This window comes from Microtus oregoni, unplaced genomic scaffold (assembly GCF_018167655.1).
Source record: "Microtus oregoni isolate MIOR12 unplaced genomic scaffold, Mior012 000062F_ref0000492, whole genome shotgun sequence".
Lineage (NCBI taxonomy): Eukaryota > Metazoa > Chordata > Mammalia > Rodentia > Cricetidae > Microtus > Microtus oregoni.
The window spans coordinates 11203274-11347452 of record NW_024543872.1 but is presented as its reverse complement, the minus strand read 5'-3'; the positions used below and the strand labels follow the sequence as shown (position 1 = coordinate 11347452).

The following is a 144179-nucleotide window of genomic DNA, read 5'->3' as shown; positions in this document are numbered from 1 at the left end:
TAGCATTGCCTGTCCTGGAACTCACTGTGTAGATTAGTTTGGACTCAAACTCACAGAGATCTTTTTGCCCCAATATTAAAGGTGTGTGCCACCACACTCCTGTATGGGTGTTTAGGTCGTATTGTAAGTCTGCCTCACATTGGAGTGGTGCGCAAGGAGGCCAGGAGAGGGAATCGGGTCCCCTGAAACAGGAATTAGCAGTTGTGAGCCAGTCTGTGGGTGCTGTGACCTGGACCCTGCCCTCTGGAAGAGCACCTCTGCTGATGCTCTTAAGCACTGAAGCATCCCTTTAACCCTTGGATTGACTCTTAAAAAGAGATAGCAGTGTATTTTGTTCTACACCCAGGGCAGGAAGCTAAATTCTGTTCTTTTGACTTTGCCTCACTGAAAAAGGTCACCTTTTCACCTGGCAATTTAAGTTCTAAGGAGTAGCAAATCTGATGTTTAGTTTTGCAGTGCCATTAGGGAAATGGGACTTAGGGTCCAAGCTACTCCCTTCTGTAACAGTCTTCCTTCTGAAGTAGTAACCCTAAAACCATTTAGAAATCAGAGCAGGGAGTAGAGCCCCCAAGCACTTTTGGTATTTCTGGGCTACAGCCAGTATTATTCTAAGACATTTCCTGTCTCTGTCCAAGGTCAAGAATTGAGGCTTCTGTCTCTCAGCTGCCTGTCCTGTTGCTACCACCTGTTATCAGTAGCAGCAGCAGCAGATATGTTAGCCTGGCGTAGGAACAACCCAGATGTCTACCAGCTTGTGAGTGGGGCTCCCACACAGCGGGACAAAGGACTAAAAATGAATGAAGTGCAGTAACACAGACAGAATCCAGGAGGAAAATGTAGCTTAAATGGATTCCTTTATTGAATCTTGTAGAAAAGGCAAGACTGTAGAATAGAAAGCCAGAAAGTACCTCTTGGAAATGAGAGAGGAGATGGAGTGGTTGTAGAACTCTGGGGACAGAAAGCTTTGTGAAACTGGCTTGGGGTGAAGAGAGTACCGCTGAACCCATTTCCTGGAGTTCACCAAACTACTTGACAGCTAATGCTGATGCCCTTAAACACTGAACCATCTCTTTAGCCCTTGGTTGACTCTTAAAAAGAGACAGCAGTGTATTTGGACAGCGTGGGTGGTACACAAATTAAACCTCAGTAAATTGAGCTGGAACTTGCTTCCCCCAACTGTCTCCTGAATTTTTTTTTTCTGTGACATTTTTTTCCTGATAGTTTCTTTTTTTTTTTTTTGAATTTTATTTTATGGCTGTGTCTTAAAGATTGCTAGAAAGATTTTCAGTACTCTGTTCACAAGGGCGAGAGTAGCCCTTCCAAGTGCCTGAGTGAGTGTAATTGGGGACTTTCAGTGGCTTCTGCCCTTTGCACTGACTTACATTCTTATGCTCCTCCTGTCTTCTACACAGCAAATTCTGGCTAGCTGAAGAACTTAAAGGACAAGTGTGGGTGCAGAATAGTCACCCACCCCCCTTGAACTTCAGTTCTCAAGAGGTATTTTTGCACTAATCGTAAAGATTATGCCATTCAAAAATGACTCTCTACATATATGAATGTTTATTTTCACTAGTTTCAACTTAGTAATATTTTGACTGGTGAACATTTTCCATGTTAACCCTTTTATAGCCTCAATTCCTGACTATGTGAGTATTGTTTGGCACATCCTTCTTCCTTTACGTAGTACTTTTCGTAGTCTTTGCCCATGTTAGTTTTTATTTAATTCCTTGTTGGATAATTTTCTTTATTAAATGGCTCTATTTTTATATCTTAAATATCTCTCCATATGTACTTTCTAGCTCTTTAATACATTCTAAGATATAATTGAAGGCAAAATGTTAAGAGTTTTATAAAAGAACTTGGAGACTGTCAAAATATACATTAGAAAAACATCTCTGCTACCACATAAAAGCTAACTTCTCTTGACTATTTTGGTACATTGATCCAGGCAAGCAGGTTGTTCTTTAGTGACAAAGTCCTGAGAGAGGACTTGAAGGTCAGGAGATAAGAACATAGAAAAGTTTGGATTGGAAGTTCTTATACAAGCTCTGTCTTATACCAATCAGATTTATTAAGAGATACATCATTTTATATACTGTTTCCCAGGGAGACATGGGACAGCCTCTACAGAAACTGGCCTATGATAGGATGAGGTCAGCAGGAGGTTAATCAAGTAACACTGCCCAAGGGGGACATAGCTAACTCAAGAGCATTGCAGACAGCACACAGAGGCCTTAGAACTGATAACTCCAGTCTCTTGAGGTAGAAAAGCTCCAAGCCTTAACTCCTTTGAGGCCAAGTTCCATCCCAAGACTGAAGCTTGCCAAGTCTGACCCTGGACAAGGACACAGACTGGTTTTCTTTTGTCCCTGTATCAGGCCGTCTGAGAAAGCCTTGGATTGGTCTGGCTCCCAACAGCACATGCCTTTATGAACAGATATTTCTGGAAAGAAAGCAGTCCTTGACTGGACCTTCTGAAGGGTGATGGCTGATTGAAGCTAAGTGATTGTAGGATGACTGGGTTATGGCAGGGCCCTCCTCTAATCACAGTTTATCTTAGGTTATCTTTATCCCCTTCATAGCCATTCTTGACTCACTTTTGTGTCTGATCTAACAGCCTCCTGACTGACAGGTAAAACTCTTGAAATGTATCAGTAGACCTGTGGCTCAAGCCAGCCAAAGGGTGAAGGGTTAGTCACATAGTGTCATGTTCAGGAGTTGAGATTACCCACTTTGCTTTACCTAACGTTTCTACAAGTGTTCTTAAAAACGTCTTGGTTTATGACTTTCTTTGCTCTGTGTTTATGAAAAGCTTCATAAACCATTTACTACCTTGAAACTTGGAATTTGGTAATCTGAATCCGTGTTCCTAGGCCATGGTCACTCATATTTGACTCTGGAATAAACTGTTTCTTATCCCCTTTGACTTGTGTTTTCTTGTCCAATCATTCCTATTATTTCATTTCTCTTTTAATATATAAGAAAACTATGCGATTTTAGAAGTGCTGCTTTGTTGGCTTTCTTAGCAGAATATTCCTAAATTAGTATGTTTCTCCACAATATGAAGGTGAATGCTGACTGCTGCTTCCTTTGGGTGTATGGTAACTTTGTGTCTTTGTTGGGGTATCTATTGCTGCAGTGAAACACTATGACAGAAAGCAAGTTGGGGAGAAAAGGGTTTATTCAGCTTATCCATCCACATTGCTATTCATCACCAAAGTGTAACAGGAACAGGGGCCAGACTTGTTGTTGTTGGTTTTTGTTCCGCCCGGTACCCACAGCTGTTTAGCCCCAAAGAAAATCACACATAGGTCTCCATAAATTATAAGCTGATTGGCCCATTAGCTCTAGTCTCTCACTGGCTAACTCTCACATCTTGATTAACCCATTTTTCTGATCTATGTTAGCCATGTGGATCAGTACCTTTTTTAGTGAGGCAGATCACATCCTGCTGCTTTGGTGGTCTGGGCAGGAGTAGGAGGAATCAAATTTCTCCTTCCCAGAATTCTCTTGTTCTCATTACATCATTTCTACTTCCTGTCTGGTTTTCCCGCCTATATTTCCTGCCTGGCCAATCAGCGTTTATTTTTAACGTGATTGGCAGAATACAGACAATTCTCCCGCACCACCAAAGAAAGGCAGGACACGAGCTTAAGCAGGGTAGGAACTTGGGGTCAGGAGCTGATGCAGAGGCCATGGAGGGGTGCTGCTTACTGGGCTTGCCTCCCATGGCTTGCTCAAACTGCTTTCTTATAGAATCTAGGATCACCATCTGAGGGATGGCCCCACCCACAATGGACTGTGTGCTTCCCCCTGTCAAGAAAATGCTTTATATATGGACCTTATGGAGGCATCTTTTCAACTGAGGTTCCCTTCTTTTAGTAATTCTAGTTTGTGTGTCAAATTGATAGAAGACTAGCCAGCTGTTTTATTAGCTAAATTATATTGAAAGTATAGTATAAAATTTTATGTCTTAAATTAGACATTTCTGATTTTTATTTTGGAAATTTTGGTTAGTTTTTTTAAAATTTTTATTAGTTCTTTGATAATTTTTAACAATGAAGTTTTATTATATCCTAAATAGTCCCAGATTCATCTCGAGATCTCATTTTTTAAGCCCATCAAATACAGCTTGTGTTGCCCATGTATTCTTGGATGTGTACCTTCCTTTCGAGCGGGTTTACCTACCAAGGGCCACACTTCAAGAAGAGTGATTCCCCCTTCCCAGGAGCTATCAGCTGCCAGTAGATTCTTAGCTGTGGGTGGTACTTCCTACCCACTTTGCCTCTTCATGCTGGGATTTTATCCCCACCACTATCTGTAGTCTGTAAGAGAGCAGTGGTCGCTCTCATTTCCAGATCTGGAGCTCTCCCTTCCCTAGATTTTCTCTGAACCAGTTTTCTATTTTATAATTTTCTATTGTAGAAGTTGATCATTTCCTTGTGTCTTTCCTTCTGCCAACCTTTCAGTTGTTTGAAGATATTATTCTTACTGTATAGACGTTTTCTTTTGGTAGAATTTTAATTTTGGTTATTGAATAATTTTATCTGCAGGAGATAAGGATTTTTATCATAACTGACTTCAGGTCCTCGCAGTATCTGCTGTCATGTGTCTCTTTAATTTAAACCCCAAAGTAGGCAGAGAAACTGAAGGCGTAAGTCACAAACAATGCCACACCAATTCGGGGTTATGATTATTAGGGTGGTATTTATTTAAAGGGGAAAAAACTTACAGATCACTGTCCCAGGCAACAGCCCTCTACGCAGCCAGGAAAGGAGTCTAGTCGCTGGCGGAGCAGGAAGTGAAGAGAGAGAGGAGAGGGAAGTGGCCACTTTTTTAAAGGGAGAGAAACCACGCCCCAATGGGCTGGTACCTCAGCAGTGATAGGCTGGAGGAGTGGGAGGACCTCCCGCAACAAGAAACTGTATTCATAAAGTAAAAGAATTTTTTCCGGGATATGTAGTTGGGACTAGCCTGCATCTTACAGTGTGCATGTCCTCATAGTCTTTAAGAGAGTGGTTGACTTGAAGAAATATTGCTTGTGAGAAATCCTCAAGGTCTCTGAAGTGCCATTAGTGATGGGAACAGCGTGCTTAAACTCTTGTGTTTGACTCTCCATCCATTCCCTACGTGCTAACTGCTCAGTCTCGGTTTGGAGGACTCTCTCTTTTCCAGCAGCACTTTGTCAATATTTTTAGAAGTTAGAGGATGAGGCTTCTTACAAGCAGTATTTCTTGAAATGAAAAAAAAAAATGGGGGGGGGATAATACTTAGAATCCTTCAGAGTCTAATAGAATAAAAAACACCCAATCAACAATTCACACAATACTGGTGAATAATGATCAGAGGTTTAGCACTGTCTACCACTGTCTTAAGGACGTCAGGAGGCAGGGCACTGACTCTGGAGGTCTTTTAAGTAGGCCCTGTGGTGGGCAGCAGAGGGAGCACTGGGTGTACCCTGGGTCTGGCTGTGGATGGCGGTGAGTCCCAAGGGAATGGGATATGCTGGGAGGATGGGTGTGGTGTGTGGACCGGTCAGATTAGGTGTACCCCAGAAAGACTAGAGTGGAAAAGAAGGCATAAGCAGCAGACCTGGGTCCCAGCCAAGTGTGGTGCTTGTGGAGTCCCTGTAAGGTCACTGGGGACTCTCAAAGGAATGCAGATGGCCTGGGAGGAATGGCTGGGGAGAGCAACTAGGAAGAATGAGGGGGACCTGTGTCAGTGCCTCTTGGTGGCCCAGCCCCAAGGGGATGCAGTTGGGTAGGAAGAGGGGCTGAGGCAGGCAGTAGTGGCAGCCCTCTCCTTTCTAAGGGAACACCTGGGCTATTCTGAAGTGTCATACATTTTTTAAGTGGGGTTGGGGTGTAGCCCAGTGGTTAGAGTGCTTGCCTAGCATACATAGGGCCATAGGTTTGGTTTCTAGCCCTAACCCTCATCCCCAAAGGATTGTCTCTCATTTCCCCTTTTAAGGAAATGTTTGTATCTAGTGTATTTAGAGATATGGGAAGCTAGAAAAATAGTTGCTTCTGTTTCCTTCCCTTTAAAAATGTTTTGAAGAAGTAAAACCACTCTGAGGAAGGGAGGAGATGGAATTCTCCCTGCCATTTATGTTTATCATCTACTGGATTTTTGTGCTTTCTGCCATTGCCGTCCTTTCCTTGTTAACTTCTGAGACCTTCTCAGTAGTGTATAAGTTACTTACCACTGACAAAGATTTTTTTTTTCTTTTGCTTTTATTTCTAGTGCACAGAAGCCAAAAAACATTGCTGGTATTTTGAAGGACTCTATCCCACATACTATATGTAAGTATTGTGCCTTCTTGTTGATTTGCCTGTGCTCATTTTTTTCCCTCTGGGAGAAGTTTCTTTAGTAGGTATAGGACTCGATTATTGAGTAGGGAAAGCCCAGGTGTGGCCTGCACACCCCCAACTCCGCCCCCCTCCACCCTTGCCAGGTTTTATGCCTACTTTTGCTCATGGACAGCAGGTCACCTCACCAGAGCCATTCATCCTAAGATGAGTTACTCTGAGATTCTGAAATGCTACATGTTCTGCTTTGCTAGGCGATTAGTTCCAACAGGATTGGTGATGTTGTGATGTCTGTAGAAGACAGACATGGTGTTGGTTTATATAAGCTTTCCTAGACAAAGAGAACAAAGATATTAGGAGTAGTCTCATGGCCTTATGCTTGAGAAGAAAGGGCCTCAACTTAATTGTTGGTGTGTGTGTGTGTGTGTGTGTCTGTGTCTGTGTGTGTGTGTGTCTGTGTCTGTGTGTGTGTGTGTGTGTGTGTGTGTGTGTGTGTGTGTGTGTGTCTGTGGTGGGGGGAGAGAGAGAAAGAGGGTGGGTTTGAAATTTTATAATGATTATCTTCCTCCAAGATAGATACAGTGATGGCCTTGGCTCAAACGGGTTATATTCCATCCTGTATGCCAATCAGGCTCACTGCAATTAAATCATTGTTAGCTCTTTCTCTGTTTTATAGTATTTTTTTTTTGCTATTGTCTGGTGTTAGTTACTAACTATATAGAGCCAGCTACCTTTTTAAGGTAGGTGGCTGGTTGTTCCAGGTTATTGGCTACTGTTTTTAATTGTTCTTTGAGATGCCATAGGTTTGAGGTCAAATAATCCAAACAAATGTTAAATTTTGTCAGATATGAGCATTTTCAGAAGTGCACATAAATTATTATAGCAGAAACATTGTATAAATGAGGTTTTGGGGCATGTGAAGTAATTGAACAGGAAATACATAATATAGTCACCTCTTTCTATCATGGGTTTTGTAATCCTCAGCGTATTTTAATAATGCAAAATTATGCCTACGTCAAATGTTCAGACTTTGAAATTTCATCCCTATTTTCTAACCAATGCAAGTATTATCCAAGTACCGCTTATATTGTGTTAGGTATAAGCAATCTAGAGATGATTCTGCATTTACGGCAGATAGGACATGGCTATATGCAAATGCTAGTTTATTTTACAAGAAATTTGAGCATCCTTACATTAAGGCATCCAAGGGGTTCATGCAGATAACTGAGGACATCTGTAATAACAAAGATTATTTCTTAATTGTCCTGGCCACACTTTTCTGACCTTTCCTGCTTGGAGTATAGAGTGGGACAAGGGATGTTGCTGTGGAAACCTAGATAGTTGCCAGGGTCTTTTGCAGATTTCCTACTGAAATAAAGGGGAGGGGGTTCTTAACTGCTTGCTTTTGAGGACAGGTCCTGAAAGAAAGCCTTTGTAGCTAGAAAAAGACAAAACCTGCTGGGAAAATTAAGCAGCAACATCAGGACTTTGAAGAGTTGTTATGTTGAAAACAGTACTTACAGGATAAATGAGGAGATAAAATATTTGGTACTTCTCAGCATAAAGCTTTTCTATTGCTGGACATTGTTTTTTCTTGTTCAGCTTCTTGCATTAATATATATTAACAGCTGCTTCTTTCAACATGATGTTCTTTGAAAACATGCTTTCCCGCTTATTTTGTTCCTCAGGTTTTTCAGAAGTTGGTAGTGGCAGCTACTGTTGTATTTACTTGCTGGTTTTTCTTTATCCCTTGACATTCTTGCAGAGCAGTATCCTGCTCTTGTCCTTCCCTCTCCATTCTCTTCCAGTGGTAGAAAAAAGGGCCTGAAACCCTCAGTTGCTCACTTCTCACAGTCGAGACTCTCTAATGACTAGGATGTTGAGTTGAGTGCTTAATATAAGGTGGGTGTTTTCCTTTACACATCATGTAATTTGTTTAATTTCACAACCACCCATGAAAACCCGTATCTGCCAGCCCACTATCTCTGCTCTTCTGTCTTTCTTCTTCTGCCTGGAAACAGTCCCTCTGGTGCTTGTTGGAACCAGTGCCAAGACTCTTTTTTTCAGGCTTTTCTCTAGTTCTCTTCTCTCTTCTGTCTATTTTTTCATGTCCCTTTTCTGCTTAAAAATATCTAAATCAAAGTTCAACATTTTAGTCAGTTTTAAATAGTAGTTTTTTCTTTACTCTGAGTGCCATGAGGGCAATAACTTAAATGCTGGCATGTTCTGTGCCATCCCCCAGCTGTCTCCTGAAGGGTGAGTCAGCCTCTTCCTTCCAGTCCTCAGTACCCACAGGCAACGTTCGATGTTTCACAGACCCCGGCTTGCCACCCTCCTTTTCTGATGACTTCTCTGATGCAGTGTCCTTCCCACCAACTTGGAAATGGCACACCTCCATTCAGCTCTGGTATAGCATCTTGAATAGTCCTTACTGACTACACTACCTACCATACTCTATATCTGCTGGATGCTTCCAGGAAGTGGCCAGAGATTATATATTCCTCAAGCATAGCTAGAGTACAGGAATTAGACCACATAAGCAAAGAAAATAAAAACCTAAAAAACAAAATTAAAAACTACAGGAAATCAAACAAACATGCAGGAATTGTGGTACATTATGGGAAAGCTCAGTCTTCAAATTATAGACAGATATGAAGGAGAAGAATTTCAGGTTAATGGAATAGATCAGGTTTTCAACAAGGTCACAAATTGAGGCAAGACAAATCCATATAGATAAAGGGGCACATATGACACCAGATAGATAGGGCCAGAAAAAAATGTCATAGAATAGTCAAAACCCTAAATAGAACAAAACAAGAGTGTTGAAAACTACAAGAGAAAAAAAAAAGTCACATAATAGCAACAGGCTAAAATAATTCATGTCCACTAAACCAGTCCTACAGTGAATACTAGAATCAAGGCTTCAGACGGAAGCTATGAATAAGAATGAATAGCCAAGGGGTAACCAAAAGCAATCACATAAAGCTATAATGACTGACACCAGAAATATAACTAAGAACACAAGCAGCCGCAGCAACAACAACAAAAACTCCAATAAAATCACAGTAATCAATGTAAACAGTTCAATAATTAATGTGGGTTTCTTTCTGGAATAAGCACTTGGACACCAATGAGAGTAGGAGAGAGAAGATGTGCTCACCAGTGGCCTGAAGCCAGGGTGCTCCTGAAATGCCTTGGTCCCAGGCCCAGTTTGCCTTCTCATTTTATTCTCTAAAACCACACAGTGCAGTGAGCAAGCAAGTGAGATTTTACAGGAGCATATATGGCAGGCAGCTTTTCGGGGTTTTTTTGTTTTTGTTTTTTAAGGCATATGTTATAATTGAATGGTGCAAGCTTTTGTGGTCAGGTCTTTAAGGGCAACAGACTATTGGGTTTTAGATATTTCTCCAGGTCATTCTGTTCCAGGTAGCAAGATGAAGTCATGCTTGGAAATGAACGGTACAAACAATGCTTTAATTAAGTCTAATAATTGGTCTTTTGTTTTTTTACCTTATTCTATTTCACAATAACCTTAGATATTAGCAGCTTAAACTCCCAATAAAAAGACAAGGGTTGGTTGAGTGGATCACAAAACAAACTCTCTCTTTCCATTGCGTACAAGAAACTCAGCTTTAAAGATAAGTACCACTTCAGGTGAAAGGATGGAAAAATTATTCCAAGTAAATGGTCCAGGAAGCAAGGAAGTGTCAAGAACCTAATATCTGATAAAATAAATTTCCAGTTAAAACTAATCAGAAGAGATAAAGAAAGTTGCCTCATTTTAATCAGAGGAACAGTGTGATGTGGGAGTGATTTCTTATTAATAAAGAAACTGCCTAGGCCGATTTGATAGGCCAACCCTTAGGTAGGCGGAGAAAACAGAACAGAATGCTGGGAGAAAGAAGCTGAATTAGAGAGTCGCCATGATACTCCCACTTGACACAGCCGCAGGTTAAGATCTTCCCTGTTAAACCACCTCGTGGGCTACACAGATTATTAGAAATGGGTTAGATCTATATGTAAGAGCTAGTCTATAAGAGGCTGGAACTAATGGGCCAGGCAGTGTTTAAAAGAATACAGTTTCCGTGTAATTATTTTGGGTAAAGCTAGCCAGGTGGCGGGAAGCGGCCCACCGCTCCTATTACTACAACAGTGAATCAAAAGACATTGCTGTTCTAAACATTCTATGAATTAAACTTGGGGACAGCAGTTTCAGAAAGAACATACTGTTGGACTTCAAGACACAGACTAGCTTCAACTCCTTAATAGGAGGTGATTTCAGTACCTCACTGTCTCTAATAAAAGACAGGTGGCCTGGATAGAAAATAGCAGAAACATTAGGATTGATTGGCATCAAACACTTGGACCTAACAGATATCTACAGAGTCCTCCACCTAAACACCAAAGAATCCACATACTCAGCAACCAGCGGGAGCTTTGTTAAAATAGATTACATATAGGGATACAAGACAATCATAAATTTAGAAAAGCTGAAATAACTCTGTGTATTCTATTTGACCAAGTGTTGATAAATCTCTAGTAATTACAGAGACTCATTAAGACTAAACAACACATTACTGAATAATGAATGTGTCAAAGAAGAAATCAAGAAAGAAAAGTTTTCTTGGAAATAAGTGAAAATGAAAATGCAATACTACAAAACCCCTGGGATACACTGGAAAGCAGTCCTGTAAGGGAAGGTACAGCTCTAAGCCTCTACACTAGAAAATAGAAAGAGCAAAAACAAATGGCGTAATACAAATCAAAAGTTTGGACAAAAAAAGAACAAACCAATCCCAAATTAAGTATTTGAGAAGAAATAGTAAAAACCATAGGAAATTTTAATGTAATAAAAACAAAGAAAATAATACAGAAAAATCAATGAATCTAGGGCCTGATTCTTTGAGAAGTTAGACAGGATTGACAGATTTTGGCCTAGCTAATAAAAAAAGAGGAAGGAGAAGAAGAAGAGAAGGAGGAGGAGGAGAAGAAGAAAGGCTCAAATGAACAGAATCAGAAATTAACAGAGAAACATTACAACAAATACCAAATAAATTCAGAATATTACAAAGGAATGCTTTACAACCGTAGAGTCCATTAAGTTACAAAATCTAAAATAAATGGAAAAAAATCTAGATTCATCAAAATCACCAAAGTTAAAACAATTCTAGATTCATCAAAATCACGAAAGTTAAAACAAGAGACCTAAACAGCTCTATAAAAAATACATAGATTGAAACAGTGATAGAAGACTTAAAAAAAAAAGGCCCAAATAAATTGGTAGAGATTTCTATCAGACTTTCCTGAATCTCCAGTCAATATTTCTTAAATCATTCAAATATAGAAATGTAAGGGGCATCTCCACATTCCTTCTACAAGTACAAAAACCAGTTACAAACACAATAAAACCTCAGAACTCCTAGCCAGAATTCCTGATGAACATGATAGAAAGTACTTACAACCCAAATACAAGCATGTACTGTCATCAAGTTGGCTTTATTCTGGAGACGCAGGGATGGTTTGGCACATGTAAACTAATAAATGCAATAAATCAGACAAAACCCACATGATTGTATAAGTAGATGCAATAAAAGCTTGAAAGCAAAATTCAACATGCCTTTATGATTAAAGTCCTAGAGATTGTAAGACTGGAGGAAATGCACCTCAGAATAATCAAGGTAGTCCATGACAGATATACAGCCAATATTTATGCAAAATGGAAAAATAAAATAACCCTATTCAAATCAGGAACAAGACAGGGCTGTTCACTATCCCCATTTCTTTTGAGTAAAATTGCTCTAGCACTAAAGCAGTCAGATGAAAGAAAAATCTAAGGGATAAAAATAAGTAAAATCATCCCTATTTGCAGAGGACGTTATACGTAAGTTGATCCCCAAAATTACAACAGAAAACTTCTGGAAATCATCAGTGATTGCAGCAAAATGGCAGAGTTCATAGCCAGATTGCAAAAACTAGTAGCCTTTCTATATAGATATCAACATAACCATGCTGAGAAAGATTATGGAAACACTCCCACCCAAGAAAATCTAGTAATAAATCTAACCAAGGAGATTAAAGACCTACAATTAAAACTGCATCTCTGACGAAATTGAGGAATACATGAGAAAATAGGAAGACCTCCCATGCTCTTTAGAATTATTATACAAAAAAAAAATAACCATTCTAACAGAAGCAACTTGCAGATTCAATGCAGTCCCAGCCAAAACCCCCACAACATATTTCAGAGACAGACAAAAATATCCTAAAAGTCATATGGACCCACAAAGTCCTTGGGTAGCCAAAGCAACCCAGAACCAAAAAAAGAACAGTGCTGGAAGGATTTCCACTTGAAATTTGTGGCGTATATTGCTTAGCAACAGTAATAAAAAGCATGGCCCTGGGCACCAAAACTGTCATGGAGATCAATAGAACAGCTAGTGGAACCAAATGCGAATCCACACACTACCACCTTCTGATATTTGACAAAAATACTGAAAACATACACCCTGGAGAAAAGGCAACATTCTCAACAAATGGTGCTGGGAAAAGTGGATGTCCCTATATAGAAGAATGAAATTAGACCCATGTCTTCCAGCCTACACAGAAATTAACTCCAGATGGATCAAAAACCTCGATGTTAATCCTGAAACACTGGAAGTACTAGAAGAACACGTTTTCGGTAAGATTTAGGTATAGGAAAGGGTTTTCTGAATCGGGCTCCATTTGCCAAGGATTTAAGGCTAGCAAATGACAAGTAGAACCTCGTAATGATAAAAAGCTTCTATACAGTGAAGAAAACATCAGTTGAGTGAAGAAGCCCACAGAGTTGGAGAGAATCTTTACTAGCTATATAGGGAGAGGGTTAATAGTCGGCGTATATAGCAAAGAACTCAAAAAACAAAGATTCAGAACAAATGAGGTTGCTGTTAAGAGACATCATGGCCACACCAACTTTTATAAAGGAAAGCATTTTTATTGGAGCTAGCTTATAGTTCAGAGATAAGTCTATTTGCTGAAGAGGAAGCTGAGAGTTCTACATCTGAACCTTTGGGCAGCAGAAATTCGAGAGTGGCACCCTGGGCGTAGCTTGAGCATCTGAAACCTCAAAGCCCACCAGTGACATACTTCCTCTAACAAGGCCTCACCTGCTATAACAAGGTCACACCTCCTAAAAGTGCTACTGCCTATGGGCCTGGGGGGGGGGATTTTTATTTAAACTACCACAGATATAAATATATGTGTAACAACAATTATTAAAGGAAAAAAGTCCATGAATTTAGGGGAGAACACAAGGACCATGGAAGGAGTTGGAGGGAGAAGAGGGGAAATGATGTATCAGTACACATAAATAAAATTTTAAAAAAATTTAAAAAGAACTTTTCCAAAGTGAGAAATTGCATGCATGAATTATATGTGTTAATGACTAGCTGAGTCACCAATAATGCCTTGGTGTCACATTAAGGAAAGAAATCAAAACACTTCCACTTTGGAGTGATTTAGCCAAGAGCAACTCCAGATTTGAATTCTTTACTTCATGTTCCTTGTGTCTTCCATCCTTTGTCTGTGTGTTGTATGAATCTAAATCTTGCTTGCGAATGTGTCTGTCCCTAACAAAAGACTTCACTCTGTGTTTTTTAAACAGCATATAAAGCATCACCTGGGGAAGGAAAGGGATACTTTAGGGAAATCTTTATGTTTTCACAAGGGATTAAGTTTCTGATTCCAATGGACTCCAACTGATCCAGATAACAAACATCATTGTTTACCATCCCATAACCTTAAATGGACGCTTTCGACCTTTACGGCTGATTTTAGGAGGTTGCTTTCAACCTCTGTATTTGCTGCTTTCAGTAAATGATAACACTTGCATTATTTGGGTCATGGGCATGGGAGAGTACATAATTTAAGATTCCAGCCCTGCATTAGCTTAGGTTGTGAAAGTTGGTTACCTGGGGAATCCAAGGCAAGCAGGGTTGGTTGGTACATTGTTCTCTTAAAGGCAAATTAGTTTGAGTACACAGTAGGAGATGGGTCTTCAATCTTAAATGACTTAAAGGTAGATTATTAATTTGGCTGTGAGGTCCAGCAAAAGTTCCCGTCTCTTAGAAAGTGAGAGATATTGTCATAATACTGCATTGTCACACTTGAGGAAAGTGAGAGAAATTTCCGAGAATGAGAGAGGTTTCAAAGGGAGGGAAAAGCCATTGTATTCTATTATCTGAGGAATTTTTTTGGCCATGGGAGAAAGTGGAGAAGGGCTGATGTAATCTCTATTGAAGTTGATTAATTCTCTAGGGAGGGTATCATGAGCTAAACTAATGGATCACCCACATGATTTATGCCTGTCCCCCTGGCCCAGGCAGGGAAATGATCACACACTATGTACTGCCCACCCAAGAAGGCTTTTAAGAGCTCCTGTTCAAGTTTGTCCACTACCTGGCTAGCGATTGAGTCTTTTTGACTGTAAACAAATGATTGAAAACAGGAAGTAACCCCAGAGTCGTATAAGTGTTGGCAGATTTTACCTCAGAGACGATGCCTGACTTGACTCTGTTGGGATGCTGAGGAGACCTTAAGATCAATGCAATAACAGATCACTGTATGCCTGGCCATTACCCTGGACCTGAATATCTTCAGACGCCTTCTGCATGTTTGAGTCACATCTCTGACATGGTGATGGGGCAGAGTGACAGAAGAGCTCTTGGTTCTGGTTCAGATGTTAATGTACTTGAAGGAATGAAGATGCTTCTTTGAAAATGAGTCCTTACTGCTGGAGGGGAAGCCATGCACTGAGTGACCGAGGGAAAGGATGGAAGAGAACCTAGGACGGGCAGTGTTCCCATCAAAGATGGAGGAGATAGGCTTGTCTGTGGCTTGTCTACACCCGGCAGGGCCCATTCTTCCTAGCACTGCTCTGATTGCCGCTGTCCTTTAAAGGCCCCACGTCAGCTCTTGCACAGAAGCTTCTTTTCAAGAACTTAGTCGGCTTGTGTTATAAGCAATATCGAATGAGTAAATTGCCATTTCTGGGTTTCATACTGCGTTGAACAGCTTTTCCTGGAGAGACGTGAACTTACCTCAGATAGGATGCTAACAGCCAACCAAAGAAACTGTTTTGTTCAAGTGTAGCTTAGTGAGTCTTTCAGGCTACTGACAAGAGGCGTCGAAGTCACTCTAAGGCAGTGGTGCCATGGAAAAGCCTACCTCAGTATGAGGGATGACTCGTTGCATCTCTGGGGCTCCCTAAGTGAGCTGAAGGGTGGCTTGGCCAGAAGAAGCACCTTGTCCCCTGCAGTTGCTTACTGGTGTATAACCTTGAGAATATTGTAGGCGTTAGCTTTCAGAGAATTGGAAGTTTTGTTTGCTTCCTGAGACTGTTGAGCCTCCCTTCTCTCTGGAAGAGGGAGTGTCTTAGTTAGGAAGCTGCAGTGCAGTTGACCATGAGCCCAGGAAGAAGGTTTGTGAGCCAGTGCCTGTAGTCACTTTACCTGTCTTATAGAGGTACCAGTGTGAAATCCACCTCTCGGGGCTCCAGTGTGGACACTGGGACTGATGCTCGGTGTCTGTGGTCATCTGAATGAGAAATGGCCTTCAGAGGCTCATGAATTTGAACACCTGGTTCCAGTTGGTGGCCTCTGTGTGCATGTTGTGGAGTTTAGGAGGTGTAACCTTGTTGGAGGAAGTCTGTCCTTGAGGCTGGACTTTGAGGGCTTTGAGCCTTGCCCTACTTCCTGTTCGCTCTGCTTCAGCCAGCTCCTGCCTCTGTCTCCATCTTTCTCTGCCTGTCATCATTCCTTCCTCACCATAATGAGCGCTATCCTTCTGGAACAAGAAACTAAATAAACCCTTTCTTTTTAAGTTACCTTTGGTCATGGCATTTTGTTTTGTTTGTTTGTTTTTTGTCACAGAAAACAGGGTCTGTCCTCACTCTGGAGAGGGGTATGGAGACAAACTCTTGTTCCAGTGTGCTCCCCAGTACCCATTCCCCTTGCTTTCTAAAACCCCATTCTTCTCTGTGGTGAGTGAGACAGCTGAGCACAGCCCTTGATTCCCAGCCTGGGGAGGCATAGGGAGCGCTGGAGATAGAACGCTTATAAATCACCCAACCTGTACTGTTTCTTAAATTGCCTGCATAGACTGAGAGAGCAGTGCAAGGGAGGATTAAGCTGAGAAAATATGTCAATCATCAACCTAAACTCCAATTCCTAGATCAGGGTAATAGAATTGTCTCCCTTCCGTACCACATTGCCAAATTCATATTTCTTCATTTGCATTTTGTGTGCTGTGTGATTTCAATGGTTATAAATTTGTTAGCAGATTAAAATATTACAAGGTTCTGGGAAGATTTTGACTTTTTCATTTCCCATCTTACCCTGCTGTGCTGACAGGGTGCATATTTCTTAATCTTACCATATCTTAATCTGAATCTTACTGAATCAGAAATTAGAAAGCCTGTTTCCAAAGACAGACCTGAATTGAACTGATTTTAAATGCGCAGCAATTTATAAAATGAAGAAAAAGAAGAAAAATCTAGATCCTAGGAACAGAGGATAGACTTCCCAAAACTCTGTGGAGTTAGTTAAGCTCAGCAGAAGTGTGAAGACCTGCTGTAGCTGAGTTATTCAGCAGTACCAGTTATAAGAAAATGAGCTCTTTCTATTCCCTCTGGACTGCTAATTATAGGGTTTACAATATTTATGATACTTTCCCTCAGAGTGGAAATAAAAGTGTGATTTCTTCCAATAAATGCCACAAGCCACCTTAAATGCAAGTAATTTGTGCTTATTCAAGGTTGAGGAGGTTTCTGCCGGTAATAAATAGATCTCACAAGAAAGGGCTGGCAGCTGGCGTCTCTCCTTGAAGCCACCCCATTGGCTTTGATCTTAGATATATTGATCAGATAGGAGTTTAATGACCATCATAGTCTGTCTCAACAGACAAGCACACCCCTTCTTGTAGGGAAATCGAAACAGACCAGGAAAGAAGGTTCTGACCTAAAGTCAACTGAGGTTTACAGAAAATGAATCAGAAATGTATAATGTATCCTCAATCTGTGACGCTTTTGACCTGATAGCAAGATAGATAAAAGCCCTGATGCTGTAGAGATGGAAATTATTTTTAAAAGATATGTTACATATGCACAGATGTACACTATTAAAATGCTCAGAATGTCTATTCCATGAACTACAGTGAGGATCTCATGCATCCAGACTCACTCCAAACTTATCAGATTATATAAATCAAATCATATAAATGCAGCTCTTTGTATATCAGTTATACAACAACAATTTTTCTGAACTGATTAGAAAAGCAAAACAGCTTTCCCCATCCACCTGGACTCCACACTTCCCACCCCCCCACACATACCTGCTAGGTGTAGGCAATTAAAATAGGTTAAAAAAAGTTCTACATGGGCGGGACTTCCTGCCGCCTCATTCAGATCGGGAGAACTTTTCTAGGATAGGAAAACACCCTAAAAGTAAGGCTTGAGAAGTAGTCCTTTAGATTGTGCTGGAAAGAGTCCATAAATGATTAAATTGTATTATACATGAAAAACGAAGACTGAATTGGATGTTAATGGTAGACTTTCCCACCACTGTGTCAGAACTAAAATCCCGTCACTAATAGATAAAACCTAGTTTATTAACTTAGCAGACTATTAGCTTTCACCAACCCAAAAGCTAAGAATGCCATCAGATAGGCATCTAATGCCTACAGAAAAGCTCCCCCTATCTTGTTGTAAGAATCTCTCTGATGTACCCACCAATGCATTTTAAAATAGTCAGGATTTATGATTTTCTTTATTCTGTAAAACTATAAGACTTCATGAAACTGCCTCCATGTTGGAGCATGGAAGTTAGGGTAAGGTTAAATCTGTGTGTCCGGGCCATGTCATTTAAAATGGCTCCAGAATAAACTCTTTCACATTCCATGTAAGGTGAGAGCTGTGTTTTTTAAAAGGATTGAGTTGGTGGGAGGTTCTTTACCATGTGTTATAGTTGGTAAAAATTTTAACTGTGTGTGTGGAAATGGGAACAAATTGGGATTCTTCCTGATAAAGGAAAGTCAAGATTGTACCCAACGTGGGCATGGTCTCCCATTGAGGGAAGAATTGTAATTGGTAGAGTTGTATGAACAGGTTCAGACTTCAAATGAAAATAGTTAATATTGCAAAGAAACAAACAAAGCCAAAAGGAAGCAAAAACAACAATAAAAAACCAACCCTACTCTTGTGACGAACACGGAAAGGAAGAGAATGGTCTGTGGAGACTGAAGGCTGTATTCAGGGAAAGGGTTTCTTTTCCAATAAGTTGGAGAGTCACGGTGTTGCCAAGACCGAACTGGAAATCCTGGACTTAAATAATTCTTCTGCTGCCTTAGGCTCCTGACTTGCTGTCACCACAGACATGCTACTGTCCTTGGCTGACAATTAAATAGTAAGTCAAATAGTATGTAAAGTATAAAAGTATACAGCTTAATTATTAGCCATATCCTGTTGTCCAACACTGCCCCATGATGATAGCAGCTGCCAGTTGTCACGACCTCTTATACTTTGCCCCCCTCCACTCAGGTTACAGCTGCTCTGCCACATTCAGGATTAATTTCCTACATATCATTTTAACTAATAACTATTTAGCATCTGCCTGGGCAGGTTACTGTTACAATTTCAAGGGTTGCTGTAAAACAGCAAACATTTGTATTTCTATTACTCCTGAGGCTAGAAACCTATGATGGTACCAGCTGACCCAGTGTGGTTTGTAGACAGCCATCTTCCCTGTAGAGAAAAAGCAAGCTGTCTCCTGCCTGGTCTTATAAAGGCACTAATTTCATTCCCAAGGGCGTCACCTTAATGACCTGATGACTTGCCAAGACTTACCTTAACATGCCGTCCTATTAGTGATTTGCATTTCTGAATATGAATCTTGTGGTAGATGCAGGAGAGGGAGACAAGTCCATCTAGTCCATCACAGTAACCAAAAGGGAAAGGAATGTATTTTCCTGCGATGTCTTACTATATAGTGCTGACTGGTCTAGAACTCACTATGTAGACCAGGCTAAGAAACCACAGGATCTCCCAGCGTCTTCCTCCCAAGTACTGGTGTTAAAGGCTTGGACCACCACACCAAACCCAAAAGGAAATATTTATATGCCAATATTTTACTATTTTCAAACTAGAAATATTTGTATTTTATTGACATTGAACATTCTCTAACTTAATATGTCCACCTATTCCATTTATAGAATAAATGTGTCTAAAGGCCAGATCCTGTTTACTTCTGGACAGTGCTAATAATGACACGTGCTTATTTCTCATCCTTAAAAACTCGGCAGAAGGACCGTCTCACTTTTTATATTATTTAACTGACACTGGCACAGACTGCAAACTCATGGCCCACAAGTACCCAGACTTATTCTTGCACCCTAAGGACTACATTACTTCTCATTCATCCAGAGAGAAACATAGACACCCTAGCGTTATCTTTGGAATATACTGAATTACAGATTAACACCTGCTCAGGGTAATGTGTCCTGTTCTCTGATGTGATCTACATTTGGATCCCAGCGTGCAGCGAGAAGCCTTGGCTAACAGACAGCCATTTCCAAACGGAAACTGCAGGCCCATATAATTAGGAGTGCTGACCAGTGAGTGGATAAGAATGGTGTTATTTTCTACTGCCAGTCTGGGAATTGGTGTATCTGGTCCACAGTAGAATGAGATGGAAAATCCATTCTGTTATCACCATCTGCTCTGCACCCAGTTTGGTATTAATGACTTCCTTTGGAACACAAATGCTTTTTCAGGCATTGGGCACGTGTGTTAGAGGGTGGCCTTATTCAGTACATTATACCACCCAGTAATACTTTCTACACTGAACTAAGCTCGAGGTTGTAGTTAGCATTTAGTTTATAATTGCTCATATTTGAAATGGCAGCAGGATGTGCCTCATCCTCCAGTTGAAGGAGAGGGGATGAGAGTATTAACCTTGGGTAAGTAAGTGTGTGTTCCTTTCGCTGGGAAACATTTGCGGGCATCTGACACTGAGAGTCAGGCCAGAGATGCAGAGGAGTCCTAAGGATGCTGAAGAGTGAATGGATGTGTAGCTGAAGGAGCCATAATGAATGCCTTGTGTTTTGAGAGGAGAAAACAGTCATTTGTCAGTATGTACTTGCAGTTTCCAAACTGAAAACTTAACTTAGGCTTGGCTGTTGAGTCTTACGGAAAGGAAGAGTCTGAATGAAGACCTCACAACCCACTATGCTCATGATATTCTGGGAGAGATGGGTTTTCAGATGGAGGGCTGCATCTGTTGTTATAGCAACAAATGCAGGTAATCGTTACCTATATATTCAAATACTAAATATACAAGAGCTCCCAGAATTCTAGGCAAGGTGCTCTAAGTATGTTTATAAGCTGGCCTATCTTCCTGCCTCGAAGATCTGTAGGATGTCTAGGCTTGGGTTGAGTAGCTGCTTCCTTAGAAGGGTAACAGTAAAAGTGAAACATTTTAGCAAATGCAGTGTTTGAAAACCATTCTGAGCATTAAAGGTATCAATGTCCACCCATGGCATCTTTTATGCAGAACTGTGGATTGAATAGACCCCATCAGGCAGCTGACAACAGAATGAGATTTCCCTTCTGGTTTACTGTTGCCACATACACAGATTCTCTAGTTGGCAGGGGAGGAGAGCAGCTCCTGTTAGAGCTGAGGTAAAGCCCAGAGAGGGATTCTTTTTTTTAAAAAAAAAAAAATATTTATTTATTATGTATACAATATTCTGTCTGTGTGTATGCCTTCAGGCCAGAAGAGGGCACTAGATCTCATTACAGATGGTTGTGAGCCACCATGTGGTTGCTGGGAATTGAACTCAGGACCTTTGGAAGAGCAGACAATGCTCTTAACCTCTGAGCCATCACTCCAGCCCCAGAGAGGGATTCTTGCAGAGCAGGAGAGCAGTAGTTCAGAAGAGCTTCACCTGGCTCCCCAAATCCCCTGTGCCGGCAGGACAGAAAACAGTGCCTATCCGCAGCAGGTGAACAGAGTGTTCCCATTAACAATACCCTTGTGAGAATTACACCTTGTAAAATTGATGATTGCCAGATATCAAGTAGTACAGCTGGAAGCAAAAGTGACCATTTGGCCAATTTTGTATTACCCCAGAAGATGTAAGAGATCAGAAGATCTTATCTTGGGGCTACTGACAGTAGAAAGTCACCTCAGAGCCCAGAGGCTGGGACTTGGGGACACCCAGATGTGCCCAGGGAGGTGACAGAAGCCAATTTTGGATATAATAGCACTTTAATCATATTCAGGTTTTTGTTTTTATTTGTTTGTTTGGACATCCCCAAAAGTTGCTCTGAAAAATACAATTTATGTTACAGCCTATTGCATATGTATTTGTATACGACAGAAGTCTGTTTCAGAAGATATTTTTTATAAAAGGAGACATCTAACCTTTTCTCATCCGTTTTCACCTTCATAACATTAGTTAAGACCACAGAGATTGCAGCAGTTGGAACAGAACTATTGTAAGTACATGTGGGTCCCCCCCAAACCAACACCACACCTGTTACCTTGTGTCACTTGTCATATTATGTCAGGCTTCTAATGATTGTTACCTGCTAACCATAGCGAGAGCTTAACATAAATGCAGTCTTCTCTGGGAGTCTCTATAGCCACTACAAAGTTTCCATGCAAAGAACCCCTGAAGTTGAAATCAAAGAGCAGCTTCTGCTTCCTGTTATAGGCTCAGCTCAAGGACCTCCAGCCATTGGCATAAGGGTACTGCTTTCATGTTATCTTTCAGTTCCCAAGCAGCAGGGCCAAGAACAAAGAGGTAAATCAGGTGGGAGTAGAGAAGGTACCCCATTGTCAGTGCTGTGTTCAAAGTGACAGTGCTCTAGAAGCTACTGACCTCCTGGCTGGCTGACTTTCCTTGTTGTTAAAAAGTAATAACTCCTGAGAGAAGCACTTGAGTAAGGGAAGGTTTGTTTTGCCTTTCTGCAATCCGTCATGGTGAGAAGTCATAGCGGTGAGCATGGCTGGAGCTGAGGCGTTAGGAACATGAGGCAGCCCATCTCTGTGCATCTGCATCCAGGAAGCAGAGGGCGTGAGTGTCCTTGCTATGCTCACTTTTACTGTCTGTCGACCTGAGACCACAGCTCACGAAGCCTACTCACACTCAGAGCAGTCTCCCTGCTTTAGTTAAACCTCTGGAAGTTTAACACCCATCCTCAGCCACATCCAAATGTTTACGTCCTAGGTAATTCACGTCTCGTCAGGTTAACAATCAAGGTTAGGCATCACCCCAGCTGAGTTCACTGTTGCTATCAGCAGACAGTAACCAGAGCAAAGAGGGGGTGCAGCAGTCCTGGAGTGTTGTTCTGTGGTTGTTTGCACCTTGCATATGGTTACTAGACTCTAACAAAGCACTTAGATTGGTGCCTGTAAGAAGTAATTTCGTGGGTGGCTCTTCTGGGTTAGGACAGCCCCTGAACATGTCCCATGAGTCAGGGTCCTGCCAGAGGCCTTGGGTAGGTAGAGGATTATGGAAGCACGTAGTCTTTATAAAGACGAAGCCCTGGAATCAGCATTTGAAGGGTCCCCATCATTCTATCTGATTTGCTATTAAAGAAGCTAAGGTTGATAGATTTAATAAGAGAAATCACATAGATAGAAAGTGTCCGACCAGAACAAAGCCCTTTCTCTTAACTTGACTCTGTAACCTTTGCTTTTAGCTTGCGAGGGCATTGGAGGCAGTCCCACCTTCCCCAAGGTCAAAGGTTACCCACAGCATAGGACAAGTCCTTGTTAGTGTTCCTATGTTGCAGAGATTCCTTGGCGCATGGGTCTGGTAGACTCAGCGCCCTTTCTGGTCCTGAAGACTCCCCAGAAGGAATCCATTGTGATTTTTCTAAGTGCTTATGCTTGTAGAGAGTCTGACGGAACCACACAATGAGGAAAACTGAATCTTTTTTTACCCAGAATTCTGCCCTCTCTCCTGCAGATGCCGTTCCTATGAAGACTGCTGTGGCTCCAGGTGCTGTGTGCGGGCCCTCTCCATCCAGAGGCTGTGGTATTTTTGGTAGGTTACAAGTTGTTCTTCTTCTGAGTGCCCTTCCCTAGTTTTGCCTCCAGTCCTCAAGTGCCCACTCTCAGCCTAGTGACAACCTCAGTTCCAATGTCATCATCATGGCCCTGGTCTCTGGGACAGTCTGGCTGAGTAAAAGCATTTGGCTTGCCTTCTTCCTGGGCTGCTGGGGTAGGAGTTTGCAGAGCCTTTTCCAACTCCATTGTTGCTGTCTGGGTAAGAGGAGCTTGGAGAAGTACAAGTTCCGCCATGAGCAACTCCTTAGCCAGCTCCTGAAATAGTTGTTGTAGGAGGCTGCCTGTTTGTTTCCGGCTGCTTAGCCCCAAAAATAGTCATAGAGAAACCATATTATCTGTAATACTGTTTGACCAATAGCCTAAGTGTATTTTTTGCTAACTCATACTTTAAATTAATCCATCTCCATTAATTTGTGTATTGCCACAAGGCTGTGGCTTACCAGATAAAGTTCCAGCGTCTGTCTCTGGTGGGGCTACATGGCTTATTTCTGACTCTGCCCTCTTTCTCTCTCTCTCTCTCTCTCTCTCTCTCTCTCTCTCTCTCTCTCTCTCTTTAATATATATATATATCTTCCAGCCTGGCTATACTCTGCTAAGCCATTGGCCAAAAGCAGCTTCTTTGTTCATTAACCAATAAAAACAACACATAGACAAAAGGACCTCCCACATCAAATGGTGTCAGGGCAGATTGTGTTCAGGAGTCAGAATCAGCAGACTGAGACTTGTGACAAAGTTTCTGTTGCCTGAAAACCTCCCCTCATCTGTATCTACAGTGTCTTAGCTTTCAAGACAGGAACCCTACATCCTCACCCTTCCCCAAGCTCCTCACAGAGATTTGGGTAACGTACGAGATCCATCAGTTGCACCTTGAGAGAAGGGTGGGAGGCACACTGTCGTTCAGACAGTAGCCATGGGCAAGTCTTAGCTCTCCGAAAGTCTCTGGAGATACACTCTGCTCTGTAGCCAAGAGGCATTTCACATGTGGGCCGTGGCACAGTGCCACAAAGGGGACTTCTGTAAAAAGCACTGATCATTTCTTGAACTCGTCTGTTTGGTTTGCTTATGATCATGTGGGAGACCAAAACAGGAACAAAATACCTCGTGAGTTAAAGGGAGACTGAAACAGGAACAATATACCTTGATGGTTAAGGGTTCTGTTTGCAGCTAAGACATTAAAAATAAGTTTCTGTTTCTCTTAAGTCCTTGCAAGCTAAGGTTTCTGTTTGTAGTTATTTAAGTTCCTGTTTGTCCTGTGTTAAGTCCTTGTGAATTAAGGTTTCTATTTGTAGTCAGGAATAAGCTCCTGCTTCTTAGCTCTGATATAAACTGCTTACAACCCACTCACAAGATGTCATTACCCTTATTCCTTCCTTTTCATTGTATCTTTCTAACAACGTACAACAGGCAATTCTTGCACCTGTGCAAGTCTCCTATAAAAGAGACTTCAAAAGGCCATCAGGGACAGCTCTCTCAAATCCCAACTTAGGGTGAGAAGGCCAGCTCTCCAGTCCCAGGTTCACCCCCAAATACAGCTTGCTTTAATTGGACAATCATGGATTTGATCTTTTCTACAAACAAATGTGGTAGTTTTTAAAATTTTGTGTCAGACCCCATTCCTAGGGAACCTCTGTGGCTAGTCCTATAGGAGACTTTGTGACTAATACAGCCATGAGTCTGAAGGGATGACAGGTCATAGTGATGCCCATCTCCAAATGTCCCCTGTTGAGTTCCTCAAGCTGCTGCCCCATGGTGACCTGGAGAAGCTGTCCCTGTAGTCTCTAGAAGGTGACTCAGGCTGTCAAAGTGGACTGTCACAGTCCAGGTCTTTTCCTCTGGCATGGTACCTGCAACTTAGTGTTTAAATGAGTTCCCATAGTTCAGCCTGGCAGGCCCTGTGGCAGAGGCTCTATCTTACCTTATCTAAAACTTTTTTTTTGGGGGGGGGGGTCTTCCTATACATCAAGTAATTACCTCTTAGCCCTGGGGATTAGTTTTCGCTAAAACGATCAAAGTCAAGGTAATGGTCATAACCAGCTGAACTAGTATGCAGGTCTCATTGAGTCAGGTGGTAGGTGGGGGTATAAGGTTCCCCCGTTTGCAGCAGCCTCATGTTAATTGAGGAGACATCGTGGACAGACTTAATTGCTATTTGCCTCTCTGTTGCTTGAAATATTTAGGATATGGGTGCAGACACTAAGATCCACTGAGTTAGAGAATTTGTCCCCTGTCATGTAAGGCATGAAAAGGAATTCATCTTCCTTGTAGATAAAGAGGAGGTGTTCCTTGTTCCGGCCTACACACCAAGAGCAGTAAGTTTTGTTTTCCCATGCATTCTCATCCTATAACAATGAAATTTACTCTGATGGCATCTGTGTCCATTCAAGGGAAAGGGCACTACTTGAACGTGGGGATGTCTTGTCATGTAAGTGTACTGTAAATTTAACCTACATTACTAAAGCATTCAATTTTCTATAACCAGCTTTTTTAAAAAAATACACCTGGTTTTGAATATTATTTTATATTAAACAAATCTTATTTTAAACTTGTTTTGAGTAACTTAAGTTAGGCTTAACTTTGACAGCATTTACGTAAGACTGTATAGTGGGAGGTACATTGGTTTCTCCCTCTCATTCTGTCTCTGTAAACGAGTTAGATTTGGGCTGAGCATGACAACAAACACATTTTGGACACATTAAAGACATTTGGTCATGGGGAAAGATCGTCACCAATCCCACATCAGACAGATCTTCAAAATAAACAAAGAACTCAAAAAATTGGTCATCAAAAGAACAAATAATCCAATAAAAAGTGGGGTGCAGACCTAAATAGAGAACTCTCAACTGATGAATCTAAAATGATTGAAAGACACTTAAGGAAGTGCTCAACATCTTTAGCCATCAGAGAAATGCAAATTAAAACAATTCTGAGATTTCATCTTATGCTTGTAAGAATGGTCAAGATCAAAAACACTGATGACAACTTATGCTGGAGAGGTTGTGGGGAAAAGGGAACACTTCTGCATTGCTGGTGAGAGTGCCAACTTGTACAGCCACTTTGGAAATCAGTATGGCAATTTCTCAGCAAATTAGGAAAGAACCTACCTCAAGACCCAGCAATACAACTTTTAGATACATACCCAAAGGATGCTCAGTCATTCCACAAGTACATGTGCTCAACTAGGTTCATATCACCATTATTTGTCATAGCTAGAACTTGGAAACAACCTAAATGCCCCTCAACTGAAGAATGGATAAAGAATATGTGGTATATTTAGACAATGGAGTACTAGGGAAAAAAATAATGACATCTTGAAATTTGTGGGCAAATGGATGGATCTAGAAAACATCATATTGAGTGAGGTAACCCAGACCCAAAAAAACAAACATCATTGGTACTAACTCATAAGTGGCTTTTAGACATAAAGCAAAGAAAAACCAGCCTACAATTCACAACCCCAGAGAACCTAGACAACAAAGAAGACCCTAAGAGAGCCATACATGGATCTAATCTACATGGGAAGTAGAAAAAGAAAAGATCTCCTGAGTAAATTGGGAGCATGGGTACCTCGGGCAAAGGTAGAAGAGGAGTGGGTAAGAAGGGAGAGAAGCAGAAAAGAATATATAGCTCAATAAAAACAATAAAAAATAAAAAGCAGACATTTGATCAGTTATAAGGTGGCTAATAATTAACATTTATGTCTTAGCTATCTTTGTTGTAACAGTTTATAATAGACTGGCAAGATTTCATAATTTTATCTGTTAAGATTTTAAGCCTTTATATTACAGTTTTGAACTGAAGCCCTTTTAGTACCAAAATACATTTTAAACTGTAAAAAAAGTCAATGGGGAAACTGGGGACCTCATTTGATCCTTCTATAGTGCAATTTTATAAACTCTAAATTAATTTGAAGAATAATTTCTATTAAATAGCTCATTTTATCATATATAATTATATATGTTACAGGAAAGAACAGTAAGATCGACTCTCATAAAGAGACATAAGAATAAAAGGTGTATAATTAATTTTTACTGTAGTTTTTTGATGTGTTCAGTCTCTCTAATAGTTAAACTTAACAAAGTTAGCAAAGATATACATGATTAGGCATTATCTTTATCTAATTTTTTTTGCTAACATGAATAGACCATTATAAACTTAAGAATTTGTAAATCTCAGTCATCAAACATACATCATCCTTAAATTCCATCATTTTTTTACAAAATTTATTTTATTGTAGAAAAATCCGTCCTTACCTACAATATTTTAACCTTTTTAACCAAAAAAATAGCTTCATAATTTATAAGACTTTTTGTATCTATTTATTTTTAAATTTTATTTCTCTAAACAGTAGTTGGATTCAGATTATATACATGGAATACTGTAGCAAATTGAGATTACCTGTATACAGACTGCTAAGTAGTAACCTTTTCTGTTGTAAGTTTTGAGCTATTTTTCTGATTGGAATTTTATAGTTTTATTTTTTGTTTTTTGTTTTTTTTGGCTTTTTTTCAATTTTCCCCCTCCACCCCGCAATGGTCTTACAGATCCTGAGAGGAAGAAAGTTTAAATTTCAGCAAAAGCTTTAAAGATATACATGAGCTTGAATGGGGGAACATTTTTGTAAATCAGAACGAAGAAGGGTGTATGTATTCAAAGGGCATCTGGAATTACAGCTAGCCATTATAACCTTTATATGTAAACCTTTCTGATTTAACAGTTTCAAATACTAGTCATAAATAAACTTACCATTTGTTGTAAGAACTTTTTCCTAAGGGGGCTTACTAGGCAATATCTAATTTCATTGGGGTCTTTAAACAACATATGTAACAGCTTTTTCCTTGCTGCATTGGTGGGCCCTCTTCCCAGTCTTAGTTTTTAGCCTGTATGCCCTAGTTTCTCCAACCTTGATGTCAAATACAGTTAAGCGCTGATTGCATTTAACCAGCTGGCAGGAGCAAGGAGTTGACGGGATACTCAGATGAGGGTCCAGGACTTGCCTGTCGCTCCTTTCTTAAAGGAGTAATAACATAACAAGCCCATTTCTGGGTACTCGGCCACAGCTGGAACTGTTATTGGGAGGTTTCAGACACGGAGTGTTTGTGTTGGTTTGAATGAGAATGGCCCCCATTGGTTCATGTATTTAAATGCTGGATCCCTAGTTGGTGTAACCATTTGGAAAGGACTAGGAGGTGTGGCCTTGTTGGAGGAAGTGTGTCACTGGGGGTGAGATTTCAGAAGCCCTGACCAGACTCAGTGTCTCTCTGCCTGTGGGTCAGGATGGAAAGCTCTCAGCTCCTTGCCTTGCATCTCTGCTCCCTGTGATAATCATGGATTAACCCAGATCTTTAACCAGTTTGTGTGTGTGCGTCTACAGGTGGAGGCAAACAACTTGAAAAGCTTAATAAGTATTTTTTTTCTTATAAAGACATCAGGTTGCAGAATAATGTGTGATAAACTAGAGAGCAGTAAACAGAAAGTGAAAATTAGACAAGGGAACTCAAAACTTCTGACATCAGGCTGTTTCCCCTCCCCCCACACCCCCTCTTGATGTCTGTGTCTTTAAAACTGAAAAGTACAAATAAAAGCAGGAGTACGCAGACTCTAGGGCAGAGGCAAAGGTAGACCACAGGCTTAAGGCAAAGGAGGCCCAAGAACAGGAAGAATATCCTATCTCAGGAGAAGCAGACTTAGAGACACAGTAGAAATGGCAGGCATTAGGACCTAATATAGAGCCGACCTCAAGTCTGTCCTGAGCCACATAGCTAAGAGGCATCCCCACACTGAAACTTGCCTTCTACTTTGTGGTCATTCTGAGATGGAGTCCTGGATTCCCAGGCTGGCAAGGCTACCAGGATGCCAGGGGTCTTGGCTGGGATAAGGAAATGGGAGGGGCTGCTTTGTTCCTGTCTGCATCACAGCCGCAGCCCCTGCTCCCTTGCTCTTGCAGCCACCACTCACCCTGTGCTATTTGCCGTCTTGTTGCAGCTGGGTTGTCTTACAGGGTTCCATCAGCAAGCCTCTATGGCTCACTCCCTATGGACCAGGGGAGCCCGTTGAGAGAAGGAAGATGGAAGTTGACTAAGTTCCAGGCTCTGAGTGAGATGTTAAGTGGGAGCTGAGTGACAAGGATGAGAAGAGGTGGGGTAGGTCTCTGAGACTGAGAGCGAGGGAGAAGCAGAGGAAGAATCGTTTGGGAGGCACGACCAAGTGAGGAAATGGTCTTCAGACAGAAGGGTAGTTGAGTTAAGCTGTGGACAGGCAGAGGACATTTTAGTGTCCTGGGGAGTAAGAGGAGTGCAGTGCCTAATTTTCAAAGATCTCTGCTTAGAAGAAGAAAGGGGCAATCTAAGACCACCACAAGGAGTTTGTGACCCAGGCGGACCATCCTTAACTGTGGTAGTGGCTCCTGAACTAGCTCTTTTTCATTTGTAAGTGTTTGGACAGGAAGGCTTTCTCAAAGTAACATAGTCTCCCAGCGTCTATACCAGCAGCCAACGCCAAAAACCCTTGGGAGGTTTAATGTTCAGTCTACTTCATAGAAGGCCAGTCGACTTCACAAAAAGTGTGCAGCTTTTCCTTGAAGAGTGAAATACCACAGTCCTCCTCAGATCTCTTCAGTATACATTGAAGGGGTGAAATCTTGGATTGGGTGGTCCCCACATTAGAAGGAAAGTAAGTGGCTTGTTGAAATTTATTAGAAAGATAAACACAAAGGCAATAGCAATAAAAAATAGACATCTCAACTCCATGTAAGACCCATCACATGTCCTGACTTGGGAGTAAGAAAGGTTCCCAGGCAGGTGACTCCAGGAGCTGTTTGGTATGCTTGGAGATTCCCCAACCTGGAGGAAAGGGTATGTAACTGGGAAGACCACAGATAACAAGAGAGGATACACAGAACAAATAACAAATACTGGCAACCATAAGGACAGAGAATGTAAAAAAATGCTCCAGGCACCCAAGCTGCAGTGACCCTGTGACTCAAAAGAGCAAGAGTGAAGTGTGCAGCCAAGAGAAGCCATCATGAAGCCAAAATGAGTGCAGTCCACCTGTCTCTCAGAACCAAGAGAGGGGGCACAAAATAAGACAGAAACACCAATATCAAACCAACAAAATAACTCCCCCCACAGAGCTTGCCCTGTGTGTACTGAGTCATGTATATAGTTGGCTGGTCATTCATGCAGACTGAAACCAAACCAGACCTCTCATGAGAGGTGGAATCAGAAAACCAAGCCCTCTGCAATTGGTGTCCCAGCATAGCACAGGACAACAAGGGGCGGATCCTCAGTACAAGTTTTCTTCAGAAACTTTAAAGCTTCTCAAAGGGGCGTATCTTCCTCAAAATATCAAAAAATGACGCCCTAAGAGGCCTGCCCCATGGGTCGTCAGAGGCCCATCCTTCTCCTCCCTAAGAAGGCTCCTCTAAGAGGCCTATACAAGGCACAATCTTTTTAACTGAATCCAGTACACCAATTTACCTCCTAAGGATGTCAGAAGGACTCATCCATTTTGTCTGGGAAAACAGCAGCCTTTCCAGACCTTTCTGATTTCAGTGACCCTGGAATGTTTGTCAAGGAATCCTCACATGTAGCGCAACCTCTCCTTAGCCAGGAAGGCCCAGTGAGGTTGGGTCCTGTGTTGGCGTGGGAGAGCTCACTGGGGCTTCAAATGAAATAATCCATGTGAGGACGTTACAGATCGCCATGCTTTATTAAGTCTATTGAGAGAGTTCTCTAGAATGCTAGGAGTACACTCAGGCCTTAGACACTTGGTGCAGAGACAAACGAGGGTAGCATTTCTAAAGTTAAAAGGCTGTAGTCACATCTTACCTGGTGTAGGCTAAGGGGTCTTTACATTGTGACCGTTATGTTGTAAAATGTCACACAAGACCTTTCCTCCAGAGGAACCAAGCTGTTTTTATGTACCAGGACCCTTTCTCAGCAGGGAAGGAGGGCCCTTCTAGTGTTGTAAAGCAGTTTATGATGAAGGATGAGAAGACATTTGTTTTCAGGCATATGTGACTTCCAAGGGACCACCTGACATTTCTTAAGCTATTTCAGAACACCCATGCCTGGGCTGCTAAAATCTGTGGAGCATAAAGCGAGGTTTGTTGATGAGCCGTCATCCTGTAAAGTGGATGATGATAAAATCATACTAGTTTCAGAAACAGAGCAAGAAAGGAGACTTAGCAGAACAGAACATGAGAGACTCTAGAGTCCATTCCAAAGGGCTCAGCCTGCGTCAGGGGATGCTTTCCTTGTAGGGTGGGCAGTTTCAGAGGATCGGGAATAGAGCTTAAGACAAAGCATCAGCAAAGCTTTGCTCTGCTTTCAGTAAGAGATCATTGGAGTGGGAGTAGGGGAGCCTGGGGAGGGATAGGGGGAGGCTCCCTGGTGCTGAAGGCCAAACCCTCTGGAATGATTCTCCTGTTTCAGAATGGGGAAGGGAAACAGTCTCATGAAGTCTAATGGTTTTACAGAATAAAGACAGTTGCAAGTCCTGACAATTTTAAAATACATTGGTGGGAATTCAGTCCTGTGCTCCAATGTGGGTCTCTGTCTCTGTCTCCTTTCATCGCTTGCTGAAGGTTAATATTCAGGAGGATGCCTATATGTTTTTCTTTGGGTTCTCCTTATTTAGCTTCTCTAGGATCACTAATTATAGGCTCAATGTCCTTGGTTTATGGTTAGAAACCAAATATGAGTGAGTACATCCCATGTTCCTCTTTTTGTGTCTGGCTTACCTCACTCAGGATAGTGTTTTCTATTTCCATCCATTTGTATGCAAAATTCAAGAAGTCCTTGTTTCTTACTGCTGAATAATACTCTAATATGTATATATTCCATACTTTCTTCATCCATTCTTCCATTGAAGGGCATCTAGGTTGTTTCCAGGTTCTGGCTATGACAAACAATGCTGCTATGAACATAGTAGAGCAGCACGAGCAAGGAACTCAGGACCATGAGGGGTGCACCCACACACTGAGACAATGGGGATGTTCTACTGGGAACTCACCAAGACCAGCTGGCCTGGGTCTGGAAAAGCCTGGGATAAAACCGGACTCTCTGAACATAGCGGACAATGAGGACTATTGAGAACTCAAGAACAATGGCACTGGGTTTCTGATCCTACTACACGTACTGGCTTTGTGGGAGCCTAGGCAGTTTGGATGCTCAACTTACTAGACCTGGATGGAGGTGGGGGGTTCCTTGGACTTCCCACAGGACAGGGAACCCTGATTGCTTTTCGGGCTGAAGGGGGGGGACTTAATTAGGGGAGGGGGAGGGAAATGGGAGGCGGTGGCTGGGAAGAGACAGAAATCTTTAATAAATAAATAAATTAAAAAAAAATACATTGGTGGGTACATCAGAGAGATCGTTACAGCAGGATAGAAAAAGCTTTTCTGCAGGCATTAGATGCCTATTTGATGACATTCTTAACTTTTGGGTTCCTGGAAGCTAGGAGGAGGCTGATAATTTGATAGATTCCAGTTTTCATCTATTATTAGTCACAAGGTTTTCCTCTATTTGTTAGTCCTGACACAGAGGTGGGAAAGGCATGGCTATTTAGGGGCTAAAGCTAGTCCAAGATAAAGTAATTAGCTTCTAGACCTGCATCATTCCAACTGTGTGCATGCACAGGGGGCTTTTGTGTGCATGGGGGAACAGGGGTGGTATATTACATCTTCAGGTCGGTTCCTCTGCAGCCTCCCAGTAGTAGATAGCAGCAGATGCAGGTACATCGATCTCCTTATCAGGAGCTCATTGGATCCCAACAGCCCACAGGTGTTATCAGACAAGTCGGCTTTACTGTCTGGACTTGTTCCATCTACCTGAGGCTTTTAGGTCATTAACCCTTCAGTAACAAGTAGGCCGTTATATGGGAGTACTCTGCAGACAGTGCGCAAATCTTTTTTATTTATTTTTGTTTTATGTGCATTGGCATTTTTCCTATATGTATTGTCTGCATGAGAGTGATGAATCCTGGAGTTATAGACAGTTGTGAGCTGCCATGTGGATGCTGGGAATTGAACCCAGGTCCTCTGGAAGAGCAATCGGTACTCTGAACCGCTGAGCCATCTGTCCAGCCTCCACAAAACTCCTAATGCCAGGAATTCAGGGAAACGTTGCAAAGGTTTTGAGCAGCTCTTTTGGTGAGGTTGTTCCCAGCATGATGAGATAAGTGTTTTGTGGAGAAGAGGTCTCAGACTGAGAGAGAAAAAGTCAGTGCTATCAGTTAGTTCAATGTCCTCAGCTGACCTCTGTGGCTGCTTTTCCTTCTTTTCTTTCTTTTTTTTTGCTTCTTTTTTATTGTTTTTTTGCTCTATACATGTTTCTCTGCTCACCTCCCTTCCTCCCCTCTCCCCTTCTACCTTTCCCTGTGACACCCACGCCCCCAATTTACTCAGGAGAGTTTGTCTCTTTCTCCTTCCTATGTAGAGTCATGTATGTCTCTCTTAGGGTCCTCTTTGTTGTCCAGGTTCTTGGCCCCTGCTTCTTTACTGCAGTTGAGAGGAGAATGCTTTTAAGAGGCCCTGCCAGCTATAGAAACAAAGCTGAGGTTTGAATGAAATTTTCCAGTTTTAGAATGGCGGCTGTTTGTACCCCTCATTAGCATTGTAAACCACATGTTGCAAAATGGGAGAGATGGGCAGGGATAGCTGTGTGGATGAGCCTGCCACTGGAGGTTCCCATACCACTCCTGGAATGGATCCAGGCAACAGGGTCTTGTGTTATTGGTGCCCCTCACCAGGAGATTGCAGGCTGAGAAACTGCCATGTTAAAAGAATTAAAAAGGCAAACTGAATTAATGAAACTGGATTACTTCTGACTTTAGAAAATGAAAGCAACTTCGCCTTCTAACCAACCCTTAGGAAGCTTCCCAACTATGCTGTACGACAGACTACAGTGGGCACCCTGCCTGTGGATATAATCCTTTGAAAACAACTCTTCTCATTAATTGCCACAACTCTCACCCAGCTAACTTGAAGTTCACTTTCCTGGCCTTTGTCAGCCCCCCTCCCCCTACTAGAAGTAAGTCCTCAGGCTAATATTTCAATGAGGAACAGATCAATTACATGTATTACCAAAGACACAGCTGGTCTGTCAAGTGACTCTGTGCTGTCCTTGCTTCTGAAGTGTGAGGTACAGTGTCATTTTTCATTTAGGAGGGAAAAAAGTTCCATTTGGCAGTATAACCAACATCTTGACCTCGTATCATAGTGAAGACCTCAGATGACTTATTTGCAAACCAGAGAGCCAGATCCATTGGAATGGCCAGCAGTGAATCGCTGTGTACATCCCTGTATACTCTAGGCTTTGAGTCACTGTTCTCAGATATGTTTGTAGGACTTCACGTTAAAGGTAAGATGATAAACCTAAAGAGGCAAGTCCAGCTAGGCTTAGTGGTACTGCCCTGTAATCTCAGCTGCCTGGGAGGCTAAGGCAGGAAAATTACATGTTGAAAACCTGCATGGACTGTAGAGTACATTCAAGCCAGTTTAATGAGACCCTATCTGAGAGTGAAAAATGTAGTGAAAAACAAGGGTCTGGGGATGTAGGACTATACTGATAGAGATAGAGCAAGAGTGGAAAAGGAAGAAGAGAGTGGGAGAGGGGGGAGGGAGGAGAGAAAGAGAGTGGGGGAGAGAAAAAGACAGAAAGAGAGAGGGAGAGGGAAGCTGGAGACAGGGAGGGGCAGGGGGACAGAGGAGGCAGAGACAGACAGATGCTGTCCCTTGTGTGATTCCAGCATCTTTGCTGATGAGGTTCTCTACTTTGCCAGACCTCAGAATCTACTTCCCACGTCCCTCCAGGGCCAACTCCTGCATCTCTCCCCTGAGCTTTCCCTGCTCTAGGCCTCGTCACACATGCCATTCTTCTCACCAGACTTCCTGTTCCTCCTCAAGGCACCGCCTTCTCATTTAGAACATAGCTCAGATATGGCAGGAGGAGAGTATTTGTCCATTCTCATGTGCAATAGTATCTTTGTGTACGCCTCCCAGTGCACCGAATTACACACTCAAACTATAGTGAGGAGTTTTGATAGAAAATATTTCACACAGGTCTGTTCTTCCAGCCTTCATTTTTCTTTCTGATCACTTACTTGTTAGGAATAAATAGTTTGTGCATTTGCCTTTCGGTTTCTCTTCTATTAAAAATTAAGTCCGTCGAGGTGTGGGGAAGGGACTCACTGACTGTCTTTGGTAGGATTTCTACTACTGTGATAAAACACCTTGCCTAAAGCAACCCGAGGAGGAAGGAAGGGATGTATTTCATCTCACAACTCTCGGGTCAAGTTCTGTCACTGAGGGAAGTCAGGGCCAGAACTGAAGCAGAAGCTGCCCAGGGACACTGCTTAAGGGCTTGCTCCTCATGACTTTTTCAGCCTGCTTTCTTCTATATCCCAGGTCCACCTACCCAGGGGTGCTCACAGTGAGTTTGGCCCTCCCACATCAGTCAATCAAGAAAATGCCCCCACAGACTTGCCTATGGGGAGTCTCATGGAGATATTTTCTCATTTACTATTCTATCTTCCCAGATATGTTTGTGTCAAATTGGGAAAAAAAAAAACAGCACACCGCACAGATGATTATGTGTAGTTAGTGGACTGGCTTATTTACGTCAACTTGACACGGGCTAGACTCATCAGAGAGAAGAGAACCTCCATTGAGAAAATGCAGGGCAAGTATTTCGCTGATACCATCCGTAGGAGGATTGTCCCAAGGTGAAACACTCGGGGAGGACCAAGGCTAGTCGTATGCCTTCATGGCTGGAGGCTTCCCACAGCTTGGTGAATCTCTCTGCTTTGCCACTTTGGAGTAGTATTCCAAAAGCAACTGGGACTCATCCGGCATTTTTGTTACCATTCTAGAGCCTGGCCTCAGCCTGTGTCTTGATCTCTGCAGGTTCCTGTTGATGATGGGTGTGCTCTTCTGTTGCGGAGCTGGTTTCTTCATCCGCCGGCGCATGTACCCACCACCGCTCATCGAGGAGCCCACATTCAATGTGTCCTACACCAGGCAGCCACCAAACCCTGCTCCAGGTCAGCCTGCCTCATCTTTGTCTGTCCTCTTCTGCCATTTATAATGCCCAGAGTGTGCTTAAAGAGATAAATCGGACTGTTTGGTCATTCATTTCTAATGACTGGTTTTATTGGCTATTTCTGCTGGGAGCAATGCAATATATTCTGTGCCTATCAGCTCATGTTTTTATATTATTGTTGACGTACCCTGTGTGAGTGATACACGGTTCATATATACATAGATGCCTTTTCCTTTTTCCTTTAAAAAGCTGTTTAATATATACACTTTTATATTTAAACAATAATGACCCTACCATTCTTAATTCATCTGAAGTAAGTATGCTATTAAATGACAATTTATTTGGTGTTTTTATGAATGCTTATGATTTTGTTGTTTGTTTGTTTGTTTTGCATCTTAAAAAAATTACTCAGTAAGTATGCATTGTGTACCTATTTGAATATTCATAAGTAGTGCAGCAGTAGACATTTTTATAGAAGTCACTACTGGCCTTGTAGAGCATATTACCTCAAGTAATATTTTAAGATCAAAGAGAATTAGCTATTTCTTAGTTCTTACAGGACACTTTTGCCTTAAATGTGTAAATCTTCCTCATCCTATGGTAGTTGGTGTTGCCTCCCCTCAAGGCACCAGCTGGTATGTGAGTTTTGACAATGCCTCTGAGGTCCCCTGCCTTGGATGGAACCTTCTGAAAATGGAGAGTTGCAAGGTCCCAGCAGCTAGAGTGGACAGGCACTGCTCATCCTTTCTCTGAACGAAAGATTTTATGTTTGATGAAGTTGAGGCCACTATCTTGATTGTGTTCACATGGCCCTGCTCCAGTCATGGCTTCTACCTGGAGGCCTTGGGGAGAGTATGTCCATTCATCCCACCCTGCAGGGAGATGAGTGGGTTGGAGACAAGATTAGTGGAGCACCCTATGTGGAAGTGACATTTCATCAGCCTCTTTAAGATGCCCACAGTGTTTCAAATAGTCGCAGTTAACTGCAGTAAATAAGAACAGTCTGTATCAGGAGGAACACCGAGTTTTTAAAAAAAGAATAAAGTGCCTGTGAAAGCATAAAAAAAGACCATTGGTTAGTCTGCCAGTGTGCGGATGTCAAGGACTTAGGACTGGTATCATACATCTTAGATCAGAGTTGTTATCGTGGGGCTAAGAGGCATAGTGAGGGTGCTGAGGTTTGCTACCATTCCATCCGTGCTCTAAGTGGTACCTGGAAGCATTCAGAAACACAAGTGCCCTTATTTACCCCATAACCACCAGTGTTGCAGACCCCACTGGTGTTAAAGGATCCCAGCTGCAGAAGACATTGGTTTAGGTCCCTAGGTCTCTACAGTGAGTTGCTAGTTGTCCCAAATTCCTTTTTCAAGAATGTAAACTTAGTCAAGCTGGGTGGCACACAGAAGAGGCCTAATCAATGCTGAGGTGTATGCAAGGACTTTGTGCACTTGCTGGGGGATTCCACTTTTCTCTTATTGGTAGTATGAAGGACAGAAACTGGATTTTAGTGAACCAATGTGTGTGCTCGACCATGGTTGATACAAATACTACTCTCCCTCCGAGCTATAGTCCCAGCCCTTGGCTTTTAGAGACAGTGTCTCACCCTGTAGCCCAGACTGGCCTTTAACAGTGTGTGGTCCAGGCTATCTTGAAACTTCATATCTTCTTGCCCCAGCCTGTCCAGTGCTTTGATTTTAGGAATGCACCAAGACATCTTTTAAACTATGCTTGGTAATGAAGAAGAAACAGCGGAAGATTCATTCCCTGGAAGGCAGGAAAGGGCAGCACTCTATAGGCTGGTGTGAGAGGGAGCTTATAGTACTGGTAGGACCAGCATCCGTGTCCAACACCATTGATGAGGCACACAGTGAAGAAGTGCTGCTGATTGGCGGTGAGAAGGATGGTCTAGCATCATAGTTCTGGGGCTTTTGCATGGGCCGAGTAGGACTCTGAACTAATCAGAATGTATAGGTAAAGTAGTTGTGGAGATGGAAGTTCAGAGGCAAAGCTCCTTTTGAAACTGGGGGAACCAAAATGTTTTTAATTGAAACTCTGGGGTTTATTGAGAATACACAACAGAAGACAAGAGAGGAGAGTTGAGTAGTTGAAGTTCTGAGAGTAAAAAAAAAGATGCTGAATGGGATATGGAACCCTGAAGTCCATGCGCCATAGGGTGAGTCACTGATCCTTTAGCTTGTCAGTACCTTGCCTAAAAAATTAAATCGCGTGAAGGAAAGAAGTCCATGTTTTCATCTCTGCATAGAAGAAAGAGAAAGTCTGACCTCATCAAATCCCATGGTCTTTTTTCTATCTGGGTCCACATCCTTTTGGCACCAAGGCAAGAAAGAAAGACCAGCTTCATCCATTCATTTCCTTACTCAGAAAACATTAGCCAACCACTTGCAGCCTTGTGCCCCGACCCTTTAGAAACATAAAGAGCCACTGGAAGAAATTGTAAAAACTTGGGCCACGGTTGAGGATTATGGTTGAAGGACAAAAGGAGTTTGTGTTCAGAAAGACCAGAGTTCCCATAGAGCTTAGTGAACTAGTGACTGACCGTGAGGGAGATAGTCTAGGTCATAAAAATCAAAGATAAACCGTGCCTGTTCCTTGTGGAATTTATATAGCAACACTAAAGTCCATAGTCAGGAACAAGGGTCGCCACACAGTTTATGAGGAGAGGCTAAGCATGTGTCTCAGTTACCTAACTTAACTAATATTCACAAAGCCCTGGACTCTGTCCCCAGCCCCACACAATACCAGATATGGGAGCTTCTGGATCTAATTCTAATACTCAAGAGGTGGAGGCAGAAGGGTCAGAAGTTTTAAGGGCACTATTGACTACTTAGCAAGTTTGAGGTTGACTAGAGAGTTGCAGGATGCTATTGATACTACTACTATTACTACTACTACAAATATAAAATAATAATAATAATAATAATACAATTGTATGAGAAAACAACCTAAAGAAGCACTTGGTAAAGAAAGAAGTGTGTGAATCTTTTGTAGGATGGCTCTGCCACCAATGGTGAGGAGAATAGCCATTAATATAATCTGTGGTATTACTGTCATTTACATAAAAATTATTTCCTCTAATGTAACCTTTTTAAATGAAGTAGTTAGTTGTGGTACTTAGTCTCTTTGAGAGATGAGATTTCATTCCTTTAAGTCGTACATTTATGGTGATTGCATTCATAGTTTGCTGACAATTTTGATGTCTCAGTTCTGTAAGGTATGTCATCCCACAGTTGTGGTTAGGTGTCTCGCTAACTAATACAAACCACTACAAAATGAACACCAAGAGTGATGCTTTGACAGTTAAATTATCCTCCAAGTCAAACTGAAAGCACACAAGGCTGCTTTGGGGGAGATAGTTAGGGCTGGAGGAATAATACAGGCATCCTGTGTGTCATGGGAGATTGGTTTAAGGGTGCCCCTGCATTCAGGCATGCTAACGTCTTTTTTATAAAATGGCATGGTGCTCTCCCATCTTCCCCATTTTTTGTTCAGATGGACACTAGCGTTTCCTAACTGACCTTGTCTTTTGGTATTCAATTCCTCTTGCTTCTGTCAATTTCTAACAAAGCAGCCTTATTCTAAACAGAAGTGAGAACTTGTGCTCTCTGTTTTCTAAATATTTCCCACTTTCCTCAGGTGGAAATCCTATCTGTGGTCCCCACAGACCTTCTGTCTCTCACTTTCCCCTATCTCTAGTTGCCTGGTTGACTCTGATCTTTATTACAGCTTCTCTTCTGGTTCATTCCACACCTACACTACACTTGCCTTTTGTTTTCTTCAGATCTGCCAGGATACTATCTTCCTACCTTATGTACATTGGTTAAAAAACATTCCGCTAGAAAAGCTTATGTCCTCCATCTAAAATCTCCATCTACACATGGTACAATCTCCCGGACAAGCCCGTGGAGTGCTCCTCTGTCACCCCATGTGACATGATAATGCTCTTCTCTCAACCTCATGCATGCATAGCATGCTCCTCATCACTGTGGTGGCTGTTTTTGCCTACCTGGGAAGAGCAACCCTCAAATGAAGCATTGTCTCCATCAGATTGGCCTATTGGCACTGTCATAGCTGATGTGGTATCTAGGTAGATGACAGACACTTTCAGTGAAGTGGCGGGATACACAGTTAGCACATAAAAGTCATTGATTTCCTATATACCAATGATAGCATACTGAAAGTGACATTAGGCCAACAACAAAACAACAACAAGAGAGTAAATGTCTCCAAGGAATTGAAAGACTTCAAAGAATTCAATGTCTGTGGTCACAGATAGACCTAGTGAAAATAAGAGGATTGCAAAACAATGGTATGAATGTAGAATGGGGATGTGTAGGCAGAAGGGTAGCAGATGTGACAGGAGGGAGTTAGGAGAGGGCTGAGTGGGAGTAAACAATGCACTGTGTACACGTGGGAGATTGTCATAGAACAAGTTCAGCCAGTTATGTATATGTGTTTATATATGGTAGGGTAGAATATTTGACCAAAGGTACATTAAGGCTTTGAGATTTTTCAATACATTGAAAAGTCAACAAGAATGATGATTAAGTTTATCACAAAATGTTATTAAGAGTAACCCAATTCCTTCTAGAACATTTTATTGCTTTAAACACAGGGGTTAGATCCCAGGTTTATGTCAGAACATTAATTATTTTGAAATAGATGAACCTATTTTATTAGTTCTCAAACTGTGGATTTTTGTAATTGAGGTGATATATTAATTTCTTTTATATTCTTTTTTGGAGTTGATCAAAGTCTGTGCTAAAAGACAGACTAAATTTCCTAAACAGTTCTTCATCTTTATCCTTGGTAAGAAAAAAAAAAAAAAAACAACAACAAAAAACCCTGGGAAGAAGCCGTTCACATGGGCTGATAACCGGTTAGAACTGTAAATGATGGTGGAGAGTCCACTGCTGATCATAGCCCAACTACAGTTTCTTTGTGACATCTTTGGCTCCCTTCATAGCCACTCATTGCCCAGCTCTGCATCAGACCCAACATCCTGATAAACAGATACAAACCTTTGGAATGTATTAGCAAAACCCCTTTCTCCACCAATGGCAAGGCGAAGAATGGTGTCGCAAATGTCCATCTGCCTTGCTGTAACCTACTTCCCTGATGTACCCACCAATTTATTTTAAAATCTCTTTGATTTATGACTTTCTTTGTTCTGCTCCCATTTAAAAAAAAAAAAAAGCCCTCGGAAGTGCTTCCACTCTGGAACACAGAAACTGGGTGACCTAGCTCCGTATTCCTGGGCCGTGGTCACTCGGATTAGGCTCCAGGATAAACCATCTCTTACTCCCTTTGAGATGAGAGCTGTGGTTTTTGTGTTAACACCTTCATTCACCTGAAAGTCTTGTCCAGTTTTGCTCTGGTTCACAGCTTTAATCTGTATTTGTAATCCTGCTTTGCACATTTGTCCATTACAGTTGACTGTATTGGTTTCCTTGGGAACTTTTGTTCTTACTGTATCATTTGTGATGCAGTTGACTGTCGTTCTGAAGTTTTTCATTTCCGTAGAATCATGTGCACATTGGGAACAGGTCTTTGAAACGGTCTCTCTGAGGTCTGGGGATATCTGCCTAACTCGTCAGCCTTGTCTCCATGGGTTTCATGCATGCATCGCTGTCTTTCTGCTTTTACTTCCCTGAGTATGCATCTCTGCTCAGTCAAACATGGATCCGTCTTCTTTCTGTTCCCCTCTGTGTGATATATCTTCCCCACCTTTTGTTTGTTATGCTTTTCTAACATCATAAATGTATTTCTATGTCAAATATTTTGTGAAAATTTAAGGTACATCCAGTTTGCCAATCCCTACAAAATCCATGAGCCAGTGTTAATCTGAGCAGCCCCACTGTGGGGACATTACAAACACAGGCCAAGCAATATCTCTAGCCCAGAGCCTTCCCTGTGCCCGCCTGTCACAGGCAATTGGGTCCCCCATCCTTTTCCACTGGTCCTCTCAGTGTACATAATAGGCACTTCCTTCTGTCAAAGAAGGAGGAGGCATATATCAGGAAACTGCCAGGTATACCCAGCATGGGCCTGTGGGAGTTCCCTTTGGCCCACCTGGATGACAGACACCCTTTGTCTTCATGAAGTGGTACAGGAATGGAGACCTTACCTTCAGATACAGTGAATTTCTGGTAAATTGTGTTCAAACTGTGTTGGGGGGACGATGATAAATCTGGGCCAACAGATTACTTAGGGGATCTTCTCACAGCCAGGGCACAGTGACGACTCTCTGTGGTCCAGCTTCCACCTGGACTGGGCACACTCCTGCAACCACACTTCCAGCACGTACTTGACCGGCTCCAGCAAAGTGAGCTGCCTTGTTTTCAGCTCCCGGAGTTTGTGATGGACTCCAGTGCCTCCCTAGGACACTCCGTCATTCTTTCATACTCCTCTACTTTATTGCGCTCTGGAGACTGATGATATTTCAGCAGCACACCTCTCCAGAGGAACTGTGCTCCCCGAGGGCAAGACCACGTGTTTCTCTTGCTTGTTACCTGATCTAGCTGTTTACTGTCTCGAGGACTGTTTGGTTCCTAATAGACAGTAGTGTAGTGACTGATGGGGGCACAAGGGGCCGGGTAGTACGGAGATGTGCCAAATGGTGGGGTTTTCTCTTCTGTACTCACATACGGATATCTTGTCTTTCAGGAACCCAGCAGATGGGGCCGCCATATTACACTGACCCTGGAGGACCCGGGATGAATCCTGTTGGCAGTACCATGGCAATGGCTTTCCAGGTCCAACCCAATTCACCTCACGGAGGCACAACCTACCCACCACCTCCTTCCTACTGCAACACACCTCCACCTCCCTATGAACAGGTGGTGAAGGACAAGTAGCAAGATGCTACCCAGAAGGCAAAGAGGCTGGACAGGCCCTTCTGTATGTCCTCCCCATCCTCACTGATACTTGCTGACAGGGTGGTCCAAGGGCAACTGCTCTTTGATATCTTCAAAGCAAGCCAGCTCTCTTTCAAGTTTTTTGTGGAGGACATTTGAATTTCATACTGTGTCTCCTCTGTCGCTTCTGTTTCTGATGTAGTCTGTGCTCTCTGGGAGAGTGTGGCAGCAGTCCCCGAAGGTTGACATTCCTGCGGTGGCTAGGGTAGATCCTCAGGAGAGAGGCTAAGAGGAAAGGAAGGCATAGCCTATGTCGGGGCAGGTGAGGGGTCAGGATGCAATAAGACTCACATCATGTGGTAGTGGGAAGAGAAGCTTGAATGGCCGCTGTCCACTGTCCTAGCCCGTTCTCCTCATAGAAGCAGTGGAAATATGCCGGGGAGGCCTGCTGAAGCTGCTTGGCCTCCACTCACGTTTCGAAAATAGGCTTTCCTCTATAGGGACCGTAAAGACCCAAGTGTATCCTGTTTCCAGTGCAAGATGAGGGTCAGAATCAGGCCCCAGTTGGACATCTGCAGTTAACTAAAGACCATTAAAGAGGAAAGTCTTTTAAGTTAGGAAAGACCACTCCCTGCTCCAAATGAGACGTTGCATTTTATGAATCATGCTGTGGCTTCAGGGAACTTTTCTTTTTCTACATTTATTGAAGTGAGAGTCCTGTCCTTCAAGATCAGATGGCGAGTGAAAACCCTTCCCCTAGGTAGTTCTGGTGATGGCTTTCTTGGCCAGGTCGGAGCAGGAGACACAGTAGACTGGTTAGTTTACACAGACCCTTGGAGGGGGAGAGAAGAGTTGAAGGAGCTCAGCAAAGCAGGGCCAGCATTGCTGAAGAAGAACGAGGATTGTGTTTGATCCTAGCATGGATGTGCTAGACTCAGAAGACGGGAAGTTTCTGGATACAGTGGAAACCTACTTAGTTGCACAGACCACATAACCAAATTAGAGAAAGAAAGTGTAGTTAGAGATGCTATTTCCCAGGTGAGAATCCGAGCTTACCCATAGATTTACAAGTAGCCGAGGGAGTTCTTAACAGTGAGGAGTGTGTTCCCTTGCATAGTTAGTCACGTTGATATGTATTTAAACCCAGATTGAGACCTTGTGTACTAAGAGCAAGGCAGTATAGCTAAGATGTCTAGATTACTTTATGTGTCGTACTGTGGGGACTGGGGCTGGGAGTAAGGGGACTGACATTTTAAATGAACCAATCAGAGCCTTTTGATAAATTGTTACTCATTGGATTGGGTATCCAAACATATTCCTGGAATGTTCTTGACCACCTACGAGACCAGGAAGCATGGTGTCATGCTCTATTGGGGTATTTATATGGGGCAGGGGTTCAGGAATCAGGACAGTAGCAGCAGAGGCTTCGTTTTAAGGACAGGAAGCATGGGGACTTGGTAGACAGTTTCATAGAAATTCCAGGGAAGGAATGAACACCCTTTAAGGCAGTTCGTGGACACAGTGCTGCTGCCTATACCATTGAGCACCCTTGTGTCTCTGGCATCCCTGCATCCTGTCCTGGATCCAGTACCCCTCCAGGTTTGGGTCCTCGTTTTAAACAAGACAACAAAGCACAATGTCTGCTGTTTACAATCAAGACAACTACACGGTCCAAGCATTTCTGCTCCCTTGTGGTTTTAATTTTAGTTTCCTCTGTTCCTTTTAAAAATAAGCACAGTGAGAGCTGCTCCTGTTGTCTGCACCAGGGGACAGCTGAATCAAGGCATTCAGCATCCATGACTACATTTTATCTTTTTGATAGCAAATCCTTTTGAGAAACTGAGCGACTGATAGGGCCCAGCAATTTTATACTCCAGTATCTGTGTCAGATAAATTTTGTTTGCCATGGAGCTTGCCTTGGAATTCCTTCAGCCGTAAACATGGGCAAAGCCTATGGAAATTGCACTTCTGGGGACAGTCCCCAGCATTCTTGTTTTCTTGTCTTCAGTAACGTTCGCCCTTTCCTGCAGCTCCACTTACGTGTGCTGAGGTCCTACAGAGCGGTGCTCGGGGCCAGACCTGAAGGAGACTTGCGCATGCTCTTTCCTGGCAACACTGGGCTCCTATTTCTTCTTTGTTCTCTTTTGATAGGGTCCTGTTTCCTATGTATACAAAAATAAAAGTGAATTTGGTCATGTGCTGTGGTTGTTTGTTGGGGTGTGGGAAAGGGATGGAGATGAAGTTCCTAATGAGAAATTATACCATGAATTCATATGGGAAGTAGGCTTGCGTAGATGGTGCTCCCTACCTACATAGCTGGAAGCTAAATGTCATCCAGGAATTTGCGTGCCTTTTGGTCCAATGACACACTTTCAAAAATCAAGACAGGAAAAAGTCGCCGGAGGCGAGTGAGAAGCAGAAGTGTTTATCTCACGGGGGATGCTGTTTGGGGACAGGAATGTGGCCTTGCTCTCCTGCAGGAAGTTGGCCCTCTAAAGTACTACTGGATGTGGTGTCCACAGGTGTCATCTCGGCTGCTCAGAGACCCAAGGCCCAAGGACTGCGTGAGTGCAGGAGTCCAAGACAGGCAAGACAACAGCCCCATTCTTACCTCAAGCCTGCAAATGTCTTGGCCCATATAGTCAGGAACTGTACTTCTTGGATATGACTGGGGATTTAGCTGCCAGAGTTAAGCTCCATTTTGGGTGAATTGCTAAATGACAAAGTTTTTAGAGTTTTATATTCCAGCTTCTTTAAATACTTGTCTGAGAAGCCTGATCCCTTCTCTGTTTGTCAACCCACATCTGGGGTATTTGTTTCAGGGCCGTTGCCAGACCATGTTGTTTTCACTGAACATTTTTGAGAAGCATCTTATTTCTGTATTATCTTTTACTATACAGATTTGTAAACTGTATAATCCTCTTGGGGAAGCAGGGAGGGCAGGGTTGGAGGTATCTCAGTCCTTCTGCTCAAGACTATATCTAAGGATAGGTGATTCCAGAGGAAGAATTAAGGAAAACTGTTGTCTTTCCATCTCATTGTTCTGCATGCTATGGCTGGGCCTTTTATCAGTGTGCTCTCTTCACTGCTTATTACAGAAAAACTCATCTGACAGGTACTGATGCTGGAAACATGGCAGTACATGGGACTTTCAAAGATCTGTTTATACTGCTTACATATAGTCATCAATAAGGTACAACTCACAGTGACCCATTTCATGTTCAACGTCAACTCAGGATTAAAGGGGCAGCCTCAAAGCGGTGCACAGATGTGAAATAGCCTTAAACTATATGAATGACACTGTGAGGGGGTGTAAGAGACTGTGTGGCCGTACACAGTTGCTCTCTCAGCTCCTCAGGAGGCTGAGGCTCTGAGGAACACTGGAGCCCAGGAGGACAGGATTGGTAAGAGCAATACACTAGCACTCTGTTGCAGATAAACAACTGGGAAAACCAACAAAACAAACAAATTGCCAGTTTCTAAACAGACTGAGCTTAGAAACAACTAACCCTGACTCCAGGACTCCTAGAATGCTGGACCACAGGAAAATGTATTGAGATATTTTGTTATGAATAATTTAAAATACACAAAAGAAAAAAAATAATTGAGAACACTCATAAATCCACCACTTGTTTTCTGTAACTCTTAGGTATTTAAAAATAATTTCATAGTAGCTAGTGTGCATTTTATGACGGTTTCTCTGCTACAGTTGAAAGCACTGACAATCGCTGGCAGAATAAGGAAGTAGTCTTTGAGAGAGTTTTTAATGTGTTTATGCTAACTGCCCTGCCCTGCCCTCCCCTTCTTTTACTACTTCTGGGCTCAATTCTAGCCGGATTTCTTCAGAGCACTGCTAATATGCTTTGTGACAAAATGCCTGAGAGAATCATCTTATAAACAGAAAATGGTTTAGACTCAGAGTCCTAGAGATATCAACCCATGGTCACTTGGGCCTATTGCCCATAACACATCATAGAGCATGGAATCAAAGAGGCCTTGTTTACCTCAAGAATGATAAAGAGCGATGGTTACAAATACCCCTTTCATGGGCATCTCTCAGATACCCAAGTTTCTCCCTCTACAGTCGACCTCCCAAAGGTTCCACTACCTTCCAATAGCACATGGGCTGTTACTGAACTTTTACACGTGGCCTTGTGTAGTCATAATGCAAAGTATTATACTACCTGTTACTTACTTCCTCTCAGGCCTCCATGGGTCCCTGGGGAGTCTCAACCCTTAGAGTACCAACATCTGAATTGGTACTATCTTCTTGCTGCTACTCCTGTACATTTGTGGCACCTGCCCATCTGTGGGCTGTTTAGACCTGGTAGCAATGCTTTACCGGATAGTTTGTGGTAGGGCCATCCTCCAACCCATAGGCCAGGTCTGGCCACCTATACTGACAATTACTCTTAAAGCCACTCTGAAGTTATATCTGCAGTACCCCTAGATAGATCATTCAATGTGAAACATGTCGCCTCATCTGAGAAGGGTCTACCTCCGTCCTTCCCTGTCAACAGGAACTTACTTCTTGTCACTCGGCATGTGTGCCTACCTCCTTACTCTGTAGCTTTACTCTCAATACTAGGAGAGAGTTCTAGGCCCCAGTGACCCTTAGACCTTTTATTTAAGTGTTTTAGTTTGCAGTGAGTAACTAGCCATTTTTTAAATGTATAAGTTTTTTAAATGTGTGTGTGTGTGTGTGTGTGTCACATGTAATACCATACATGTGGAGGTCAGCTGACAACCTTGTGGAGTGAGTTCTTTTCTTTCACCTTTACATGGGATCTAATGATCTAATGACTGAGCTTGTCAGGCTTATGTGACAGGTGTCTTAACCACTGAGCCATCTTGTAAGCTCCTTAATTTGTGTGGTGGTTTTAATAAGAATACCCCCCAATAAAAGAATGGCCCCCATAGGCTCATATATTTGAATGCTTGGTCATTAGGGAGTGGTACTCCTTGAGAGGGACTAAGAGGTGTTGCCTTGTTGGAGTAGGTATAGCCTTGTTAGAGGAAATGTGTCCCTGGGGGTGGGCTTTGAGGTTTTAGGAGCTCAAGCCAGGACCAGAGACTTCCTCTTCCTGCTACCTACTGAACTGGATGTAGAACTTGGTGTAAGAGGTTATTCTGTTCATGTGTTGCTCTTATTGGTTAATGAATAAAGAAACTGCTTTGGGCCTGATAGGGCAGAACTTAGGGAGGCGGAGAAGATGGAACTGAGTGCTGGGAAGAAGGGCAGAGTGAGAGATGCCATGGATCTTCTGTCTGAGACAGATGCTGGTTAGAATCTTGCTGGTAAGCCACAGTCACTTGGTGATACACAGATTAATAGAAATGGGTTAAATTAAGATGCAAGAATTGGCCAATAAGAAACTAGAGCTAATGGGCCAAGCAGTGTTTTAATGAATACAGTTTCTGTGGTTATTTCGAGTGTAAGCTAGTCGGGCAGCCGGGACAAACAGGGGACCCTCTCCTTACAAGAACTCTTAGCTACCTCTTCAGCACCATGTCTGCCTGCATACTGCCTTGTTTCCCACCATGACAATAATGAACTAAATCTCTGAAACTGTAAGCCAGCCCCCAGTTAAATGTTTTTCTTTATAATGGTTCTGTGGTCATGATGTCTCTTCACAGCAAGAAAACAGTGACTAAGGCAATGTGTTTTGATGACTGACCAGTTTTATTTGGTTAGGATAGGGGTTTTATAAGGATAGGTTTAGAAAATTCTGATCTCACTCAAACCCCTTTAGGAGAACAGGAAACAAGACAGAAGAGGCTCACCCACTTGCATTGCATCTACCTTAGGCAGGAAAGACACCCCTTCTGGCCAACTTCTCCCAGGAAAAAGGTCATGACTTAAGATGGAGAATCTAGGGCTCAATTTCATCTGTTCTTTCCAAATTCCAGTGAGCTTCAAAGTAGCCATAATAGCTGTCAAATCAAACAAACAAAGGACAGAAAGGGATAGAGCAAAACATGGCATAATCTCTGTAATATAAAAAAGGCTGGTGAGATTTGTTGATCAGAAAAGAGCCGGGACAGGAAGGGCACACATGGGTGATGAAGGGAGAATACCTTGAGGGAGTTCGTGGGTTCTGCCAGGCAATGCTCCAGGCACACTGGTAGCTAGAAGCTCATCCCTTACCTGAGTGAGGCACACGGAATGGTGAGACTCTTGCATGGTTCTGGGAGGTGAGCTACTCAAATTGTTACCCAGTTTTAATATGTGACTTTGTGTTACTCAGTGCTCCTATTAAACATCTTCGTAGCTCTTGTGGTTTTCCCTCACTAGATCTCTGCTACACTTTGAATCTAAAATACTCAGCCCCCAAGTCCCATGTGTTAAAGGTTGGGTCCACACCTGGCTTGTGGTAGAAACTTGAAGAGGGAGGACCAAGTGGGAGATCTTGTGATTGTTAAGGGCACATCTTTAAAGTGGGTATCGGGACCTCAGTTCCTAAGGCTGAAAAATATGTTCCTCCTTGGCCATGAGATGAATGGCTCTGCTCCCACATGTGCCTTTGCCTGAGTAAGTGCCTCCTCATCAGCCCCCAGCAACAAGACCAACCTATCTGTGTGAGGTGAAACCAGGAAAACAGCCAAAATAAACCTGTGTTTTAGTTTGGTCTTCTTTGCTGTGTTACATTAAGGCAAAGCTGCCTAGACTAATTGCCATCCAAATGAATGGAGAGATGTTGTGCAATGCAAAACCTCATGGGCCTGGAGAGACCCCAGTTGCTTATCACCGCCCTGCAGATGCTTCTCCTGGCACCAGAGAAGATACAGCTGTGCTGCCTCTTCCTCCCTGACCTCAGTCCATGTGACTGTGACTCTGAATCCAGAGGCTTGTCTGTTCCATTTTTGACCCTGGAGTGTTGTTCTGTACTACACCAGCCCTCCTATTTAATTGTGGAGGCGTTTCTCAGTAAAACCAGTCCTTGGTATTTTGAAATCTTAGTTCTTTCAGCTTATAAACCACAAAAAAAATTCTCTCAGGTTCTATACATTTTCAAGGGAGGCGGGGCTGAAATTAAGGTGTCTGTGGAGATCCAGCCCATTGTACCAGCTATAGAAGCCAGAGAGCGGGAAGGAGCACAGTGTTACAGTGAATACCAGTGTTTAGAGAGCATTAAAACGTGTCAGGGTTAAAGACAGTGAAGTGAGGAGCACTGAGAAAGGCACACAGGAAGCCTTACAGATCTCCAAGTGTTGCCCACCATGTGGACGGAGGAGCCAAAGCGGTGCAGGTAACAGTGGTGAGAACTGCTGAGGGTGGCCCCTGGAGGGTGAGTATAAAGGCCGAGATATGCTCCTAAAGTAGTGCTCTGTGTGTGTGTGTGAGAGAGAGAGAGAGAGAGAGAGAGAGAGAGAGAGAGAGAGAGAGAGAACACTGCCAAGCACAACAGTACTTAGTAATATGGTAAGTGGGTGAGTTCACTGGACCCCTGGTACCTTCATTTCCTCCCATAGAAGTGGGATGAGGAGGTACATGGGCTTGGAGTGGGTTGAAGATCTCAAATCCAGCATCACCACATGTGATGAAGGCGGTGGAGACTATGGAATGTGTTATGATCTGGTAGAAGAAATTGGGCACTGGTGAGAGGAGCTAGAGGGCAAAGGTTGCCTCGTACACAATCTACCATGGCCCAGAGCCCACACAGGGCTCTCCAAGTGTTGGCTACCATGTGGACAGAGGCCAAAGAGGTGCAGATAAAAATGGTGTTGTTGGGAGGGTTTCTGTCCTGCCTGGTTTCTGTCCTTCCACCAGGAGGGCAGTGATTTAGCCCCAAAGAAATCACACAAAGGTCTATATTAATGATAAACTGATTGACCCATTAGCTCATGCTTCTTATTAACTCTTATAACTTACATTAGCCCATTATTCTTGTCTATGTTAGCCACATGGCTTGGTACCTTTTTCGGTGGGACAGGTCACATCTTGCTTCTTTTGTGGTGAGCTTCCTCCTTCCCAGAATTCTCCTGTTCTCCTTGACCAACCTCTACTTCCTGTCTGGTTGCCCTGCCTATTCTTCCTGCCTGGCTACTGGCCAATCAGTGTTTATTTAAAACATAATTGACAGAATATAGACAATTGTCCCGCATCACAATAGTGAGAGGATGGTCCCTTGAGCATGAGTCTAAAGGTCCAAAAGTCCCAGACAAAGCTGACTTTGTTTTTCTTATTCAGAAAATAGTGTACACTCAATGCATACAATGTAGAGTGAAGAGGCATGAAAGGCACTGGCAAGCCTGATTTGTATAACATTTGGGTTGTTTCTGCTACCTTTCCTCTCTCTAGAACTCAGGGTCAAGATAGAAATCTCTGTAGCCCATTTTCCTCCAATACTTTTTGCAGCATTCAAACACCCTGATGCCTGAGCCACAGCCCAGTCACATTGGATGGGGCCTTTAAACACACTTTTCTACTTGAAATTAGTATTTTATACGTGCAAAATTTGAGTGTGATTTGTTGGCGTACTTTTCTGTTCTGCCAGCTGCTCCCCCCAATAACCACATAGAGACTTAACATTATAAATGCTCAACTGATAGCTTACTCTCCTTTTCAGCTAGCTCATTCATATAACTTAAATTAACCCATTTCTATTCATCTGTGTGCTACCCCAAGGCTCATTTATCTCATCTATGTACTTCTAGTCCTGCTTGCTCTGTGGAGTCTCCTTGATGCCACTTTTCTTCTCCCCAGCATTCTCTCTGCCCTAAAACTCTGCCTAGCCATCGACCAATCCTATTTTTGTTAACAGTAAGAGCAGCACATCTTCACAGTGTACAGGACTGCTCCAAAGCAGTGACTTTTGGATAATGTGTGGCCAATGCTAACTAACCCACTGTTCTTGCGCTCTGTGCACCTCCTGTCTCAGCCCCAGGAAGAATGCCAGGGCCACACAGCCTGAAGATTTAGGAAACCAGTGAATCAGGCTGGCCCTTCCAGAGTCTCCTACTGGAACCTAAAGGTTCTCCCTCCCTAGGGTCTGGAAGCAGAGGGTCCTGCTGAGCATTCCCAGGCCATTAGAGCCCATGTCTATGAAGCAGAAAGCTCTTGCCAACTCACAAGTTTGAGTAAAACATTAACCTTCATCACGCTGTCTCAGTTTCTTTGCATTACTGTGGGTGATGCCAACCAAATAAAATAACAGGAACACGCTATTGCCCTGTATCATGAATAAATTGAGTCCTCTTCCTCCTTGTGGCCCACCATATTTCAAATTTCATGATTATAATTCCTTTAGTTTATGATTTTACTAAGCTTTGTTCTGCCCTATTTTTCATTTTGAACTTTATAATCACAGTACCTTTTTCAATTTGTTTTGCTCACATTGTTACTCTTTTTTTATTGTGATTATTGTGCTGTGCAATTCTCATTCCTTTTATGAGCATCTCTATTTTGGAATAAAATAAGAGAAACAAGTTGCTAGATCAAAGTATAAGTACTTATTTTGGGGCTTTTGCCATGTCAGCATAGCATACTGATTTTTCTCATCAGGTTTTGCAGGCACTACTTCTGTGTTAAGCATGATTATACACGGATGGAAACCATTGTAACCATAATAATGTAGCATTGAGGAATAATAATTTTGAATGAATTATAAAATCACTATAATTATGAGATATATTGATTTAGTCCATGTATGATTGCCAATGTGAGAGGTAAAGCCCCCATGTTTGTTCCTTTGTTACATGGGTCTCTCAATATGTGTAGGCACCACCTTCTTGAAAAGGCTTGGTAAACTAAGACTAGCAAAGTGAAGATGTCATAAAAGACGTAGCATGTTCTGTATCTAAAGTGTTCTCTAGAAGCCATATGTTAAAAGCAAAAGAGCAAAATGGACTTTGGGGAAGTGATTAGATCCTGTGGCCCTCAACTTCATTAGTGGGTTTCCTACCCTACCTACTGATGGGTTTATAATTAATGACTACTAGATGCTGGTTTTAGAACTATAGATGGTAGCACTTAGTGGTAAAAAGTATCTTGTCCTTGGCCTTCCCACTCAACTCCTGGCTGCCATCTTTGCTCTGTCACACACTCCTGATGCCATGATGCTCTTCTTCACCACAGGCCTATAGCAATGGAATTAGCCAACCATGCACTGAAGCTTCTGAAGTTTTGAGCCAAATAAACTTTGTTTCTCTTAAATTGTGTGAGCTTGAGTATTTTGCCATGGTAATGGAAAACTGACTAACATATAGGGGTTAGAGAAAGAATATTAAACATAACATTAACTTTATGAAATACATACATATATGAAATATAACATTAAGTATATACATGAGTACACCAAATAGTTCTCCGGAGTATGCACTTCCAAACCTAGCTCCGGGTAACTCTTCTCCTGAATTGCTGTCACTTCATTTCAGGTGAAAACATCAGTGACCAGGGTCATCCCCATAGCACTCACTACCTGTTTTTGAGGACATGCAGATGCCACAAGTTCTCTAAGTGTTTGAACCAACCCCAGATTCAAGCAATATCGCAGTCCTAGCTCTCTTCCTTGTGTCTGTGGATCAGGGTGCAAGATCTCAGCTACTGCTTGAGCACTTAGATGCCTGCCTGCCTGCTGTCATGCTTGCCATAATGGTCAGACTCTAACCCCTAAAACCATGCACCCCAAATTAAATGTTTTATTAAACATCCTTGGCCATGGTGATTTGTTGCAGCAATAGAAAAGTAACCAAGACACTCATAATTCAGTTAAACCAGCACTGCATCCTGCTATATACTTCCATTCTTAAATGCTTCCTTTCTGAATCATGGAGCAACACTTCAGTCACTTGGTATATCCAGCCCCTCACTCTTCACCCCAGTCTTGCCTTTTAAATAATCAAGTAAGCCATATATAGCAACTGTCCTAGTCCTTATGGTGGGAGAAGATGATGTGACCAGTTCTGGCTATGAAACATTCATGAAACACTCAGGGATTCGAGGAAGGGTTTGTCTTTCTCATGAACAGGACTGAAACCGCTGGCACTGTCCCATGCCTCGCCACACCCCTTGGATCATTATAACTACCAAAGCTGGATTGCGACCAGGAGGAAAAGATCAGTATAGTCATAGCATTTCCCACTTTCACACTGTTGAACTGAGACAGAAAGGAGAAAATAGGAAGGCTCCATAAGTCCTCACCACAAAACTGTCTTTTATTAACAAAACCAAAGAACCCCAAACACTTTTTGTGGACATTACCTTTTTCCCTCCAGAGTTCAAAATGGTATTCTGTGTGTACATATTTTAAATTTTTCAACACATTTAGAATACAGTTGTTGACATAAAACAAGCCTAAGAAACAAAAGTGAGATGTTCTTAAATTAGATTTCATACATTTATAACTATCAAATGGTCATATTTGAGCCCTCAGTCCTGGTTTGCATGCCATCCCTCCTTGGCCTTATGGGACGGGGGCTGCAGCTTTTGTAGGACAGCAGCATAAGGGTGTGAGGAAGGAATCGGTGACAGCGACGGAGATGCACGACTGTAGATACCAGTGGTGAGTGGGAACAAACAAAACCCCCCATTCATCCTGGGGGTATTTGATTTTTCCCTCGGCAGGTTGGCCAGGAAGATACTAGTTATTTGTCAACCAGTTATGAGTAAACATAAAGGGGAGAGTCACCAATGCTACTGTTGCCTTGAGGGCCCTTGGTCAAAGCCAGAGCCCTGTAAACTGCCACCTTGGTTCAGAAAAGGGCTTACTACACAGCCCCAGGGGCTTCCTTCATGAATTACACAATCCGGATCTCAGAGATTAGCTCTGCTGTGTATTATTTGTGTTGAAATGGGTAAGAGGATGAAAACTGTATGGTTCGGATGAGACTAGACAGCACCTGTCTAGTTCTGCAGAACGACTTCCCCTCAGCCTGTCTGGGATGGTTTGCCCTACCTTTAGGTAAGAAGGTGCTGGGCGGCCCTGTGAAGCCCATTATCGGGCTCACAGAGATTAGAGGATAATCATGGGGATTTACATACATGGAACTAATCAACCCAAGGTGAACCAGAATAGTCACGACTTAGAATGAAGAGATTTAGGAGGCATCACCTGGAAACTGAAGGCCAGATGTTTAGGGTACCAGTCCCACAAACAACGTTCAGCACTCAAAATGGTCCACTCATGAAGAGGCCTTTTCTTGAAGACTCACAATTCTTCCTACTTTATAAAAGGAGTAGTAACTAGGGCAAGTATTTAGGAAGTACTGAGGTCCAGACTATTACACAATCCTGCCCACTTGTATCACGAACAACAACCAAACTCTGAAATTTATGTGACAGGATTATTAACCGTATGTGAATCCAACAAGATGTCCTTAAAAATAATTTAAAAATCACCCAGAAGCCAGGCGGTGGTGGCACACGCCTTTAATCCCAGCACTCGGGAGGCAGAGGCAGGTGGATCTCTGTGAGTTGGAGACCAGCCTGGTCTACAAGAGCTAGTTCCGGGACAGGCTCCAAAACCACAGAGAAACCCTGTCTCAAAAAAAAAAAAAAAAAACTAAAAAAAAAATTACCCAGGTAATAATTGTCTTGGTTAGAATGTTTGTTCCTTGTGTGTATAAATTCAGCCTAGAATTTATCCCCTCAATTTGTATGAAAAATAAAGGATGTATTAAATTCATACCTTAATAAGTTACCAACATAAGAAATAAACTTTTGAAGGGCTATAGATGGATCTGGCTGGCATTCTCTACTCTGTTTTTCAGGGATAAGCTGTACTGATAACAGGTGGCGGCTGTTTTGATCTGGGTGACTGTCTGAGGACTGCTAATAATTAGTCACTAATTGTGTTGACCATAAGACACAAAGAGGGAAGTGGTGTCCCCTGCGCCTTCTCGAGCTGTACAGTGCATGCCGAGTTGCCCACTTTCCTTCTGCCTTTCTCTCCCGCTCTTCTGAAAGCTGCCCATGGAAAAGGCTAATACACTTTCCTCACAAGGTATCTAGATCTGCTAGCTGATGTTTCAGACACGTCACACAACTGTTTCTTTGTTGATAGAGATGACACCCTACTTTAGATACTATGTACAAAAAGGTGTGGCTGTCGCCTTAGACACTCCCACATGCTCAGCTAAGAGGTCAGGTGATGAGTGTGACTCTTCTATCTAGTCAATTTACACCTATAGACAAGCACCAAGAAACATGCACACTACAGGGAGCCTAGAGAGGGAGAATTCGTATTTCACCATGAAGGGGAACGCTGTCACAAAGTGCTGACGTGTGGTTTCCATCACTCATGCTCTAGTTTGGGGGTTTCCACAACAAAAGGGGCTGTGAGGGTTTTGCCCCCCCCCCCTTTTTTCTTTACATTAGGTTCTGTGTCAGGCACTAATCAGTCCGGTGGATTTTGGTCCAATGGTATGTTAGTTGTCTTTTTGCACCATTTTAATCCTTCTGCAAAAAGCCAAGTTCAAATGCTGGAAACCGTGACGTCTCTGGTACCAAGATGTCAGAGAGAAAGTGAACAGCACCAGCCATACCTGCAAAGCAAAATGTGCATCTCTTAAGAACTGCATGGGCTAGTGAATAAAATAAAGTGACATTAATCCCTTCCTTCATCTACAGGGGCTATAAGGACATAAGGGAAAGTCCCATCATCAGTTAAAAGTAGCATCAATAGGAACAGCACCCATCAGGCAATTAATTATACCATTCCTTATTTGTGTGTGTGTGTGTGTGTGAATTCAGGCATATGCAGTGTGAGTATGGACATCAGCAGACAACTTGAAGTGTCAGTCCTTGCCTTCCACCTTGTTTGAAACAGGGTTTCCATTTTCTATTGCACACACACCAATGTAGCTGATTGGCAAGATTCTGAGGTTCCTCCTGCCTCACGTCCCAATTACTCTTCAAAGTAATGGAATTATACACTTGAGCTATATACATGTACACATCTGGGTTCTGGGGATTCAAACTCAGATTCTCACACTTGTGTGACAAGCAAATTTACTTACTGCGCTATTTTCTCAACTCCATTATATTATGTTTATATTATAAATTTACCTACTGCGCTATTTTCTCAACTCCATTATATTATGTTTATATTATAAATTTACCTACTGCTCTATTTTCTCAACTCCATTATATTATGTTTTAAGGAGCAGCTTTTGGATCTTCATCGTGCATTAGAAATGTTAAGATGATATTGCAGCATCTACCAAAGAGATACAGATGTAGATCTAGGATGCAGCTATAGTGCTTATCTAACAAGCATGAGGGTTGAGTACTATAATCCAATGATAAAACAAACAAAAGCCCTTGAAGAATTTAAGGATGTTACCGACTGTATGTCAACAAATGAAATTTTCCTGTCAAAGCTTCTATAGTCTTATATTTTCTTTAGCTTCTAAAAAAGTAATTTTCAAATAAGTGCATGCATATATATATATATATATATATATATATATATATATATAGAGAGAGAGAGAGAGAGAGAAATAATGCAGAAGTTATTATATGAGGCCACTCTATAACATCCCCATGCGAAATAGACAAGATCTCCTGAGTGACTGGGAATGTGGGGGGAGGGTGGAATAGTAGAAGGAGAGTGAGGAGAGGAGAAGGGGAGCGGAAAGAGGGATTGGGAAGGTGGGTTGGGAGAGTAAGGAAAGAGATATCTTGTTAGTGGGAGCCATTATAGGGTTTGTGAGAAACCTGGCACCAGGGAAATTCCCAGGAACCTATAAAGGATGATCCCAGTTAAGAATTGAAGCAATAGTGGAAAGGATACCTTAACTGCCCTTCCCCTGTAAGCAGATTGATGACTACCTTAATTCTCATCATAGAACCTTCAACCAGTACTTGATCAAAGGAGAAGCAGAGATCCACAGCTAAGCATTGGACCAAGCTCCTAGAATCCATTCATAGAGAGGGAAGAGCAATAATATAAGGAAAGGGGTCAAGACCATAATGGGGACATCCACAGAACCATCTGACCTGAGTTAGTGGAAGCTAAATGACTCTGAACTGACAGCTGAAGAACCTGCATAAGACTGAGCTAGGCCCGGCCCTCTGAATGTGGGTGACAGTTGTGTGGCTGGGCAGTTTGTGGGACCACTGATCATGGAACCAGTATTTATCCCTATGCATGAACTGGCTCTTTGGAGCCCATTCCTATGGAGGGATACCTTGTTCAGCCCAGATACAGGGAAGAGGGCCCTGGTCCTGCCTCAAGTGATGTGACAGACTTTGTTGACTCCTCATGGGAGGCTTCACCCTCTCTGAGGAGTGGATAGGGAGTGGGATGGGGGAAAAGTCAGGTAAGTGGGAGAGGGTAGGAGAAGGGAACTGGTGTTAGTATGTAAAATAAAAGACTGTTTTAAAAATAATTTTTAAGGGGCTGGAGAGATGGCTCAGAGGTTAAGAGCATTGCCTACTCTTCCAAAGGTCTGGAGTTCAATTCCCAGCAACCACATGGCGGCTCACAACCATCGGTAATGAGGTCTGGTGCCCTCTTCTGGCCTTCAGGCATACATTCAGATAAAATATTGTATACTTAATAAATAAATAAATATTTAAAAAATAATAATAATAATTTTTAAAATAACAAAAGAAAATTACTTTCTTAGAAGCTAAAGAAAATATAATAAACCAAAAAGAATTTTTGTCTTTCTAGAACTTCAATTATAATTATAATATTTATTAATTATATTACATTCTTGTATACTTATCAACCTGGATAGACTACATAATTATTGTTTTCACTAATGACCTTGTTATAGCCATCAGTAAAAATATTGAATAGTCTTCAATTTTCACTCATTTTTCTAATTATTAATATCCAACTACTATTTTCCATTAATATTAGTTACTAGAAATTGTTTATATAATTTAAAGAATTAAGTGTATTTAAAAAACTAAGAACATATAGAATAATATATAAAATGCAGAAGAGGAAACTTATTATCCCCCTATCCAATAAGCCTTCCAGGCTTTGTCTGCCTATGTATTTCACAGAAGTTCTAAAGTTTTTGGAGATATTCGCAGAACAAATGTAGGCAAGATAAACATGCTTACTATAATTTTGTTTTAGTTCTGAAGCATTACTCAAGCAACATTGAATGTACTAATGCTTGTACTTAGAACAGAAGAACCAAATATCCAAATGTAAGATTTTATTTTTAATACTCTCCTACCTTCAAAGAGGGAATACGGTCTGTCAGGAATGCGACACCCATGTGCTCCATAATCGAGGCACCACTCTGCAAACTAACAAGAAAGACAACCCTTTTTAAGAATAGAATTTCTTTTTTTGTTTGTTTGTTTTTGTTTGTTTGTTTGTTTTTTTGAGACAGGGTTTCTCTGTAGCTTTGGAGCCTGTCCTGGAACTCCCTTTGTAGACCAGGCTGGCCTCGAACTCACAGAGATCCACCTGCCTCTGCCTCCCGAGTGCTGGGATTACAGGCGTGCGCCACCACCGCCCGGCAAGAATAGAATTTCTTAAGAGGCAACAAATGGGACACTTGAATGAGTTTATAGGAACTGAATAGGGGGCTCAAGAGAGGCTCAGTGGTTAAGAGCATATAGTACTCTTCCAGAGGACCCTAGTTCAATTCTAAGCACCCACGCCAGGTGCTCACAAACACCTGAAACTCCAGCGTTAGTGGGAACTGACTCCTCTGCCATCTTCAGACATCTGCACTTACATGCACATTCCTATACATAGACACACACCAACACATAACTAAAATAACAAAAATAAATATTGAAACAAATAATTAAAGAGGCCAGTTTGAACAGTAGTGATTCTAGGGCTCTGAACTGTATTGTTTGAACAAAACCCCCTAGCAGGATGAGAGTTAGGGACCCTTCCTTGCCTGTTTCCTCTTCTGTAGGGTTGGAGAAATGGCTCAGTGGTTAAGAGCACTGCCTGCTCATTCCAAAGGTCCTGAGTTCAATTCCCAGCAACCACATGGTGGCTCACAACCATCTGTAATGAGATCTGGCACTCTCTTGAGTTAGAGACCTGGTCAGTCGACCTCATCAACTTAGACTATGAAACCCAATATGGACAAGAATCACCATATATGGGCACCCATGCATGCTTCAGCATTGCCAGGGCATAAATTTCATTTTCAAACTTTGAGGCCACATCTACCTTAAAACATTGTAGGGACACCTGGAGGAGAAAAGCAAAATTCAGCAGCACCCTGCCTATTACTTCCAAGTGCTTGCTCCATCTGAATAAAAATTCCTGCCCTGAACTTGCCTTCGACTTGGCTGCTGGCTCCCGCTGGCCTTGGTTACTTCTGGAGAACACACTCAGTGTGCAGCTTTTTCCTCCGTGTCTCTTTGCTGTCTTATAAACTGTTGCTGGAACAATTCTCCATTAGGAAAATACTTCGGCCCTTAGCTCTTTACTCTCTGGGCTTTGCATCCTTAATAAGCTAAGGCCTTCGTTCTTCTATCACAGACACTGCCTTGGTGTCTAACTCATCACTTCCCCACCAAGGACTCGACAAACACCAGTGTGGGAACCCAGGTTTCTCCTGATCCTTCCCACCCAGATCCATGGTGATGTTTCTAAAGAAGAGTCTCAACATGAATCCTCCATTTTCCAAACTGGTGTTCAGTGCTGTCTAGTTTTAAAAATCACCTGTGGGTCCCAAAAATCACTAGTAAGAAGGATTCTTTATTTAAATGGTCTAGAGTAGGTCACACTGGTCCTCAGGTATAATCAAGGTTGAGAACTGCTCTGGGCACATGTGACTTCAAGTCATATTTAACACACCGCCCCCACCATGGCATCCCACAGCACTGAGGTGCTCCCTCTCCAAGATACACTAAGATGCCCCCGACTCTGTTGCTTTGTGCTGGGTACTCTAAAGGAAAGTATCCCCCTTCCCTAGGTTACTCCCTTCCTGACTCACTTGCAAAATATTATTGGTGAGGAAATAGGCCTCCCTATATATGTAACCATCTAATATTAAAGTTACCCCTGCCTCTAGCTCCTGTTCTGCCCTAACCCCATGACCTAGCAATCATGAACTTTATATCTTTGGATGCTTCAAGCTCCAAGCCTCTGGGCAGGCAGTTTCCTCTCTCTACAATGTTCCCCATTCCCTTCTGCATAACTTCCAGCTGTCTTCCTGTTTTGGCTTACAAACCACTTTCTGATCTTGCATAACCAGACTGGGTTCTGCCCTCTTACATGCTTCTACAGCATCCCATGATTAATCCGTGAATTGGGCACCCTACAGATATTCAAAAACAGAGAAGCCATTTTATTTGAGTTGACAAAAACAAACTAACAAAAACACCCTAAAACACAGGGGGTCACTGTCCAGATGGTATACAAATATGTTATCCATAATGCCTCTATCTGTCAATGTCCACTGCAAACATTTCTTCTATTGTTCAGTGTCTGCACATAATTGCACTATGTGAAACATGCCAAGTAATAAAAATACAAGCAAGCATTTACCAAGTCTAGCTTCTTGCCACTCATGAAAATATACTGAAGCCATATTTGTTTCTATTTAGGGCCATGTGCTACTGTTGTACATATTCCAGAAGAGTAACCTAGACAAGGACAACCATCAACCATGGAGCTTACATTTCACCAGTTTGAGCCAAGCAATAAGCAATACACTCAATGAATAACTGGAAGATTCTTCCATGTGGCAGTCTTAAAGATCCTGAAGAATGTCACAGTTAAACTAACCCTGGAGTGGCAAAGAGTTGCTCTGTAAATTGCAGAGGGAAGTACATTTTTGGTGAAGGAAACAGGTAATAACAGTTTAGAGTCCGTTACATTGAGAGGGAGGTGCAGTGAGGCAGTACGTCTGAAAGGGGCAGAAGATGGGAAAAGGTAGAGAAACCGGCAAGGGTCAAGGCATGCAGGACTACGGAAACTTGGAGAGGAGTGTAGGTTTGTCACGCAGTCAAATGTGACACTAATGAAGGCTTTAACTAGGAACAATTGTAGATAGTCTACATGTTACCTCATTTAATTCTTTAACTAGGAACAATTGTAGATAGTCTACATGTTATCTCATTTTAATTCTTGAAACATCCTGGGTAGATAGGTAGTTGTTTTCTCTTCATTTTTTTCAAATAAAGAAATAGAGGCTTGAAGAATAAATGTACTTTAGGACAATAAAGCTTATATAAAAGCTGGCTATGACATCAAAGATCTATAACCTAGAACCTGGGAGGGGGAGCAGCAGGAAGATCAGAGTTCGTGGTCATCTTTGGGAACAGCAAAACCAAAGCCCCTCTGCGCTAGCTCAGACTCTTCAAAAACAAACACATAAACGATGCTTATACACAGTACAGTAACTCTGACTAGGCAGTGTGATCCCTGAACTTCTGGTCTTCAGAGTAACCTTTATGTTTGCTGCCCTCATCTCAAAGATGGGGACAGAGGATCAAGGACAATGATGTGACAGAAGAAACAGGTTCAACCACAGATTGGGATGGACAGGCTCAAGGAGCGAAGAGTAGTACTATTGGACTCTGTCCTGGGAAGTTACGGAGCTGCAGGGATAGAGATGTCCTCACCTTGCAGGCTCGATAGAGGTACTTCTTATCCTGCGTAAGGTGGTAAAGGGACAAAAAGGAATAACCATTTCCAGAGGTTCCATGGCAGATTCCATAGCCTTTCCGGAGCAGACCTCGCTGCCAAATCACATCGCTGCACTCCATGGCCTCTTTCAAGTATTTTTCCTCTTTAAAAACCTAGAGAGGGAGAAAACAAAACAGTGTCAGCAAAATGTTTTCAATGAAGAACTACAAAACCATTTCCCCCACTGATTAGAAAAGTATACATTAGGAAGACTGAACAAGCATTATGGTTAAGCAAACAGAAGAAGCTCTCCAGCCAGCCATGTCCTGCTCATCCTTCTCCTCTAGGGTCTATCCCAGTGAGTCCCCCACCCCATCCTCCTTAATCCACCAGATCTAGCTCTGGTCCCACATTCAGTGTTGAGGCCTAGTCTGGCACCCTGTGCCTGGATGGCGACTAAACTCTAAACTGGGCCTCTCCTCTCCACACATCCTGAGCACCTCCTCCAGACTTCTACTGGGCTTAGAAACTTCCCCGAGTCTGAGATGAGCCCCACCTACTTCTGTTACCCCATTTGGGCATCAACACTAAATTGCTCCAAGACTGAACCCTAAACCCCATTCAACTGAAGACAATCTGACAAGTTGAGGTCAATGAAAAGAGAGATCCAAACATCAAGTCAACAAAGTACAGACACGATTTCCATGCCAAGAAACAGTACCAACAAAATAACTTCAGATATCTAGGTCCCATTGCAATAGCACACGCCACCTAAATAGACCATCACTGAAAACGCAGTCCTCTCTTAGTGATGTTCCTGAACAAACACAACTCAGATGACACAGAAAACAAGATGTAAAACAGCAACGATACACATGAACAAGGAACTCAGAGAATATGTGAACAAATACCAGAATAAAGACTGAAAACTGTGAATGGAATAACGAAAACAATACAAGATATGAAAACAGAACCTAATAAAGAGACTCTCAGAAGAGAGACAAAATGAAATAACTCAGGAGAGTCTCATCCATAGATTGGATCAAACTGAACAGAGAATATCAGGCTTTGAAGACAAAGGAGAGGAATTTGATCACTGAATCAAAGAAAATCTCAAGTCCAACAGAAAAAAAAAAAAGAAACCATGAACAGGACATGAAGGAGCCGAACACTAAAAAACAAAACTGAAGCCGGACAGTAGTGGGGCACACCTCTAATCCCAGCACTCGGGAGGCAGAGGCAGGCGGATCTCTGGGAGTTCGAGACCAGCCTGGTCTACAAGAGCTAGTTCCAGGACAGGCTCCAAAACCACAGAGAAACCCTGTCTCAAAAAGCAAAAATAAACAAACAAAAAACACACACACAAAAAAAACATGAACCTACAAATAATAGGTATAGAAGGAGAAGAAATCCAGGTCAAAAGCAAAGAAAATATTTTCTACAAAATTATACAAAACTTGCCTCATCTAAAGAAAGAGATGCCTATTAAAGTTGAAGAGGCATACAAAATACCAAACAGACAGGACCAGAAAAGAAAGTAAGTCCCCATGTCATGCAACAGTCAAAACACTAAATTCATAGAATATAGGACATTGAAAACTAAGAAAGATCAAGTTACTTTAAAAGACTCCCCATCAGAATACCAGCTGGTTTTTGAAATGTCAATTTTTAAAATATCTTTGAGAAATTCATGTGTGTACTATATTTACACAATTTCTTCCTTTTCCCTTCCCTCTCAGTCCTTCCATGTCCCCCAAATTCATGGCTTCTAAATTATTAATTATTATTGTTACAGCTGGGTGATGGTAGCACACTCCTTTAATCCCAGCACTTGGGAGGCAGAGGCAGGTGGAGTTCAAGGCCAGCCTAGTCTACAGAGTAAGTTCCAGGACAGCCAGGGCTACAAAGAGAAACCCTGTTTCAAGAAACCAATGTGTGTGTGTGTGTGTGTGTGTGTGTGTAATACATATATATGTATATAAAATTATTACACACACACATACACACACATATATACATACATATATATTATTTAGTGTTGCTTGTATGTGTATGTTTAGGGCTGACTGATTGCTTTGGAGATCACCTATCTAGAGGCTCGTCCCTGGAGAAGACTGAATCTCCCTCACTAAGGTTAAGGGTGGGGCCTTGTGAAATTTCTGCATTCACAGTGGCATGTCAATTGGTATTGTCATTTTTCAGGTCTTATTTAGGAATCCATATTGTTGAGGTTTCATGGGTGCAGAATACCTATCACATATACAAGAAATTACCCTGCAGCAGAGCACATGTCCTGGTCCTTTAGCTCTTAAAGTCTTTTCACCACTACTTCATAGTGTTCTTCATAGTGTTCTGAGTGGTACATGAAAGGGTTGTATTGAGGATATATCAGTTGCTGTTGGAAACCCCATAGAGAGTTGGTCTCTGAATTTTGACCAGTTGGGTCTTAATGGTCTTTGGCTACTGAAAAAAGGGTGCTTTGTTTTCATTTCCTTTTTTTTAAAAAAATGAGATGAGAGCTACACTTCCCTGTGACTAGATGGATAAGTATCTAGAATGTGGTTACAAATGACACTGGTTTAGAGGAGTGGCAATAATAGGTTCTCCCTAGGGTCCCTGGGTAATACCAGTCCTGGATAGCAGACTAGTTTTACCATGTCATACATGAATTCCTTCCTGTGGTAATTTGAATAAGAATAATACATTCTCTGGAATTTGAATATTTGGTCTCCAGTTGGTGGTGCTGTCCTGTGAGGCTTGGGAGAAGTGGTGCGGCTGTAGAAAATACATCACTGGGGGTGGCCTTTGAGAGGGTTCTAAATCCATATGCCTTTCCTACTTCACTCTCTGCTTTCTACTTGCAATTTAAGATGTGAGTCTTCAGCTTCTGCTCCAACACTATGACTCCTGATTGCTGCCATGTTCCCTTGCCATGATGAACTGTAAGCCAAATAAACCATCGCTTCTATCAGTTGCCTCGGTTATGGTGTTTTATACAACAGAAAAGTAAACTAACATAGAAGATACTGGTACCAGAATTGTGGGGGAATTGCTGTGAAGGGCCTGACCATATTTGGTTTGTTTGTTTGGTTGGTTTTTTTTTTTCAATGAATGATGAAATCTTTGGGACTTTGGATTAGAAAAGTGGTTCAATCTATAAGCAGGGCTTAATGGACCACCCTAGCAGGATCTGAAAGACCATGGAGAGAAAAGCAGACTGTAGCAGTAGGGCTCAGGAGGGAAGCAAGAACTTTAAATGTACTAGTATGTCTAGTATCATCTATCTATCTACCTACCTATCATCCATCCACGTACAACCTATCATCCATCCATCCATCCATAAATTTTCCTAGTATACTGGTTTTGATAGGATGGTTATTTTCACAATATTTAAATATTTACTCTGCCAATCTGTGAGTATAAGAGGTCTTTCCATCTTCTAATGTCTCCTCGATCTCTTTATTTAAAGATTTAAAGAATTCACTAGCGGGGTCTTTTACCTCCTTAGTTTTTTGCTACTTTTTCTTGCCTTTGTTTTCTTTTTCTTTTTTCTTTTTTCTTTTTTCTTTTTTTTTTTGGCTATTGTGAATGGTATCACTTTCATGATCTCTTTCTCAATGTGTCTATAGCAAGTTGATTTTATATCCTGCCATTTTGCTAAAAGTGTTGATCATTTCTGGAAGTTTTCCAGTGGAATCTTTGGGATCTCTTCTGTATAAGATCATGTCGTCTGTAAACAGGGATAGTTTGACTTCTTTTCTGACTTGTGTCCCTTTACTCTCTTTATCTTGCTGCTGTAGCTAGTGATTCAAACACTATATTGAAAATAAGTGGAGACAGTGAACAGCCCTGTCGCAGTCCTGATTTTATTTATTTATATTATTTAAAGACAGATCTCTCTAAGTAGCCCTGGCTATCCTGGAATTTGCTATATAGACCAGACTGTCTTTGAACTCACAAAGATCTGCTGCCCTATGGTTCCCATGTACTGGGATAAAGGGAATATTCCATGCCCAGCCTTGTTCCAGATTTTAAACTAAAGGATGCTGAAAGAAAAAAAAAAAAAACCAGTCTTCTTCAGGAAAGAGCACAGAAGTTGGTTATCCAGTGCAAATGGTCACCCCCAAAACACATTTACAAGTAATGCCATATAGAATGAACATATTGTATTTGTATATTAGGGAATAGATATAATATATACATGTAATGTGTATAATCTGTGTATATACACATATGTGTAATATATTCATATAACATAAAGCAATATATGTATATACAATATGTACGATATACATATGTGTGTTGTGTGTATATATGTATATATTTATATTTAACAACTAAAGAAAAAGAGGCCATGAATTTGAAAGAAAGTTAGGGAATACATGGGAGAGACTGGAGGAAAGAAAGGGAAGTGGGGAAATAATATTATTTTATAATCTCAAAAAAATTATATATATATGTATACACAGAGAGAGAGAGAGAGAGAGAGAGAGAGAGATACATACATAACTTAAAAAATAAGTCAGATTTGTTAGCTTGTAATCCTGGTGCTGGGGAGATGGAGAAATGCTGATCCCTGGAGCTCACTGACCAGCCAGTCTAGCCCACTCAGTGTGTTCTAGGGCAGTGAGAAATTCAGAAAAAAATAAAACAAATGGTACCGGAGGAACCATATCCGAGGCTAACCACTGGCCCTTAAATACATGGACACATATATGTACCTAAGCATACATGATCGCACAATGTACACAAATACAAAACTAATTAAATTAAAAGGTAGAAAGTGAGGTGGGAGAGATGGTTCAGAAGTTAAAGCACTTGCATAGCATGCGGCCTTGGGTTCCGCCCCCCAGAATCCGTGGGAAGGTGGCTGTGATAGCACACATTCGTAATCCAGTGCTCCATCAGGAAAAAGGAAGTCCTCAGAAGCGCACAGGCCATCCAGCCTAGCATGCATAGCAGCAAAATGACAACAGTCCCTGCTCAAACATGATGGAAAGCGAAGACCAACACCCCAGGTTCCCCCTGACTCGGCACATGTGTGCCCACATGAACATGGAGATGACACCCAAGGCCCTCTGAGCTCTACACACATGGCCCGGCACATGTACACTCACACCAGCACAGAATGCGAAATTTAAATCAGTATTCAGTGTACAAGCTGAACGATGCAGAGGCACTAACCTGATAGGCCTGCAGGAGCATGTGGATGACTCCTGGGGCACCATGGCACCAGTGGACCAATCGGTCTGTCTCATTGCTTAATGAGGACGGGTAATTTCCAGATCGGAATTTTTTGTGGCGCACATAATCAATACTAGGTTTCACCATTTCTGTTAAGGTTTCTTGGTCCACTTTTGCTTCTGGCTTTAAAGGCACAAAAGAAAACAATTTATCTTTCTGTTTTTTAACTACTGTAACATGGCTAATCTAATAAAGCATTAATTAATCATAACACTAAAGAAGATACAAAATTAGATACAATCTTTTGGTTTGTTTTTTTTTTTTTCAGACATAGCTTTTTTATTTGTTTCAATTCTTGGAAATCTTGAATGTATTAGTGTTCCAATGTGTTGAACTTTCTATTCTTTGACGAACTGAGGCCACCACTTGAAATCAAGCCATCATCCAGAGGGGTGAGAAGAGCAGGGGACTCTAATGAACCCTGAATTATGAGAGTTTTGTGTGTGTGCTGTCTAATCTCTCATTTCCTTCCATGTGGCTTTTGCCTCCTCCCAAAGGCCAAGTACAACACACCTCTCAAATCTATCAACTGGCTTTTTCATTCTGGTCAAATTATTTCACCTCAATTTCTTTATAAGATAATCAGAATAATTAGCTCCTATTGAAAAGTATATGCCTATCTCCTTCATTCAGTAGTTTGTATAATAATGGTTATTACTCACTGAAAACATTCATTGGAAAATGAATCAAGTTTGCATTATGGAACTCGGACTACAAACAGTTGGAAAATACTATTTTAAGGAACGCTTTCAGTTCGTTCTTTTTAAATAAAAGTAGTGAAATATAAAATATTCAAAGGGTTTCACAATACTATACAGATTCTCATCAAAAAATGGTGGCAACAAATTGCAAGTACGGCTAATTAGATGTCTTTTAGTGTGACATATTACCAAGCCCTCACAAATCTGGGCTATTGATAAAGTCTGGGATAAAGAAGTCTCTGTCGACATACATGGATCTCTGTGGGAAGGGGAAATAGACAAGAACTCCTGAGAAAACTGGGAGTGTGGGGAGAGGAGAAGAGAGGGTAGAAGGGGAGAGGAGGCAGGAGAAGGGAGGTGGGGAGGAGAACATGAGAGAACTAGATGGGGGAAGGACAGAAAGGGGGAGCAAGGAAAGAGATATCTTGATTGAGGGAGCCATGATAGTGCTAGGAAGAAACCTGGCACCAGGGAAATTCCTAGGAATCCACAAGGATGACCCCAGCTAAGACCCTAAGCAATAGTGGAGAGGGTACCTAAACTGGCCTTCCCCTGTAATTAGATTGAATACTTTAACTGTTATCATAGAAACTTCATTCAGCAACTGATGGAAACAGAGACAGAGAGCCAAGCTAGCACTAGGCTGAGCTCCCAGAGTCTAGTCAAAAAGAGGGAGGAGCAACGATATGAGCAAAGGGGTCAAGACCATGATGGGAACACCCACAAAAACACCTGACTTAAGCTAGTGGAAGCTCACAGACTCCAGACTGACAGCAGGGGAACCAGCATAGGCCCAAACTAGGCCCTCTGGATGTGGGTGACAGTTGTGTCGCTGGGGTAGTCTGTGGAGCCACTAGCAGCAGGACCAGGACTTAACCCAAGTGCTTGAACTGGGTTTTTGGAGCCCATTCTCTTTGGAGGGATAGTTTGCTCAGCCTAGATATAGGAGGGAGGGCTTGTCCCTGCCTCAAAGTGATGTGCCAGACTTTGTTGACTCCCCATGGGAAGGCCTCACCCTCCGAGTAGTGGATGGGGGGTGATGGGGTGGGTGGAAGGCGGGGTGAGCTGGAAGAGAGGAGAGAGTAGGAACTGGGGTTGGTATATAAAATAAAAATAAAAAATAAAAAAAGAGAAGTCTCTGTCCATTGACTTAATTTTCATTTGGTTCTTTGAACAAACTTCTAAATGAGGCATATATATTATTCAAGTCTAAAGAGAAATATTGCTGTGAAATTGCTATTATCCTATTACTATTACATAAGATAATCTTATTTCCTTATCAAAAAAACTTTGTTAAGCATGGAGTAAAATGCAACTTAAAGAATACACTTGCTTCTAAAATTTGTTAGGAAAGTTAGTTTAATATTAAAAAATACTTACATATGAGAAAACCTTTTGCTTTCCTGAGATACAGAATGTGTTAGATATTTTTCTAACTATAGTTCATGATGTGTATTTCAGAATACTAAATTATGCCTAGAAAAATTTATATCTAGCTAAAGTCTGAGGTGTGCATGCTTTAATTCTAACACTCAGAGGTGGAGCAGAAAGATCAAGGAAGGGTACAAGGCTATAACAGCTTACACAGGGAGATTGAGGCTAGCCTTGCTACATGAGATCCTGTCTTAAAAAATAAAATAAAATACATAATACAATGTTTAGAAAACTTATTATGAAAAGAAACCACCATTCCTTCTTGAGATACAAATGGCTTTCCTTTTTTAGTGATTTCCTCACTATTGCTAAATAACATGTAGACAGCTACATCCTGGCCTACTGATTTTAGACGATAGTGTTTCCCTTGTTTCTCATCAGCCCCAGAGCATTTTCTCATCACCGTTTTTGACTATATTCCTACTCATTGTGTTCTTTCTAAACTATGCAACTACTTCTTGATGTTAAGAAATTGGTTGGTAAATTATATTCTACAAGCTTAACGTGTGACTAGGGTAAGCACCAGACTGCAGAAGTGGGGGAGACTTGTAGTTCAAGGCTGAAAGCAGATGGCCCTGTCCTCAGGAAGAGCTAATGCTATCCAAGTCCTCAACCAGTCTGCTGGAGAACACCCTGTGATTGCCCAAAGTCAGCCTTTGTATTAGGAACTTCAGTTGATGAGCTGGGCTCATCTCGTCTCATCTCAAAACAACCTCACAGAAATGTCTAGGATGTCTAACCAAATGTCTAGGTACTGTGGCTTAGGCAGATGTAAACAACAAATCAACCATTCAGATGCCTAGCCAACATTTTTCAACATGCCTGTTGTTTATACATCTTCTACCTGAGATAGGTGTCATATTTTGAGTCTCAAGTACCCCTCCTCTCCAGCTGGTGGCACTGTTTTAGGAAGTCCTGGAACCTTTAGGAGGTGTGCCCTAGCTGAAGGCTCTGGTAGGCTTTGTTTCCAGCCTGAGCTCTGGCTGCTGATGCCTCGTGTTCCCGACACCATGCTCTCCTCAACTGCAGTGAATCGTATTGTCTTGAACCAGGAGTCCCTTAAGCTGTCTGCAGGGATTTTATCACAGCTTCTAGTTAAATATAAGCAAGATCAGGACATCAGGGCTGAACTTCTTCCTCATAATTAACAGCTTGTAAAGCTAAGAACTGGAACCTCAGGACTCTGGCAACTGGCCAAAGGAATGAGATCTGGTATCCTGAACAGTCCTTGAGTTCACGGATCGATAACTACCTAGACCTAGACCCTAAACCTTGTATGTTTACTGTTTAACAGAAAGCCTCTCGATAAATAACAGAACTAAAGCTTTGCTCCCTTCTATGATGGCTAACTACTTGAATAAGACGAAAGCCCCTGGGAAAGTTGCTTGTCTCAGAGATTTTAGAAATAGTACAAAGTCTACCTAAAATGAATACAGTCACAGCAACAACAACAGCAAAATTAAAAAATTAGAGTCTCCAAAAGGAGATTTTAGTCTCTTCCCTGGGGCAGAGGCTGCACTGGCTGCTGTTTGAAAGGAGTCTGAGGCCAGTAATGCAACATGGTGCTCCCATGTGGAATTCAGCTCCCTTTGATCTCTTCTTGGTCTGGCCTTCTCTGATCAAAACAGATAGTTTCTTTTCTTTTCTTTTCTTTTTTTTTTTTTTTTTTTTTTGGTTTTTGATGTGGGAGTATCATATATCAATCTGTTGATTTCATTGGTTAAGCAATAAAGAAACTGCTAGGCCCATTTGATAGGCCCACCCTTAGGTGGGTGGAGTAAACAGAACGGAAGACTGGGAGAAAGAAGCTGAGTCAGAGAGTCGCCATGATTCTTCCACTCCAGACAGACGCAGGTTAAGATCATTCCTGGTAAGCCAGCTCGTGGGCTACAGCAGATTATTAGAAATGGGCTAGTCCAGGTACAAGAGCTAGCCTAGAAGAGGCTAGACAGAAATGGGCCAAGCGGTGTTTAAAAGAATACAGTTTCCGTGTAATTATTTCGGGTAAAGCTAGCCGTGCAGAGCTGAGTGGGAACACAGCCCACCGCAGCTCCTTCAACAGAGTGGCACCCAACGTGGGGCTAAATCCACTTAAACCTGAGAGAGCTTAATTTTAAACAGAGAAAAAACAGAGTTTAACACAGATTTTTGCTGTTTGTTGGTGGCATGCTGTAGAGAGATTTCCTGATTCGGCATCAGCAGCAGAAAAAAACGCTACGTCATTTTAAAGTGCAGCTTCTTGGGGCTGTACTGCCAGCGTAAACTCTGGCTTTAAAGCATTTCAATGGATTTTATGGGACTGGATATTTGTGTTCCCGCTTGGGATCGGAAAGAAAATGCTGTGAGACTGTGCTGATGGCTCAGCGCTCCCCAACTGCACCTGGGCAGACGGCCGAATCAGGCTTAGGCAGGCTGAAGGGCATGGTGTGTTTTCAGACTGCACAATGCTCTGCATGTCAGATTTGGCTGTAACTTGGATGAAAAGAATTTCTGTGCTGCATGCTCAGTCTCAGAATTAAAATGCTGAGTGCCGCTCCTACCTGGCAGCCCCAGAGCTAGCACAAAATGATACATCCTCCATTTTGAAATTTTCCTGACTCAGCAGCAGGAAAAAACTGGCTGTTTTAAAATGCCAGCTTTCTGGGCTGTGCCGCCATTGCGATCTGTCTCCTGCAGGAGACAGAGCTTTTGAATGGAGCATTTGGAGTAAAATGCTACAATTTGTTTGAAGGCAACTAGACTGCTGTGTGCCTAAAAGGGGGACATTGCGTGCCGCAACTGAGAGGCACAAGCAGCTCCACCATGCTAATGGTGCAATATACAAGGATCAGAGGCAAGAGCAGCTCTGCCATGTTGGACTGGGCGGGGCCAGCAGGCAGTACCTGTTTTTGACCTAGGAATGTCACAGCTTAGATTCTTAAGCGCCTAATGATTTAAAGGCGCAAATCAAAAGTGCTCCTGGATAATAAAAAATTACAGATTCACAATAAAACAGATTCAAACATAAAAGACCACACTGTTGGATAAATGTACATAGGCTTGAGAGAGAGAAAAAAAAGAATATAGAAAATAAAATTAATAGTTTAAAAAAAAGATAAAATCTTTAAAGAGACAGAGTACAGATAGTTAAGAGATTAAAAGAAAGAAAAAAAATAAGCCACATAAAAATAAAAAATTCACAGAGAGTCTGGATTATGTACATTATGTTTTCTTTAAAATTTTTGACTATGAAGGAGCTAAATACAGAGAGACATTTCATTGTATGGGCTGCCAAATGGAACCAAAACGGATATCATGAGGGTATGACTTCAGAATTTGGGTCTAAGGATATGATGCTTTGAAAAGGGTCTTCTTTTGTTTTCACAGAGGACCAGACCCTATGGATTGCATCTATCCCGATATGATATGATAGACCACGACCTCCCGAAAAGTTCCTATGAACACCCTCAAAAAATTACTTCACTCAACTGCCAACTGAGATAAACCTGGAACACAGGTTACAGCCTAAATGATCTGATTAACAGCGCCCCCATTCAGCAGGAAGCAGTTTGGAGAGAAAAAACTGTGCCCATGTTCCCAAAATATTGTTTATAAATGTTCTTTTACATTTAAAGGGGGAAATGATATAGGTATGAGTAATTTGCATTGGTATGGACTTTACAGTCAATTTTGTTATATGTATATGTATTTCTGATCTTGATTAAGGTATTGTGATTGTGTAGTTTATTTAAAAATGTAATGTATAATTAAGAAATATAGGTTAATGGATAATCATCAATAATAGTCAAGCTTGTAGTCATGTTAGTTAGATTTTCTAGATATATAGAGATATATTTCAGTTAGATAGACATTCTTCATATCTTTCAAAGACTACAGAATATGGCATTTAATGTTTTAATAACTTAGGACTTTTCATGACAATGAGACACTCTCTCTGCTCCTGGCAGCACCAATCTACTTCAAGAAGAAGATGGGCATCGAAGAGGATCCTTATGGAGTTTGATAGCCATTTGGGCAAGAAACTGTTCTTGCCTGGACTGTTGCATAAACTGGACAAAGAGAACCCGCAGAGAGAGGACTGCTGAACTTGCCTAAAGGTGAGATGGCCTTTCGGGGTTCCTGACTCATGAAAGAGTCTGCGAGACATTCTGCAGGACACAGCAGAAAGTGACTGAACTGTCTTTGGAATTTCCTGCTTGATGAAAATGTCTGCTGGATACTATGGGCCTGAAGGCTGAAGATGGATGCCCCAACCGTACAAAAGAACTTTGGGCGACTGTCCAGGCAGTGAGATGTCTCTGTCATTTCTAGAGTTTTCTTATTTCTTGTTTACTTAGGTAGTATTATATCCTTCTGGAGTCTTTGATGGAGTTAAAGAATAAATAGATAGTTATAGTTTTCCTTAGTTATGATAAAAGATAAAATAGATATAAATATTGTAACTGTAATTCTTGCTTGATAACTGTTTTGCTATATGTAATTTTACTATGTTAAAGTTAAAGCCTTTCTTTTTTGTTTAAACAGAAAAAGGGGAAATGATGTGGGAGTGATTTCTTATTAATAAAGAAACTGCCTAGACCCATTTGATAGGCCAACCCTTAGGTAGGCGGAGTAAACAGAACGGAATGCTGGGAGAAAGAAGCTGAGTCAGGGAGTCACCATGGCTCTCCCACTCCAGACAGACGCAGGTTAAGATCATTCCTGGTAAGCCAGCTTGTGGGCTACACAGATTAATAGAAATGGGTTAGATCAATATGTAAAAGCTAGCCAATAAGAAACTGAAACTAATGGGTCAGGCAGTGTTTAAAAGAATACAGTTTCCGTGTAATTATTTTGGGTAAAGCTAGCCGGGTGGTGGGACACAGCCCGCAGCTCCTTATTTCAACAGGTTTTTTGAGACAGGGTTTCTCTGTGGCTTTGGTAGCTTTGGTGCCTGTCCTAGAACGAGCTCGTGTAGACCAGGCTGGCCTTGAACTCCCAGAGATTCGCCTGCCTCTGCCTCCCGAGTGCTGGGATTAAAGGCGTGCGCCATCACCACCCAGCTAACAGATGGTTTCTTTATCAAGCCCCAACTCATTTTGTTGCTTATAGGAAAGAAGGGTCTAAGAGATCCAAAAGCCCCTTAGAGATGTCTGAAGAAGCCCCTTCCTCCACTACACTGGCTTCATCTCAACACAGACATGGACCAGTGCAGCTTCTGTTGTATTTAAGTTCCCTAGTTCTATGGTTCTACAGGAAAAACCAATTGGTTTTTTGCTGACAGCTTCCTTGGGCATTCCTGTGTGATCCTCTGTCCCCTTAGGTCGTTTGCCATTTTTTAACTTCTTTTCAGTTTATACCTTTTTCTTTTGGGATCCTACATGTTCCTAGTTTCATCAAAGAGTTAGAATTTCTGTGTTCATTGTTCCTTTTATTTAGAAAGGATTTAAAAGAGAACTTTGTCTTTATCCTACCACTGCAAAAGTGGACTTCCATTTTTCAAATGCATTTGGAAAAGTTTTCATATAGACTATACTGCCAGTCTTCAAAATGACAACGAGAGATGGAGTGACCGCAGGACAGGCGGCATGGTGCTGAGGATATGCACGTAACACAGGTAGCCACTTCGGTAGCAGCCAGCTCCATCACACTCCTTAACTGTGTCTGTAGAAGCTGACCCGTGTTTCTAAACAGCAGTTACTAAAGAGTGCTTCTGTGTTCCTCACCTTAAAAGCAAGTAAGTAAAGTTTTCATAATTTGTATTTCTCTTAAAAAAATAACATCAACCCAAGCAAGCATCTGAATCTGAAGCACATACCTGCCTTAAAGAGTCCCTACTTCATGAGGAGGATGAGGGCAGAAGGGAGCAGTGGGTGACAAGCGACTATTCTGGGACAAACTAGACACGGAATGCACTTTTAGGAATTCACTGCTGTAAAGCCAAGTCAATTATCTGTGAGTCAAACCAGAACCCTCAATTCAGTCTATTTGGTCTCTATGAAGAGTTTAATACCCCGTTCATATTGGTCTAATGCATATGGTCACTATGTTTATTATCCCAGGGAACTCTTACATACCTGCATTAGCATGTAGTAGATTCCAGCCATGCCATGGGCTGCTCCAATATACTGCTTTCTATGCCACTGATACAGCAGGGGGCAGCGCTCAGTTTTCCTTTCTTCCCTTGACAACGTCTTTCCTGACTCAATAATAGCAGTGACTACCTGTGGAGACAGGAGACATTAGACATCAAAACAACTTACAAGCATCTTCATCTGCTCTAATTAACATTGGTGTGTGGGAGAAGACAGAGAAGTTATTTAATTAAACAAAATTAAGCATCCATTATCTAACAATTACATTTACTTAATAAATTCAGTCAAAGAGAAATCAGAAAGTAATGCTTGAGGGGAAAACATTAAAAAGTCTACTTAGGGAACTGAAGTTCTTAGTATAAATAGTTGACTAAATTTTATAAAACCTTCCTATTAAAAAAACCACCCCAAACTTCTTACTTGCTTCATAGCTGTTATGTTTTCTCTGAAAGGCAGCAAATAAATCTCTAAGGCGGTACACACACTAGTTTCATTGGTGAAGTTGGTGGGGTGTTAAGGAACGGGGTCTCCTGTGTTATGCTCTAATGCCTGGAATGACTACATGGCAAAGACCCACTTTGTAAAGTGCTGTGAGTTTCAGATGGGCGTCCGTCCAGCCCTCTAGGTTGTGGGAATGTCCGTCCAGCCTTCTAGCCAGCCCTCTAGGTTGTGGGAATGTCCATCCAGCCTTCTAGCCAGCCCTCTAGGTTGTGGGAATGTCCATCCAGCCTTCTAGCCAGCCCTCTAGGTTGTGGGAATGTCCATCCAGCCTTCTAGGTTGTGGGAATGTCCGTCCAGCCTTCTAGCCAGCCCTCTAGGTTGTGGGAATGTCCATCCAGCCTTCTAGGTTGTGGGAATGTCCGTCCAGCCTTCTAGCCAGCCCTCTAGGTTGTGGGAATGCGACGTGAGCAGATGTGAGGTGGGCACGTTGTAAGGGGAACCCTGCCAAAGGAAGCTGTTTCTTTACCTTTCCAAGCAGGCTACGGGTGCCCAGACTACATTTGGCTATGTGGACGGGTATATGCAGAGGACAGCAGAACAGAATGAAAAGAATACAGATACCCATCTGTGATCACCTCCCTCTAACCTCTTGAAGTTGAACTATGTAGTTCCAATGAAACACAACCTACCTAACACAGTTCACTGATTTTTAAAAGATGTTTGAGAAGAAAATTAGCTATTTCTAAAAGATATTTTATGAGATACTTTTTTAAAAAACTAATCCTACCTAGAAACAGAGGCCGGGTATTAATATAACTGTATGCTATCAGTTAGCTTTGAACTTTGGTAGGTTCAGCAGACCCACAATACCTCTTTAATAGCTGTCTCACCAACAGTGCCTGGGCCAATCTCTGTGTTCAGGTACAGTAAGGCATATAGGTAACCTGCCCGTCCATACAGCAGCTCATCAGGAAGCTCTGATTCTTGACAGACAACGGTTCTGTGCATCTGTAGAAGTCTAACCAACAAGACAAAGGGTTAGCCCAGAAAATGCCTAAAAATTCTCTCAATTATGACCAAAAAATAATAAGTTCATAAAACAATCAAAACCTCTCTACTAATTCCTGTTTCAAATAACAAAATTAGGGGCTGGAGAGATGGCTCAGAGGTTAAGAGCACTGACTGTTCTTCCAGAGGTCCTGAGTTCAATTCCCAGCAACTACGTGGTGGCTCATAACCATCTGTAATGAGATGCCTTCTTTTGGCCTGCAGGCATACATGCAGACAGGTCACTATATACATAATAAATAAATATATACTCAAATAACAAAATTAAGATCAAAAGTATCTGGGCTGGAGATGTAGGCCAGTGTTAAAAGTGTATGAGGTACTGGATTCAATCTCCAGCTCTGAGAAAAATTCTTTCAGCCCCAAATGTCCACCTCTCTACTACTCTAAATCATACAGTACAAACAGAGTTCACACTTTAAGAACCAGTATTAGAAGAAAGTGATGTAAAATCCGAGTAAGATAAAGCTGAGATGTAGTTACTGCTTAGGTAAGACTAAGACGCTCCATCTTTCAACATCAGACGTCCTCACGTGCCAGATACTCTACCAGATCCAAAAAAGGGACCTTGCTTTCTGCTTGTTCAGGAAGAATATAAGCTGACCATTGCAAAAACCTTCATACGCCATCATCATTCCCTCATCACCATAACTAAGAACTAAAAACCTTCACACGCCATCATCATTCCCTCATCACCATAACTAAGAACTAAAAACTGACCTCCAACTATTCTCCAACTATTTCATGAATGCGAACTCACTTTCATACATTGAAGGCAATCAAAAATTGTTTAGAATGATTATTAAAGCCCCACAGAAATTAAGAGACACTCCTGCATGTATATAAAAAGAACGCATGATCCCACCAGTAAGACTAACATATTTCGCTTTTCAGAGAGATCTGTTTGCAATTGTCAATTAGAAAATCAGTTAATTGTTGACCATCTTTGCTCAGTAATTCTGCAACAAAACATCTGGAGACATTTCCAATTTTTCAGACTCACTTTGTGATGCATTCCTGGGACTCACATTCACTTTTGAGTCTGTGGTAGATCACAGCTCCCACGGCAAGGGGCCCGGCATCTCCACACAGGAAGGTGAGTCTGCGACCACTCAGATTCCGGAGTGTTCTCTTCACGTAATCCAGGGACCGCAGCAGGTAGGTCTGGTCGCCAGTGACCCGGTACAGCTGCAGGTAGAGAAGTGCTATGCCTGGAATGAGTCCCACCCCCAAAAGAAAAGCATTACTATCTTCCTTTCACCTGCAGGGAGTAATTTTACAGTTCAACAAAACATTTTCTGCAAAGACTGTGTATTTTCAAATAGACAACATAAACAATAACAACAACAAAATATATAATTTATTTCAGAAAATTGAGAACTGCTGAAAACAAAAGACACAAAAATTAGGGTAGAAAAGGCCATGAAACAGTGGAAATTTATCATTCTGTTAACTGGCCCAACACGGTGAGGCAGCACTTTACGCTTAGAAAAGACAGAAGGCATGCTACTGCTCCAGCCACTCCCGGTTCTGACTCACGCCCGCTTAGCCTCATCCCCTCTGAATCTCAGGCCGATGAACTCCTTTTCTGTTTTCCCTCACATCATTTCCTTCTACACTGAGCAACACCCAGATTCTTCGCCCAAGTCTTCGCTCACAGAGGACAAGAGCCAGGAGTCCTGCTGAGAGATCTTTGCAGAAGCCCTTAGGAGAATGACTTATCTTGAAAGGTACTCTGACCCCCGAGCTAAGGGACTGTGGGGGAAGGTGCTTAGATTTGATCAGTACATGCAGTGGGTCACAATAGACTCCATTACAATGTTCAATTAATATGTATTAGTAAAAAAAAGAAGTCAGCTAAGTAAAAAAGGAATCAATATAAAGAAAGCACACTGCATGAGAAAGTACAGAAATAAATGTGACAGCGACTAGCTCAAATAAAACATTCGTTTAAGCTAAAATTGATGTTCTTTAATATTCTAGATTTCATCTAATTTACCTAATAATCTGATTTTTATTCTTTTTATTTTAATTTTTAAATTTCTATAGCTATCTAGCTGTTTGTTTCTTTTGTAGCTAATTCAGGGTACTTCACATGTTCAAGTTGATCTGAAACATATTTTAAAATTACAATGAATATATGCCAATTTAAAAACTAGGGGATAACTCTATCAAAATAGAGACAAGGAGGGCAGCTGGGGCCTATATCCCCATTATTCCTAAGAAAGAATTAATTAAAGATGAAGAGACACAGTCTACCTTTGTCTCACAGCTTTCTATAAATTGTAAGATGTCCACAGATAAGGTAAGAGGGAAAAAATGAGAGCACTCACCTTGCCCAAACAGTAAATGATTTCATTTCACTTTACCGTTTTCTGTGACCTAGTTCCTACGGAAAGCATGGCCTCTAAGGTGGTGGTGGCTTTATAACACCTCCCTTATAACACCTCCCTTATAACACCGGCTCCTGCAGATCGACCTCCCTTATAACACCGGCTCCTGCAGCTCGACCTCCCTTATAACACTGGTTCTTGCAGGTCGACCTCCCTTATAACACCGGTTCTTGCAGGTCAACCTCCTCTACTTGGTAACACTGTTTAAGAAGTCTATCTGCACATTTTCTTGCCTTTTCCTCTCTGCCTATCCCAGCAATATTTTGCCAACTTTTCACTTATAAAAGTTCCCTCTCAGGGTATACCATTCTTTCTAGGAATGCCTCCTTACTTCGGAAGGGATTAAGAAACACAATCTATCTTTTCTTGCCTCCATGAAAATATCTCACTGCCAATGGCAGACACCAGCTGGTGGGAAAGGATATCACAAGCGAGTATAACTAGGAAACAGGCAAGCATTGCTATCCTAACATGACAAAACAGGCTTCAAACATAGCCTGAAGGGATGAGAAAGTCTTCAAATTCTCAATAAATAGCCCCAGGTGATATAAAATTTCTAAACACACACAATCAAAACCGGGTGCATACAATATCATAAAACATTTTCTACTAGATGTAAAAGCACGGATTAATAATTATAAACCCAACATAGTGACAGCAGATGATTTCAATACCCCATTCTCACTAATACACAAGCCATCCAGAAGAAACATCAGACAAACACTGGAATTAAACAGAATAACAAATCAAATGAATCTAACAGAAATCTGCAGGACATTTCACCCAAACACTGAAGAATATATATTCTCAGCATCAGGCCATGGAATGTTTTCCCAAAACGGCCCTGTATTTGAAGACAAGCAATTCCCGATAAATACCGTAAAACTGAAATAACATTCTGTACTCAAACAGACTACAAGGAGGTAAAGCTAGACACCAGCAGCAACAGAAACCACTGAGAGTATAGTTTCATACTGAATGATAAATGGATCACTGAAGAAATCAGCTGCCTAAATAAAAATAATTTGAGAGATAGGCCCCCCCAGACACATGCCTCTGCCGGCCTGCTGTGGAACAATCCTTCTGTACACTGTGAGAATGGGTTGCTCTCATTGTTAATAAAAAGCTGATTGGCTGACAGCTAGGGAGAATTTTCAGGTCAGAGAGAATGCTGGGAAGAAGGAGGGTGGAGCTGGAGGAATCTTGAGCCAGAAAGGGAAGAAGCAACCTGGGATGTTCGTGGATGAGGTAAACAAGCCTCGGGGCAGCACACAGATGAATGGAAATGGGTTAATTTAAGTTATAAGACCTGGCTGGAGATAAGACTAAACTATTGGCCAAGCATTTATAATTAATAATAAGTCTCTGTGTGGCTATCTGGGAGCGACTGCCGGGACATAGAAAAACTCCCCCTACAACATTCACCCACCTACCTAGCTCTGGCACCTCCTGGAGTCTGACCTGAAAATCCACGCAACTACCAAAGACCCACTTCTTTACCTGCTTCCTAGACACACATCCACGGCATGACCTGGCACTGGTCTTGTATGAATTCTAACCCAGAATTCCAAACAGGACCCCCAGACACATTCTGCTCAACCACCTACCTATCAGCCACCCTACTCACCATGGTACTAGGAACTGTGTGAATATGACCTGGAACTCCAGGTACAAAATCCCAGAAACAATTTGCAAACCCACCTACCAAGAATCCCTAGGACCACTAAGCATTCCGAGTCTTTGACCCCAATGAGTCACCAAATCTGGCTTGTACCACAGCCACCTCCACTTATGCCTAACCCCTATGGAGCATCTGCACAGTGAGCCTGCTACAAATTTCTGTGAATCACCAGAGAGAATCTGTAAGCTGACAGAAGTTCTGTGTGGTGGGTTTAATGAGAATGGCTTCCATAGGCTAATGTGTTTGAATGCTTGGACCCCAGTTAGTAGAATTGTTTGGGAAGGATTAGAACATGTAGTCTTGTTGAGGTGGTGTGTCACTTGGGGTGTACCTGGAGGTTTCAAAAGTCCATACCAGGCCCAATCTCACTGTCTCTCTCCTACCTGCCTATGGATCAAGATGGAAGTTTTCAACTTCTGCTCTAGTGCCATACCTGGCTGCCTGCCAACATGCTCCCTGTGAGGATGACCATGAACTAAATAACCCTATGAAACTATAAGCAAGCCTCCAATAAGCTGCCTTGATCATGGTGCATCTTGACAAGAGAACAACTAGGACAGAGGTTGGTACTAGGGACTGGAATATTGCTGTGACAATAGTGACCCTGCTATTGTTTAGATCAGCAGTTCTCAACCTATGGGTTGATACCTGTTTGGGGTATCAAAGAAACCTTGCAAAAGGTTCAAATATCAGATATTTACATTATGATTCATAATGGCAAAATTACAGTGATGATGTAGGAACAATAATAAATTTACGGTTGGGGTCACCACAGCATGGGGAATTGTATTAAAGAGTTGCAGCATCAGGAAGCCTGAGAACCAATGGTTGAGAGGAATGTGGAAGACATTGGGACTTTGGATTAGGAAAGCAGGTGAATGCTGTAAGTAGGCCTTAACGCGCAATCCCAGCAGGAGCTGAGAAGGTAATAGTGCTGAGAGCGATGCGGGCTTCGGACGCTCAGCTGAAGAGGTCAGACGGGAATAACTGCAACTTGGATAGAGACCATGCTTGGGATATTTGCCAGAGTTCAAATTGAAGAGTTGTGGTGTAGTATCACTGGCAGAGGGTGGATACGAAGAAAGAGGGAAATGAATGGAATTGAGATGCATGATGTGAAAGACACAAAGAATGAATAAAAAGTTAAAAAAAAGAAAGAAAACTTCAAACTGCTGAGAGAGAAATGTTCATAGATTTGTAGGATTAGTATCCTGAAAATGACCATTTCCAAAAAGCTATTTACAGATTCAATACAGTTCCTAGTTCATTCACCACAGAAATAGAAAAAACAATCCTAAAATTCAACTGAAACCACAGAAGACCACAGACAGCCAAAACAATCCTGGAGAAAAAGAATAATGCTGGAGGGATTACGAAACATGATGATACTGGTCCACAAGCAGACGTGTAGACCACTGAGACAAAATAAAAATAAAAATCGAGAAGATCCGGGTTAACATCAGCACAGACCTGTTTATACAAACAAAAATATATATGGTACTTTGAAAATATTTCCATTAGTGAAAAAATATAATTCTTCCTAGGGCATGTGACTTCCCATTCATGGTCTTTTGGCCAAGTTTTCAGTGGTGTATTGGTTATGTTTTCTTCTAGCAGTTTCAATGTTTCAGGTCTCACATTAAGGCCTTTGATCCATTCAAAGTTGGTTTTCGTGCAAAATGATAGATATGGGCCTAATTTCGTTTGCACCACAGTGGTTACTGCAGAAACTCCTAGCTGATCAAAGTGCCAAGAATAAGTAATTGCCAGTGTTCAGCTTGAGATAGGCTATCTATAGCAAACTCCTCCCTTCCACGTCTGAGGAAACATCACAGAGGATGAGGCTGGAAGAATGTAAGGCTAAAGAGAGGATGGGAGAAGGGTTGTGAAATGCTGGACGTGGGCTGTTTCATACCGCAACTCCCAACAGCCATGGTTGCCTGCACAAGAACTGTGTATGGTTAAAGCAGCCAAAACTCCAGCATAGATAGGAAGGGTCACCCTGGGTCACCTGGCAGATGTGGTGGCTTCAGGTAAGACTGTCCTTGCCCTAGAGGATGACCCCAAACCCATGCACACATACTCTACATTAATTTGACTCAGGGGGTTATCATTATTATTAATAATATAAAAGAATACACAAAGTTGAGAGGAAGATGGGTTTTGGGTCCTGGAAGGTTGGAGAAAGGTAAGAGGGGTAGATATGATCAAAACACATTGTATAAATGTATTAAATTATCAAAGAGTAAGTAAAAATATTTTTTAAAGCTAAGAAGAAAAGTCTCTAAATTTGTATGCGAATTATGAGCATGTAAATCAGACTTCACTATAATTTCAGAGAACAAGGTCTATCTTCTTTTACAAAACTGACAGAGCTACGAAAATGTTCTGACTACCTGGTAGTGTTAGGTAGCCAGTTAGATACTGTAGGCCAGGGGCACATTGGAGCTGACTACTTCCTAATCTAGAACTTGTACAATCAAGGTCTAAAACGAATATCCGTCAAAAGAATGAGACTTGAGTGATGCCACGAACAGACAGCTATCTAAACCTTGTTCCAGGAGCCCCACACCTAGTAGGATTACTAGCGGACACCCTCATAAAGGACAAAAATAGCTCCACGTCCCTTCTCCAATAGCCTGTCCAAACAGACTGCCAATACCCTGAACAGGAAACGGCCTCAGAAAGAGCTGTCTGTTCTAGAAATAGTACAAATCTGACCTAAAACAGGTCTCACACTGTCCACTTTGCTCACTGTTCCCTCAGACCCTTTACTAACGTTACAGCACAGAGTGACCCCTGTGCCACTACCCACATTCACCCCTTCACAACGCGTTCAACCTTAATCTGTCATAAACATTTGCTATTCCTTAAACTACACTCTGTGGATCTCATCTGAGCTCCCTCATCATAGATCATGAGAACCAGGAAGAAAAAAATCCCTGTGCTAGAACAGCAAAAACATAAAATTAGTTAAGGCAGTTAATTTTGAGACCATACTTTTTCGGTCCTGAATTATACGACTTTTGTTTAAATGATGTAATAAACAAACAAACAAATAAATAAATTGTTAAAATTATATATACATATGTGTGTGTGTGTGTATATATATATATATATATATATATATATATAATTTAAATTATTTGGATAAAATTAAACATAACAAACCAGGTAGTCATTTATGAAAGAGACCAGAGACGCTATTTCATCAAAACCTGTCAGAACGGAAAATGTAACAAGCCAAAACCAACAAAGTAAATCATAGGTAGGCCTTTTATTGCCACACATTTGCATAGCTATATATAAGATATGTTGTAAAAATATACTACATGTGCCGGGGGTGGTGGCACACGCCTTTAATCCCAACACTCGGGAGGCAGAGGCAGACGGATCTCTGGGAGTTCAAGGCAAGCCTGGTCTACAAGAGCTAGTTCCAGGACAGGAACCAAAAGCTACAGAGAAACCCTGTCTCGAAAAATAAAATATATATATATATATATGTATGTATATACTACATGTTAAAGATCAAACCTTCAGACAGTATTTCTTCAGAAAGAAGACTACAAAACAGCTCATAATAAAACTATCTAAGCTTCAAGGGTATAAACGTCACCATTTTAAAAATAGGACAAAATTTCAAAGTTGTGGTGTATATATCACAGTTCCAGAACGGAAAACAGAGGTTCCTACTTCACCTGTCCAACCAGTATATGCAGAGCAATCATGAGGGTCCGCTGTCTTCAGTCCCTCCTCCATTTGCTGTAGAAGATCTTTGATTTTGGTCTGGATACGCTTTATGAAGTTAGAAACAATCTAAAAATCAAAGAAAGAAAGAAATTTAATTGCATAAGAAGAGAAATTCATGAAAGCAGTGGAAAGTTGCACTGGACACAATAGCGAAAATGACCTTATTTGGTTCCCAGGTGGCCAGAGCCTATTCTGGCTTTTCAGAGTTAATGCTTTAATAAAACAATGCCTTATATGGATTAGCACTCATAAATAATATCATAAAGAATAATTCATAGAAATCAAAGACACAGACTAAAAAAAGCAAAAACAGAAGATTATTTGACTACACAAACATTTTTGTTCATATAAAAAACATTGAAAAAATCTGGGTGATAGTTAATTCACACTGCCAACTTGACTGATTTAGAATCACCTAAGAGAGACAACAATGAGTGTGCCTCTGAGGGCAATTCTAAACAGGTCTAACTGAGAGCAAACCTACCCTATGTGCAGGTGGCACCAACCCAAGAACTAGGTTCCGTGACTAAGTTCAAAAGGGAATCAGCTTAATGCCAGCATTCTTCTCCCTCTGTCTGTGACCGCGTACTCAATGTGACAAGCCATCTCAAACTCTCACTCTCCCAGTGACATGCCTTCCTGCCATGATTCTTAAAGAAATATAGCAGCCAAAGCACTACAGACATGGTAGCACTTGCCTGTAATCCTGGTGTTTGGGAGGTGGAGACAAAAAGACAAAGAGTTCAATGCCAGGTTTAATTGCATAATTTCAAGGCTACTCTGGGCTCTGCCAGGCCCCACCTCACAATGAAAACAAAAAAACAAACAAAAGCTTCCTGCTGTCCCACCCACTCTCAGACTATCCCCTTTTGGTCAGGGACAGCACACCACACACCTTCAAGGTTCTTTCAACCCATATGCCATTGGACAACCTCAGCAAGGTCTAAGATGTATGCTATGAGCTCACGCATGCATTGGGGAATCCCATTGAGACCAGAGATAGTGCACCCACTCACCTACTAATTCCCACTGCCCCCACATACCATCAGATCAAGCCCATGAGACCAGAAATGCTTTCCTGCAGCCTGAGTCTCCCTAGTCCATACACCCTTGAACAGCCCCATGAGAAAAAAACCTGTCCCCTGGCTCACACTGACAGGTGCCCCTTGAACAAAGGTTTCTTTGACGTTTGAGACTATACTACAGCCACCCATCTACAAGTAAACACCCAACAATTTCTCTACAACATAATTTTACATAGTACCTAACCATGCCAAAAGAAGCTAAGTCCATAAAGAACACAAAGCACAAACACACCCTGACTACAGAAGTGCCAGGAACTCATTCAGAAAGGTACAGAAGTGTCTGGAACTCATTCAGGATGGTAAGATGCAGTTCCAAATATAAAAACCTCCCAGAAAAAGGTTGAACCCCAGAGACAGAGCAGAGCCAAAATCAAATCAGGAGAAAAGACCAGAAATGGAGCAACACATGGACAGTGGTCCGGAACAGTCCTTAGAAAAAGAGAATGTAAGTATGAGACCATCCATCACAGAGGAACTCCTGGCAGTGAGTAAAAACTTCTAGGAAGTAGAAAAAGAACGTGCTGGATGTCACGCATTCAGGGGTCCTACTGCTGGAGTCAGTAAGTTACCCTAGGGGAAGGTCTAGTAATACAGTGTGGTACCTTGAACACAGTCTGAACATGGAAAATGACAACTCAAATATGCTGCAGCCTAGTCTTCATCACAAACATACCCACCTAAAAAAGGAAATGAGACCTAACAAATAACAACCAACTAACAAAGTCCTGAGAACAAAAAAGTGCAAACTGAACGCAAAAAGACAGCCACGAAGAAGATACCAGAGGACGGATAGATCCCCTGTGCTCAGGGATAGGTAGAATTAATCTAGTAATTCAATCCAGTCTCCATAAAAATTTCAATGTATTTTTTCATAGAAACTTAAAAATAATTTTCAATTTCATATGAAAACATAAAAATGCAGGTCAGCTAAAACAATCCTGAATAATAAAGGAACTGCTGGAAGTATTGCCATCCCTGACCTCAAATGTTACTGTGGAGATATAGTAATAAAACGAGCATGGTATTGGCATAAAAACAGACATGAGGTTTGATAAAGAAGGAAGAAATACACACTGGGGAAAAAGAAGACAGTATCTTCAACAAATGTTGCTTGTCAAACAGGATACCTACAAGCAGAAATATGCAAATGAATTTCCACTGATCACCTGCACAAAACTCAACTTCAGATGGAACAGAGATCTCAAATCAACATAAGGTCAGATACACTGAACCTGGTAGAAGAGAAAGTGGGGGAAAGTCTTGAACTCATTGGCACAGGAAAGGGCTTTCTGAACAGAACACCAACATCATCAGCACTAATAATAACAACTAATAAATGGTACTTCATAAAGTTGAAAAGCTTCTACACAGCATTTGGACAATGCAGCAGCTTACAGAATGGGAAAATAACTTTAGCAATTATTCATTTAATAGGTTAGTATCTAAACTATATAGAGAAAAACTGAATATCAAGAAAACAACTTAATTTTAAAATGAGATACTCAACTAATCAGACTTAGAAACACTTAAATGTTCAACATCCCTAACCACTAGGGAAATGCAAATCAAAATTACATGTTACACCAGTCAGAATGGCCAAAATCAATATGCAAATGATAGCACATGCCAATGAAAATGCATGGAAAACATAACACTTTCAAAACAATCCTGAGCAAGAAGAACAATACTGGAGGGATTATCATTCCAGATACAGAATTACGGAACTATAGTAGTAAAAATACCATGATATTGTAGAAAAACCAACATGTTGGCCAATAGAACAAAATAGTACTTAGGTACACATAATTACAGTCATCTGATAGTTGGCAAACATGCTAAAAGCATACACTGGAGAAAAGATAGCATCTGCCAAAACTGGGTCTGGGAAGACTGTATGTCCACAAGTAGAAAAATGAAATTAGGCCCTATCTATCACCATGCACAAACCAAACTTCAAATGGATCAAAGACTTCACTGTGAAACCTGAAAGGCTTAACCTCTAGGCAAGCCTTACACACAAGCATACACACAAACACCGTAGGCAGCACCTTACAAGACAGAGGTGTAGAAGAGGACTTGTGAATAGGACTCCACATGCCGAGGAATCAAGGCTGACAACTGACAAGAGGAACCTCATATAACTTCTGGGCTCTTTAGGAAACAAGCAAGCAAGCAAAAATTAAGCTTACAAAGTGTGTGAGACCCTTTGCCAGCTATACATCTGACAAACGATTAATAACAGGAATGCACAAAGAACTCTAAATACAAAGAGAAAAATAAACAATTAAAAAATGGGCCATGGATCTGAACAAAGTTCTCAGAAGAATAAGTAAAAACTGCTAAGAAATATCTTTAACATGTTCATTGTTCTTAGCAGTTATGGAAATGTACATCAAAGCAACTTAGAGATTTCATCTTACCCTAGGCAGTATGGTTAACACCATCAAAACCACCTACAACAAATACTGGACAGGGAGCAGGGAAACAGGAACCCTCAGCCACTGTTGGTGGGAGTGCAAACTGATGCAGCCAGTCTGGAAATATGTGGAAAAATCTCAGAAAACTAAAAATAAATCTCCCATATGACCCAGTTATGCCACTTCTTGGCATATGCCCCGAGGACTCAGCACCCTATTCTACAGATACTGTGCTTAGCCATGTTCATTGCCACTATACTTAAAATAGCTAAGGAATGAAAAGAAACCAAATGGCCTTAAATTAATGAATGGACAATAAAAATGGTCTATATACACAATGGAATACTATTCAGCTATAAATAAAAATGGCATTGTGACATTTGCAGATAGGTGGCTAGAACTAGAAAATATTAAAGTTAGTCAGCTAACTCAGACCCACATGGATAAATATTGCATTTCTTTCTCATCTTTGGATCCCAGCTCCAAATATTTAGATGTATTGTCTAAGTTAGGGTTTCTATGACTGTAATATAACAGTGTGATACAGTCAGAAACACTACCACATCAGAGTCCATCACAGGAGAAAATCAGAGCAGGAGCCCAAACAGGGCAGGAAATTATAGGTAGGAATTGAAAACAGAGACTATGGAGGAGTGATGCTTAGTGGCTTGTTCCTCATGGCTTGATCATTCTAATAACTCCATGACCAGCTAGCTACTCGGGGATGGCACCATGCACTTGAGCTGAGTAATCCCATATAAAAATTCACTATAATCTTATGTATAGGTTAAGAAAAGCTGGCTAGAAACAAACCAAGCTAAGGCCAGACACTCATAAGAAAGAATGTGTGTGATTCATTTGGGAGCTTGGTGGCAGGCCCCAAGAGTAAAGAGAAAAGAGTAAAAAGTAAAAAGAATAAAACAACCAACTACATGTGTCCACTTCTCCTTTCATTTCTAGGGCCCTATATGGTGCAGACCCATATGGGGGCTGTGCAGGCTGCCTCAGTTTCCTTGAGTTTATATGTGTGCTACCCATGTTGTATCTAAAAGGCATTGATTTCTTGGTGTCCTCCAACCCCTCTGGCTCTTACACTCTTTCCATTTCCTCGTCCATGAAGTTCCCATGAGTCCCAAAGAGTGGAATTTGATGGGGGAGAGTCCTAAAACATCTCTCACTCTCTGCATGTTGTCTGTCTGTGGGTTTCTGTATTTGGTTCCATCTGCTGCAGGAGGATTCTCTAATGGCTAAGCAATGAACAGATCTATGAGTATGGCAGAATATCATTATTTGTTTTCTTGATGTCCATTTTTAATCTCTTTATACAGTTTTAGATACTTAACTCTCTATTTGACGTGTATTTAGAAAATCTTTTCCCATTCTGTAGCTTGCCGCTTTGTCTAAAAAATATGTCCTTTATTATAAAGTAGCTTTTCTTTTTTTTTCCACTATATGTTTTCTTTTTTTTAATTTATTTATTTATTAAGGATTTCTGCCTCGTCCCCGCAACCGCTTCCCATTTCCCTCCCCCTCCCCCGCTCAAGTCCCCCTCCCTCATCTGCTCGAAGAGCAATCAGGGTTCCCTGACCTGTGGGAAGCCCAAGGACTACCCACCTCTATCCAGGTCTCGTAAGGTGAGCATCCAAACTGCCTAGGCTCTATAAAGTAGCTTTTCAATTTCATGAGATGTCTATTAATTGCTATTCTTAGTGTCTGTACTATTGATGTCCTTCTGTTCAGAAAGTCCTTTCCTGTGCCAGTGAGTTCAAGACTGTTCACTACTTCTCTTCTATCAGATTCAGTATAGTTGGCTTTATGTTGAGACCTTTGATCCATCTGGACTTGAGTTCTGCACAGGGTGAGAAGTATGGATCTATTTGCATTCTTCTACATGCAGCCGTCCAGTTTGACCAGCACCATTTGTTGAACAGTCTGTCTTTTCTCTGGTGTGTATTCTGGCTCCTTCATTAGACCTCAGGTGTCCACGAGTATGTGGACTTTAATTCCAGTGATCTACATTGTCTGTTTTTATGGCAATACTGTGCTGTTTTTTACTATAGCTCCACAGTACAATTTGAGATCAGGGATGGCAACACCTCCAGCAGTTTTTTTTTTTTTATTATTATTCGGGATTATTCTAGCTGTCCTATTTGTTTGCTGTTGTTGGTTTTGAGGGGTTTTTGTTTTGCTTCTATATTCACATATGAAGCTGAAAATTATCCTTTCAAGTTCTGTGAAGAATTGTGTTGGAATTTTGTTAGGGACTGCACTGAGTCCATAGTAGTATGACCATTTTTACTATATTAATCCTATCATTCTATATGCATGAGAGATCTTTCCATCTTCTGATATTTTCTTCAATTTCTGTATTCAACGTCTTAAGGTTTATAAATACCAGTTTTTCACTTGTTTTGTTAGAGTTACCCCAAGAAATACATTTTTGAAGCTTTTGTAAAGGTGGCTTCCCTGATTTCTTTATTAGTTCATTTGTCCTTGGAATATAGGAAGGCTACTGATTTTCTGTGTATTAATTTTCTATCCTGCTACTTTGCTGAATGTGTTTATCAGCTGCAGAAGTTCCCTGGTGGAAGATTTAGGATCACTATGTATACTATCGTATCATCTGCAAAACGGATACTCTGACTTTATCCCTGACTATCTGTACCCCCTTTATCTCCTTCAGTTGTTTTATTGCTCTAGCCAAGACATCAAGTACTATACTGAATAGATATGGAGAGAGTGGACAGCCTAGTCTTGTTCCTAGTTTTAATGGAAATGCTTAGAGTTTCTCTCCATTTATTTTGATGTTGGCTATGGATATGTGCTTTCTGCAAATTGCCTTTATTATGTCAGGGTATATCCCTTGTATCCCTAGTCTCTCCAGGACTTTACTAAAAATATTTTTAGAACTTTTTTTTTATCTTTTTCTTACTTGATGGTTCCTTTTCTTCATTATTTTTCTTTAGAGCAGTTATAAAACATTTTTCTTAATAATTATATTTAATTCTAGGTGCAGTTAGTTTGCCCCCTCCAGCACCAAATACACATTTCTTTTCCTTTTTTTCCCCTTCTGGGAGCTTCAGTTCACACCATGGTGTCAAGTGCAAAGCAGTGGATCTGCATTCAGAGGGCACAGGTTCCCCAACTCAGTGTCTCAGGGCAAAGGACTGTATGAGGGGCATATGGTTAGAAATGAGACAGATGGGGGGGGGCTGAAGATGGCACCTCCAGCATTTAAGAGATGCCTATGCACTTCTACCTGAGGGCTTTCCGCAGGTGCATGGCCCTGGAACCCGGAAACATCAGCCATATTGTGGCTGAATCATTACAGTTGCAACCCTACTCAACAACACCATGATGGTATCAAAAGGACAGAAGTGGGATGGGCATATAGACTCGGGTGGTTCTGAAGCATACAAATCTCCCCAGTCATGTTCTTGAAAAATATTCAAAATAATATTTTTTCCTATGTGCCTCACAAGAATAATAAGGGGAGACCATAGTTTCTTAGGTTTGGGGTGAGAGCTGCATTCCTAACAGGTATCTAGTTAGTGCTGATGCCCTTGACACACAACCCTCACTCTGACACGGATTATAGATGATACCCTTCCATCCACATCCCCGCACCCACACACTACTCTTCTTCACTTTGTACTTCAATTTCTCTGGTTTTAAGATATGGAATCTCATTTAAGTTTCTCATGCTTGGATTCTAACTCCTGAGCTCAAGCCATCTTTCTGCTTCAGCCACTTGGGTAGCTAGAGGCTCACATACCCATCTGTGCATCTGGAATAAATTATATTCTCTTGGCAACTGAGAAGTACCGATTTCCTTATATTTTGTTTTGTTTTGGTTTGGTTTGTTTTTTTTTCGACACAGGGTTTCTCAGTAGCTTTGGAGTCTATCCTGGAACTAGCTCTTGTAGACCAGGTTGGCCTCGAACTCACAGAGATTCGCCTGCCTCTGACTCCCAAGTGTTGGGATTAAAGGCATGCGCCACCACTGCCCAGCTTCCTTATATTTTTATAATATAGATAATAAAGATGTCAAATACATTTTAAAATGGAAGAGAATCCATTAAATTTTTTAAGCTATGGAAAATTAAGTAGCCATAAAATAAACCATTTCCAATAGTTCAAGACGATCAAATTACAAATACAAAGTAAAAGTTTCTCTAATTTCATTCTTTTCTTCAGATTAATCAAGTCTTTCAAAACCGGCCCTCTTTACTCTTCAGTCTCAGATTCTGTGAGAACACGCTTGAGCATTTTGTGTCTTCTTGACCACTCGCTGTCAGGAGAGGCTAGCTGCTCTGTCATGAAGGCAGCTCTTGGCAAGACCTGCATGGTGAGAAACTGAGCCCTTGGGGCTGGTGAGGGGGTAAGTTGGTACAGGCACTTGCGCCAAGCCCAGCAACCTGAATTTAATTCCCAAAAATCACATGGTGGAAGGAGAGAACCACGGCATGTATGTGTGTGCATGTACACACACACACACACACACACACACAGAGAGAGAGAGAGAGAGAGAGAGAGAGAGAGAGAGAGAAATATAAAAGGGAAAAAAGGTAGTCAACTGAAGCCATCAGCGAGTAGCTAGTACGTACGGCCTTCCAACAACTGTGTGAAGGAGGGAGATTATCTTTACTTTACTGAGCTCTGGAATGGCTGCATTTTCGTGACAAGCCTGAGTCAGAATCACACAGCTAATTGCAGTATTGTGAGGATCTGGACTCCTTACCTTCAGACACTGTGTGAGATAAGTGTTTTATAAGTTGCTAAATTCAGGGTAATTTATAGTCCAGCATCAGATAACTGCTACCCAGAGCCTTGTCCTTGTGTGCTCTCTCGGTCCTAGCAGTACAGGCTGTTCCTCATGTCTGCTATTCCTATATTCTCCAGAGTTCTCTTTATTCATTATGAAACATTTCTCATTACACCAATCTCATTATAGTTAATAGCAATCCTTTATATTAATTTCCTCTATCAAATTTGGTGCGGGTTTCCTCCCCCAATACCACAAAATACCACATAAAACTGATGCTGCTAGTTAAAAAACCATCTACCCTTCACAGCTACTGGATTACTTGCCATAACCAGTTCCTGGAGCTCAGTAGCTCTGAACCAGATGGACAGAGCAATTTCAGGTAAAGAGCTGTCAAGTACTAAAAGTGTTACAGAGAGAAACTCCTACGCCAGGCTCTGCTTTCACAGTATCTGACCCTTCCCTTTCTAATGTCTCCTTTTCATTTTCAAGGGCAACACAACTTCTGTTTCACTTTTTCTCTAGCTCATAATCAATCACAGCGCTGGTACGACACCATCTTCATCACTGTTCAATTGCTGTGAAAAGACATCATGACTAAGGCTGGTTACAAGAGCATTGGGGTTGGTCACAGTTTCAAAGGTTAGTATGGTTTTCATTACAGCAGAGATCTTGGCAGGCAGGCATGGTGCTGGAGCAGTAGCTGAGACCTCACACCCCATCCACAGGCAGAAGACAGAAAAACAAGGAAACTGGCTCTGGCCTGGGCTTTTGGAATCTCAGAGCTATATACAGCCAACATCAAACTAATGAGAAAAGCCCAAAGCATTCCCACAAAAACCATGAACAAGACAAAGATCCCTGTGCCCTACAGTCCTCTTCAACAGAGTGCTTAAGTTCTTAGCTAGGAGTAATGTGACAGAGAAGGAAATAAAGGGACACTAATAAGAAAAGCCAAAGTTGCCTCTGTTACCAGATGATGAACCCCTATACAAAAGAGACTGATAGAGACTTCACCAAAAAACTCTTGAGAGCTGATAAGCACTTCCGGCAAAATGGCAGTATACAAATCTAACACACAAATCAGTAGCCTCCCTATTTACCAATGACAAACATACTGAAAAGGAAACCAAGTAATTAAACCCAGTCACAACACACACACACACACACACACACACACACACATAAACACACAGGCATGCATGTACAAAACACCCAGGAATAAATCTAGACCTCTACAGTGAAAACTTTAATAAGGCCCCAAAGAAAGAAACTAAAACTAGAAAATGGGACTACACACCCATGCATATGGATTGGGAAAATAAACATTGTGAAAATGCCCATCCTACCAAAAGCAATCTACAGATTCAATGCAATCTTTATCAAAATGTCAAGCCATACTTTACAGTAACAGAAAATGTAATGCTAAAGCACATATGGAAACAAACAAGACAGGACAGTCATCCCAATCCTAGTGGAGGCAACACCACACCTGATTTCAGTTTTAGCTCAGAGCCATATTAATAGAGATGTCATGGGGTTCAGACAAAACATGTAGATCAGTGGAGTATAACAGAGAACTCAGGGATAAAACCATGTTACTTCCTCTACGTGGGCTTCTTATTGTTGTTTGGGTTTTTAGTTTTAGGCTTTTGGGGGGTTTTTTGACAAAAAAAAAAAGCCAAAATCTCACTGGAACAAATGATGTCACTTGGGAAGCTGATTAAGTCCACAGGGAGTGTGTATTATTGACATGACCAAGGCCTTATCAAGGACTCCAGTGACTCAGACTATGCAAACTGCATACCCTTCCCCATGTCAGAATCAGGGAACTGGCAAAGGCTTTCCCTGTTCCAAGAATGGATGTTGACAGTATTTGCAAAGATCAACATCTTCCTCCCTGAATGACTGCAACCTCAGATTGTTCCCTTGCAGAGAATCCCAACAAAGACTAGCCAACCACCTCCTCATTCAGCAGCATATGCTAAACCCACCTCCTCACTCAGCTCTATATAACAAACCCACTAAAGAAAGAAAGAAAAAGACATGACTGCTCCTAGGTATGGTGGAGGGAAAATTTTATTACAGATACATGGGAGAGCATAGTTAGAGACAGGGACATCTGGGAGAGTCCCAGAATGGACATGACCCTAAGCTGGACCATATGGGGAGAAGGGGAGGGGGATGGAGAGGGGAGAGGGGGGAACCAGGTGCAGCAGCCAGGAGGTCCAAAAGAGAGTAGCTGAAAAGGGCCAGGTAACCAAAATGGTTGGGTTATATAGGAAGGGCAGCCCAGTCCCTGGGCTTGAGAAGTTTGCGGTAGAGGGTGGACTATGCCAGCCAGGATGGCCCTGTAACAGGTAAGGACTGAGCTCTACAGGGAGAATCTGGCGGCCAGTGTCCACTTTGATATGTTAAATAGGCACCCCAGCCTTTGTCCCAGGTCTGAGACCTAACATCACCTCCACACTAAGTTCTACATAACCCATGAACCAAATCTGGACTGATGAGACCAGTTCTCCACACAGCGCCTTTTCTGTAAGAGGTCTGTTGTTTCTCCATTCCCCCCCCCCATTGCCCCACAAGGTAGTCCTAAAGCTATGCAGGTCATGGCAGTGCTGGGAATCTTGGGTATCAAGTTTCAAAAGAAAGAAACTAGATCTTCACCTGTCTCCTGCACAAAACCACCTCAACATAAGACTTGACATTCTAAAACTATCAGAGGAAAAAGTAGGGAGTATATTTCAATGTGCAGGCACGGGTAAGGACTTTTCAAACAGGACTCCAGCAGCATAGGCATTATGACCACAGTCAACAAATGGGGTGGATCTCAATGACAGCCCATGGAACAGGAGAAAACCTTTTCCAGCTATACATTCAAGAAGATTATTAGTGTCTAGTGTTTGGAACATACAAAGACCTAAAAAGCAAAACAAACTAAAAAAAAAAATCACCCTAAACACCAAGAAAACACACAACATTTTTTTAAAAGGGCTACGTAGGATTGGAAGAGCATTTGCTGCTCTTGCAGAGGATCTAGGTTTGGTCCTAGCACCCACACAGTTGCTCAAAAGGGTCCAAAACTGCATTTGCAGAGGAACCTGCGCCCTCATCTGACCTCCTCAGTACTAGGCATGCGCATGCAGGAAAAACACTTCCACAAACTGACTTTTTTAAAAGGTAGAGGTGCCTGTGCACTTCTAAAAGGAAGTTCTCAAAACAAGTACTACAAATAGCAAACATTTTTTTTAAAAAAGGGTTCAACAGCCTCTGCAATGAATGACACAGAGTGACATGCAGATTAAAATTACCTTAAAATTCCATTTTACCCCAGTCAGAACGCCTATCACCAATACAAATAACAAGGGCTAGCACAGTTGTGGAGAAAGGGGGGGGGTCCTTTTACAATGTTGGGGAGAGTGTAATCTGGTGCAGCAAATTTGGAAATCAACCTAGAGGTTCCTCAAAAGTTAGAGATAAAAACAGCCTAATGTGCTGAGCACGCTGGGGCCTGTGTTTAATCCCAGCACTAGGGAGGCAGAGGCTGTGGGTATCTGGGAGTTCCAGGCCACCCAGGAGCTACACAGAGAGATTCTGTTTCAAAAATAAATAAATAATGCTTTAAGACAGTCATAGCACTTTTGGGTGCTACAAGTAACAGATGAAAGCTTGGCCCTAAATAAGTCATTTGTACTACACCCTCTAAGATGTGGGAACATTGGGGAAGAACGGTTAGAAAAAAATGCAAGAGCCAGAAGATAGGGACGAACGGGAAAATGCTAGCCTCTAAGATAGGACACAGTCAATGTAACAGTGAGCTCTGAATTGCTAATTATTTCACTGGATGTGCACAACAAGGGCCCTCCCAACAGTCATGGATGGGGAGGAGCTCAAGGGACCCTAACCCATAATGACGAATTATCAGGCTGACTCTGGAAGAGGAGTAGCCATTGTCTTCAGTTGTGTACCCTAGAGAATCCATCGGGTTCCAACGGATAATTCACACAGACGGTCAAGCCCAGGAAGACTCAAACAAACAAACGATGTAAATGTGGAGGAAGCGATTTGTAGGGGAGGTAGCTTTAGATGGGGTAAGGAGCCGACAATGGGGTGGGAGCAACCATAACATACATGTATGAAATTGTTAAAAGAACAAAATTAAGGCTGGGCGGTGGTAGTGCACGCCTTTAATCCCAGCACTCGGGAGGTAGAGACAGGAGGATCTCTGTGAGTTTGAGGCCAGCGTGGTCTACAAGTGCTAGTTGCAAGGCAGATTGGGCTGTTACAGAGTAACCCTGTCTCAAAAAAAAAAAAAAACGAACAAAATTAATTAGAAAGATTGAATAAGGTGTGACTTTAGCCTTTCTCCAAGTAAGGGCGTGCCCACAGACAGGTGTGGTAAAATCTACTAACCCCAACAATTCACTTTTTAGTCCCAAGAAACAACAAAGTGCTCCATCAGAGTGCTTCAGTGGCCAAAAGATCCAAGTAAAGTCTATCAGATCTCGAACCCACCGCCCAGCCGCCTTTTCCCAGCCTCTTCGGCTGGACAGACACCAGACGGGACGCACGCCGATGACGTCATCGCACCCCAGGGCGTGGCCGCCGGACGCTACCATTGGCGAAGGTGGCCTCACCCTCCCAACCGCTGGTGCGGGCCCTGGCAGCCAACTCACCTTCCCGTTGGGGTGGAAAGGCAGGCCCGGGTCGTCTGTGGTGGGGAGAGGGCAAGCACGGCCCGTTTCCTCCGCAGCTCCAGCGGCGAGCCCCGCGGCGGAGGCGGCGGCCTCATAGTCCGGGAAGGGATTGGGGAACGCCCGCTCCTCCATCTCCGCCTCTCCGAGGTGCAACTTGAGTCTCTTTGACATGGTCTCGCCCATGTCCGCGCGCTTTCCCTGCTTAAGAGCTCAGGGCACGGCGCGCAGGCAGGGACAAACCTCCTGCAAGGCGTTTAGGCCGGGGCTGCTCGGCGAAGCCTCCCTGGCGGCGGCTGGCTTGCACATCTGGATGCGGGCAGCCGGCGCGAACCTCCAGCCTTCGCCCGTCACGCCCTCCCAGCAGCCGCTCGCAACCTGCCCGACCACCCCGCAGACCCGCAAAGTCTCCCAGTTACCGTCGTCTCTCCGGTGGCTATGTCCTTCCGAGAGGGTCTAGAGAAAAAGCGCTCGCCCGCGAAACTCCCGTTCCGGTAGGAAAAGCCTGTAAAGATGGATGGGTTCATTCAAAGTGTGAGCGGATCTCAGACCGGGGAAAAGCGCATCTTCAGACACTCCAGCAACCGGACTGCATTTTCACCAGCCCAGCCTTGCCGACCGTCCCTGTCCTCGGCTCCTTGTTTGTGGTGTGCCACTCACAGGAACAGCAGCTGCTTTGTTTGATTTTAAAAAATATCTCTTCTAAAGAAAGAATTCCAAAACGGCCTAAAGCAGTGAAAGGATAGTCTCCCGAGGGAGGGGGCATACAGTCCCTCCCATTCATCACCACCGGGAGGGGGGTTGCTTGGAGGAGGAGCCACAGGCCTTGGTTTTGTTTTGTTATGTTTTATTTTCATGCTCTTTGTTTTGAGTAAACGCACATCTTTGCTAACAAGGATTAATATGGAAGAATGCTTATTAATCATCTAAATATTTTATAGACCAGAGAATTCCATGGTCACGTAATTAACATAATTGACCTGCAGAATAACACGGATGTCAAAGAGTTCCCAAGCAAATAGATCTTCGCATTTCTATAATCACAATGTATAATGCAGAACCACAGCCTTTATTGGTTCTGTGTTTTTTGCAGTGTTTACCTAGAACCAAATCTGTGTAATGATTTCTCTTAAAAGGAAATATCTTATTTCAGTTTCTTTCATGTAATAAACGTTGGTACTTGGTGTCAAAATGTTTCTGCCCCCTGGCGAAATCATCATACACACACACACACACACACACACACACACACACACACACACACACGAATCATTGAGCATCCTAATCGTGTAATCCCCCGAGTCCAAGCTAGGTACATATTAATATAATGCCAAAGGTAACATGATGGAAAACTACGAAGAGCAAAGATTTCAGTCACTCACACCTTTGATCTCAGAATGGAGTAAAGTGGAGCGTTTAGATTTTCATGCCGTCCTTTGTCATATACGTAATCTTCCCCTCTCTTGTCGTGAAAGTTTAGATCAGAGTCGTAAGAGTTAGCCCCCGTACCCTGGCAGCCCTAACTAGCTAGGCTCTGTCACCAGCCTCAATATCCAATTAAGAAACAACAGTGAAAAGTGGGAAAGAGGGGCAAAGAGAACCAGTGACAAACTCAAACAGGCGCGTGCGCGCATGCGCGCGCACACCCACCCAGCTATTCAGATCCTGACCCAGGCTTAGGTTTAAGAGGTAGACTGGAAATTTGTATACCTCGGAAGGCAGCCCAGGTCTGGGTGTGGTCCGGCCCATCATAGTGTCTATTTCTCTGTCTTCAGAGGTGGTCTGGCAAGTCCTCGCAACTCTGGAATCACTGGGAGACAGTTCTCCCTGGCACCAGGTTTCGGCCTTCTATTATGTGACTCATGAGGGAAGTCCTCAAACTACATGCAGTTTATGCTGTTATTACATCTGGGATTTGTTTTCCAAATAATATTGAAGTAAAGCACGGGGTTGCTTCAATATTAAAAAGCCCCCATTAGCTTTTGTGGTTGCCCTTTAGATATAAATATCCCTAAGTGTCACTATTTTGTCTACCATTGTTTGGGTATCTGATGATCATGTCAAAGCCCAGAGCTTACAGGTGGTGACTGAGTTCTTTTTCCTCATTATTGTTTACTCCCAGTTTTCATGCTTTACTGTTAATTGTGTTTAATTTTTATCATTACTTATAACATGTATATAGAATATGATTAAAGAATCACAATTTGATTAATTTGGGAGAACAGGATTAAATGTGTCATTTTTAGACTCTCCCCGTGGGAGTCTTACAAATAGATAATTTGTCTTTCAACATGAAGGTAGCATATTCCCCCTTTCTCTCCTCCAGTCCGTCCCCTACAACTTTCCCTCCTTAATTCACGTGGGGTTTTGTTGTTGTTGTTTTATATTTTTCTTATTTATAACATAATTCTTATTGATTTCTTGGGAATTTCACATCATGCATCCCAGTCCCACTCACCTCCCTGTCCATTCATATCCTCCTTTCACCTCCAAAGCATGCCCCCAAAAGAAACCACACTCACAAAAAATCAATTCAAAACAAACAAATACCAAAACAACCTTACTTGTTCATCTTTCCAACACCTATTCATTCATCCTAGAGGCACTGGGAGCTGCAGTGTGTCACACGGTGCCCCCTTTTGTCCAATGAGTTCCACCCGCAAAGTTCTCATTGCAGAGATTCGCTGGTCTGGTTCAAGGCCTCTGGTACACCATCATCACCGGACCCTCACCAAAATCCTCTCAGGTATCCTGCTGTTGCCCCTGTCTAGCCTAGCTCACCCCACTCAAAGACTAGAAGCATAAAGATAAGTCATTGTTTTGTGTTTCAGAACACCAAAGCCTTGCAGGACATACCATTTCCCCGAAGGAATATAATTGTCTATTCTGATGAGGTGATGCAATAATCTTGAGCTAAGCTCGTGGGTGTGGAGATGGCAGCAGGTGAAGTGATAGGTGAAGAAGGGAAGAAACGACTTGCCAGGCAAAGGCAGCTTGTGAACAGAAGCGGTTTGTGGGCTGTGGGCCTGGAGTTCAGCCCGTGGGTGTGGAAATAGCCACATGATAGGGACTATAGGAAAGAGAAGTGACTCACGATCCAAGAGGGCTCACAGGCCTGGGGGCTGGAGCTAGGTTTGTAAGTAAGCTATTGGCTGTGAGCTGGGATAGGAAAGTATGGGGAAAGGAGGAGGTAACTTATCCAGCAATGGTGGCTTGTGGACAAAGAGTTTTCCTTCTGTAATTCTATTATTCACACATTCCATCACTCTGCTAGGACAGGATATTACCGTACTCTTTTGTCTTATAAGGAAAGAGTTCTAAAATTAGTAGGCATAATAAAATCATGTATTCTGTATCAACACCAAAGGATAAAAATACATATGCTTTGACCCACAATACCCCCTCAAATAAATATCAAGCAGTCTAGAGGATGCATAGGAAGAAGGGAGGTCATACCCTCAACTCAAATTGTTAATTAAGACAACCAATATTATCTTTTGATGGATGCAGAGCTATAAATAACATCTAAACAACTCCTTGTCCAAATAAATGATTAAAAGATCAAGAAGAGATCACAAGAAAAGGGAAAGTGGTCCACATAGCAGTCCAAAGCTAAAATGGCTAACCCATACAGTTTATTTAGAAAATGGTTTTCAACTTTTGGGAGATTTAAAATATTCCTGTTATGTTTTTGATTCTGGAAGGATACTTGATTTTACCTTACACTGTTTCCTTAGACACAGGTTTCTCTCCAGCCTTATAGAGGTCGTGGGGGGGGGGGGTGGATGGTCACCTATTATGATGCTATTAAAATTCAAACTAAAATGATGTTATTGATACTAAGATTAAGCATCAATAGAGGGGGAATGTGGTAGGGGGAACAGAGGGTGTTTGAGGACTAAGTGGAAAGAAACAGGAAACAGCCTGTAAGCTGGTCAGTGTCCATGCTCAGGTTGGTCAGTTTCCCTAAGTGGACTGGTCACATCGCTCCTGCGGTTCTCTTCCTTTCCCCCGTCACTCTAGCCAAGGACTGTAAAACATTCAGTCAGAATGTATGCAGCCATCTACAGAAGACAGAGAAGCAAAAATGTGTGAAAACCTCATGTCTGTAATTCTCCCAGCTCTGGCATTTGGATAATAATCTGCTAGAAGTCTGACATCATAAACTGCTTTCTGGTAAGAGAAGTCTTGGGGTCCCCATATATTTTTGGCTAGAAGCCTGCAGCAGAGATGCCTGTATTAGATTTAGAATTTTCGTGGAATATTTATGGGGTTCGTAAGGATTGTTGACGACATCTGTTTCCTTCCAGATAGCCGTATGAGTGTATAGTACCAGATAAGCATAAATATCAGTTTGCTTCCCATTTCTGTGGTAAACACCATGGCCAAAACCAACCGAAGAGGAAATGGTTCATTTGGCTACACATCCTGATCACAGTCCACCATAAAGGGAGATCAGGGCGTAGAAACAGAAACCACAGAGGAAAGCTGCTTATTAGCTTGCTGCCCTGCCATAAGGAACCTTATCCCCCTGGAACTGTAAGCCCCCACAAAATTCCCCTCCCATAAATTATGGTGATTTATCACAGCAATATAAAAGTAACCACTGTAGAAGCTGGTGTTACCATTGCTGTGAGGAACAAGACCATGGTTTTTTGTTTGTTTGTTTGTTTTGAGGAATATGGGCTTTTGAACTCTGAACAGCAAAAGCAGTATTGATATGGAGAGTTTTGGATTCAAGAGTCTAGTATTCTATTCCAACGGTCACTTCCTGCCTTATTAATTCTCTTCTGAATGGATGAACTCCCATCAGCAAACAGTGGGAGGATGGAGTTTTCTATAGATTCGTCTTTAAGGTCATGGTTTATAGCAAGACCTCCTGGCTTACACGCTCAAGATTCTCCCCATCAGGAAGGTAAGTAGCAGGACTGAGGGAGGGACAGACCTTAAACAGCACCTCTGGTCCTTCCGGTAGACAAACTTGATATTTCACAATTCTGCTGTCCTTTTGAGTTAAGTATGTCCCAGTGTTGGGGAGGGTATATGCAATGAGTTGACTTCCCAGGGTTAATTTATGTGCTCCAGGGGCCAGGAACACTGTAACTTTGATTTCCCTTAGGCATTCTGGCTATCCCTTAGCCGCTAGTTCAAGTTCTTGCTAAGGTATCTCACTGCTTGTGGCGTGGGTCCTATCAGCTAGATCAGAATTCTCAGGGAAGTTCCTTTCTCTTGGTGATGTAGAGGGAATATCAGAGCTGAGTGGGCAACACCAGAGCAGGGCTTGGTAAGTACATTCTTGTGTTGTTTAAGCTCTGCTAATAAAAGGCACTGTTACCATAGGAGGGTGTGAATTTTCTCATCAACTCCTTCAAAGAAATCATTCCAGGGGCCTCTGGAAGTGAGGTTTGGGATCTTTGGGTTGAACTCTTCCAGGACCTTCAGTGTATGGTGGATAGGGCTCCAGGAGAGGCAGGGTAGGTCAGATGGTAATACATGGCTTTTGTAGGAGCCAGGGTGCGATGACTCAGGTGGCAGAGATATATGGGTATGTATGTGATCGCCTTATTTCAGGTAGAGAAGTAGAAACATAGACCATCAAAATAGTGGAATCTAGCTGATAATTGTGACCCACTTTTGGGTAGTCTTGAAGAGAAGAGAAAAGTTGAACAAAGGGGACCTGGGCCTATTTTCTTTCTCTTTTGCATTATTGATCCATTTGAAGGATAGTATTATAACTGAGGGTGCATTGAGGTGGCCATTTTATTTATTTATTTATTTATTTATTTATTTGTCATCAGCTAAGAGCTATGTCTTCTGACAAAAGAAAGACAGAGATTTTGGGTTGAGGGTCTAATTCTGAGCTTTGTTGGACAAGGGTGCTGAGTGGAGACATTGGAGGGATCTTGGAACCTGTCTGTCCCATCTACAAGGAGATGGAGGAGGAAAGATAGAGAGGTCTTGGGTCAAGGTTGCTCTTTCCTACCTAGACCACCTGCTAACAAGGGACAATGGGTGCAGTTTAGCCTGTCCAGGGTAGAGGCCAGAGCAGGTAGTGGGATTTCCACACTGACCCATGGCTCAGTCTCCTGTCACATCCCAGTTTTCTTTTTCTTTTTTTCTTTTTGGTTTTTCTTCAGGGCATATTACTCTCTTGTCCCTGATTCAAGTTTAGGTCCGCTATACCTCTACATCCAAGATAATTTTGATACCACCAACCCTCAAACCTCTTGATTTGACATTTAATTTCTTGTAGGAAGCATATCAGTCACAGAGAGGTTGGATCCTCAACAGGAAAAGACCTGTATAGTAGGGAGTATCTAATTGAGAGGACAGTGGCCAGAGTCTTAAGGATCATCAGAATAGATGGGCCCATGGTTCAGCCAGTGGGTAACTGCAAGGGCACTCTTGGCTACTAGGACAACGGTGTCCTCCAACTTCCCCTTGCCATAGCAACCAGGCTGGAAAGGCTAAGGAGTGGGGTTTGTGATGGGAAGGTTGCACTGGGGGCAGAGTAATGGATTTATTTAGTGAAACTGGACACCACCAACCCCCTCATAGCCATAGAAAGTGAGCATGTGCAAGGAGAACCACCCAAGGTGCTCTGAACCCAGAAGTTCGACTTCAGACTCCAGTGTTGTTGTTTTGTTTTTTGATTTTGTTTTGTTTTGGGGCTTGGGGTATTAGTTTTTCAAGACCGGGTTTCTCTGTATAGCCCTGGCTGTCCTAGAACTTGCTCTGTAGTCTAGATTGGCCTCAAATGTACAGAAATCTGTCTGTGACTGCCTCCTGAGTGCTCGGATTCAAGGCATGTGCCACCACACCCAGCCTAACCCCAATGAGTAGTTTCTGGTACAACTTGTGCACCCCATGCCCATTGCTTCTGGAGGATGCTTCCCTTATTGGCAATGGTTAGGAAACACAGGGACCCACAGCATCCGTGTAAACTTCACCGAGCAAGAAGTCTGTTCAGCTGGCATAAAGCCTAAACCCAGACTGTGGAGATGTTAGCTGCAACTTGTATTATTCAGTGCTGGGACTAGAACTCAGGCCTTAGCACACGTTGAGCAAGCCTTCTGCTGCATCCCACCCACAGCCTTACTGTTAACAATCCTTGCCATTTTCTTCCGCACTCCCACATCAGCTGGGGGACCTCCAGAGCCCAGTGTCTTTTGCAAAGACAGCAGAGAGCTTTACACACACTCAGGGACACAGTGGAGCCCGGGCTGAAGAAAGGGTGTGTGCGGGGGGGGGGGGTATTTGTAAGGTCAGAGCTGTCATTTGCCAGACAATCCAGCTAAGTGAGGCCCTCATCCTGACACCTATGTCCTTTCCTTCACATGCCACATATAGTGACAAAGCTTTAAGTGGAAACATTTGTACTTTTTGAGAGCTCTAAGGAAGAGCAAAGACAAGTCTTCAGTAGCCATATGGGTTCACCACAGCAGCTAAGGCCCCAAAGAAGTGCCAGCAGCCAGAAAAGATTTCCTACACAGTAGCTCACTCTTAGCCGCCCCCACTTGGATTCCAGGCACGACCCACCTCCAAGGCACGCTTGCCATCACTTTCTTTTCAGTACATCAGAAATCTTCAGGACTCGCTTATGTGCTAGAGCGGCTTGAGAAACAGAGAACTGAGTGAGTTGCTCCTTCCCCCCCAGACAGCCTATCCTCAGGGGCCTACAGTTGTCCATTCATTCTCGGGGGCTCAAAAGCCAGGGGATCAATCAAGAAATTACTTTGCCCACAGACCTTTCCAGGTGTATCAAGTGAAAAATCTGCCCTCTTCTCTCTCTGGAAACATGTTTGTTTTCTCGGGGGTCCAGTTTGCAATGTCTCTTGAGTTCTAATAGTCTCACCCTAGTTTTTGAAGGAGAAGACTCCGTTTAGTCATTTGAGATGACAGCGTGCTATTGTATCAGAGCCAGATCCCCCTACTCTCCTTACTCCCAGTAGAGGTGGGGGTTGACCTGGGGTTCAAACCATGTCAATCATGGACACAGGGTTCCCTCACTCCAAAAGAGGTCCTCGGAGTGCCAGAAGATCATGACCACTTCTGAGTCCATTGTAGTTTTTAGTAAGGTATAGCTATCTTGAGTAGAGGTCTTCTCAAATCACAGGCGAACCTCCAAGAGATGTAATGGGGTGCTGGTAGTCATTTAGGGAGTCTCTGAGTTCATCCTATGGGATGACAAGGAGTTGAATGTCAGTGAAAGACAAGGCAGAGCTGTGGAGAAAGCAAAAGTGGCATCTTTATTGCAAAGAGCTCCCTTTGGGATGGAGAAACCCGGAAGCTGGGAACATGCTAAACCCTCAGTTGGGTGTTTTATGAGGCCCTTGGGTTCTCCCCTTTCCTCTACTGGTCCTGTTTAAATACATACCCTTATGCTGTCCTTTTTAATTTTTTTTTTCAGACAGTATTTCTCTGTAGTTTTTGGAGCCTGTCCTGTAACTAGCTCTTGTAGACCAGACCAGCTCCAAACTCACAGAGATCCACCTGCCTCTGCCTCCCAAGTGCTGGGATTAAAGGTGTGTGCCACTACCGCCCAGTCCACTTTTGTCTGGGAAAAAGAAACCACCATCTTAGGGAGCCATTTTCACTTTTCCTGCCTACCTATGTCCCTCTAATCCTATCTCAGTAGCAATTTTATGAACTTTTATTAGAAGTTTTTTTAAAGGTCATAAAATATATTAGTGGGTACATCAGGCAGGTGGGCTACAGCCAAGCAAGGAAACTGTGATAGACCCTAGCTGTTGTCTGGCAGATTCTTCTGATGGGTGGAAACTAGGGCTCTGTTCATATATTCTTTTGGCCACAAAAGTGTCAGGTCATGTACAGAGGAGAGTATTAAGTGGCTCCTAAGGGGGCTAAAGATGCTCCCAATACACACTGGCTCTGGACTTGAGGCCTTTCAGCTTCTTCCCATCTCTGAAGCTCTAACGAGTCAGCCAGTCTGTGCAGACACGGCTTCCTTCTAGGGATTCTCTTTCACATTAGCTGACAGTGGGCTGGTAGTACATTCCCAACGGAATGTTAGGTCAGACGCAGAGGTAGGCAGTGAATGGCTAATAAGGCATCTAAAGACAGCTGAAGAAAATCTGGCTCAGGGCCTGGAACATTCCAATTCTCCACAATCATGGAGGGTCCTATTCTGCCCACCAGCTTTGTGGAATCTTTTTCTTTTCTTTGGAGACGGGGTTTCTCTGTGTTGCTTAGGCTAGCCTCACACTCTCAAACTCAGAGACCTGGCAGCCTCTGCTTCCTGAGTTCTGGGATTAAATGTGTGCACCACCACAGCAGGCTAGTCTTATAGAATCTTAAATAGAGAAGGGTCCCCCCAATGCTCACCCCAACTTCAGTTCACAGTCAGAACAGGTATTGATCTTACTATACCTATAAGGAAACTGAATTATTTTATTATACCAATAAGGAAATTGAGTTGTCTGTCTTAGAAATGTGGAACTGTCTGGGCCCAACTTCTTGCCTACCTCCCAACTGTATAAGGGAAATCAAACAGGCATCACGCCCATGAGAAGTTGGAGTCAAAACCCAAGCTAGTAGACCCTTTGACTAAGGGACATATGTCTGCTTCCTTTCCTAGACAGCCTTCTTGCAGCTGTGGGTCTCAACTTTCCTCATGCTGTGACCTTTTAACACAGTTCTTTATGTTGTGGTGACCCCCCCCCCACCGGCACAACCATAAAATTATTTTCATTTATACTTCAAAACTGTAATTTTTCTATGAATCGTCATGTAAATATGTATTTTCCGACGGTCTTAGGCAACCCCTGCGAAAAAGTCACTGGACCACAGAGTCTCCTCTCACAGGTTGGGAAGAGCTAGTCGGCTTACAGGAATGAATTAGTTGTGCTTTATCACGGTAGTCACAGTTAACAAACCTAGGTTTTAAAAGCCTTCACGGCTTACAGAGTACGAGAATAAAGCCATTCTTTTCAGGTTCTTAAATTTCTGAATGGAGACGAAAACTGAAAAAGGATTAACATTTTAAAAAAAAGCTGTTGCTTCTAACACAGTACGCCTGTGCTTGAAGACTCTGAAGATAACCACCCGAGTCGAAGCCTAGCACTGTGTGACCGGAGTCTGGCCCCTGGCATCTGTGATTAGCCTTTCAGAAAAGTTGGACACCCGAATGAGCAGTGGTTTGGTTCACAGTTTCGTAAAAGCAAAGGCGCAGCCACTGACCCCGGAACGTCAGTCCTGCTCCCGGAACCACAGCTGCAGCGCTGGCTGCCCTGGGGCTGCATCCGGCAGAGCGCAGAGGGGGCGGGGCCTGGCCAGGGTGACCCGGCGGGTCGGTGTGGGGGAAGCGAGTTGCGTCGGAGTTCGGCGCGGTCATGCTGGTCACCGCGTGCTGCAGGCTCACCCCGGCGCTGCGGGGGCCGCGCGCATCGTCTGCGGTCTCCGGGAGGTATCTGCTGGCGCCTGGGGTCAGGTCCTTCGCTGACCGGAGCGACAAGGCGGAGGAGCCCCGCACCTTCCACCCCGCACTGCTGCAGTTCCTCGTGTGTCCGCTTTCCAAGAAGCCGCTCAGGTGAGAGTCGCCGCCGCCTGTACCCCGGGGAAGGGTGGTGGCCCAGCGGCCACAGCCAGCAGGTCCAGAGCCCACTCCCTGGCTGCGGGTCGCCGGGCTGCCCTTTTGCTGGGGTCAGGCCCGCCCGTGACGGGAGCCGGGCGTTTCTCGGGCTCTGCAGTGGCTGCTCCTTAGAGTCAGTCAGTCCTGGACCCACAGGGTCTCCAAGAAAGACAGGGTTTCTCAGATTGGCGTCACCAGAGCCTGTTGAAGCAGAGTATTAGGGCCAGCGTCTGGACCTTTCTTCCTTTCTTTCTCACTCTCTTCTCCCCTTTCTTCTCCACCCTTGCCCCTGCCGTGTCTCTCCCTTCCTTCTGTCTCCTTTTTCTGTGTGTGAGAGTTCACGCGCTGCGTCAGAAGCCAAAGGTCACCGTGCATTCGTTGTCTTCAGTCTTTCCCCAATTTATTTTAGGAAGGAATCTCAGAACCCGGGGCGAATTGAGCTGGGGCTTCACATCACTGCGCAGGAATAAGCTTACACACTTACTGAGGATCAGAACTTAGTTCCTTGCATTTACATTGCAAATACTTTATTGACCTACCTACATCTTCCCAGCCTTTTTCATCTTTGCTTTTTGTTTTGTTTTGTTTGTTTGTTTGTTTGTTTTGAGACAGGTTTGGATATTTTGTCTGGCCCTTCCTGGAACTCTTTATGTAGCCCAGGCTAGCAAGTTGTGGTACTCTTCCTGTCTGTGCTCCCTGAGAGCAGATTACAGGAGTGAACGCCCCTCCCCACCCCACCCCCATCTCTTGTTTCCAGTGTTCGGCCACGCATATGAACCATAGAGACGCGGGAGACATCCAGAACTAGTCACTATTTAATACACAATAAAAAATTATAGTATCTTCCAGTGCTGTACCTATACACCTGATGTCTGGCACTCTTGATCTGACTGTGCATTGTCCCATGGTTTTAGTTGTGGCCTAGCTGGTTTTCATTAAAGTTTAACCTCCAGCTGGTTTGGGGAGGAAATACACCCACAGTTCCAGACTCCAGAAACAGAATAATAGACAGCATTAACAAGATGCATAAATGATAAAACGTGGTTATCTTCAGATTGCATGTTACTAGAGATTTTTATCATCATTTTCACCTTCTAGATTGGTTCCTTTGTAGTGAAGAACTTGTTCGGTTTCCTTAAATCTTGAAATCACCATTTGCTTTACTGTCTACCTATGTAGCTAGCTCACTGCGGACTTCCTTCCTTTGTGCCCTCTCGCCGCCCAGGCTTTTATTTGTATTTGTTGATTCTCAGTGACTTCCTTCTGTTGTCTCATAAAAGTCTCCCTAGCATTTACATCAACAGAGGAAGTTTTTGTTTCTTCCCTTTGGAGTGTTTCGGGGTTGACCATAGCAAGGAAGGAATACTGGCATAAAATGTAGACATCTTTTCTAAGTAGTATGAAAATGTTAAGGCATAGCTTGGGAATAACGTTTATAAAAGATAATAGGAGAAATTACTGATTCTAGTGGGAATAACTACAGATTGTAACATGGTTTTCTAAGAGAAATGGTTGGGTTGGCTTAGTGCCTGTAAGATAAAACTGCTGGAGGAGTAGCTATCAAGAATTGGATGGATGGTCTATTTATTGATTATCAAGATCTTCTGACCTTTGATTTCTCACAGTTCATTGTGTTCTTTTTCTCCCTCAGATATGAAGCATCAACAAATGAATTGATTAATGAAGAGTTGGGAATAGCATATCCAATCATTGACGGGATCCCTAACATGATACCACAGGCAGCAAGGACAATACGTCAAAATAAGAAGCAAGAAGAAGCGGAGCAACATTAGACCATGATTGTTGAAAGTGTGACTACTGAGTTCTCGTAATACTGTATACCTTTAAAACAAGGAAGAGAACCCGGGGAAGAACAGTGGTTCACTTCTGCCTGCTTGACTCTTCTTCCACTGCTCTCCTTAGCAGGTCTTTTCTGATCTGCTTTCTGGAGGAGAATTTCCCACAGGGCTGCACCAGCACAACCGGACTTTGCTTTTACAGTCTGCTCTTGCCGACTGCCATGCCAGTATGTGTGTGTTCTTCTACCTATGGACCTAGATGGCTCTAAAGTGTAGTACATGGAACCAGAGTCAGGATGATGTGTACATTAGAAAGAGGTCTAAGGCAGCATCTGTGGAAACTACATGTAAACTTACAAAAAGACTTGTCTTGCTTCTCTCAGGCTAAGTCCATGAGACAGGCTGGGGAAGCTTTTCATGCATGTACTGTCCTCAGCGTTTGGATTCACACTTATAACTGCTGTATCAGAATTTCAGCAATATATCTCAGTGTAGATTGACAACTGAAGTCACTGCCTGAGGCCTGCTTCTCGTCCCAGTCATTTAAGGATTAGTCCTTCGGAATATTTGTTTATTTCAAGGTCAGTGGTAAGCTTAAGTACTTAGAAAATTCTGAGTGTGTAAAATTACCTCCATTACTTTGACATCACATGCTTACATCAATAATAAAATAAAATGTTGACAGTTTACCACAAAACTCAGTTTGCTGGAGTGGGAGGGTGTCTGTCTGAATGAATGTTTTTGTCTCAAGAGTCTGGTCATAAGAGAAAATGTTGAAATATCTTATGTAACTACGTTTTACTTTTGGAGGCACTTAATATTCAAAGTAGTTGAATTTCTCAGAGAAGCGAGATACCTCCAGTAGGTAAGGTCAGGAATGGGAAGCCAATTATGTCCGTCTAAGTTTAGAGATACCTTTCAAGGTACACTCAGTTATTTCTGCCCTGGGAAATTTGGTAAGCCCTAAAGGCTTGAGCTTTGGTTCTCTACAATTGGAACAGAATTGAGGCAAGCAAGGCAGTGTCTGCTTTAGAAGCATAGAATGCTTCCATCCTTACCTTAAGGGATTGCTTATAACTGTAACCAGCCCAGGGCCTTGTGCTTGCCAGGCAAGTGTGCAGCCACAGAAATAATCCATGCCTAACTGATGAATCTACCTTCTGTTTGTGTGGGGGAGGGGCATAGCATGGGGGTAGTCACGGGACAGCTTTGTGGAGTTGATTCTCTCCTTGCTTCAACTCAGGTAGTCAAGCTTGGAGGATACTTTTATCTGAATCATTTCACTGGCCCCCGAATTGGTTCTTACGAACCAGCATCCTAAAGTAGTTTGATAAAAGATTTACAATGATTCTGCCTGTCAAGAGAAAATTACAACCTGTCATATATGGTTCCTATTGTATTGTCAATATAATGAAGTAGAAGTCACATTTTTTTTGTTTGGGTTTTGTTGGTGGTGCTGTTTTTGTATTTTGAGACAGGATTTCTCTGTATCTTTGGAGCCTGTCCTGGAACTAGCTCTTGTAGACCAGGCTGGTCTCAAACTCACAGAGATGCCTCTGCCTCTCCCTCTGCCTCCTAAATTGGTATTAAAGGTGTGCACCACCACCACCTGATTTATAAGTCACATTCTTAAATTACCCAGTGGCAACACAGAACTGAGCTAGAGGGCTGTATAGCATCTCAGTCCCTGCAGTGGAGTTTTTAACCCTGAGTTTCACATTTAACCAACTGGAAACTGGCCAATGAACAGTTTTGCTGGTGAAGCTAGTGTTAATCTCAAAAGTCAGGTGCAGCTGTTGAACTTAATCATGTTAGGAATCTGACAAGTTGTTTCTGAGGGAGCTCAGTGTTTACCTCCTGTCTCTCACTATAGAATCTGCTCGTACAAATCACCCCAGGTGTGGTTATTGGCATAGTACATAGTCTTTAATCTCAGAACCTAGAGAGGCGTTAATAGCACCATTTTACGGATGCACAAACAAGAATATCAATACTGACCTGAGTTGGGGAGTCCCTCTGAAACCCAGCACTTGAGAAGTGCAGGTAGGATCAGGAATTCAATCAACAACAACTTGAAATAGAAAACCCTTTAATTAAGCTCATGGGGCACCAAAGAAGACAAGTAAGTAGAAGAGAATGGGGAAGAGGAAGTGGGTCAGTGGGAGGGGGTTAAACATGATCAAAATACATTATATACATGGATGAAAATATGAAATTCATTTTGCATAATTAATATGTACTACTAAGTACTCAGAAAATAATTGTTGATAGGTGTATCTAGGTTGGGGTTTCTGTTGCTGCCATGAAACACCATGACCAAAAGCAATTTGGGGAGGAAGGGGTTTATTTGGCTTACACTTCCATATCACTGTTCATTAGCAGAGTAAATCAGAATAGGAACTCAAGCAAGGCAGGGACCTGGAGGCAGGAGCAGATGCAGAGGCCCTGGAGGGGCGCTGATTACTGGCTTGTTCTCAAGGCTTGCTCAGCCTGCTTATAGAATCCAGGACCAGCAAGGGCCAGCACCATCCACAACAGGCTGGGCCCTTCATCAATCACTAATTAAAACGTCCTTCAGGCTTCCCTACAGCACAATCTTATGGAGGCGTTTTCTCTATTGAGGCTCCAGCCTTCCAGATGATGTCAGCTTGTGTCAAGTGACAAAACTGTCCAGTACAATTGACCCCTTGCCAATTGACACACAAACACATCACAGTTAAGCCACAACCCTTCTTTTCTCATTCATCCACAAGATTGCACATTAAAAATATAAATAACTAAAAATCCCCACTCTTCAAGTTTAAACATTTTAAAGTTCAGCCTCTTTAAAATGGTCATCCTCTTAAAACCAACATCTTTTAAAATTCAAAGTCTCAGCTGCGGACTGCTGTAAAATAAAAAGTAAATGCTTTCTTTCTTCAAGAAGGAAGAGCCAGGACACAGTTACAATCAAATCAAAGTGAAAACCCAGTGTTCAATGTCTGGGATTCATGAACAGTCTTGGACTCCTCCAGAGGTCTTGGGTCGCCTCTCTGACTCTACTCTGCACCACTCACAGCTTGTCTTCTAGGTTCCAGTTGGCTCCACTCCACAACTGTTGCTGTTCTTGGTGGTCGTCCCATGTACTTGCATCTCCAAAACTCTGGGTCTTCTGTAGCAACTGGGCTGCTCTTTGACCAATAGCCTCTCATAGGCTGTCATCATGGTGCCAAGCCTCAACTTCATTGCATGGTCCTGTCAATCCTGGACCTTCAACTGAGGCTACATCTTCACCAATGACCTCTCCTGGCCTTTCAGAGTGCCAAACCTCAGATACTTCCCATGACTCCCTCATGCTTTCGGGACCAGTACCACCTGGGTGATTCTCACAGTACTAATTTCAGCTGCCACTGTGAGGTACAGTCTTTGCTGCCTCTGGAACAGCTTCTGTGTGCTGACTCAGGAAACACTTCCCCAAAGATTTTGCCTCAGTCATGCTGGTCTCTTCTTAACCACCGCTAATTTCTTAGCTCCAACCAACCAGCATCAAGCATCCTAGCAAAGCAAAGATTTCACTTCAGTAGTTCTGGTATCTTGTTAATCACAGCTGATTCTTCAGCCCCAGCTAACCAGAACCACAAGATCTTAATTCAAAATAACAAATGGCCCTGATAGGGTCTTTAAACTTCCCCCTGAAACTTCACCAGTCAGGCCTCTATCATCTGCAGTGTCCTCAACATTCTTATCTTCCAAGCTACAAAATAGCTCACCAAGTGTTGGAAGAATACTCAATGGTTCTTCTTAGCCAAGTCCCAAAGTCTTTCTACAATCCCCCCATGCCCAAAAACAACATGGTCACATCTGTCACATTAGTACCCCACAATTCTGGTTCCAACTTAGGGCTCTATGGCTATGATGAAATACCCTGACCAAAAAGCAAGTTGGGGAATGTGGTGGTTTGAGTAAGAATGGCCCCCTTTGGCTCATATATTTGAATTCTTGGTCACTAGAAAGTGTCACTATTTGAAAGGATTAGGACGTGCGGCCTTGTTGGAGGAAGTGTGTCACTGGGGATGGGCTTTGAGGTTTCAAAAGGCCAAGCCAATCCCAGGCTCCTCTGCCTTCTATCCAGACATAGAACTGTCAGCTACCGTGTCTGCCTGCATGCTGCCACGCTTATCTGCCGTGAGGATAGTGGATTAAACGCTGGAACTGTAAGCAAGCCTCACTTAAATGTGCTCTTTCATAAGTGTTGCAGACGTGGTGTCTCATCACTGCGATAGAACATTGATTAAGACAGGGAGGAAAGGGTTATCTAACGTGCACTTTCTTATCACTGTTTATCATCAAAGGAAGCCAGGACAGAAACTCCAACAGGGTAGGAATCTGGAAGCAGGAACTGATGCAGAGGTCATGGAGGGGTGCTGACTACTGGGTTGTTCTTATGGCTTGTTCAGCCTGCTTTCTTACAGAACCAGGACCACCAGTCCAGGGATGGAATTAGTCACAATGGGCTGGGCCCTCCCCCATCAATCACTAATGAAGAAAATGTCTTATTGACTTGTCTACAGCCCAATCTTATAGAGACATTTTCTTAATTGAAGTTCCCTCCCCTCAGATAATTTTAGCTTGTGTCAAGTTAACATAAAACTATCCAGCATAGGATAATACCAGACATAGAAATCTACCTACCTTTTATTGTTTTCTGTGTATCTGAATAAACTCATAAGAAAGCAAGAGCCTTCTCCAAGGGAAAAAAAAAGATTCAAGCTAACCTAATTAAGGTAATGACTAGGCCATTAATAGCCACAGAGTAGCATGTTATCTTTCATGTTCAAGTGACAAAAATATTTTACACCATCGACATCAGGGTTCAAATGAATAAATTTTCTAAATAATACTAAGATGATATTTAAATGGTTTTATTGCTCCTACTGTAAGTGGTTTAAAATTATTTTTAATATTTTATTCAAAAGTTGTAAAAGATGACTAAGAAGAGGTAAGTGATAAACAATGTAACCAATGAACTTGAAATTCTGAATATTCTATTCTTTCATGTTCTCTGAATCTACAAGGAGATAGTTGGGGCTTCCTTATCAAATCTCCAAACTGAAACTAGCTCTTCTCATCAGCAATATTCAGGCTCCTTTACAGGGAGACATCTGGGGTTGTTGGGAACCTAGGGCACCCACCCAAGGCTGTTGTTTGACACGACCTCAATGGCCCCTGACTCAGAAGTTATAAAGGAGCAACAATATTAGGCTAAAAAATACATCAAATGTATACCATGTGTGAGCACATGATTTTGTTTCTTGATGGTCATGAAAGGTTTTATTTTTCACCATTTTAGACAATACTTTAGAAGTATTGCTAAAACAAAAATGTCTCTAGAATTAAAATCTAATGCAAGTACACATACCCACTGGAAAGGGAGAGAGGGCATTTCTCGTCATTGCTCTGGGTGGGCTGTGAGAGTTCTTGCGGGTAATCTCCAGTAATGAGCCCCCTGTAGAACAAAAGACATGATCAAGTGATAAACAGGGGAGATGGATTTCTGCCCTCACAACCTACAAAAGTACTCGGAGTTCTACACGTGTCCATCGGTGTAGCGGTGTAAACGAATGCAGACAGATTGTAAAAATATATATAGTTTTAATGTAGAAATAGACTTACAGAACCACCGTTCCCGAGGAGACCAGGAAAGCAGAAGCAACAGCTCAGAGCTGCTCGCCAAATTTATAGGCAGATATTAGCCCGAGGCGAACACGCCCCATAAGGGGCGGGACTTATCCCTACATAAAGGCATGCACCACCACTGCGGGGCTACTGCTACCCCTTTTAAAGTTGTTCTCTCTCTTCTCTCTTTCTCCCCCTCCTTCCCTCCCTCCTTCCCTCCCCTCCCTCTTTCTCTCTCTCTCTCTCTCTCTCTCTCTCTCTCTCTCTCTCTCGTGTGTGTAGTGTGCCCACAGAAGCCAGAGGAGGGTGTTAGGTCTCCTGGAACTAGGGTTGCAGTTGTGAGCTGCCATATGGGTGCTGAGAATTGAACCTGAACTTGCAGGAGCAGCAGCTAGCGAACCACTCAGCCATCTCTCCAGTCCTGGAGCCTTCTGGTCTGTACATGGAATTGCTTTGTTTGCCTGTGAATGAGTTGTTCGCCATGTCTTTCCCAATGAGGAAAATGGGCTGCTGTGTGTCCACCCAGGCATGCCCTGAGAAATGGGCCCAGTGACCTCTTCTTTGATTCCAATTATGTATCCACAGACTAGAATTAAACCAGAAAAGGGCCTTGCAGAGGTCTCTAAGCAGCTCAGATACTGGGATGTGTGGCACTTTCTGTCCTTGACCATCCTTTCCCTCCAACCTTGTTGAGAGACCTTATCCTATAGCCCTTGAATCCACCCTGTGGGCACAGTAGGACACAGACACAAGTCTCAGGGTTAGACTTTATTGGATACAGTGAAGGCTGAATGGGGCCTTGGGTGCTTCTGGTCTTCAACCAGGGGAGAGCAGACTCCACAAGGGGTTTCCAGGGTTCAGGGCAGGAGAACACACTTGGCCTCCGGCCAGCCAGCCCTTCAAGGTGTTGCTGTGGCTTCCTAAGGTCTGAGAAGTCCTGGTAGGGAGGATGGGGTTTGGGGAGGGTGTTCCATAGGGTCTCAGCTGCTCTGGAATTAAGGTGGTAACTTTTGGAGAATAGATTCTGGAGTCGCCAACCTCTTTGGGGCTGTAGACAATCTGGGCCTTAGGGAGGCAGTGACCCATCTTGGTGCCTGAGCTGGAGGCATGGAACATTGGTTGGATTTTAGTGATTGGAGGCCTGCAAACTTGAGGGGCCTGGCCTGGGAGAGTGTGTCCATAACTTGAGCTTCTGGGGTCTGGGTTGTAGGCGGTTGCCTCAGGACGACCTCTCCTTGAGGACTTGCTTCCTGCCGTTTTTTAGGTGGTAGCAAATGCAAGGCTTTGGCCTGGCCCCGAGACAAGTGGAGGCCGAAGCCAATACCTATGCGGAGAGGCCCAGACTCCTGACCCTGAGCACAGGGCAGTAGTTGAGGGAAGGCAAGAAGCCTTGCCCCCATCTTGTACTTGGGGGTGGGGCAAGACCGGGTGCGGGGCTGGAGGCACTGTAGACAAATGGGATACTCCACGACTGGGGACTGGCCGGGTGTGGATGTGCCGAGCCACATGCGCCGCAGAAACAGTAGCTGGAGATCTGTTGCAATTCTGCGGCGCCCCACACGGTCGGCTAGGGCTTGGGCGAGGGCCATTGGGTCCTTGAACTCTGCAGGGTCCACCTGGCTTGCCTTGCATCCCCCTGCCACCCCAAGGGACCTGGTGTTTTTGGATTGAGGACACTGCCGTGTTTGTTTGTTACTGGAAATCCCTCCAGAAGGGGGGCTGGGGCTGGGGGACGTGGCTGTGGAACTATGGATGCCCTGGAGGTGGGGAGGAGACTGGCAAGAGTGAGGAGAGGAATTTTGTACCTGGGAAAGAGAAGAGTGATGGGAAAGAGGAGGGGAGGCGCCCAGCTGGTAGTTGAGGGGAGGGGATGAGTGTCGTGAAGGAAGACAAGGGTAGTTCTGGTGAAAGAAAGTGGGGGAACTCGGGAGGGAGGAAGAGAATGGGAGGGAAACACAGTCAGAATTTGAGTCGGAAGAGTTGAAGTGAGGCCCAGGAGAGTGGGGCTGTGGCGGAGAAGAGAAGGAAAAATAGGCTGGCCTGTGAGAAGGCAAAGGTAGGTGGGGAGGAGGGAGGGACTGATGGGGGGAGAGAGATGCTCAGTTGGATGGAGGGCAGTCAGCAAACTGTGAGAGGACCTGAGGGGGACACCCTGGGGGTACTGTGTTCTGTAGCAGCACCTGGTCCTTGTTTTGTGGCAACATTGCCTTGAATCCAGGAAAAAAGTGGGCGGGGCAACAAGACTAATTAGAGACCTTCCTAGTTGGTGACTGCCTTCTGCCACAGCAGTGTGGCCGCTGCCTAGTTTCACTGCAGATGTCAGCAGCAGGCCAAGGGAACACGAAGCCTCTTCTGCTTGTCTCTCGTGTGCTCAGTCCGGAGCCTGCATCTAAGCTTGGCTCTTCACTTCTTCTTAGCCATTCGCTAGAGATGTACGGAAATGGGGAATGAGAGTTGTCCCTTGGGAGCCGAGGGGCAACCCTAACTCTGGGTGGAACCGAGAAGTCTGGAAGACCTGCAGAGAAAAAGACAGAGATCAGGATGTTGGAACGATCGGTCCACTTCTGGACTCTGCTCCAGGCACTCAGTTCCAGTGTGAACTTATCACAACCCTAAATGTGAGGTCTTCGGGTGTAGTTCAGCTGGTAGAGTCAGTGCTTGCCTAGCATGCATGAAGTCCTGGGGTTGATCTCCAAGAGCACATAAACATGGCATGCTGGCTAAAGCTTGTATCCCCAGCAGGGACACAAGGAGATCAAGACCAACCTGGGTTACAGGCATCTGTCTCAACATAACAGCAAAGACACTGGCTGTTTGTCACCTTTGAGGTCAGAAAACCTGGCGGATGCTTTAGAGAAGGGTAAAGCAGCGGAGCAGATCAGAAGGATAGAGGAAAGGATGGAGATGGGAAAGGAATGGAGATAATAGGCAGTTTTACCAATGTGGATTCCTTCTGCTGTTTCCAAGACACTTCCTCAAAAAGGGAAGAGAAAGCAGAGTCACAAAACAGTCTCCTCTGCCTCCAGCCTCTGACCCCTACACAGACTCTTACCCTGAATTCCACTCCTAGTGGTGCCTCAAGGCCTCTGTCAGGCAGAGCTCTTCTGTGGTGCAGGGTTTTGTCCCTCTATCCCTGACACACAGATTTTGTAAGCATCCTGACTTCCTGGCATGCTGGCTCCCCTGGCCACTTGTCACCCTTCACAGTGGTGTCCCTCTCAGCCAACCTGGCCTTGACAGAGGTGATTGTCAGACCCAGTGGCAGCAACAGTAGGGTCAGCAGGTAAATGGCTCCCAGAGACTGAAGCTTTGCCTAAGAGGCGGCATTGCTGCCCCCAGTGGGAGCTGAGGGGCTCATTCCCTGGAAGCGGCTTTCTCTGGTATCAAAAGCCTATGTCACAGAGGTCAGATAATGACATCATAGATTCTGTTCCCCCTCTCCCCCCATGCTCCAGATCTCTCTCTCTCTCTCTCTCTCTCTCTCTCTCTCTCTCCTCTCCTCTCCTCTCCTCTCCTCTCCTCCTCCTCTCCTTTTCTCCTCTCCTCTCCTCCTCCTCTCCTCCTCTCCTCTCTCTCTAAGACAGGGTTTCTTTGTGAAGCCTTGGCTATCCTAGAACTCGCTCTGTAGACCAGGCTGGCCTTAAACTCACAAAGATCCATCTGTCTTTGCCTCCCAAGTGCTGGGATTAAAGGCGTGCACCACCACTGCCTGGCTGGATCTTTCTCTCAGGGACCATGCAAAGGCTGTTTTGGTAAAATTGCCAAGTAGACAGAATTGTTGGAGGCACACCCACAAACCCAGCTCTGCCCCTTCTGCTCATATCACTCCTCAGGTGGCTGAGCCTTCTAGCTTCCTCCTTGGCTTGCTTCCAGAGGAAAGTAGCTGCATTCCATACCCTTTTATTCTTGGAATATTACTATATGTTTTAATAGCTGTTTTTAAGATTTTGTTTACTTAGATGCATTTCTTTCTGTCTGTGTAAGTATGTATCATATATGTCCACGTGCTCACGAAGGCCTTGGAGAGGGTGTTGGACCCCTGGAGAGTTTAGACAGTTATGAGTTTCCTGATAATGGTACTGGGAACTGAATTCCAGTCCTCTGCAAGAGCAGCCAGTGTTCTTAACTGCTAAGCATCTTTTCAGCCCAATAGCTATTTTCTTTTTTATTATTTGTGTTAAATGGTTTGTTTATTTATTTGCTTATTTTATATTTTATGTGCATTGATATTTTGTCTACAGGTATGTCTGTGTGAGGGTGTCAGATTCCCTGGAACTGGAGTTACAGACAGGTGTGAGCTGCCACGTGGGTGCTGGGAATTGAACCTGGGTCCTCTGGAAGAGCAGCCAGTACTCCTGAGACATCTCTCCAGCCCTTGCTTTTATTAATTTAGTCATTGTATGTGCATGGGCACTCACATGACACAGCACATATGTGGCAGTCAAAGGACAAGTTGGGTTCCCTCCTTCCACCATGTAGGTCCTGGGAGTCAAACTCAAGGCATCAAGACTTGCAGCAAATGCATCTAACTGCTGAGCCATCTTGCCTGCCCCGATATTTTTTTATTCTCTCTCCCTCTCTCTCTCTCTCTCTCTCTCTCTCTCTCTCTCTCTCTCTCTCTCTCTCTCTCTCTTTGGTGCCCTGAAGCATTTTCACCCCAAATAATGCACCAGAATAAAATTAAGAATGAGTAAGAGGCATGGCTTATGTAAACTTGGGGAAAGGAAGGCTGGGCAGATGGTAAAGTGCTTGTAGTACAAGCACGAAGACCTGCACTGGGATCCCTAGCACCCACAGAAAAGCTGGGCGTGGAGACTCACAGTTCTGCGCCCCCAGCACCAGGGAGCAGAGACAGGTGGATTCTGGAGGCTTACTGGCCAGCCACCCAAGCTGAAACGGTGAACTCCAGGTTTAGTAAGAAACTTAATAAGGTGGATTGCAGTGGAAGCAAACACCCGACACTGACGTCTGACCTCTGCACCCACACAACGGCAACACACCCACTCCATACTTCTTCCCCAGACACACGCACACAATGGGGGAAGGGCACTTATCAAAGGGTATGTAGTAGAATTGACAATCTAGTAAAAAACTTCAGTCATATCAGTTTTAAGAAGGAATATAGAGGTTGAGGCCTCATCACCAGGACTGACTTGAATTTTAGCACAAAAACCCACAAAATGCCAGATAAACTGGGCTATTAGGTTACCCTACTATTTGAGTCTTTTTGGAAAGTATCTATGTCCTAGGGATATGAGGACCAGAATTTGAAGATTGTTCGTATTATAATATTTGCTGTCTTTTGCTAGTCATAATGAGCCCTAGTCAACCACACATGCATCTATGCTACCGTGATATCTCTCAGTAGACCCAGTTACCATAACAATGGAAGCTTGTAGTCAGAAGAACAATCCAGGTGATTAGAAGGATGCAAATTTCAACCCTATTTACTGACCTTGAAGGAGGAGAGAGGAAGTTGATACTGAATTAAGTCACCAGTGGCCAATAGTGTAATCACTGTGCTCATATGATGAACTCTTCATTTAAAATAAAAACCACCCTAAATAATAGGGTTCAGTGACTTTCTGGGTTGGTGATCTCATGGAGGTGCTAGGTGGATGGTGTGCCCAGAGAGGGCAAGGAAGCTCTGCACCCCTCACCCTTCACCCTCTACATTCCCTTGTCCTCAGCATCTCTTCCCCTTGGCTATTCCTGAGTTCCAGCTTTTATGACAACAGAGAAAGGCTAGGAAAGGTGTGAGCCTACATTCTGCGAGCCGCTCTAGTGATTATCAGACAGAGGAAGTCATGGGAACGTCTGACTCACAGGTGACCCAGGACTCAAAACTATAATCTGACAATGCTTTGGGGTCTGTCCCTTTGAGCTATGGGATCCCATGTGAACATCTCTGAGTGTATAGTGCTAGAATTTCCTTGAATTGTTGAACACCTGGTGGGTGTCTGGAGAATTTGGAGGAGCTGTGACAGAAAATACCCTACGCTTGGCTTCAGAAACATCAGAAGAAGCAGCATTTCTCGCTGTGAGAATGAAGAATGACTAGGGAAACTACAGTTCACACTGATCCCGCTTCTTTTATTTTGTGTTAATTACTGTCAGTAAAATACTGTTAAGCATGCCAGGCGGTGGTGGCACATGCCTTTAATCCCAGCACTTGGGAGGCAGTGGCAGGTGGATCTCTGTGAGTTTGTGGCCAGTCTGGCCTACAAAGTGAGTTCCAGGACTGTTACACAGAGAAACCCTGTCTTGGGAAAAAAAAAAAATTGTTGATCAAGTGAAAGGAAGCCCTTAGGCTGTAGAAGGGTTCAGTGGTTAAGAGCACTGACTGACCCGGGTTCAATTCTCAGCACCCACATGGCAGCTCACAACTGTCTGTAATTCCAGTTCCAGGGGACCTGATACCCATGGCAAATCACCAATGCACATAAAATAAATACAAGAAAAGAGAAGTCCTCTAAGCCTTTGTCATCCAGGTTGTAATGCAGTTGTTTCGGTTTGCTGGTTGTTTCCTGTTGTAGATATTATCTGCCACATACTCTTCCCACCCAAATTCCTCCAGCTCCAGGCTTAAGAACACCATGTTCTATTTCTTTTAAACATTCTACTCTGAAACCTACAAATAGCGAGGAGGATGGGTGAACAAGCTAATTGTAGCTGGCCCAGAGAGTTTGACCCTGTCGCCTTTCCTTCCCTTTTATATCTTGTTTTTATGTGTGAGAGGGAGAGTGAGGCACTCACGGGATGCGGCGTGTGTGTGTGTGTGTGTGTGTGTGTGTGTGTGTGGTCAAAAGACAGCTGTCAGGAGTGGGTAACCACTTCCTCCCTTCCCCTCACAAAGCTCCTGTGAATTTGTTTCTGAGCCCAATCAGCTTACTCCTGTAAAGCATATAAACACCAATGCAGGTTCTTCTTTTGTTTTTGTTTGTTTGTTTTTGTTTTTCGAGACAGGGTTTCTCTGTGTAACAGTCCTGGAACTCACTTTGTAGACTAGATTGGCCCGAACTCAGAGATCCGCCTACCTCTGCCTCCCAAGTGTTGGGATTAAAGGTGTGCGCCACCACCGCCTGGCAGAAGAAGACCTTTTTAACCTAGCCCTTAAGAACAAAGGTTAAGAGAAAGAGAGGCACTCGGGAGAAAGCCACAGCCAAGAGCGTGTGGACATCTCAAAGAGAAATCACCTTAAAGCCTTTGTCGTTGTTTGTACCAGGGTCACGTGCAGATCAAGCTGGCCTTGAACTCCTAAGGTGGCTGAAGCTGTCCTTGAACTTTAGATCCTCCAGCCCCCTGTCCTGACAGCTGAGGTTACAGGAATACACCACAGCTCCCCATCTGTGACGTGCTGGAGACCAATCCCAGGGCTCCACGTGTTTTAGGCAAGCATCCTACCCACTAAGCTATGTCCCGAGCTCGGCATTCTTCCTTGTGTAAGGACAGAACCCCATGACCTAACCAGCACCCACACATACTACCGTGTAATACTGTTGTGCTGGAGATTAAGGTTCATAAATTTTGGGGGATGAATTCAGTCCACGGTGGTGGTGGGGTCTGAACTGTCCCATTTCAGCATTAGAAATGTGCACTTGGCCATCCCAATCAAACAACCCATCGATGAGAATAGAATATCCAAATTGTACCAGACACAGAGGGCAACGTGTCTGACAGGTTTTGTCTTCACCTTCTCAGAGAGTCAGTCCCATGCAGATGGGACAGCGCGACAGCTGTCTGAATTTCAGAGAACTATCACGGGGGCTCGTCACACCCAGCTGAAGCGGAACCCAGAAGTAAACTTGCTTTCACTCCCTGGAAGCCACAGTGGAAGCCACGAAGCCCAGCGTTCAGGAGCTGGACCAGTACCAACCTGGTAGAAGCATGTTTGAGGCGTGGGGAGTAGCGTCTCATCCCATGTTCTTGCCTGGCTGCTGCCGGTATGAAACCACCTGGGAGCGTCATGACAGAGTCTTCCCTGCTGTGTTCATCTCCTGGAGAGCAGGCTGAAGGACAGGACTGAGACCAAGTTGTCACAGAGAACATTCTCCAAGAGCCTGCCCCATGGTTGCTGCTACCTGGGCAGAGAGAACCAAGCCCAGCATGGCCTGAGCTACCTACCCCCCTAGAGGAAGTTCAACATGTAAAGCCCTTCAAGACCAGCTCTCCAAGAGTCCTGGTGCCCTCTCTGCTGGCTGCGGGAACATTTGTACAAAATATTGGGGTGCTAGAAATGGCTCCTGCTCTTGCTAGCATGGGACCCACAACTCTGTCCATTGGTTCCACCCCGCTCTTAGTCACTGCATCTTTGTAGATGCTGTATCCCTGTATTCTTTTCTTTGACTTTCCATCCTTCCTTGCTCTTTGTTTCTTTTTCTTCTCCTCCTCCTTCTTTTTTTTGTGGGGAAGAAACTCCTAGACTGTCCTGAAACACACTGTATAGACCACGTTAGCACCAAAATTGAGGCAATCTTCTGCTTGCTCTTTCGGTTTGCCTGCCTTCCTTCTTTCATTTCTTCAAACACAGCCTCACACTCTATAGCCCAGACTGGCCTAAAGTTGAGGTGATCCTGTCTTAGCCTCCCAAGTGCCCCCTGTCTCTGTCTCTCTGTCTCTGCCTGTCTCTTTGTCTGTCTCTGCCTGCCTGACTGTGTCTCTGTTTTTCTCTCTCTTTGTGTGTGTTCATGTGTGTGTATTCTCTATATATGCGTGTATATGTGTGTTTTCTCTCTTTGTGTATTCTCTGTGTGTTCTCTCTCTGTGTGTTCTCTCTGTGTGTGTTGTCTCTCTGTGTGCATATGTAATTTCTCTCCCTCTCTGAGTGTTCTGTGTGTGTTTTCTCTCTATGTGTGTATATGTGATTTCTCTCTGTGTGTGTTCTCTCTCTCTCTATTGTATGTGTGCCCGCACGCTCTGTGTGTTCTCTCTCTATGTGTGTATATGTGATCTCTCTCTCTCTCTGTTGTGTGCATGCCCACACACACTCTCTCTGTGTGTTCTGTGTGTATTCTCTGTGTGTGTGTATGTGATTTCTCTCTCTCTCTCTCTCTCTCTCTCTCTTTGAGTGTTCTCTCTCTCTGTTGTATGCATGCCCACACGCTCTCTGTGTGTGTGTGTGTGTGTGATTTCTCTCTCTCTTTCTGTGAGTGTTCTCTCTCTCTCTGTTGGATGCGTGCCCGCACGCTCTCTCTGTGTGTTTGTGTATATAGTGGGATCATACTCAAGGCCTCATGTCCTCTAAACAAACACTGTCACACTGCGCATCTCCTCAGCCTGTGACACTACTTTTCTTCTTTTTAAATTGATTTTATTGAGCTCTACATTTTTCTCTGCTCCTCTCCCTTTTTCTCCCCTCCCCTTCAACCCTCTCCCATGGTCCCCACACTCCCAATTTACTCAGGAGATCTTGTCCTTTTCTACTTCCCATGTAGATTAGATTCATGTAAGTCTCTCTTAGGGTCCTCATTGCTGTCTAGGTTCTCTGGGATTGCGAATTTATGCTGGTTTTCTTTGCTTTATGTCTAAAAGCCACTTATGAGTGAGTACAAATGATACTTGTCTTTCTGAGTCTGGGTTACCTCACTCAATATGATGTTTTCTAGATCCATCCATTTGCCTACAAATTTTAAAATGTCTTTTTTTCTGCTGTGTAGTACTCCATTTTGTAAATGTACCATATTTTCCTTATCCATTCTTTGATTGAGGGGCATTTAGTTGTTTCTAGGTTCTGGCTGTGACAAACAATGCTGCTATGAACATAGTTGAGCACATGTCCTTGTGGTATGATTGAGCATCCTTTGGATATATACCCAAAAGTGGTATTGCTGTGTCTTGAGGAAGGTTGTTTCCTAATTTTCTGAGAAATCGTCACGCTGACATCCATAGGGGTTGTACCAGCTTGCATTCCCACCAGAAATGCAGAAGTGTTCCCTTTACCCCACAACCTCTCCAGCATAAGTTGTCATCACTGTTTTTGATCTTGGCCATTCTTACAGGTGTAAGATGGAATCTCAGAGTTGTTCTGATTTGCATTTCTCTGATAGCTAAGGATGTTGAGCATTTCCTTAAGTGTCCTCCAGCCATTTTAGATTCCTCTGTTGAGGGTTCTCTGTTTAGGTCTCTACCCCATTTTTTTTTTATTGGATTATGTGATGTTTTGATGACCAATTTCTTTTTTTTTTTTTGCTTTTTATGTTTCATGGTTTTTTTTGTTTTTTTTTAAATTTATTTATTTATTAAAGATTTCTGTCTCTTCCCCGCCACCGCCTCCCATTTCCCTCCCCCTCCCCCAATTAAGTCCCCCCCCTCAGCCCGAAAAGCAATCAGGGTTCCCTGTCCTGTGGGAAGTCCAAGGAACCCCCACCTCCATCCAGGTCTAGTAAGTTGAGCATCCAAACTGCCTGGGCTCCAACAAAGCCAATGCGTGCAGTAGGATCAGAAACCCATTGCCATTGTTCTTGAGTTCTCAGTAGTCCTCATTGTCCGCTATGTTCAGCGAGTCCGGTTTTATCCCAGGCTTTTCCAGACCCAGGCCAGCTGGTCTTGGTGAGTTCCCAGTAGAACATCCCCATTGTCTCAGTGTGTGGGTGCACCCCTCGCGGTCCTGAGTTCCTTGCTCATGCTCTCTCTTCTTCTGCTCCTGATTTGGACCTTGAGATTTCAGTCCTGTGCTCCAATGTGGGTCTCTGTCTCTGTCTCCTTTCATCGCTTGCTGAAGGTTAATATTCAGGAGGATGCCTATATGTTTTTCTTTGGGTTCTCCTTATTTAGCTTCTCTAGGATCACTAATTATAGGCTCAATGTCCTTGGTTTATGGCTAGAAATCAAATATGAGTGAGTACATCCCATGTTCCTCTTTTTGGGTCTGACTTACCTCACTCAGGATAGTGTTTTCTATTTCCATCCATTTGCATGCAAAATTCAAGAAGTCCTTGTTTTTTATTGCTGAGTAGTACTCTAATATGTATATATTCCATACTTACTTCATCCATTCTTTCATTGAAGGGCATCTAGGTTGTTTCCAGGTCCTGGCTATCACAAATATTGCTGCTATGAACATCGTAGAGCATATACTTTTGTTGTATGATAAGGCCTCTCTTGGGTATATTCCCAAGAGTGGTATTGCTGGGTCCAGGGGTAAGTTGATCCCGAATTTCCTGAGAAACCGCCATACTGCTTTCCAAAGTGGTTGCACAAGTTTACATTCCCACCAGCAATGGATGAGTGTACCCCTTTCTCCACAACCTCTCCAACAAAGGCTATCATTGGTGTTTTTTATTTTAGCCATTCTGACAGGTGTAAGATGGTATCTTAAAGTTGTCTTGATTTGCATTTCCCTGATTGCTAAGGAAGTTGAGCATGACCTTAAGTGTCTTTTGGCCATTTGAAGTTCTTCTGTTGAGAATTCTCTGTTCAGCTCAATGCCCCATTTTATAATTGGGTTGATTAGCCTTTTACGGTCTAGTTTCTTAAGATCTTTATATATTTTGGAGATCAGACCTTTGTCAGTTGCGGGGTTGGTGAAGATCTTCTCCCAGTTAGTGGGTTGCCTTTGTGTCTTAGCGACAGTGTCCTTTGCTTTACAGAAGCTTCTCAGTCTCAGGAGGTCCCATTTATTCAATGAGGTCCTTAATGTCTGTGCTGCTGGGGTTATACGTAAGAAGTGGTTTCCTGTGCCCATGTGTTGTAGAGTACTTCCCACTTTCTCTTCTATCAGGTTCAGTGTGTTTGGACTGATATTGAGGTCTTTAATCCATTTGGACTTGAGTTTTGTGCATGGTGATAGATATGGATCTATTTTCATTCTTCTACAGGTTGACATCCAGTTTTGCCAGCACAATTTGTTGAAGATGCTCTCTTTTTTCCATTGTATACTTTAGTTCCTTTACCGAAAATCAGGTGTTCATAGGTTTGTGGGTTAATGTCAGGGTCTTCTATTCGATTCCATTGGTCTACTTCTCTGTTTTTATGCCAATACCAAGCTGTTTTCAATACTGTAGCTCTGTAGTAGAGTTTGAAGTCAGGGATGGTAATGCCTCCAGACGCTCCTTTGTTGTATAAGATTGTTTTGGCTATCCTGGGTTTTTTGTTTTTCCATATAAAGTTGATTATTGTCTTCTCCAGATCTGTGAAGAATTTTGATGGGATTTTGATGGGGATTGCATTGAATCTATAGATTGCTTTTGGTAGAATTGCCATTTTTACTATGTTGATCCTCCCAATCCAGGAGCAAGGAAGATCTTTCCATTTTCTGGTGTCCTCTTCAATTTCTTTCTTCAAAGAGTTAAAGTTCTTGTCAAATAGATCTTTCACATCCTTGGTCAGAGTTACCCCAAGATATTTTATGCTATTTGTGGCTATCGTGAAAGGTGATGCTTCTCTGATTTCCCTCTCTGCTTCCTTATCCTTAGTGTATAGGAAGGCCACTGATTTTTTGGAGTTGATCTTGTATCCTGCCACATTACTAAAGGTGTTTATCAGCTGTCGGAGTTCTTTGGTAGAGTTTTTGGGGTCGCTTATGTATACTATCATATCATCTGCAAATAATGAGAGCTTAACTTCTTCTTTTCTGATACGAATCCCCTTGATCCCTTTATGTTGTCTTATTGCTATTGCTAGAACTTCAAGCACTATATTGAAGAGGTATGGAGAGAGTGGACATCCTTGTCGTGTTCCTGATTTTAGTGGGATGGCTTTGAGTTTTTCTCCATTTAATTTAATGTTAGCTGTTGGCTTACTGTAAATAGCTTTTATTATATTTAGATATGATCCTTGTATCTCTAATCTCTCCAAGACCTTTATCATAAAGGGGTTTTGAATTTTGTCTAATGCTTTTCAGCATCTAATGAAATGATCATATGGTTTTTTTCTCTCAGTTTATTCATATGGTGGTTTTCATAGATTTTCATATGTTGAACCAGCCCTGCATCTCTGGAAAGAAGCCTACTTGACTAGAATCAATAATTTTTTATTGGGTTTTTCTTGAGTTCTTTGTTTATTTTGGAGATCAGGCCTCTGTCTGATGTGGGGTTGGTGAAGATTTTTTCCCACTCTGTAGGCTGTCGTTTTGTCTTGTTGACCAGTGACACTGCTTCTCACTGGGTGGCTCCCCCACGGAGGGCGTGTCTCTGAGACTGCGGGTCCACATGACCTTGACCTCACACCCTCCCAAGGACTGAGCACTGACAGCAGAGGAGCCCTCTGGAGGTGTCCCGGTTACCTGACTCAGAGAGCATACTTAGTTACAGAGTCTCTTTCCGTGCAGCTATCGTGTGGCTTTAATACTTTTTTCTCCCTACCTTGTGTCCTTAAAGTCAGTGGATCCTACCAGGATTGGCAGAGCCAGGGCGAGAGCCCTCTCCTTCCCTGCTGGGTGACTTCCTGCAGAGAGAAAGAACTCCTGTGTGTGCAGTGCTCTTGTGGCATCTCTGTAAATCTCACCTCAGCTCTGGTCGGATTCAACTTCTAAAGGGTCCCGGATGGATGCTTCTGGAAAAGGCCTCTCCGAGAAAAAGAAGATGGCACTGGAATCTAAGAGCTGGAATCCCTTCATCCCACGGGCATCTCTAGCCTCACTACTTCCAAGATTTTACATTGTTCTGTAATCCCAGCAGCACCTGGGAAACTGAGGCAGGAGGACTGCTGTGTGTTCAAAGGCCAGCCTGGGCTACGTAACAAGTTTCCAGCTATCCAAGACTACACAGCATAACATTATCTCAAAACAAAATCCTCCGGGCAGGTTGTTTCATCTCCGCACAGTACAGTTCCCCACATCTGAAACGAGTATCGTTTTCAGAAGGCTTTCGGGAGCGGCGCTGGCCGGCTGGCCCAGCCTGAGCAGCAAGTCCAGGTCCCAGTGAGATACTGTCTGAAAGTGCATGTGGGAAAGTCATGTGATTATATTTTAATTAAAAGATTTTAAATGAGGTGGACAACTTGATGTTGACTTCTTGTCTCCACATGTACGTGCACACAGGTACACACACATGTGCGCGTGCACGTGCACACACATACACACACACACACGATCTCTTTATGGTTGCTCTGGAGAATAAGATATTCATATAAAGTGCAGAGGCACAATGCAGGGCATCTACAAGAGCTAGGAACATCAAAGTGTTATTAGGATCCTAGCCAGGTTGTGGTCCTGCCCGTCAAATAGGGATACAGGCTGGTGGCGGGGCAGGGCTAAAGTCCTCATAAGTGAAGGGCAGAGCCCTGAGGATGGCATCATTCCCCTGGAATCTTGGGAAGAAACCACCAAGTTGGAATTGGGAAGCATGTCTGAGGAGTGGGGAGTAGCGCCTCGTCATGTGCTTTTGGTGGGAGGAGGAAAGGACCATGTGAGATAGATGCTGATAGTCTCTGACACAAGGGCTGGAGATCCAGAGCCCCAAACTATGGATTTGAGCCCCAAACCTGAAGCAGTAGGTCCATCAGAGGATGACCCTGGTAAGGTCAGTCAGGGCGTGGAAGGGTACTCTCCTCTTACCCATCTCCAGGCCTTTTTAGCATGGGCCTTGTCCGAGGGCTTTGCCACTCCCAGCATGCGACACCCCCACCTCTCAGCTGGGATGGGAGGCAGGCGGAGGCTATCTGCGGGGGCTGTGCTGGGTGGGCAGTTTTCCCAGAGCGAGGAGTGAAGGATTGAGTTGGCGCCGGCTTCCTCAGATACAGACTCTGCTGGCTGGATGGCCAGCCTGTCCAGGCTAACTTGAGCCTAAGGGCTTCCTCGGGCTCTGTGTGACTGCTCTAGAGGCTATAGCTCCATACCCCAGGAGAGTGACATGTCACAGGAGGCCTCAGGGGCACCAGCAATGCCAAGAGCAGGGCATGGCCAGACTAAGGCCAAAGCACGGTTGCTTCTAGGTGCTGACAGGAAGAGGAGCCGCCTCAGCAAGACAAGGCAGGACCTATGGAACAGCACTAGCTGGAGTAATCACAGACTGAGCAGAGCCACCTCTGCCCCTCGAGGGACCAGAGCTAAGGGAACAGCTCATGGCAGGGTAAGGACTCTTTGGACTAGAGGAGGGAGCTGGGGAAGGCAGGGTTTGAGGGCAATGAGATGCCACCTCTGAGGGCAGAGCCTCAATCGGTATTTGATGGCTCCGCCCAAGGGCAGCATCCTTAGGCCCATGGTGCCACGCTGGAGGTGGGCAGGACAGGTCAGAACTCCATGAGAGCACAGCTCAGAGAGGTGACCTAACTATTGTCTGCTGAGAAACTCAGGCCCAGAGGATGTGAGCTATCTCAGGTCCCTGAACAGCAGCCAGTGGTGGAGGACCTAGACAGAGTATTTGTTATTTATTTGTATTTATTTATTCATCTATCTATCTGTCTGTCTTCCAGTCAGAGTCTCATGTAGTCCAGGCTAGCCTCAAACATCCTCTGTAGCTTAGAACCTGGACTTCTGATCCCTTTGCCCCCACATTCCAAGCGCTGAGAGTATGTGCATAAACACCCAGTTTATGCTGCAATAGGGATCGGGCACAGAGCCTCACACATGTTAGGCAAACATTCCCCCAACTGAGCTACATCCGCAGCCCAGGACTATATGTTCTGACTCTTGTGCAGAGTCCTTTCCTCTTTACCTAGTTGGGTCAAGGGTCAGCTAAGCAGGGGCATGGCTCTATGCTTCCTATAGCCCCCAGGGTACAGCAGGCTCTAGATTGGGAGTAGAACAGATGTTAATGGCATAATAGAAAGAAAGGACTCTTGGGTTCTGAGCCAAGTGTTGCCACCTTCCTGTCATCTGATCCCAGTCCAGGCCTTCCTTCATTTTATTATGAAGCCTGGCTTCAAACCAGTGAGGCCCATTAGCTCCATAAGAAGACATGGCACTAATAGGGTCCTTAGAAGTCAGGACCAACCAGGCGTGGTGGTGAACTCGTATAGCCCCAGCACTTGAGACGTAGAAGCAGGAGGATCCCAAATTCCAGGTCATCCTGGGCTATGCAGAGAGTTCAAGTCTAGCCTGGGCTACAGGAAACCCTGTCCCAACAATAGGAACTCTGACAAGAGGGCAGGGTGAGATGTACTCAAGGGGCACCTCTCTGCAGAGTGAAGCCTGCCCTGAGAACGCAGCACGGGAGCGGACCCGGGTGAGGACACTGCGCCAGGCCTTTCTGGCCCTGCAGGCTGCTTTGCCTGCCGTACCACCTGACACAAAGCTTTCCAAGCTGGACGTGCTGGTGCTGGCCACAAGCTACATAGCCCACCTCACCCGAACGCTCGGCCACGAGTTGCCTGGCCCTGCCTGGCCACCCTTCCTGCGTGGACTCCGGTACTTACACCCCCTCAAGGTAGGTCGCTGGCCTAGGGTCTTGGTAGGAAACCTTGGGGAGGGAAATGGTATTGGGGGCATTTTCCTCCTGTTCTCTCAGGAGAGGGACAGAGGCTGGCTCTTGGAGTGGAGCGGTGACTGGGTGTTGTCTGCATGGGAGTGGATTGCTCCAGGAGGAGAGAAACGCTCTGAGATTCTTAGTGTCTGGGGAAGAGAGGAGTGGGTTCCTGTTCTAAGGCCCAGGACCCAGGAGAGTCACCCATTTCCAAGCAATTTCACCTCCTTGAGTAGCGAGTGGCGCCGGCCTTTCTGGTCTCTGACTATTGTTGCTGCAGACATCTGGTCTCTGGGAGGACAACATCCTACCCCCCCCCCCCCCAGTGCTCTGGAAACACCCATTGGAAGGCAAGCCAGCCGGTGTAGGTCAGAGGTCTTCCAGCAAGCACCATGGCAAACCATTACCCAGTTTCCTGAACCTTAGCTTGAGAATGCACTAAGATTGAATGCTGAAGATAAGCTGGAGGCCAAGCTGAGAACCTTAGGGCAGTTCCCCTGCCCCCTCCCCCACTTAGGGCAGTCCCCCTGTACCCCCACTTAGGGCACTCTACCTTCCTCCAACCAAGTCTTGCTCTTCTTGAGGTCCTTACTGCCCTCAGTGGGCTCCTGTGCCGTTGCCAGGCAGCAGGGAGACCCTCTAAAGCTGTGACATCCAGAGGACATATCAGAGGATGCCAGACTTAAGGTCTTAATTGTTTCCAGGCTATTCAGGACCACACAGTAGCTGTGTTAATCATTCCCCGTCTTCTGTCTTCTCAGAAGTGGCCCATGCGATCTCGTCTTTACGCAGGAGGCTTAGGATGCTCTGGCCTCAATTCCACCACAGCCACCGCTGCCAGCCAGAGAACCAGGGACGAAGAGGTGGGGTCTCAAGTCTCTGTAGCCACAGATGTTCTTGTCGCCGATCCAGTATCTCCAGCTCTTGGTAACAAATGACCAGCCCCTCATCCTCTTCTCTCAGACTGTGGCTCTCACGTAAGGAATCGGATTTTCTACAGCTCTCCCTGTCTTTCCCCCTGACTCGCAGCCTTTGGAATTAACTCAGGCTCAACTTTCAAGTTCAGGCTCGGCTTCCGGCAGGCAGAAGAAGCAATGGTGACGTCAATGGTGGAGAGTTCTGAGGGGACCCAGGATGAAGATCTTCACCTTTGGCTCTTAGGAGGGGACATTCCTGGCACTTCTAGGTAGTGGCAGGAAGTGAAAGAGCAAAGTGTTTGATGTGGTTTAAAGTCAAGCTAGGGAATCACCCTCCTCTTACTTCCCTAGGCTTCTTCCCAGCGAGAAAACAGAAATGACTCTGCAGGCTCAGGTGGAGGAGGCTAGGGTGGCGTTAGCCCCAGGCGCTCTTGGCCGCACAGGGAACAGGAAGGGCTTTTGGTAGCAGTACACGTGACCTCTAGGTCACAAGGTCACAAAGCCAGAGAGGAAACTGAAGAATAAAGTGTGATTTTTTTTAAAAAATTGCCCTACAAGATACTTATCTAACATCAAAGAGGAAGCGAAAAGTTTAGAGTTCTTGTCCCTGGATATGGTCTCTCCAGCTGCCCCCATCACCACATTCCCCCACCAAGGCCCTGCATCCTTTCACACTTTCTTAGCACGGGCTCTGTCTAGAGATGAAGCCACCACACTTACACGGCTTACATTCCAGGGGAACTCCCAGCTGTCTAGGGGGAGATGGTTTTATCCCAAAGGCATCTCTACTTTCACTCAATGAGGCAGCCAATCACAGCCCTGCCTCCAAAAGGTTGGCACCATGCACTCAGCTGTCTCCTGGAAGAGACTAAGACGAGGCATGTGTATCTTTCGGGGGGGGGGGGGTGTGTGTGACAACTATGGTCTTCATTTCTGTTATATTAGAAACCTTGCCTCAAGAAAATACAAGACAAGCATGTCCTCTGTGTCATCACTAACTGGGGCTTTGTTGGTTTGGGTATAATCTATACAGTTCTAGAAATCAGCTCCCAAGGCCAACTTCTCCCCACAGACATTGACATCCCAGGCCTGCTCCAAGTCGTGGGACAGAGTGCCAATATTTTGCTATAGCTTTAGTGACACTAGTCCTTGACCCTGAAGAAATAATTGGAGGACAAAGCACACAATGCAACGAGCCTTCCAAGTCAGGTAGAGTTTCAGAAAGGCTCCTCAAGCCTAGACACAGAAGAACAGCCTTCCTGTCAAATTTTAGTAACCAAGGCCAACTAGAGTCCTAACCGGATGATCGTGAGCCGAGTGAGGCTTAGGCAGGCTGGAAGGGATGGGTCTGCTCCTCCTGGGCTGACCAGGGCATTCGGGGAAAGGGGGTTGAGGGGGTGACTCAGCAAGCTGGGGTGTAGCTAGAAGACACAGAACGTCCCAGCCAGAGCTGCATGGGCTGTGGGAGAGCAGCTGGGCTGTGGCTGGGAGCCATCGCAGAAGGCCTTAGCCAAGGCCAAACGCATAAATCTGCCCGGTCCCGCATTTCTGCTAAGAGACCCTGAGAACTTGTCCAGAGCTGATGCGGGCAGCTGGACGGGGCCAGGCAGGGGCAGTGACCAGGTGTGGGAGGGCAAAAGCAGTATTCTTCACAAGACCATAAAAGTCCAGCCTAGGGGGTTCTATTTTTAAAATCAAATACAGCATCTCCCTGGTTGAGTTGTTGGAGGGTGGTAAAAAGATGTGTCCATGATTTCCTCCCAGTTGGTGACATAAAATTGGTCTCTGGGAAGGCAAATGACTGGTTTTGGGTATGTACTGGAAGTCCCCCTCACAGCTTAGAACATCTCCCAGTGATCGGGTAGAGTTAGATTTAGAGCCTGGAGTGTCCACCCTGCCCAGACTCAAGCTTTTGCCTCATTTTGACAACTCCCTCAGGACTGAACACTTACCAGTGCCCTGGTGGAGAAGACAAAGAGGATGAAGATGGTAGAGGATTGGGTTAAGAACAAGCCCATCAAAGAAGAGATACTTTTTGTTTTTATTTGTTTTGTTTTTTACATAGTTCACTGTGTAGCCCAGGCTGGCTTTGAACTTGAAATTCTTCTGCCTCAGCAGGGATGATGGGCTCACAGGCCTTTACCTCTCTTCCCAACTAGGATATGTTTCTAAGGCTGCTTCCAGGGAATACGGTTTTCTTGGTGACTAAGACAGTCATCTGGTCCAGTCACCCCTGGGAGCCAGGGGGGGCTGGCAGTGGGGAAAGGAGCCAAAGCCAAACGAAGACTCAGGGCACGACTGGGGGTCCACCCTCTCTAAGGAGCCCAATACTGCCCTTGGGAAATAGCGCTCTGGGGACTGGAGTCTGTAAGCCAAGCAGAAGCAGTAATGAGCCCCTTTGTTCCCACAGCAGAGGAAGAAAAGCACCTGCTGACTGGGAGACCTATGCTCTCCAGTGCTGGGGACATGGCAGATAAGGGCAGTTAGAGGCCATAGAAGGAGCTGAAATCTGTCTCCATCAACAGCAATTCCCTAGGACCAAGCATGCGCAGGGAAGAATATGCCTAATTGAAGGTGACATGTGGTGTGAAGATTCCCTGGTCCAGGAGTCAGTTGCACGGCTGCACCCAGTGAACCTAGTCCATTCTGCTTTCTTCCAGTCCTCAGGGTGAGGTGCAGGCAGAGTGGGAAGGAAGACCTCGCTGTTGCCTCCCTCCACCCAGCTGGATGTGCTCCAAGAGCCCATGGCTGAGGCTCCGATGGAGCTTTGGAAGGGCACAGTTAAGGATGACGGTGGCCGTGGACTTATCCCTACAATAAGTTACTCTTTAGAAATTAAATTTAACTCATCTGCAGCTGGAAGCAGCAGCAGTGTCACTGCAGAGACTGTGGGGAAGCAGTCAGACCCAGAGCTCGATCACATTTCACATGTTAGAAGTCTGGGAAAGACATGAAAATGTTCACTGGAAGTGTGTGTGTGTGTGTGTGTGTGTGTGTGTGTGTGTGTGTGTATCTGTGCGTGTGTATCTGTGTGTGTGTGTGTGAGAAATGACTACCTGCACTAAGAATAGATCATTAGCATGCTGTGTGCTGGAGCTGCTATCATGACTAAATAAAACAGCATTGAGTGAAAACAGTTATAACAAATATATTTCTTTTCTTTTCTTTTTTTTCTTTTTTTTTTTTTTTTTGATTTTTCGAGAGAGGGTTTCTCCATAGCTTTTGGTTCCTGTCCTGGAACTAGCTCTTGTAGACCAGGCTGGCCTCGAACTCACAGAGATCCGCCTGCCTCTGCCTCCCGAGTGCTGGGATTAAAGGCGTGCGCCACCACCGCCCGGCAACAAATATATTTCTAAAAATTTCTATATCCTGGATGACTTAATCAAATCCACAAAGATCCTGCCTACTGCATCAGCATCAGTGTAGATTCTTGCAGTGAATTACACAAAACAAACTGAAAATTTTGTGATGCTTACAAACAAATTCATGCTTCCATCATTTGGTTTTCACGGTGTGGATGATCTGTGTCTAGTGAGTAAGTGGCATTTATTGGCATCCTTTTATTCCAGTTTTAAAACAACGATTTCATAGTCCCGCATTATCTATTTAACACTATAATTTTGTTGTATTTGTGTGTAGGAGAGAAAGAAACAGGAGAGCAGCTCAACATTAGTTCAAACTGATTTCAATCGAACTCGTAGAAACATCTGTCTTACCCTTCAAACTGCTGGGTTCATAGGTGTTGCCACCACACCTGACTTCACTTTCCATTTGAGTCTCCTGTATATTTATAATTTTATTTATAATATTAATAATTAATATTCCAGCATATAAAAATGAACTTATGACATTCATCAGCTAAACTTAAATTTACTTGGCATATTTTGAATATGCATACTTTAATAAAAATTGTATTTTGTAACTATTAAAAAACTTTGGGTATTTTGACTTTAAATAATTTGATACTAGTAATTCAAGAACTGAAAATATTTCTCACTGCTAATTAAAAGCTTATTCAATATTATACCAATAGCAGTGTAACAATGATAAACTTAGAAAACGAAAAATATTAAAAATTAATTCATTTTATTAAAACACTCAAACTCCTACTGAAAATTACTTAGTTTATATTTTTGTTAAGATAACATTGAAATGATTTAAATAGTTTATTTTCTCTTTTAGAAAAATAAAATACAATGAGAAAGAAATAATTTAGTGAATAAGTGAAGTAGGATTCTAGATGCTTTTGAGATAACCAAAAAGATCTACTTCATTAAAAAATATTACAACAGGATAAACATATGTAAGAAAAATTTCAATCTAATTAATAGAATGTTAAGACCATCTTACATTTTACTAAGCCATAAAGAGAAACTCTCCTAAGAATTCCCAAGTATACACAAACTAAACAGAACAGAAAATTACTGATAAACACTAAATTAATTAAAATTATTGCATAGTCCTGGTGAAGTTTCCTATAAATAATTGCACAAGTTTGAGAAAGGTAGAAAAATGAGAAAATATAAAATATAATTTATATATATATATCTTAATATTATAAATGTACTCCTGCAGGTTAATAAATGCATGTTCTTTGTGTTTCACCCTCTGAGCCATTTCAGCTGTTTTGTGAGAGGGTTGGAAATGTAACACAGCTGCAGTTATTTAGGAAGAATCATGTGTATAAAATTATGAGCTACTCTCAGAAGGATCCATAGTCAGATATGCTCATTTAAATACTTCATGTGGGGTCACTTTTTTACAGAGATATAAATGTACATTTACTGTACAAAGAGATAGATATCATTACATTTTCATTCAATACATAATATTCATGATCACCTTCACCCTATTAGCCTTCCCTGTCTAGGCGTTGTCCTCTTTCCAAAAGGCCACCTTCTACTATCACACACATTACAATCAGAGGTCACACAGCAAGAGAAATCTATGTTCTTTTACAAATTATTACACTGATATTTTATGTCTGCAGGCATTTGTTGTGTTTTCTCTTGATATAATAAGGCTCAGAAATGAATTCTAAACAGAGAACTCTCTAATCATTTTATTACAGAAAAATCTGCTTCCTTTTCCTCACTATTAATGAAGAGTAAAAGACACACTCACCTGGCAGGACCTTTAATAAACATCCATTTAGAATGAGGCAATAAGGCATAGTTATAAAGAAGAAGTGTCATCAGCTCATCTCTCTCTAGACCCATAATCACCATGTCACTGGTAAGGTGAAGTTATAACCTTGAAGTTGTTAGAAAGTGAACTTTCCTAATTCCAGGACAACAATTGAGAAAGAACAGCTGAACACTGGCTTTCCCATGTGTGATCTCTTCTCCCAAGTCCCTATTGGTCTGTGTAGATTAGCTCATCCAGTCCTTCTGGACAAAACTAAAGTAAAAATAACATCACATTCAAAAGAAGTAGAAAAACATTTTGATTCCTCAAGGAATCCTATTTGCTTCCAAAATGTTTATTAATAACCTCCATATTTACTTGACAGTGGTTTCATGACCTCACCGAGAAATTAAAAATCTTTTGCTAAAATTAAAAAAATATTTGTAAATACACTTGGGAAAATTAATCTTTCTTACAGGAACACAGACATGAGTTGAGGTAATCAGCAGATAGTGAGCTGCAGATGTGGGTTGTAACTTAGTTGATAGAGTGTATGTGTAGACATTGTTGTTAATGTGGGATACCATGGAGAAATCAAACCTTGAACTTCTATGCACATGTGAGGGAAAAGAATCCCAAGTCAATGGCAAACACAAGACCTTCAAGGAGATCTTAGAAGAAATCTGTCCAAAACTAAGGAAAGTTCACCCATACACATAGAAGAAGCACACAGAACATATTAAAGACAAGAACATAAGAAAATTCTAGAGCATCTCATATTTAAAACATTGAGGAGACAGAGCAATAAAGGTGCATTGAAAGTTGCAAGGGAAAAAGTGCAAATCACAAGTGAAGAACACTTTTCAGAGAACAGCTGATTTTTCAAAGAAAACTTTCAAAGCCTGAAGAACCTGGAATAATACCACCCAAGTCCTAAATGACAACCAATTTAACAATATGACCAACAAAACTACTGTCGTGATTTAAGGAAAAGGAACAATTTTACAAACACAACCAATTTAACAATATGACCAACAAAGCTACTGTCATGATTTAAGGAAAAGGAACAATTTTACAAACATTTACAGCCTAAAAATAATTTATATGCAACAAACCAAACCCAAGGTAATACAGGAAGCTTTATTTTGCTGTAAATAGAGGGATAAGCTAAACATAGAGACTTCTAAAGGAACATGAGCCATAATTATTAAACCATAAAGACCACTGAGAACACAACAATGAAAATCAATAACATGATGACCAGAACTAGCACACACATTTCAATAACAATTTAAGCGTGAATGGCCTCAATTCGCCACTTAAAAGACAGAGTGTGACCTAATGGATCAAGAAACCAAATCTATCTATCTGGTGCCTACAAGAAACAGATTTTAGTTATAAAGATAGGCACTACCTTAGAATAAAAGGAAAGACAAAAGTACTCCAATCAAGTAAAACTAGGAAGAAAGAAGATAGCACCATCCAAACATCTAAGATAATAGACTTGGAACAGAAACTGAGCAACAGAAATAAAGAGGGAAACTACATTTTGATCAAGGGATCAGTTAACCAAGAAGTCATTACTGCCCTAAACATATGCACACCAAACTCGGGGACAGAAAATTTCAAAAAAAATATATCTCTGTTTTAAAAGACACAGATTAACCCTAATCCATTAATAGTAGGAGAATTCAATGCCCAACTTTCTCCAAGAGACATGATATCGTGCAAGAAAAAATATACAGAGAAACATCAGAATTAATTCACATCACATATCAAATGGTCTTAAAAATGCCTATAAAAAAGTTCACTCAAACACTAAAGAATACACATTTTACTTTGCATTATAAAGAAACTTTTCTAAAATAGACCACATATTGATATGTACAACAAATTATTACAAATGAAAGAGATTGAATGTCCTTGTAGCATAATTGAGCGTCCTTTGGGTATATGCCCAAGAATGGTATTCCTGGATCCTGAGGTATGTTGATTTCCAATTTTCTGAGAAACCACCATACTGACTTCCAGAGTGGTTGTACAAATTTGAAGTCCCATTAGTAATGGATGGATGTTTGCGTGACTACACATTTGCTCCAGCATAGTCTATCATTGGTGTTTTTGATCTTAGCCATTCTGAGTGGTGTAAGATGGTATCTCAGAGTTGTTTGGTTTGCATTTCTCTGATGGCTAAGGATGTTGTATTACAACCATTTGAGATTCTTCCGTTTAGAATTCACTATTCAGTTCTTTACCACATTTTTAAAAATTGGGTTATCTGGATTTTTGATGTCTAATTTCTTGAGTTTTTTAATATATTTTTAAGATTTGTTATCTCTGTCATATGGGCATGGTGATGATCTTTTCCTATTCAGTGGTCTGTGTTTTTGTCTTTTTGACAGCGACAACAAGCTTTACAGAAGCTTCTCAACTTCAAGAGGTCCTTATTTTATTGTTGCTCTTAGTGTCTGTGCTACTGGTATTATATATAGGAAGGGGTCTCCTGTGCTCATGCATTGAAGGCTACTTTCCACTGCTCTTCTATCAGGCTTAGGGTGGTTGGATTTATATTATATTTAATCCATTTGGACTTGAGTTTTGTGCATGGGGATACATATTGATCTCTTTGCATTCTTCTATATGCTGACATCCAGTTATGGCAGCACTATTTGTTGAAGGTACTTTGTTCCATTGTATAATCTCAAAAATCAGATGTTCATAGATGTGTAGATTAATATTCAGGTCTTTTTTTTGATTCGATTGGTCAACCTGTCTGTTTTTATGCTAATACTAAGCTGTCTCCATTACAATAACTCTATAATAGAGCTTGATGTCAAGGATAGTGATACCTACAGGATTGTTTTGGTTATACTGATTTTTTTGTTTTTCCATATGAAGTTGATTATTATTCTTGCACGTTCTGTGAAGAATTGTGTTGGGATTTTGATTCTGATTGCTTTGAATTTATACATTGCTTCTGGTAGGATTGTCATTTTTATTAGGTTGCTCTTACCTATCCAAGAGCATGGGAGATCTCATTTTCTGGTATCTTCTTCAGTTTCTTTCTTCAAAGACTTAGAGTTATTGTCAAACAGGTATTTCACTACTTTGGTTAGTGTTAACTCAAGATATTTTATGTTATTTATAGCTGTGGTGAAGGCTGATCTTTCTCTGATTCATTTCTCAGCTTCTTTATTATTTGTCTTTAGAAGGGTTACTGATTTTTATAGTTGATCTTCTCTCCTACCATATTACTGAAGGTGTTTATCAGCTGTAGCAGTTCCCTAGTAGAGTTTTGGGGGAGGGGTCACTTATGTATATAATCGCATCATCTGCAAATAAGAGAAAGTTTGACTTCTTTCCAATTTGAATCCCCTTGAATCTACTTTTGTTGTCTTATTGCTCTAGTCAGAACGTGCAGCCTCCACTTTCCTTAGAGCTAAAATTGGTGTGGGGAGGTTTGCATCAGGTCCCTCACCTGCTGTAGTTGGCTAACAGAATGAAGAAGGGTCTTTCCTTCACTATATAGCCACATAGCAGGCTTGACGTGCTCTCCCGTTCTCTTGCCCTCACCCATGCCCGAGCACATAAGTTCATCTCTGTTGTGCTGTCCAGAGGATGTGTAGGACTCTCTCTTTGGAGTGCTTCTTTAGGTGAGAGCCAGAACCATTCTCCATAGTGTTGTAGCCAGTGAGGGGCAAGATCAATTCTGTACAGCCTTATCCTCTGGAGCGTTGGTGGAATTAGGAGCCACAGACATCAACAGAAATAATGGATGTACAGATCAAAGACCCCAGACATGATCCCTGCAGGACAGGCACAGAGTAGAAGGTGGGGCTACTGGAGAGGACAGGGCCTAGTCAAAGTGTGGAGAGACAGGAAAGGCTAACTGGGTAAGGATAATCCAGATAATAACTGGATATTATATATTGAATGAAAGTGTCATAAAATCCTTGTTTTACACTGAATGTACACTAGTACATGTGTAAAAAGTGACCCCAAGTGGAATATTTTAGCAATCTCATCTGACTGTGGATTTTTCTATATGTTCTCTAATAATTCTGAGAACATGGTTCCAGCTAGTAATGCCCACTGTCTTAGTTTTCCATTCTTGTCACAAAACACCTGAAATAACGTAGAGGGTGAAAATCAGAGAACACACATTTATTTGTTTGCAGGTGTACATTGATAATAAAAAATGATACTTTGTTTTTCTCATTTTACTACTTTTCTTAAGTTAACTTATCATGCATTTATTTATATAAAACAAAATCCAGAAATATACAACGAATATTAACTAATTTATTGTTTAACAGTAATTTTCTGTTCTGTTAATGTGTATTTACTTAGAAATTCTAAGAAGAGTCTCAGCTTACGTCCTACTAAAACATAGGATGGTCTTAACATTGTATAAATAACTTTAAAAAATTTTGCATATATTTGTTTATACTATTGCAGTGATTTCTAATTCTAAAGAGTGATATTGCTGGATCATGAGGTAGGATGACTCCCAGTTTCCTGAGAAACCGCCATACTGATTTCCACAGTGGTTGCACAAGTTTGCATTCCCACCAGCAATGGTGTTTCCCTTACTCCACATCTTCTCTAGCATTGGTTATCTTTGGTGTTTTTGATTTTAGCCCTTCTGATAGGTGTAAGGTGGTATCTAAAAGTTGTTTTGATTTAAATTTCCCTGATCGCTAAGGAAGTTAAACATGACCTTAAGTATCTTTTGGACATTTGAACTTTTTCTGTTGAGAATTCTCTGTTCAGGGCAGTACACATTTTTTAATTGGGTTATTTAGAATTTTAATGTCTAGTTTCTTGAGTTCTTTATGTATTTTGGAGATCAGGCTTTTGTCTGATGTGGGGTTGGTGAAGATCTTCTCCCATTCAGCAGGTTGCTTTTTGTCTTAATGACAGTGTCCTTTGCTTTACAGAAGCTTCTCAGTTTCAGGAGTTCCCATTTGTTCATTGTTGCTCTTATTGTCTGTGCTACTGGGGTTATATATAGGAAGTGGTCTCCTGTGCCCATGTGTTGCAGTCTACTTCCAAATTTCTCTTTTATCAGGTTCAGTCTGGTCAAATTTATATTGAGGTCTTTAATCCATTTGGACTTTTATTTTGTGCATGGTGATAGATAGGGATCTATTTTCATTCT

At 42.8% G+C, this 144179-nt stretch overlaps 4 protein-coding genes and 1 pseudogene across 4 annotated transcripts; 3 read left to right on the top strand and 2 right to left on the bottom strand.

Annotated features, from left to right (window-relative positions):
* Positions 1-6247: 6247 nt before the first annotated feature.
* Positions 6248-45526, top strand: LOC121439770 (vesicular, overexpressed in cancer, prosurvival protein 1-like). Its single transcript, XM_041640399.1, has 4 exons — positions 6248-6302; positions 23316-23393; positions 36321-36457; positions 43141-45526. The coding sequence occupies exons 3-4, from the start codon at positions 36331-36333 to the stop codon at positions 43329-43331; spliced, it is 318 nt and encodes a 105-aa protein (XP_041496333.1). The 5' UTR covers positions 6248-6302; positions 23316-23393; positions 36321-36330; the 3' UTR covers positions 43332-45526.
* An 8941-nt stretch (positions 45527-54467) lies between these two features.
* Positions 54468-99374, bottom strand: LOC121439712 (lanC-like protein 2). Its single transcript, XM_041640301.1, has 9 exons — positions 98572-99374; positions 85577-85694; positions 78808-79015; positions 77607-77754; positions 76278-76424; positions 68027-68209; positions 62839-63015; positions 59472-59544; positions 54468-56816 (listed from the first exon to the last, which is right to left on the bottom strand). The coding sequence occupies exons 1-9, from the start codon at positions 98773-98775 to the stop codon at positions 56722-56724; spliced, it is 1353 nt and encodes a 450-aa protein (XP_041496235.1). The 5' UTR covers positions 98776-99374; the 3' UTR covers positions 54468-56721.
* A 9478-nt stretch (positions 99375-108852) lies between these two features.
* Positions 108853-111668, top strand: LOC121439693 (protein preY, mitochondrial-like). The gene is made up of 2 exons (XM_041640276.1): positions 108853-109138; positions 110832-111668. Exons 1-2 carry the CDS (start codon positions 108942-108944, stop codon positions 110971-110973), a joined length of 339 nt encoding a protein of 112 aa, XP_041496210.1. The 5' UTR covers positions 108853-108941; the 3' UTR covers positions 110974-111668.
* Positions 111669-117629: 5961 nt separating this feature from the next.
* On the bottom strand, positions 117630-118838 carry LOC121439631 (annotated as a pseudogene).
* A 12585-nt stretch (positions 118839-131423) lies between these two features.
* Positions 131424-133912, top strand: LOC121439557 (transcription factor 23-like). The gene is made up of 3 exons (XM_041640071.1): positions 131424-131642; positions 132696-132938; positions 133736-133912. The coding sequence occupies exons 1-3, from the start codon at positions 131424-131426 to the stop codon at positions 133910-133912; spliced, it is 639 nt and encodes a 212-aa protein (XP_041496005.1).
* The last annotated feature ends 10267 nt before the right edge of the window (positions 133913-144179 follow it).

What these genes read in the sequence shown, in the direction of transcription:
- LOC121439712 (XM_041640301.1), bottom strand. Translation starts at nt 98,775, where the DNA reads ATGGGCGAGACCATGTCAAAGAGACTCAAGTTGCACCTCGGAGAGGCG. An exon ending in GTGAGACAGCTATTAAAGAG is followed by an intron (nt 76,425 to 77,606) that starts GTATTGTGGGTC and finishes CTGTCTCCACAG; the next exon opens with GTAGTCACTGCTATTATTGA. An exon ending in ACCTCTATCGAGCCTGCAAG is followed by an intron (nt 59,545 to 62,838) that starts GTGAGGACATCT and finishes CTTTCTTGTTAG; the next exon opens with TTTGCAGAGTGGTGCCTCGA.
- LOC121439693 (XM_041640276.1), top strand. Translation starts at nt 108,942, where the DNA reads ATGCTGGTCACCGCGTGCTGCAGGCTCACCCCGGCGCTGCGGGGGCCG. An exon ending in CTTTCCAAGAAGCCGCTCAG is followed by an intron (nt 109,139 to 110,831) that starts GTGAGAGTCGCC and finishes TTTCTCCCTCAG; the next exon opens with ATATGAAGCATCAACAAATG.
- LOC121439770 (XM_041640399.1), top strand. Translation starts at nt 36,331, where the DNA reads ATGATGGGTGTGCTCTTCTGTTGCGGAGCTGGTTTCTTCATCCGCCGG. An exon ending in GCCACCAAACCCTGCTCCAG is followed by an intron (nt 36,458 to 43,140) that starts GTCAGCCTGCCT and finishes CTTGTCTTTCAG; the next exon opens with GAACCCAGCAGATGGGGCCG.
- LOC121439557 (XM_041640071.1), top strand. Translation starts at nt 131,424, where the DNA reads ATGTCACAGGAGGCCTCAGGGGCACCAGCAATGCCAAGAGCAGGGCAT. An exon ending in AGGGAACAGCTCATGGCAGG is followed by an intron (nt 131,643 to 132,695) that starts GTAAGGACTCTT and finishes ACCTCTCTGCAG; the next exon opens with AGTGAAGCCTGCCCTGAGAA. An exon ending in GGTACTTACACCCCCTCAAG is followed by an intron (nt 132,939 to 133,735) that starts GTAGGTCGCTGG and finishes CTGTCTTCTCAG; the next exon opens with AAGTGGCCCATGCGATCTCG.